General features: G+C 54.5%; 3 protein-coding genes across 10 annotated transcripts in view; all 3 read left to right on the plus strand.

Annotated features, from left to right (window-relative positions):
• TMEM9 (transmembrane protein 9) overlaps positions 1 to 4,733 on the plus strand; it is a 19,482-nt gene extending 14,749 nt beyond the window's left edge. For 6 of the 7 annotated variants that reach the window (XM_080824800.1, XM_080824803.1, XM_080824805.1 and 3 more), the window contains exon 6: positions 3,681 to 4,733. In XM_080824800.1, coding sequence (XP_080680926.1) covers positions 3,681 to 3,833 — 153 coding nt within the window. In that variant the 3' untranslated portion in view covers positions 3,834 to 4,733. The remainder of the gene's footprint in view (positions 1 to 3,680) is intronic. The other variant, XR_013968040.1, reaches the window with a different exon arrangement.
• Positions 4,734 to 21,927: 17,194 nt separating this feature from the next.
• ASCL5 (achaete-scute family bHLH transcription factor 5) lies at positions 21,928 to 22,500 on the plus strand (the record flags this gene model as incomplete). Its single annotated transcript, XM_080824970.1, has 1 exon — positions 21,928 to 22,500. One exon carries the CDS (start codon positions 21,928 to 21,930, stop codon positions 22,498 to 22,500), a length of 573 nt encoding a protein of 190 aa, XP_080681096.1.
• Positions 22,501 to 24,091: 1,591 nt separating this feature from the next.
• CACNA1S (calcium voltage-gated channel subunit alpha1 S) lies at positions 24,092 to 93,912 on the plus strand. Of its 2 annotated transcripts, none has more exons than XM_080824185.1 (44): positions 24,092 to 24,435; positions 26,125 to 26,230; positions 41,498 to 41,637; positions 43,398 to 43,540; positions 43,720 to 43,872; positions 46,525 to 46,730; positions 48,116 to 48,219; positions 50,074 to 50,219; positions 50,645 to 50,726; positions 52,641 to 52,801; positions 56,081 to 56,306; positions 57,080 to 57,287; positions 58,265 to 58,385; positions 59,231 to 59,345; positions 60,398 to 60,491; positions 61,155 to 61,224; positions 63,492 to 63,624; positions 64,247 to 64,376; positions 65,411 to 65,470; positions 67,089 to 67,195; positions 67,656 to 67,743; positions 67,950 to 68,057; positions 70,557 to 70,609; positions 70,886 to 71,032; positions 71,505 to 71,706; positions 72,135 to 72,293; positions 73,623 to 73,733; positions 74,468 to 74,551; positions 80,032 to 80,088; positions 80,940 to 81,068; positions 81,267 to 81,332; positions 81,904 to 81,995; positions 82,759 to 82,918; positions 83,862 to 83,989; positions 84,981 to 85,077; positions 85,406 to 85,508; positions 86,486 to 86,587; positions 86,887 to 87,011; positions 88,172 to 88,300; positions 89,102 to 89,337; positions 90,595 to 90,680; positions 91,477 to 91,568; positions 91,775 to 91,918; positions 92,043 to 93,912. In XM_080824185.1, exons 1-44 carry the CDS (start codon positions 24,284 to 24,286, stop codon positions 92,292 to 92,294), a joined length of 5,607 nt encoding a protein of 1,868 aa, XP_080680311.1. In that variant the 5' UTR covers positions 24,092 to 24,283; the 3' UTR covers positions 92,295 to 93,912. The 2 variants fall into 2 exon arrangements, with proteins under 2 accessions (XP_080680311.1, XP_080680310.1); XM_080824184.1 differs by having other exon boundaries at positions 24,151 to 24,435; positions 89,102 to 89,352; positions 92,043 to 93,150.
• The last annotated feature ends 7,261 nt before the right edge of the window (positions 93,913 to 101,173 follow it).

Raw genomic sequence — 101,173 nt, forward strand, 5'->3', positions numbered from 1 at the left:
GGGGACATGGCATTGTGGGCTGTCTTAGGAGGATGGCTGGCAGGTGTGGGAGTCAGAGCTCTGCAGCAGAGAAGCAGTGGGGTTTGGCTACAGCAGGAGGGATTTGGATTAAACTTGGAAAACTGAGGGGGGCCATGTAGTCCCCTTTCGGGAGGGCTTTGTCCACGGTCCATTCCAAGCTGTGTGAGCGGGTAAGTGATGGCGCTGCCTGTCCTGCCCCAACTCCCGGGAAGGGTAGGGGGAGCGCAGCTCTGAGTGGGGGTTCTTTCCCTCCGTCCCCTTGTCCTCAGCCTGGTGCTGGGCGCTGACTCGGAGGCAGTGCTCCTGCATGGGACAGCCAGCTTTCCTCCGGGCCGCGTTGACGGTGTTTGTCAGCTCAGTTCGTCAGTGCACACTAGGATTTGGGGCCTCCCAGGCGCAAAGAGGAGGGTCCCCGATTCCCGGTGCCTTAACCAGCGCTTCGTGCTTACTCTGACCTCGTGGAAAGATACTGGCTTGCTTCTTTGTTTTTCCGTGTTGGCTCCCTCTTAGGAGCCACCAGCCAAAGAAGCAGCCAGCAGAGTGCTGGGGCGAGAGAACACAGACGTGGGTTCCAGCTCCCACTCAGCTGTCACAGGGCCGTGTGACTGGGGCAGCAAGAGGACTCCTCTCCTGTGGCCTCAGCTTCTTCGTCTACAGACGGGAGTAATGCCACCCAGTCCCCCCTTGCCTGGGCGTAATCCACGTCAAGTACTTAACAGAGCCCCTGGCACGCAGTGACACTTGTCATCACCATGCTACTCTGGTCCCGTTGGGCACTCCTTGACACCCTGTCAGGACCCAGGTGCCTTCCTCCCCTCCGAACGGCCCTCCTGCTGCCCTGTGTTGCCTGGAGCCCCCGCCTCAGAGGGAAGGGGCTCGATGTGGTGTGATTTCTCTCTGGCCTCCAGCTGCCGTTCTGCAGCAGAACAGGCACAGATGAGGCCCCACTCTGGGCTTCTCTAGAACAAACGTGGAAGCTTTAATACCTTTTAATCAGACTATTAGCAATGGAAACACGGAGCCTCTCAGCAGCAGCTTTCCCCCACTTAGGAGCTGTTTGTTAAGACTTTACATGAAGGGGAAACAAATGACGCTGTGGTCATGCGGTGAATTTCAGCGTGTTCCCTAATGCTCTGCTCTTGGCTTCCTCTGCCTTCCCCTCCTCAAGACGTTCTCTCGAGCTGCAGAAGCCGACAAGGAGGAGCTGGGCTGGAGCCGGCCCATCCCTCCCAGCCTGCCTCCCGGGCTCACATCCCGGCGCTGCTTGTGGGACCCGGAGGGACAGGATGAGAGGTGGGGAGGGAGAGAAGCCCCTCGGGCCCCCGAGGCCAGGACAGCCAGGTCCTGGTGGGCCCACAGTTGCCCAGGGGGACTGCGTGCCCACCTCCCCTCCCGGGCACCCGGGCTTGTCCTTGGCCCCTGGTAGCTCCCAGCTGGTGCATCTGAACCAGAAAGGGACGGGATCGACAAGTGGTGCGGGGCCGTGGTCCTTCTTCAAAGGCAGCTCCCTTGGGCGGTGGTCCGCCAGCGTCTTCCCCTTCCTCGCCTCGGAGACCCCAGAGCTGGCGTGTGGCAGGAGGAGCCACCGCTGGGAACTGAGCGCGTGCTGTGTGCCGGGCGCCGCGAGACGCTCTCCTTGCACGGCCTCCTGGTGAGGCAGCCTCGCTGCCCCCATCCTACCGACAGGGAAACAGCTCTGAGAATGAGCTAGCTCACTCGGGGTCCTGTTCCGGGAGCTGTGAGACCAAGATTCAGAGCCAGGTTCATTGGATTCCACAGTGTTAGCCCCTGAGCTGAAGTGCAGGGAGGAAGAAAACAAAACCTTTCCTTGAGCTCCTGCTCCGCGGAGGCCAGCATCCTGAGAACTTGATGTACATGATTTTATTTAATCTTGTCATACCCATCTCCTCATCCTAAACCGTGTTTTTCAAAAGTACGGGTTGCAAGCCGTTAGGTCATGAGATCGGTTGTGAGTCATAACCAGCCTTTTTTAAAAAATGAAGGACAGCAGAACAAGGAATATCAGAATGCCTCATACTAATCGTCTCATAACACTTCTCTATCCTGTACGCGTATGTTTTTGCACACCCATGGGGTCATCGGGAGCATGTCATGCCTGCGGACAGTGCAGTCAGAAAAGTCTGGAAAGACCGGCTGTATTAAATTGAAGCTTGGAGAAACAGTCACTTGTCTAGGGACCCAAAGCCGCCAGGTGGCTAAGGCTGTCCCTCTGAGATGGGGCCCCAGGGGTGCTGGAGTGGGGTGGGATCCGAGGCCGGGAGAAGTTGGCCCCTGGGAACCGAGCCCTAGAACCCAGGAGTCCCGACTCTGGACTCAGTGCGCCCCCTGCCTGACGCTGTGGGCACCTGTGTGCTTGGTGTCGCTGGGCTCCTCAGCTCTGCGGGGCCCAGGAAGCCTTCCTCCGGGCCCTGTACCCGGGCCCCCAGGGAGGCAGTGTCCCTCACGAGACAGTGACTCAGAGCTCTAGCGACAGTGAACTAACTCCCAGCCTCACCCCTAGCTGGCCACCTCTGCAAATGCCAGCTCTCTCTGCCTTCCCTACCTCTGCCTACCTCCCCCCCCCCACTTCTCCCCAGCCTGGCAGCTGCAGGGCGACAGAAGCCGTGCCAGCGCGGGGCATCAGAAGCAGAGTTGCATTTACTGGGCGGCTCTGGGCTTAGAGAGGTGTGCTAATCCCTTAAGAGATGTGTGGCAGGAGATGAGAGGCAGGGAGAGCGAGGGAGGAAATCCCCACGGGGGTGTGGGCCTGGCCCTCGGCTCTAATTCCCCCCAAAGATCAGGTTGGGGTCCTGCAGGAAATGCACAGGCTCTGGAGCTTCAGAGGCAGGGAGGTGGTAATTAGGGGAGCTGCTGCTTTTTCCAACGGGAGAGGTTCCGAGAGCAGAGGAGAAGGGTCTCAGCAGGGCACACAGAGAAGGAGTTGAGCCACCCTAAGCCCTCTCAGAGGAAAGGGGCCAGGGCAGGCTCTGGAGTGGGAGTGCTGGGGTCGAGTTCCAACCCTGTCCGACTCCCTGAGTGAGTGACATCCCTTCTTTCAGCTGGGTGTCCCAGCCACTGGTGGAGCAGGTCCCATGCAGACTCCTCGGCGGGCCCATCTTCCCCGCTGGCACGCATGTGCTCCCTGCCCAGGGCAGCCTGGCCCGCGCCCCTGAGCCTCCCAGCTGTCCCTGGGCCGTGGCTGTCAGGACGGGGGGGTTCTGCAGCCTCCTGCCCGCCCTGGGGCACAGTGGTGCATTTCCTGGAGCCACAAAGGGCATCAGGCTTCTGCACTGACCCAGTGAGGTCCTGAGTCCCAGCAGTCAGTGTTCCTCCTGAGGGTCAGAGCCAGGTGGGGTGCAGCCGGGGACCCAGCTTGAACTACAGCCGTGTGGTAACTGGGGCCCCAGATCGTACTCCTCCCAGAGCGCCCCTGTTTCCCAGGGCCTGCCCTGAACATTCTCCAGATGCCGAGCCTGCCACTGGCCTGGTGTGTGGGGCAAGGCCCTCCAGCAGCCCGCAGCTAGCGAGGAAGTCCAGCCTCCCAGTCCGGGGGGCTCAGCCTCTGGGATTGCTCTGAAGGCATTTTTTCCGCGTCAGGCTTCCGAGACCCGCCCTGGCTCACAGAGCTGACTCTTTTGTCCTTTTTCTTCCCGCTGCAGGATGCTCGCTCTGCGGCAGCTGCCACCGCCTCCCTGGGGGGCCCTCGCGCAAACACCGTCCTGGAGCGCGTGGAGGGCGCGCAGCAGCGGTGGAAGCTGCAGGTGCAGGAGCAGCGCAAGACGGTCTTCGATCGGCACAAGATGCTCAGCTAGGTGGGCCGCCGAGCTTGGGCCAGGGACCAGAGGCCACGGCCAGTTTCCGGCGCTGGACGGAGCCAGAGTTCCCTTCCCCACCCCTCGGTGCTGCCCTTCCCAGGATTTCTCTTTAGAAGCCCGTGGCCTTTTTCCTTCTCCTCCCTCTCTTTAGAAAAGGTACAGTCAGCTGGTTTGGATCTGGGAAGAGTGCTGGGGTCTCTGATCTTGGCTTTGCCGGTTCCAGCGCTTGGGCCTGAGGGAAGGGGGGTGGCAGGCCCGAACGGAGCGGCGACGTGTCAGGTGCCCTCCGGATTGGAACAGTCTGTACCTCCTTACTTCCCCCACTGCTACTCCTCCAGCTCCAAATCTTGGGAATGTCCTTACCCTTTGCCAGGTGGAGCTGGGTCCTCAAGAACTCAGTGTGCGGGAGGAAAGCAGTCAGCATGTCCTCCGTCTCTGCCATGGGACCTCTGGCCACCTTCCTCCCGACCCCGATACCTCAGCCCCAGCTCAGCCTGGTTCCAGCCCTCAGGACGGCTCTGATGGGACAGCTGATGCCACTGAGCTGCACTGTCTTCAGGGCACACCCAGACACTTGTCCCCACCACCCCCCCCACACGCTCTTCCACCAACGCACGGCAGTGCCGCTGCGCCTTGCTCCCTGTGGCCCCTGGCCCCTCACTCCCTCCTCAGGAGGCTGGGCCAGCCCGCGTGTCCCCGGGTCTGTGGTTGGTGAGCCAGACGGTTGGTGGGACCATGCGACCAGGTGGCCGAGCAGTGGCTCTGAATACCACAGCTCCCGTCCTGGGATGGCCACTCCTCTCTGAATTTCATTGTACCAGTGCATGGAGAGAAACGTTTGTCCTTCTGTTGTCTGTAAACCAAGAAAGCCATCATTAAATTGTCTTATTTCTCTCACTTTCTGGATTTCAAGAGATCTAGAGAGCTGGGAGTGTTTTGCAAGTCATCTGATAAACACTGTGTCCCGGAGTGGGGACAGAGAACCTGGTCCTTACTGGGTCCAGGCAGAGAAGCAGAACCTAGACAGTCCTGGGGACAGCGACAGGGCCCACGGTGGGGTCCCACAGAGGCCCAGGGCTCACCAGGATTCCCGCTCGGTTGTCGGGTGGGAACCGCTCCTCCCAAGCTCTCTCCACTGACCCTGGGGAGCTGCCCTGAGAGCTGACTTGTGTTTCACCGTTGTGGGAGATCCCCCCCCTAAACTCTGAGCAGTGCCTGCTGTCACTGTCTTACAGGTCCAGTAAAAAGGGCTCCCCGCAAAATCGATACATCTTCCCTAATGAAAGCCCACAGTTCTTCAGAGGAGCAGGGCAGCCAGGAAAACAGAACTGCTCGGGAGCATTAAGCGTGCGCACCATCAGGGGGCCCCCCATCCCCTCCCAGCAGGTGCAGCGCGGGGCGTCCAAGACGCCGGCAGAAACCGTGCACCTTGAGGGACCGGGCGGGTGTACCCCAAGTTTCTGCTCTTAGGTTGTGAGAACAGACGGGTATCGAGAAGCTCCATGTGTGGAGCCCTGTGCTGGGTTCTTGGTGAGAGGTGGGGCCGGGAGAACAATGTGAGGTGGGGATTTTAGTTTGTCAAGATTTGCCCAAGTTTAAAGTCCAGTACAATTACTAAAGGGGATGGGAGGGGGTGACATGTAGATGGGGCTTCCGGGAAGAGCAGACCTTGGGAGTTGGCCTTGGAAGTAAGCAAGGGACATAGCCGAGAAGGGGCCAGGACGACTGTGGGATCCTGAGCAGATAGGCTGAGCGAGCGTGAAGGTTTACGGTGGGGCTGACAGGCGCTCCATGTGCCCCGGGTGGGACGCCAGGCAGAGGAGCCAGCCCTGGTTCCGTTTCCACCCTCTTCATGTGCCTGGCAGAGACTCCGCGCCTGCCGGGGCCACCCGCTGCTCCAGAAGCCCAATGGTGGGGCTTGTGATGCTTGCAGAAGGGAGCAGCGCGGTTTCAAGAGGCAGACAAAAGTGGGTCTTTTCAAAAGCGGGCAGGTAGGTATATTAACAGTGGAGGATAACCAGTCCAGAAGCGGGTGTCTGACGCTGCCGGGTCCCTGCTAAACGGTACCGCCAGGGGAGACCCCGAGTTCTGCGTGTGTTTGAGTTTTGATTCAGTCCTGCGGCGGACCCAGCCAGTCCTTGGTGGTTTTAAGGATTCGATAGGAAGCAAGCAGCTGTCACCATGAATAAGCCAAATATTTGAAGATAAATTAATATAAAAAATGAGAATGTTCACTTTCCATAAGAATTCCTGGTAGCCAAATACCTAAATACACCTCACCTCACACGCACGAACTTGATTTTTAGACAACTCGTGCAGAGCAGGCCTCCTCTTTCTGTGGATGATAGGAGAATGGGGAGCCCAGAAAAGGAGAGTTTTCTGCTTTGCTGGTAACCCGGAACAGAGGCTAGGATTCCTGCCGTTGGGACAGGAACGACCAGAAGTGACACCCTGTCCCATCTCATGCGGTGCGACAGGAACGTTAGTGTTGCGCTTGGAAATCCTATGTCTCCGTCGAACCTACCAGACATGCTGTTCTGTAATGGAGCGGGCCTACCCGGAAGACACCGGGCGGGTTTGGCCCTGGGGACTAGAGCCTTAGAACTGGTCGCCATGCTTTGAGGCTAGCACCCATCCTCGTGTGGCTCCAAGGGAGGTGACACGCAGGGAATGGACAGGGAGAGGCCAGCACGCTTCCTGGTGGATTCTCCTCCATCCCTCCCTCAGACCCACTCCATCTTGCCTGTACTCTTGTTTCATGGCTCACTATTTCTGGAGGTTACTAGGCCACCTTCCTGTATTTCCCCTTCTCCGTACCCCAGAAGATCTTACCATGCTACTTGAAGAAAATCAAGACCAGTAGGTGTGATCTCTCAACTTCCTCACTCCCCCGTGCAAGTTTTTCTTAATACTTATCTTGGCCTCCTTTGCTGTGGTCTTGGGGATAGTCCCTCCTGTTCAAAGCCAACGCACCCATCCCCTTCTTGCTTCCTGGGGCCTCTGTCATCTCTCCAACCTCACCCAATTTCCTGGTCCTTCTCAGCCTATTAACAGGTGTGGGTCTCCTGCTCTACAAAGAAACTTCCATGGGCTCCACATCCACCTCTGACTACCGTGGAGTCTACTGTCTGTCTCCACGCCCTCCACCTTCCCTTTCAGTCCTTCCCCCCAAGCCCTCTGGAGGCCAGATCATTGATGACTAGTTGCCAGACCCAGAGGATGTCCTTGGTTCTTCTCTTTCTGCCCCGCTCTGCTACATTTGATACCATGATCCTTCTTCCTTCATGAAATTCCTCACTTGGCTTCTGGGACCTCGCCTCTTTGGTCCTCCTTGCCCCTTCTGACCATCCCTTCACTTCTCCCTAAATATTTGCTATTTCTCAGACTTCCAGTCCCAGCTTACATGACTCAATGTAATATTTAATGTCGGGGTGCTCTCTCTCTGAAAGTCTGTTCTCCTTTGTGATTCTCTGGTATTGACTCTAGAATCTGTCTAGCCCAGACCTGAGGGTTGAGCTCCAGGCTCATCTACCTGACTCTCTGCTGAACCCTCCCACGGGTGCGTCAAGCCTGTCAAAAGGCTCATGTCCAAGATTAAGCTCGTCTTTAATTGGCTTTTATATTAATTATCTGAATCGACTCTACCCCCACCCACCAACTTGTTCAGACCAGAGACCTAGAGATCATTCAGGTCTTGATTCTTCCGGTTTTCTGTGGCGCTCATCGCCCAGTCTCTCACAGAGTCCCACCAACTTGACCTTCCAGTACGTTGACTCTTGAACAGTTTGAACAGCTTGGGTCCACCTATATGCGGATTTTTTACAGCACGGTACCTACCGTAAATGTATTTTCCTTACGATTTTCTTAATACTTTCTCCATCTTTACAGGTAAGAATATAGTATATAATACATATAACGTACCAAGTATGTGTTATCGGCTGTTTATGTTACTAGTAAGGCTTCCGGTCAAAGGTAGGCAATTAGTAGCTAAGTTTTGGGGGAGTCGAAAGTTATATGCGGATTTTCAACCATGCAGGGGGTCAGCGCCGGTAACCCCCACACTGCACGGGGTCAACTGTAGTTCAGGAATCTGTCCCCTTCCTCCACCCCCACTGCCATTCCCCAATTCACACCGTCCTTTCTCTCAGGATCATGCTGCTTCCCTCCCTCAGAACCATAAAGGGCTCCCCCGTCTCTTAAGGCTTGAGGCCACGGTCTGCCTGTCCCTCGGTTTTTAGCTCCAAAACAAACTGGCGGAGTTGCCGGGTGGGGCCGTTGGTCGGGAAGAATTGCAGGACCCTCCACAGACGGGCTCACGTAGGGGGGTGCGGGAGGCAGGGGCCAGGGACGCGGCATCCTGAGCCCCCTGCGAGGCTCTGCATTTTGGGCGGGAGGCCCTGGCAGAAGCTCCCGCCACTGGCCCCACCCTGGGGGTCTGAGACCGAAGCAGAGCTTGAAGTGGTTGAAGAGCTCCAAGGGGGATGCCTGGACCTTTGCTTCCCTACCATTTCCTGAGCGTTGGCTTTCCAGGCGCGGGTGTCTGGGCCGGGCTCCGGGGAGCCAGCAGGTGGGGGTGGTCAGAGTGCAGGCCTAGAAGCTGGAATGCCGCTGGCTGCTTTGGCCAGCCCCTCTCCCCTCTGAGCCAGTCCTGTCATCTGCAATGACGCCATGGCCCTGGGCCTCGACCACGGTAAGCGCTCCTCAGGAGGTGGCCGCCATTCTGAGGGGCTGGACCCAACTCGCCCCCTAAGATCTGGCCTCCACATAAGCAAGCAGGCAGTTAAGAGCACGAACTCAGCCAGTAGCCTGGGTGCAGGTGCCAACTCTGCCACCCACTGGCGAGGCGACTGAGCACGTTTTAAAGCCTTGCATGCCTTTGTTTCCTCACTGTGAGATGGCGGTGATTGCCTCCTTCCTTGGGTTACCGTGAGAAATAACTTGTTAATGTGTATAAAACACTTAAAGCGAGCCTCGCATGTAAATAAGCACCTGGTATTGGCTCTTCTTACTTCATTGTCATTACTAGTACACCGTAACCTGCCCGTGGGGTCAAGTTCTGTAGATTCAACAGGGAACTCCCACTTAGTGTGACAGGGGCCCCTAGGGTTCCAGGAAGCCCTGGCCCCTCAGCTAACCCTACTGTTGAAGTTCTGCTCAGAACTCTCTGGGGTGATTATTTGGTGGCTCCCTTGGCCAGTGACCTCTCTACTCCCTAGGCACTGAGTCAAGGGCAGAAACAGGCCGACCCTGACTGCCCCGGCTCCTCTGATGACTGCATCTGGGCAGACACGGAGGGCAAGACTCCAGGCTGGGAGTCCAGAGCCCTTGTCCCACCCTGGCTCTGCTGCTACTTGCTGGGTCACCTCCAACAGCAGGCCTCCTGCCTGAGCCTGAGCATCTCCGGATGGAGTGAGGACACCCAGCCCGTTGTGGCCCGAAGGGCAGTTCACGTGAGCAGGGCGATTGTAGGGGTGCCCCGAAGAATACTTTTCATTCTAGTAGTTGTGTAATTATTTTAATGAGCATTAGGGGGAAAAACGACATCAGCACATAAACTTGTGATTTCGGGGAAATTGGTGCTAAGGACAAGTGAGAAGGGGGAAGCAAGTGCATCTGAAGAAAATATTAGCAAAACAGTCCAGATGGCAGAAATTTGGAAGAAGCTGGGTGCTGACGATGCTGGTTTGGGCCTCCTGAAGTGGTCGCTCTCACAAGCACCGTCAGACCTGACATCTGTAAACATGTAAACCACCCAGTCTCCCTAGATTTCGGTCTCCCACTGGCTGAAGGGGGTGCAGTGGGTGAATGAGTAGTAAGGGAGCTGCGGGGCCAGGGGAACTCAGAGCAGGCACCAAGGGAACCCACACCCGAAACCCTGGACCCAGCCCCCACCAAAGGACACTATAGTACAGTGGTCAGGGGCATAGACACCGGAGCCAGGCTCCCAGGTCCCAGTCCCTGCGCTGGCTCTTCTGAGCCCTGTGAACTTGGGCAAATTAATCTGTCTTCATTTCTTCCACCGAGCAGTGGGAATAGTGGCTTATCTCCCGGGGTGTGGAAGGGGTTGGTGTACGTGTGTGAGCAGAACAGAGCTTGGCGAGAAGTGAGTGCTCTGTGGTGTAGTCTGTAACCTCGTAAGGGAAAAGTGTCTTCCCCAGCTGCTGAGAGGGGTCCGTGGGTCCCCAGTCACTTTGTGCAAGGAAACAGTATGGAATTCGCTGCAGAGGTGAGGGGGACGAGGCAGAGGCTGGAACACAGGTCCCCTTGCTTCTACCTCGTCTAAGTCAGTAAGCTTTGCCAGAGCTGGGCTCTTGCTTTGCAGAAGGCTAAACCAGCTGACCGTGTGTCTCGAGTAAACCCTGCTGTCTCTGGGTGCCAGTTTCTGTGGTCTGCGTGGCCTCCAAGGGCCCCCTCCAGCTCTGGCACTAGGCAGTTGTGTGGAACAGCCCTATGCTGGTCCCCAGCGGGCACACGGCAGCCCTGAGCCCAGCAGTGCGAGTAAGCATCCTGCTGAGCCCTGGAACTGTGTTCCTGGAGGGCCACTGCACCCCGCTTGGTCCCCCATTCATCCCCAGGAGTGCCCAGTGATCACGACAGCTCCCAACACCCAAGCTGGGGTCAAAGCCGCTCGGAAGAGAGGGTTGTCTTCCCCTAAGCGTAAGGACTGCCCCCACGAGAAGAGACTCCCTGTGCCTTCCTGGGCTTTGCACCCTGCACATTCAGGAGGCATTTCCTAAGCTCTAATAAAGACCATCCCGCGGCACCGATTTCCATTTTAGAGGCTCTCGGAGCCTCCCGGCCAGCCCAGGCCAGGTGTGCCACTCCCCGCCTTGGCCCTCAGCTGGGCAGCAGCCCGAGAGGACAGCAGCATCCCCACTCGCCCTTGGCTCCAGCCGGAGCTGCATTTCTCTTGCTTGGACTCCGGGCAGCCAATCACAGGAGGCCAAGAGTGGCCCTTTCTCCTCCTTGGGAGTGGATCCCAGATCAGAGGAGCCCCCCACCCCCACCGCCCTCCTCCCTCCCCTTCTGGGTGTGTCGCCGTTTTGAAGCTTAATCAGGAAAGTGTACCTGGCTTCTGGTGCTGTGGCAGGGAAGCCGGGCCAGAGGCTGCCGAAGGCACCACAGGGCAGGTGGGCAGCACCGGAGATCCCTCTGTCCCCCGAAGGGCCACAAGCCACAGATCGCTGTGAGCGGCAGCAGCAGTGCTGGCGGAGTACTCCTGGGAGAGGTAACTGTGCAGAGGTGTGGGCTGAGGGATGTGTTTGAGTTTTGTCCCAAAACAGTGCTGGCCCCACCCGGCCTGGAGGAGTGAGGCTGGGAACAGTTTACTTAGGGCTTAGTCACCCCCGAGGGCTTTCCTCCTCAGAGGACAGGAACGCCTGCTGGCTGGCATTATGGCACCCATCTCTAAGGGGAGCAGGCAGGATTAGCTGTGCTGCCAAGGGCTTTGCCACCAACTGGGAATTTTTTCTGTGGACTTGGTCTTGGGAGAGTCCACTGCCGCTGGGTTTAGCCCAATGCCTGTTGCCTGCCAGTGTCCAGAGACTAAAGTATGGGTTTTCTGGGTGGAAATCAGCTGGGGGGAAATGTCTTCTGGAAAGCAGCTAAAAATGGGAAGGGTCTGGGCAGGGGAGAGCTTGGTTCTGTTTCTGAACATGGGAGCAGGCAGGAGGTGGTGCAGGGCAGTGGTTGGAGGCACCGCCTCTGGAGCAGAGTCAAATCCCAGCTGCATCACTTAGTAGCTGGGTGACCACAGGCCATTTGCTTCTCTGGGTCTCTGTCCCATCCCCAGTGAAGTGGATCAATAATACCTACCTCAGAGCACTGCTGTGAGAATCAAACGAGAGAAGTACTTAGACCAGGGCTTACCCCAGAGTAAGTTTTATTTAAGTATTTCATTGCTTTTTTTCATCCTGCTATTTCCTAGAAACATGATCTCACTGAAGCGCTCCCAGCCTCAGTTTCTGCATTTGCAACACAGGGAAGAAAAGTTAGTACAAGGGGCTTAAATACATTGCTAGCTCATGGTAGGTGTGTTGCAATAAATTGCAGCCACCTTCCCTGTGAAGTGAGCCAAGATTCTATCCCCGTGAAAACACTGTCTTTCCTCCTGTTCGTTCGTATGCTTATTATGCTGCTGTGAGAGGAAGTTTGGAATGAAAAGTTTTGTACCTTCAGGCCGGGAAGGTCTGTATAGCTGCTCCACCACAGGCGTGAGACAAACTAGATGTGGCTCGTGAGCACCTGTGACCCCGCTGCGTTCTGTGGATCATGTGGACAGGGCTCACGTAGGACCTCACACTTGGCCATGGAATCACCCCTCCACCTTTGGGCTCCTTCTGGGGCACCTCCTGGGTGTCAGGGACAGCACTGGCCCTGCAGGATGCTGAGGGCATGAGGCACCATCCTGCCTTGCTCCTTGAGAGACCGAGATGCAAACCTGTAGCAAAGTCATTGGCAAGCCGAGAGAGAAAGGTCCCCAAAGCGATGATGGCCAATGCAAAGGCTTTAGGATTCAGGGGAGACAGACAAAGAATAGAACAAAATGGGAGGGGCAGAGAAGTCTCCACAGACAAGGGCAGACTCCAACTGGTTCCAGAGGAGGAGCTGAGTTTGGATGTGTGGAAAGGCAGGGGCTGAGGTTCCGGGAGGGGAGTGATCTGGGCGTCATGGGGAGAAGGCAGAGGCTGGTGTGGAGAGACCCTGGAGGTAAGGGTTGATTTGGCGATGTGCTGAGAGAGGAGGTCAGAGGAGGGGGAGGGCGGCATCCTGCTGAGGACCTTCAGGGCCGGCCAAGAAGGTGGACAGTTACAAGAAGAGTTATAAATTGTCCCGGTGGGGGGCAACACGATGGAAGTCACACTGTAGTGGATGAACCAGTTCTGCGCAGCTAGAGGATTTGCGTGGGGCAGTTCTAGAGCCTGGAGAGAAGTGCCCGCCCACCTGACAGCAGCAGATGTTAGCGGGGCCTCCCGGACCGGCACAGTGACCTTTGGGAGTGAGTGCCACTGCTGTCCCCCACCTACAGAAGAGAAAATAGAACAGGATGGCTCAGGCTGCTTGAGCTGGGAGGTGGCAAAGCCAGGATCCCAAGCCACAGTTGGCCAGGAAGGGCCTCAGGGAACCTCAGACTTTTGTTCAGTGCCCTGGAGGGATTTTTACCCATGAAATACCCATCGCCTATTAGGGTGACTTTCTTCTGTGGCAAAGGGGCGAGAGTCCTTTTTCCACTGTTCCCTGAGCTGGCAATGATATGGGCCGCAAAACGCAGATCTCTGCCTGAGGTGTGTGCTGGGCCCAGGGCAGGAGGCTCACGGAGGCAACTGTCTCACTCATGGCTGAGGGGGTGGTTCTTGAGAGCAGCACCCACAGGGTCATCTCCCGTGGTGCCCCCCAGCCCGCGTACTCCACCTGCAGCCGACTGTTCCCCATTGGGGGAAGGTCAGGCCCAGCTCAAGTTTCCCGGTCCGACTCGCCTGCGGAACTTCTGGTTGGTCCTCCCCATTTAAGGCATCCTCCCTTAAAGATGCCTCCCCTTTAAGGCATCTGTAGGATGATTTTCCTTCCTCGTTTTTGTGTTTGAGATGACCACTGATTCATCACAGGAGTTCAGAGATGCTCTCGTGCACCGGCCCTGCACAGGCACCGGTCTTAGCGGGCACTAGAGCAACTTGCATTGGGAAGCAGTTGGTGCTCCTTTGGCCAGGAGAAGCGGGTGAAACACTGCACTCCCATCAGAATGTTGACCAGGTCCCTTCCCTTTGCCTTTCATTCGCCAGCTGCCCTCCTGCAACCCTAACAGCACCCCCAGCCCCACTGTGAGGTTGTCGGGCTCCTGTGAGCTATTTCTACTCACACGGTCTCTGAAGGCTAGGGAAGGAGCAGCCTTGTCTGACACTGAGATCTGTCCACCAGTCCCATTAGTACTTATTGGTGGCTTTGGATCCAGAGGAGTCCAGATGTCCTCCTGGCTTCTAGACTGTAGCGTCTTTCCTCCCCGTTTTGGGTGTCACTGATCACAGGGGCAAGGGTGGGAGTGTGGGTAGAAAGAGCAGCGACTGGAATGGTCTTTCTCTCTTTTGAATTTCAGTTTTACTCATTCTCTTAGTCTGTTTAAAAAAGACTCACCCTGGATGAAATGATGATGCCTAACTGGTCCCAAGGTGTATGCTAGTTTCTCTTAAATGCCAAGTTTAATATTTGTCAGCTGTGTGACCTTAGGAAAGTTACTTTACCTCTCTGTGCTTCAGTTTCCTAAATGCAAAATAAGGGTAATAAGAATACCAACCTTGTAGTAAGGATTAAATCACTGGCGTGGTGTGTGTGTGTGTGTGCAAGCAAGGATACCTACCTGTGTCACTTACAATAGTGGCCAACATGGAGGAAATCTTATATATAAGTTAGCTATTGTCTTCTGGTCTCTGAATTCCAAGCTCTCAATGGCTCCCGAGCCAGCGGGTCGCTGTTTCTAAAGGTAGATCTAGCGAGTCCCTTGGTGGTAAATGCAAGAATGAGTTTTTTCCCAAAGTTCATTACAGGCTTGAAAGGATATTTGAGAAATCTTCCCGACCCCTTAGCTGTCGTCCTTCCAACATATATAGAGAGATGGCCCCCACCCATGACTCCTGCTTTTAAAAGGGCAATCACAAAACTAATAATTATAATCCTTTTACATGTGTCTGGAACTTTATAGTTCATAAACTGATTTTATGAACTTACCCATCTGATCACCAAACAGATCAGGCATGTGTTCCTGTCCCCCCGTCCCAGTTGTGGGAAGCCAGGAGCAGAGCTGGGATAGTAGCACAGTGCTTTCTCCTTCATATCATGCTGGGTGTCTTTTCCTTCTCTCAACTCCTTTTGCTTTTACTTCTCTGGTGAGGTTTCTCCCTGTAAGTACTACAGTGAGCCGTGCTTTCTCCGGAGCCCAAATACCTGGATGTGAATCTTAGCTCTGGCCTGTACCGGCTGTGTTACCTTGGGCAGGTTGCTTAACCTCTTCGAGCCTTCTCATCCTCGCCTGTAACACAGGATACTGTCAGTGCTGCCCCCCCGGCCCCCTTGGCTGTAAGGAGAGCACACTGAGAACCGTGTCCGGCACATAAGAGGGCACTAGGTATGTGATGGGCACTGCTACCAACATGCAGTCCTTCCTTCCTTCACGAAGCTGGGTTGCGGCTGTGAACAGTGGTTGCGGCTGTCCTGTGCTGGGCCCCACCTCACAGCAGCCTCCTGGAAGGAGCTCAGGAGATGTCCGGTGGGTGACCTGACTGGCAGTAGGACCCCTGCCATACCAACCTGACCTGACCCTGGTAAATTGCATCCAAGCTGTGTGACACTGAGCAGCGTTCTTCACCTCTCTGAGCCTGAGTTTCCTCTTCTGGAAACAGAAGTGTGAGGGGCTGGTGAGGGTTGCACGAGACAGGGAGAGCAGAGCAGCAAGCAAAGCATCTGACATCAGAAGGCACCTAATCCCCATTAGCTTCCTTTCTCTGCTCCTTTCCTCTTCTTGGAGATGCTCAGCAGAGCGGCGCCGTGCTCCCGCTCGCGGCTCCGCCAGCCCACGCCAAAACTCTGCAGTGCTGTTCTCTTGCTGTAAGTGCCACAGACAGGCTGCTCGGCAGCCACCAGAGCTTTCCAGAACCTGAGGCGGGAAGGATGGCATGGCGGGCAGTGTGAGGCCAGGCGGCTCTGGGGCTGAGGCCACTCAGCTCTGCCTGGTCCAGTGCAGGGGGGCCCTGAGGGGCTGAAATCAACCTGCACAGGCCCCGTTTCTACCCAGAGGCTAAGGCCGTTTCTAACCCTCCAAAGGCATTCTGTGGGCATGGGGTCCCTGGGCCTGGCGCCCCTTCTCCTTGGTCAGATCCAGCGTGATATCCCTGAGATTCTGAGATGATTATGTATGTTACACATGTGTTTGGGGGTGTTGCATATGCATATGGTGGGATGGGTGAGGTTATCCTTCTAGAAAGAGTTCCAGACCAAAAGACAGACTCCCAAGGGGGTTATGACATTTCTTACTTTAAAAAGTCAGTGTACTTGTTTATCGTGGACATTTAAGGTACAGTTCCCTGGAATGTATTCTATTCGATGTTAGCAGTCTTAAGGGAAAAAGGAGTGTTCTAAGGTCTATTGGGAATTTCTGAGTTAACCCAAAACAGCTTTCTTTACTCCAGGGCTTTCTCTGAGATGCGAATGGACCCTGTGAATCTCGCAGAAAGGGAGTAAAAGGGGCTGCACTTCTCAAAGTATTTGACTGTGGAGCTTTTGGGGAAAAGTTTTATGGACCACCTTGCTGGAGCCCGGGGGATGTCCAAGATGACAGCACAAAGCCAATGAGTTCTGTCATTAGAAACTTTTTTAAAATTAACTAATCTCTACACCAAAAGTGGGGCTCGAACTCACGACCCCGAGATCAAGAGTTGCATGCTCCACTGACTGAGTCAGTCGGGCCTCCCACTCTGTCATTTTGAGCGCTTGGTTTCCTTATAAGTCCTCCCAGGTTTGGGCAGCGGGGGATGGCGGGGCTGTGCAGGAAGTCCTGATTCAGGTGTTGAAAAGCCCCACTTTGCATCTGTCCACTGCGGGAATCTCTCAGAGTGGCAGGAGAAGCAGAGGACCATGAACTCACTTTCCCCAAAGTCACTGCTGAAGCCATGCGGTCCACGTTCAGTCAGTTGCTGACCTCAGACACGCCCCTCTGGCTCCAGTCCCAGTGAAGACAGTGAGAGAAGCTATGGAAGTCGAAAATTATGTTCCCTGCTCCTTAAGTGGTCCAGCCTGTTGGAAGTTCACGTCTCCATTTGTTTGATAAAGGATGCTTCAGCCCTCCCCAGGGACTCCCAGTGTCAATCAACAAATATTTATTGAGCACATACCACTGTCTTAAAAATGAAGCCTAAGACAGGCATTCTTTTGTTTACAGTTGACAACCTGGTTAGGAGGCTGTGTCAGGAGGTGCTCTGGGGAGAGCACCTGCTGGCCACCTGTGGGCCACCAAGAGTACAGCAGGAGGCAAAGTGGGGAGACGGGGCTGAGTAGCCACTGGACACTTGAGAGAGGGCTGGGCCAGGGATCGGCAGGCAGTGCTCACGAAACCTTCAGCAAGAAGTTATAATCCTGTGCTCTCCCGGGGGTTGTGACATTAGCGACTCTGGCAGCATGCGACAACAAGGAGCTGGTCCGGGTGGGCAAATGCTTCACGCTGCACATTAGGAGCAGCAAGGCTTTGGGAAGGAAGCCCAGGACACCCCCACAGACAACTTACTCTGTCTGTTGCATGTTGGACTGGGGGTTATGGAGTCCTTTGTATAATATCTTGATGACAGTCAGCCCTTCACAAAGCAGCTGTATGGGGTATCACAATCCTAAAAGGGGAAGCTCTGGGTCTTGCGTCATGACATGAGCTTCATGGAAGAACATCAGGTACCTCTTGCTGAGCACATCTGCTCTGCCATGCCAGGGTGAAATTAAACCCGTGTGGGGCAGAACGGTGAGAAGTGGGGGGATGCCACACACAAGGAGTGCCCTCAGTCCCAGAGAGGAGCCAGGCTCTCTTTGGAAAGTGGACAGTGTTGCCCATGGGTGCTATTTTGTGGCTACTTAAAGCAATCTGTGGGTTGGTTGAACTTGACCCAGTCCGTAGCCACCACCACTGCTAATGTGTGTGGGAGTGGGGTGGGAGTGGAGGGGGAATCCTATACCGACTTCCGAACCAAACCTCTCTCTAGTGAGTTGCCTAATACTGACACAATGTGCTGTTTTCTGTTCAAAACAAATAACAAAATATGTTTGATTATGCATACTTTATGTATCTGTATAATGAAAGTTTAAGGGATGTGAATTGATTCACAAACTCCGGAAGAGAATTCGTGCATGTTAACAGAAAACTGAGTGACTCTTCATTGGGGGAGGGTCTTCTTTTCCCCCCCAGATTTCCAAAAGATCTGGAAACACGGTTCCCAGGGGGAGTTATAACAGGAAGTTTGTTAAAACTTCCACACTCGTATGAGGTCCCAACCTGGAATTTCATTCGTCAACTACTGCCATTGCCTCTCATCGCCACACGGTGGCACTGTTAGCAAATGGGTCTGCCTAGTCCCATGACCTGGGCGGGAGCTTTGGCAGCTCTTGGCTGCTGATCAGATCCGGCCCAGGCTGCAGATCTTTTGAGTGAGGACCATCCCACTATTCAGGGTGTCTGAGCTCAGGCAAGGGGGCTCTTTATCAGGTTCCCTGGGGTACAGATCTTGGTGCTTAACTCAGTCTGATTACATCCCAATTCTTGCCTTCCCACCAGCAGAGCTCCGTGGACACCCTCCTGAGAATATCCTCAAGGGGGCATTCCCTTCCCAAGGTTGACCAAGGTGACCTGCGGAACCTCTCACCAGAGCAGATGCTCCATCACAGCATGATTATTCGAATCTTCAGGGGGACATCCCCTCCAACGAGAATCATAATTTAATAAGATTCTTGTGTTAGGCCAGAACAAGCCCCTCTGATCTTTGGTTCAGATGTGAAGCTGCATGGAGACATCCTGGCAGAAGGGGTAGGGGGAGAGGGTTCGAGAAGGATATGGCTGTTTAGGTATGTTGCATTTTCTTTTTTTTTAAATGAATCTCAGGTTCCTCACCTGTAAAACTGGGTAATCTTAGCACCGACCTCACGAGAATGTTATGGGTGTAAAATGGGGGTGGTCCATGGAAAGCATGGAGCGCAGTGCCTCCCGCATCATAAATAATAACTAACAGCTAGGATTATCTTTACTATTATTTCACTACAGTGTTTCGTTCACTGCTCTATCCTACTGCCCAGAGCGACCCCTCGTGTACACAAGGTCCCCAGTTAATAAGTGCTGAGTGAACGGTTCTCTTGCCTCTCGGTGCACCTAGCACACCGTGGCCCTAGGCTTCCAGTCTGGGGTGGGGGATTCGATGGCAGAAGAAGGAACCCAAGGCAACTGTGGGTGTGTCCTCCCCTGGGCTCCCAGCCAGGTTATCAGCTCTTTCCTCCCCGCCTAGAGAGAAGTGACTTGAGAGTCTGAAGGCTGTGAGGTTTCTTGTTTGTCACTTGTCTGAATAATTTGATGAAAAAATGGAAACAGTAGGTCTGGAACATAAATATTGAATATTGAGTCAACACAAATAGATATTAAGTTACATTTGTGAAATTGTCCCTAAACTTCTGACCGTTATCAAATTAAATTTGAATAATTAAATCAAATTTGAATAGACAGGGGTCACCCGGGAGAGTACAGGCTGGATCCCATGTTTTACCAAAACAGGGCACTGCTAGCAAAAAATCTTCAGCAGAGTTATGTACCCAACACTGGGCAAGGGGCAGCAGGCATTACCTGAGAATGAAGGGCCAAGCCCTGGCCTCTGGTGGCTTACAGTCTGGCTGAAGATTCAGAAGACCCTGGAAGTCCATGCTGGGAGCTGAGAGCTCAGGCAGTCAGCACGAGCGGGAACTCTCTCAAATGTTGGCAGGAATGGGGAAAAGAAAGCTATGTAAAGGATCCCAGGGCTTGTCAGTAGAAGCCAAGGAGAGAGGTAGGAATGAGCAGAGAGTGATGGGAGGAGACTGCTCCTGATGGAGCTGGAAGTCTGTTAGAAAGAGATTTTCTAGAACCTTCCCTCAAAAGCAGCAGGGAGCCCTGAAAGGCTGCTGAGCAGGGGCGGGTTATGTGAATTTGTCCCGATGTTTGGCACATTTGCTTCCTCTCTTGAGACCAGACGCAAGTCTCCGTGACACTTAGAATCACTGTTGATTGTTCCTGGTTTTCATTCAGCATGGAGGGCAGAGCTAGCTGGTGACAGAGTTGGGACCCAGTTAAGGACAAAGATGAGAAAGTGCAGAAGGAGACACCCCCAAGAATCTGAGTCACCAACCTTCCCCCATCAGGGAGAGAGCTCACCCCCTTCTGTCTCACAGAAAGGCCTTCCCCAGTGTCCAAGGCCTCCCGCTGCCCCATCACTCCCCATGTGGGTGCAGCTTGCTCAGTCACTCCATCTTCCATGAGGAGGACGATGGTAGAGTAGTGTGACAGGTGCTAAGATGGCATTTGTAGGACACTAGAGACACACACAAGTGGGGAGAACAGGGCCTGAGAGAATTTCTGGAGGAAATTATACCCAGACTGAATCTGTTCACCACGTGTAATGAGGGTTGGTGGCACTTAAATTCAGTGCGGGTCACTTAATTTCTGAGAAAACAGCTTCCTAGAGCCTGGGAAAGGCTGTGTGTAACTGAACCCGACCCTGACAAGCCCAACTTTCTGCCTGGACTTCTGGCCCATTCAACAAGCATTTGAGCAACAGCGTCTGCTACAGGCCAGGAGCTGGGCCGGGCTCTGTGCACACAGAGGTGCGAGAACAGACACTTTCGTTAAGTGCCACAAAGGAGAAGCCCAGGCCGGGGTGGGAGGGCACAGCTGGGATCCTCAGGCACTGGGGCAAGGAAGGCTTTGGTGTTTCTGCTCTGCCAGGCAGAGGCCTGGGAAAGTCCCAGCAACACCCGAGTCTCTCGGAATCAGATTCATTTCCTTCAGGAAAGAGTTACCCGCCTTGGTGGACTCGTGGTGGCCCCTGTGCTAGTTCAATAAGCAGTCTTTGAGCCCCATGGATGGAAGGCCCTAGAAGGTATCCATCATAAGAACTAATGATCCCCACTCTCAAAGGAAACAACATCATCAGGCACTTTTTTTTTTTTAAGTTTTACTTTAAATTCCAGTTAGTTAACATACAGTGTAATTACTAGTTTCAGGTGTCCAATCTAGAAATCCAACACTTCCATATAATACAAGGTGCTCATCACATGTGCCCTCCTTAATACCCATCCCCATTTCCCCATCCCCCACCCCCTCCCCTCTGGTCACCAGCAATTCATTCTCTATAGTTAAGAGTCTCTTTCTTGGTTTGCCTCTTTCTCTCTCTCTCTTTTCCCCCCTTTGCTCATTTGTTTTGTTTCTTCAATTCTACGAGTGAAATCCTATGGTATTTGTCTTTCTTTGATTGGCTTATTTCGCTTGGCGTTATACTCTCAGCTGCATCCATGTTGTCGCAAATGGCAAGATTTCATCCTTTTTTATGGCTGAATAATACTCCATTGTAGATATATACCACCTCTTCTTTATCCATTCATCTATCAAAGGACAGACACTTGGGCAGGTTCCATAATTTGGCTATGGTAGAGAATGTAGCTATAAACTTTGGTACATATATCCCTTTGAATTCGTATTTTTGTATTCTTAGGTAAATACCTAGTAGTGTGATTGTTAAATCGTAGGGTCACTGGGCACTTTTTATAAGCCGGGCCGAGGAGGTGTTTTTTGGTATACTTTTTCTCACTTGATTCTTACATATTATTATTAATGTCCTGTGAGGGATGTTGAATTATCTCCCTTTGTGGAAACCAGGACGCAGAGAGGTCCCCCAGCCATGAACACAGGTTTGAACCCAGCTCTGTCCCTGTCCTCCTCAGTGGCCACACTGCCTCCCCTCAGGTGCTTACAATCCGCTTGGAGGGTTGGGGTGGGGTGACACAGAAGAGCCCCTAATACAATTTCTAATTGATATGTTCACTCTCCCCTTTTTTAGAAACATCTCCCTGAGCCCAGCGGGCACACTCCTCACAGCAGCCGGTGGTTTGTGGCCCAGCAGCCGGGGGAATCCCCAAGGCGGTGAGGAACAAGAACGGGGTGCCCATGGCCCCAAGTATGAAGTCCCAGGCTTAGTGCCCGTGGGAGGTGCCCATGCTGGGCTCAGGAGGAGGTGGGGTGCCGAGGCCTGCTGCCCTGCCCATGGGCGCCGCAGAAGAAGGCAGGGGTCCCCGGAGTCCTGCGGCACGACGGCTGGATTGGAGAGGGTGCCGCTGAGCCTCTGCCAGGAGCCACACTGGGCCACAGCGATGACTCCCGTCAGGGAGACCTTGGAGGCCATCCCACAGGGCGAAGAGGAGTGCTGACCCATCCTGGTATCCCAAGGCTGCTGCTGGCGATGTGACTCGTCCCTGCGGTGGTCTGGACCGTGCAGACCCCAAGCAGGGGCGATTCGGGGAGGGTCTCACTCTGGGTCCAGCTCCACGTGGCACCATGAACAATAACTTCTGCCGGGCCCTGATGGACCGGCGTCCCCTGGCACCCCCCAGCTGCATGCAGCTGGGCGTAGTGCCCCCTCCGCGCCGGGCGCCCTTGCCCCCCGCCGAGCCCCTGGGCAACGTGCCCTTGCTGCTGTACCCGGGGCCGGCCGAGCCACAGTACTATGACGCCTACGCGGGCGTGTTCCCCTACGTGCCCTTCCCCGGGGCCTTCGGGGTGTACGACTACCCCTTTGAGCCCGCCTTCATCCAGAAGCGCAACGAGCGCGAGCGGCAGCGGGTCAAGTGCGTCAACGAGGGCTACGCGCGCCTCCGCGGCCACCTCCCAGGCGCGCTGGCCGAGAAGCGGCTCAGCAAAGTGGAGACCCTGCGCGCCGCCATCCGCTACATCAAGTACCTGCAGGGGCTGCTGAGCGCGGCCCCCGACGGCGCGCCGCCCGCCGCCTCCCCGCCCGACTGCCCCCGCGACGGCGAGGCCCGGGCGCCCGCCTCCCTGGTGCCCGAGTCGTCCGAGTCCTCCTGCTTCTCCTCCTCGCCGTTCTTTGAGTCGGAGGAATCCAGCCACTGATCGGGACCGCGGCCGGGGGTGCGGGGGCGGGGAGCGGAGTCTGCCAGGGCCGTCCCACTCCCGAGAGCAGCCCGGGGACTGCCAGGTCACCCACGGTGCGGCGCAGGCCCCCTGCATTTGCGGCACCGTCGCGCTGCAGTGTCTGCGACCCCGTCCCTCCGCCACCGCCACCACCGACCCCGTTCCTTCCAGCCTGGGGCAGAGGGGCAGGGAGGGGGATAGAGGGGCACCGTAGAGACCGGAGGAGCCCCGTCGGTGCAGTGAGGCCACAGGGCCTGGGGAAGTTCCGGGCGCGTACCAGGCCGCAGCAGGGCAACCTAGGAGGGCCATCCCGGAGCCGGTCTCCGGCTCTGCTTCAGCCCCGCGCTGCGGAAGGTCGGAGCTCAGCTCCGGGTTGTGCACTACCCTCTGTGGTGGCCCTCTCCGACCTCTGTCGCCACGGGTGCTCCCCCTCCCCGCCATGTCTGCCACTCCCCAGGAGGCCGGCCGGGCTTTGGTTGGGATGAGCCATGCCCTTGCTGTCCACGGAGATGGCCTCAAATCCTAGCGTCCACTTGGGGAGCTTGTTTGCCACCGCCCCCCCAACCGCCCCCCCCCAACCCTGAGGCCGGGACCGGAGGCCAGACGAAGCTTGCACTCTTCGGGGCTTGATCGGGCTTGGGAAGAGACCACGTATGCGTGCCTTGGTGGCGCCCCCTGGCTTCCTTGCTGGAGGGCGATTACCCACCTCCTGATCCCCAGTGTAGCTTTTTCATCCCCTTTCCCCCCAGGTTGCTTGAAAACTGCGTTTTTTCCCCCTCAGACCGTATCCCTCTGTGGGTAATGGGACCATATGGCACTGTGTTTGTACCAAGAGGTCAAATAAAAGATTTGTCAGGTTTTGTGATTCCAAATCGTTGTCTACCTCACTTCCAGGTGCCCCGTTTGTCACTCCCACCTGCAGCTCAGAGCCCTTCCTGCTGGCGGTGTGGGGTGTTCTGTAAGCTGTGCGTTCAGTTAACGTTTCCAGGGAGCTTAGTGTACAGCATGGACCGCTGTCGGGCAGAGGCCGGAGTCCCAGGCAGGGAACACAAGCTTTGTGCAGTTAGGTGCTGGAGGGGTTGAGGGAGGAGAGTACATGCCTGAAGCGTGCACGTTCAAGGTTCTTCTGAGGGAGCCTTTCACCCCAGCGTGAAGAAGTTAGTGTTCCCTGACAGGGGTGCTCACGGGTGGCGAGGTTTGGCCCGGGAGCTGGCTGCAGGTTCTGAGATGGATGGGGGTGTGGTGTCGTTGTGCTGAACCATGCCACCCGGCACCTTTTCCGGAGGGTGCCATAGGCCTAGGGACCAGGGGAAGCTCATCTTGGCATGAGGGAGCCCGTCCGCAGTTCAAGGCTCCACATCATAGGTTGCCCCCTTCCTGAACTCTCTGTGGCCCCAGCCTTGAAGCCTTCCATCCTGCCTCCCACCGCCCCCACCCCAGGCCCATGTGAAATTTCCTTCCTCCACCCCCCTACCAACCTCCTCAGGGACATATTGGGATGTCACTGGCTGGGCTGGGAAGGAATGACAGCTGCCTGGCCTCAGGAGCTCAGGCCAGGCAGCAGGGAGCCAGTGGAGGCTAATTTTACTTGCTGGGAGCAGGGAAAGTAATCCTCCCGCCCCCGCCTCTGGGCTGGCTCAGCAGGGCTCGCGTGGCCCAGCAGGCTCAGCCGGTCCAGTCCCCAAGGTGGGGGCACTGGGGACGCAGGGAGAAGAGGGCAGCAGCGTGGGGGACAGGAGACAGCGAGACTGCCAGGAAAGCCATGGAGCCGTCCTCACCCCAGGATGAGGGCCTGAGGAAGAAACAGCCCAAGAAGCCGGTTCCGGAGATCCTGCCAAGGCCGCCCCGGGCCTTGTTCTGCTTGACCCTCCAGAACCCCCTGAGGAAGGCCTGCATCAACATCGTGGAATGGAAGTATCCTTTGGGCCCCCCAGGCTGTCGGGGAGAGCCTCTGTCATGTGGGAGAGGGAGGCAGGGCATGGTCACAAAACCCAGACTTTGGGGGCCAAGGGGCCCGGGGACCTGGAGATGGGGTGCACTGCCCCAGAAGAGGATAAGGAGCCTCTGGAAAGGAAAGCTTCAGCTGAGAGGGAGGGGGAGCAGCAGGAGGACCTGGTGGGGCCGCTGCGGCCCAAGTGCTCGGCCCCAGGCCTGGTGACAACCATCTGCGGAAGGGACCCGGATGTCCCACGGGGGCGGTTCACATGTGTGCCCAAATCCCGTTACTGTGGGGCTCCACTGAGGGGTGTGAGGCAATGGTCTCCTTCTGATACAGGATGGGAGAGAAAGAAGTAGGGGCCTCTGCAAGAAAATTCCCTCCACCCTTGGTGAGAGGGTGTGAAGGCACAGAGACTGCCGAGCGAGCGGGGTCCGGCTGAGGATGGAGTCAAGGGAGAAGTGGCCTTGAACAAAGGGCTGCTGTGAGGGGCTCCGGGAGCAGACTGAGATGCCCGGCGGTTATAGCTCAGACATACCACGCTGGGGACAGGGACTCGCCAACCCTTTCTCTGCATTAGCCCTGAGAGGAAGACCAATGAAAATATCTGGGTTATTTGGGGAAGGAGCTTGGGGGGAAGGGCTGGTCAACTGCCTTCTCAGAGAGAGAGGTCAGGAATATTTGAAATATTTCTGTAAGGTTCTGGAAGACTGGGCGCCCACCAGCTGTTCTCTAGAAGATAGGGGAATAAGGGCTAATGGGAAGGATAAGAAAAACTTGGGACCAATTGGAAAGCCTGGGGTCAGAGTTGGCCCCCCCACACCTGGTGACGTCCAGCACCCTGGGGATCGAGTTTCTCCCGGGGGGTTCTCTCTCCTCCATCCTCTGCACCTCTGCGCCTTCTCCTCTGCAGCTTCCGCCCCTGTGGCCCACCTCTTTTCAAACCCTGGCAGGAAGAGAAGGGGGTGGTCAGTCCAGACCTTCTGTGCACTGTGCCTCCCATCCCCCAGCCAGTCCCCACCTCCACCACCCGCTTTCCAGTGGCTCAGCCTATGGGACGGGTTGTGGGGCTCACCCACAAAGGAATGGGCCCCAGGGGTGCCCCCTGGGAAATGACTGTGAAGGGGATGGGTGTGCCTGGGAGGGAGGCATGAGTGGGTGTGGGATGTGCACCCCAGCGTGTGAGCGTGGCTGGGGCGGGGGCGGGGTGGGCTGCTGACTCAGTGGGCTTAGCGGGTCCTTCCTCAGGTTGGGGGAGGGGGTTGATTCAGGTACCACCTCTGCAGGTTCCCCTTTCCCGTCCTGTCCTCTGGATATTCAGCCCCCAGCAGCCCTTGCCAGTTCTCTGAGTGAGCCCCCCATATTGTCTGGCCAGAATCTCAGAAAATCATGGCACCTCAGGAGCGGGGACAGGTAGGGTTGGGGGATGGGCAGGAGCTTGCCGGGGAGCATTGAGTCTTCCTGCCCTTGAAGCTGAGTAGCCCTCAGCCAGGAGCCGGCGCCTCAAGTTGCCGTCACGCCTAAGTGGAAGTTACCTGTTCCCGAGGAGAACCTGGCCATTTCTGTAACCTGCAGGAGAGCAGGGAAGGAGCAACAGGGGCCCGTACCATACCGCTCCCCTTAATGCTACCGATCCCACACCCCACTCTCCTTAACCCTGACACCAGACCCTTTGAGACCATCATCCTGCTCACCATCTTTGCCAACTGTGTGGCGCTGGCTGTGTACCTGCCCATGCCAGAAGATGACAACAACACTCTGAACCTTGGCCTGGTAAGAGAGGTCCTCCTGCCCCCCCAACCCGTGGGCCTGCAGCCCCAGGCTGAGGGAGGCCCCCTTGGTGGACTGCCTGCTAGTGGGGGGAGGGCGCTGGAGCTCCTGTCTCCTGAGGAGACAGACCCCACCCTCCCAGCCACCTGCACGGCTGGCTGAGCCACTCGACAGCTTTGCAGGGCAAGCCTGCTAACTCTGGATTCTGGAATATTACCACCCAGCACTGAGGGAGGACTCCCCGTACCCAAGCACTGTGCTAAGCATTTGATGAGGGGACGCTCAGAAAATTCTCACAACAACCCCATAAAGCAGTGTCATCTGATGGATGTGGAAACTGAGGCTCAGTAAGGTCAGCTACAGAGCGATGGAGGCCAAGGGCTACTTTCCCTTTCCTGGACCTCATCCAGAAGAAGCTTGCCTCCTGGGAGAGTGGGATCTAGGAATTCCGAGAGAGCATGTATTCTAGAGCTCTAGACCACGTTCTCCTTGCCCCTTCACCGACAACATGGACACAGAAATGCCGGATCTGGAAGGGGTTTTCCAGGATCCCATTGTCCTATCTCCTCCCCACCTCACTGACTTACAGATGAGAAGACCGAGCCCTGTGGAGGTGAAGGTCTGACTTGATGTAATAGCTAGACAGTAGTAAACATGGTTACCATTTATGCTGTGCTTACTGGATGCCTCTGTGCTAAATATTTTACATTACTGTCTTACTTAATTCTCATAACTACCCCCTGTGAGGCAACACCGTTAAATCCATGTAAAAGACAAGGAAATCGAGGCTCAGAGAGTTTGGGTAACTTGCCCAGGGTCACCCCACATGCAAATCCTGCCATAGGGTCTCAAACTCAGGCCTCTCTGACTTTAGGACCTGCTCTTGTGATCACTGTGTTGCCCATGTGGTGACAGCGAGAGGACTTCTAGGGGAAGCCCTCATAAGAAACAGAGCTCTCAGGCATTTACAGTCTAGGCCCCCAAGGAGACAGGACAATGGGCCCACCATCTCAACAGGCTTTGTCCTGCATTTGTACCACGGGGATGGGAGGGAGGAGGCCAATTAACATGCATCCGGGGCCTGAAAGAAAGATATTTATCTTTGCCTCTCTTTTATGCCCGTTTCCATGGGAATCTATCTTGAGCTGGTAAGAAGCTGGGATTTTAAGTGTGTGCTTGGCTATAAACAGAAAAAACTCTGAGCTCCTGAGTGTGGAAGGAGTGAGATGAACTGTGGGCAGGACCCATACAACTGAGGCTGGGAGGGGGCGCCCAGCCTTCCACAAGACAAGCCTTGTATTCAGTGTCCCTGAATCCAGGAGGGCTCTGGGTCCCCCCCACCACTCTTCAGGATTTCATATTTTGGGGCCTTTGTTCCATTTCAACTCCTTAAAAAGTTGACTATTTTCAAAAGAAATTGCCATCTGGAGGGGGTTAAGTTATTGGGTCTGTCATCTTCCATTTTGAAACAAAATGGCTGCCCTAAAAATTTCCCAAGGTCCTGTGCACTTTCCTTTAACCTGTGGGCTGGGGTTACAAAGCCTTGGGCAAAGTCTAGAGCTCACAGACACAGGATGATGAGTTTTGGAAGAGGAAAACCTTACCAGAAATCTTTCCAAAGCAGTGAATATCACTTCAAATATCAAAGTGGGACAAACTATTAACAGTCAATGAGGGATCCTAATCTGATCCCTTTGGGGTGAAGCCCAGAGAGGGTAGGTGATACTCAGGGTCACAGAGCCAGCTTCCAGCTGTGGACTCTTTTTATTTATTTATTTTTTTAAGATTTTATTTATTTATTTGACAGACAGAGATCACAAGTAGGCAGAGAGGCAGGCAGAGACAGAGGAGGAAGCAGGCTCCCTGCTGAGCAGAGAGCCGGATTCGGGGCTCAATCCCAGGACCCTGGGATCATGACCTGAGCCGAAGGCAGAGGCTTTAACCCACTGAGCCACCCAGGTGTCCCTAGCTGTGGACTCTTAATTCCCACTTGTCAATTATATGTTCATCTCCATACAATCCAGCAGGAGGAAAATTAGGGGAATTAGACCAGAAGGAAGGGAAATGAGATATTTATCTCTCTCTTATTCTATTGGCTGCTTTGTAGATCTCTGAGAAAGGTTAGGGACTTTCAGGTCATCCAACACAACCCATAGTTTTTAAGAAGGGAGGCCCAAGGACCAATCCTTCATTAACTTTCTCATTCATTTAATAAATTTTTATTTAGTGCCTCTTATATCCCTGGCCCATGCTGGGGATATAATTAGGAACCAAGTAGACATAGTTCTAATCTTCCCAGGGCTTAATTAACTAAATCAATTAAACATAATATAATTAAACCAATTACTCTTAAATTATAGATAAAATGAGATGGGAAGTGTATAAGATTTGGGACACTATGAATACTGGAGGAGGACCTAGTCCTTCCCAGAGGATGAGATGTTTATCCTGAGATGCGAAGGATGAGGAAGGGGCCAACTTCATGGCATGTGACCCATGTAGTCGCTTTGGGGCCCACTCTCAGAAGAGTCCCATGCTTGGGGTTTAATGATCTGTGGTTACAGTACAGGAAATTTAAGATTTTATTTATTTATTTGTCAGAGAGAGAGAGAGTGAGCACAGGCAGACAGAGTGGCAGAGGGAGAAGCAGGCTCCCTGTGGAGCAAGGAGCCCGATGTGGGACTCGATCCCAGGATGCTGGGATCATGACCTGAGCCGAAGGCAGCCGCTCAACCAACTGAGCCACCCAGGCGTCCCAGTACAGGAAATTTAAACGATTTCATCTCAGAATCCTTATTTTGTGAGTGAAGACCAATGGGACAATGGTATATGGAGGTACATGGACCAGTAGCTTGGAGCCATGGCCCACTCCCAGCACCCCTCCCCCTTCCCCCCACCCCACCCCCTCCTACCAGCTTCCCACCTCAATGGACAGACACTGCTCAGTCTCTCCCTGCTGGTGTCCTGGGCCAGGGTCAGGGCTGGGTACACGAGGGTCTTGGGTGTCTCAAGATAGGGTATGGCAAGGGCTGTCCCCACCCTAGGCTGACAAGGTCACAGCCCATTCCATGAATGACTGCCAGGTGGAGCCTATGGCTCATCCCCCAACCAGATACTCCATGTTTCCTGGAGCAGAGGCCACTGTACTCCTGTGTGCTGGCTGTCCGCCTTGGGTGGAGGCAGCAAGGCTGTGGGAAGGGAGAGGCCTGCCTCTACTTCCCCACCTCTAGCCAAGAGACAGGCTGTCTAGCTGCTGGATGGTGAGTGGGTCATGGAGGAGGATGGGGAGTGCCTGCGAGGGTCCGCACTCGCCCCCCACAGCAGTAAACAGGCAATAAAAAGCCCCGTGACAGGTTGAAAAGGAAACCATGGAAGGAAGGAAAAAGCTTTATATTTTAACACCAGGGGAGAGCTTGTAGAAGCCTCTGCAGAGAGAGCGAGGTGCTGGAAGCAAGAGGTTGAGGGATGAGTTTGGGACTTGGAAAAATCTTTTGGACCACCACATAGAGGGTAGACTGGGGGAGGGAGGCGATGAGAAGGGAAGCAGGGAGAGGAGGGAGGAGGCTATGAAGTTGTCCAGGCAGGAAATGGGGGAGACTGGAACTGAGGCATGATGGGTGAGAGGATGACGTGGAGAGAGAGATAGCGAGGAGATGGCTCAGCGGGACTTGGTGCCTGAGGGATGTGGAGAGGCTGAGGGATGTGGAGAGGAGATGGCTCAGCGGGACTTGGTGCCTGAGGGATGTGGAGAGGCATGGGGGGAGGGGAACAAGAGGCAAGGATGATGCTGGGGTTTCAGAGTAGGTGACAGAGCAGGTGGCGGTATCGCTTTATGAGACGCGCAGCACCCAGGGAGGAGCAGGCTGAGGTAGGAGGAGAGACAGCGATTTTCGGTTTCTGTCATGTTGACATGCAGGTGCCAGCGCTAGCCAGGGGATTGGCTTTGCAGGGCTGAGCATTTGATGGGTGAGAAGTAGGGGGCAGGGCTGGTCAGGAGGCAAGGAAGGCTTCCCACAGTTGCTTTGTGTGTGAACAGAGTCGGGAGGTGGCCGGCACCCTCCATTGTGGGAAAGAAGCCCTGACACCCGTCTGTGGGTCGGGCTCCCCTGCACAGTCTGGGTGGCCCCCCCCAGGAGCTTTCTCCTGCTGCCCATCTCCTTCCCTCCCCACCCCTAAACTTTTGCTGCAGGTGATGGACGGTGCTGAGGCTCCCTCCTGCACCCCAACTCTCCCTGTTCTGTGTCAGTGGGGGAAACGGGGTCTTCCCTGAACAGAAGAGGACACTGAGGCTCAGAGAGGGCAGGGAAGTTCTGGGGAGACATGGTGGGTCAGAGGATGGCAAGAAGAGGATCAGGGACGCCGATGTCCTGGCCAGCTGTGTATCCTCTTGACAGAGGTGGGGAGGGGCTCTGAAATCAGCCACATTGGGGAAAAGTGGGTCCTGGAGCTACTGATGTATGCTTTTGAGTCCAGGACCATTGATACCCTAGCTGTGTGATCTTGGACGTGTTATTTAACTTCCCTGTGCCCTCAGTCCCCTCGCTGGTAAGATGGTAACGTCATATACTTGAGAGAAGTTACTGGATGTATCAAGACCAGGTGTGTTGTGGCTTCCCTTCTCTCAACATAAGGAATTTTATTATACAGAAATCACAGTGTCTCAGAGCAGGGTCCCTAGTCACAAAGCCTTAATCACAGAGACCCTTGGGTTGTTCTAGATTCAAAGGCTATGCCCAAAGAATTTATATATATATATATATATATATATATATATATATATATATATATATATATAAAATTCCTCTTCACCCCACCCTCTATCTGCCCCTGATTTCTCTTAAATTTTTTTTTCATTCCTTGAAACCTCCAACCTCTCTGAATGGTTTTCCTGGCCACCCCAACCCCCTTCTCCAGCAAATTATCCTCCTCCCCTTCCTCACCACCAACAGCACCCAGTGTTTGCTGAGCACCACGATTGTGCAGGATCTATTCTAATGCTGTATATGCATGACCTCATTCATTGCCCACAACACCCCACAAGGCAGGTAGTAGTATTTTTCTCATTTTTACAGAAGAGTAAACTGAGGCACTGGGAGGTTAAATCACTGCACATGCCCAGCGGGCTGTGTGGGCAGGACTGTACCCTGTGTTGGGCATCTTGATGTGGCTTTCTTGATATGAGGAGAAGTTGACCATCCCTGCTTCCCCGGCGAGTGGCACAGGAAGGAGTCCCATGAGAGCAGACCCCAGCCCCTTGCCATAAACCTGCTTTCTCCTGACTGGGGATCTGCTGCCTGCCCAGGCCAGAACGGATGCTCAGAGCACCCAGCCCCAGCCTCTCCCTGGACCGGACTCCACTTGCTCAAGAGTGAAGCTTGCCTTAAGCTTGGGAAGCTGGTGTCTGACACGGCCCTGTCCTGGAATTCTCCCAGGAAAGTGAAGGCTGGGGTTGTGGGTCACAAAGGCACCATTTGTCAGAGAAGCAGGAGGAGGGACTAGACACAGAGTCACCCTGGGGGCCCCAAAAGGGCAGTGAGATGTCCAAGGGCAGTTGGAAGCCAAGACCGGAACTCAGGGCCCTAGCCCCCAACCTAGACCAAGATGCTCCCAAGCCAGCTCTGCTCCTTGAAAGCCCACTTGCTTCCCGAAGTCTGAAGGAATGCTGCTCCTGGGGGAGACCCCTGACTGAGTTAAAGGGGACTTTGGAAGCATCAGCATTCCAGCCTTCAGCAGCCCGATGACACTCACGTGGAAAAGCAACAAGGATCAGAGTTACTAATTATTGGGCACAGACTGAGAACTGATGGCTTTTGCTGCATATCTCACTTCATCCTCAAAACAGCCCTGTGTCTGAGTATGCTTTTCAAACAGTGCAAACATGACTCTGATTAAAATAAAGAAGGAACACAGCTCAAAGATGAATTCAACCTAGAAGAGAACAAACAGGAGGGTAAAGCTGATTCTAAGAGAATTAGAGGAACAGAAGTGTATGATATTGGAGAAAGAAATGATGGAATAAGATTCCCAGGTTAGACACCAGGCTACCTGATGTCCCACGGGGCAAAGAAACCATAAAAATACACATAACCATTGGGGTTATGTTTTCTAGCAGGTAGAAATCGTTTGCATCTCTACAGGACAGAACTGTGAGAGTTGAACAGGAACCTTCCCCCAGCTCAGAGGTTTTCAAGGGCAGGGGAGGGAAAGGAAATTTGGCAATGCTGGGAAACTGGTGGCGACCATTCCCACACTACTGGGATCTAGCAGGTAGAGGCCGGGCATGCTGCTAACATCCCGCAATGCCTAGGAGGACGCCCTTCCACCAGAAAATTCTCCAGCTTACAATGTGAATAAGGCCGGGGCTGATAGTCTTTGTCCTAAATCATGAAATAGTCCTTGGCCAGGCCTGCTATAAAATGCTCCAACATGACCTTATAAGGACATGATGACCTCATTTTGTCTAACTTCTAAGTTCTGGATGATTTTTGGCACACCGGTTAGGTGGGCCTTGGTGGTCCCTGGGGCAGGGCCAGGCTAGCAGGATTCAGCCTTTCAGCTTGTCCCTGGCTCCCGCCTCCCCGGCTTCCTCAGTCCTGGCCCTCAGAGAGCAGTGGGCCCACCCCTGCCAGCCCGCCCGTGTCAGCAGACTCGGCCATGCCCCAGTACATTCCTGGGGTTCAGGTTCCTGTGCAGTCGTCTGCACAAGGCTGCAGCCTAAGCCTCTGGCATCCAGCGCACTTGTCTTTTTATAGGGTCTGGAATGTGCCTGCGGACTCCTGTGGCCAGCAGCCCACTCCACCTCACCATCTGGGGAGCCTCTGGCCTCAGATGGACCCCAGCTCTGGCCTTATTCTTTGGAGATCGGGGAGGGACCTGCTGGGCCCAGGTGATCGAGTCTGGGTCACCGTACAGGATCTGGCAAAGTGAAATGAAATGTGCCTTCCGGCCCCACCTTGAAGCTTGCCCTCTTTCACTGCAGGGACTCAGCTCCCCTTCTGGGGGATTAATTGTTCCCCACCCCTACTCTGTGCCTCTCGCACAGGTCACAGCTGCAGACCCGGGCGGGGGTGGGGTAATGAGCAACGGAAGCCTGGAAGAGCCCCTGGGCGCCCTGTCTAAGTTGTGCAGACTTTGGGGGAGTCGAGGTGGGGGGAACATGGGGCTTGCACATCCGACCACCTGCCTCCAACCTGGACTTCTAGCAGCTTCCTGAACTCTCTGAGCCTCAGTCACCTCACAGGGGACCACAACAGCGACCCTTGGCAGAACTCTTACATCGATCAGGGCCATGACGTCCATCCCACCTGGCACACAGGGGTTGTGCGGTTTTCATTCTTATCCTTCTCTGTCCGACCAGCACTCCCAGACCACGGCCATGGGGCCATGGCAGACATGGGCAAGACCTGACAAAGCCCTCCAGGCTTCCCAGGCTTGCTGTTTTTCTCTTCCTCCCCGGCATGGCCTGCTGGCTGAGAACACCAACCCTGGAAGCAAACCGTCTAGGTTCACGTTATTGTTCTATTGCATAATAGCTGTGTGATCCCAGAGAAATCACTTAACCCCTCTGTGCTTCAGTTTCCTCCTCCGTAAGATGAGGGTAGGAGTACCTCCCTTACACGGTTCCGTGAGGATTAAATGCATGTATGTGGCTCGAGTAAAGCCTGGTACGTAAGTGGGTGCTGAATATATCTTAGCTAGCACTATGATTACCTAAGACAGTACTGGTCTCCCATGCCCTCCCAGCCTGGGCACCCCAGTCTCCCCTCATCCCACCATCACCACCACCACAAGTATGCAGATGCCTCCTGCTACTCTCCGCTCCACGGTCTTGCTTGGGTACAAAGCCCTGGCATGTCTGACCTACCAAGACCTGGGAGAGTGCAGTTCTGTGTGGGAAGGGAAGGGGAAGCAGGACGGCAGGAGAGGCCCACTCAGATCACATCTATTTGGGTAAGAGCCCATCAGGCTAAATATAGCTACATTCCTCACTCCTGAACGGGTCATTTTCCAAAACTGGAGGCTGAGGTGGTCATGGAGATAGACGCCAGGACCCTGGTCACCCTGTGAATGGTGTGGCCACCGGACACCAAGCTGGTTTAGTAGAAAATTCATTGTCTCAGTCACGACAGGTGGGACAAACCCTCTTGGCCTCAGGCACCCCGGTTCCCTCTCTAAGCCCCCCTCTCCTCAGCTGGGAAGTAGGATAAATAGTGTAGCAGGGCTGAACATGAAATATCATTTTTCCTAGAAATCAACATTCTCTTGATTCTGAGCTGAGTCCCTCTGGATGGGGAGAACCTCAACATCTGTTATTCTCGCTGCTCTCCGTTAGCCTGCTGCCCTGGGCTTGGGCTGGGCCCTGCGTCTCAGGCAGTGTTAAGGGTCCCGGGTCACAGGTGCTCGGTCCATCCCACATGAGGCCATATTGTTCCAGTCCCCTGGCCCCCTCAGGCCCGCCCTCCACTGTCTCCATGCGAAGCTGAAGGAGCAGGAATCCTTGGCAAGATGGGACCCTGCTTTCTTGGGGGGGCCCGAGCCCTCCTCCCAGACCCTGCCACATCTTTCGGGCCTGATGAGTTAGAAGACCCCAGACCCGATCTACCCCAAAGGCTTCTCAACCCTGGGGTCATCTCTGTTTTGCCTGTGAGATAGACCTGTCTCTTCAACCCGTTCTCACATGGTGGGTTCAGGCTTTAGAAAATGAAGGACTGGGGCCCTGGCACAACTTCTCGTGAGGCAGGAGGGCCAGCCTCGCTGTCCGCTTATGGGAGCAAGAAAGGGGATGAATCAGGAGGAAAACAATCGTTAATGTTAGCAAAGTACCTTATAATAGCAGCACCCAGCCAGCCTGCTCGAGCACTTGCTGTGAGACCCACAAGCATGAAGGGCTGTGGGGGGATACCCATATGGAGCCCCCCACCAGCCAGCCTGAGCCCTCTCCACGCACCCTGGGTTCCCCCTCCCTCAGCCAAACTCACTTTGGCTCCTCGAAGCGAATGTGCCTTCAAGAGTTAACAACAAATAGGAAAGAATGCCCTTCCACCAGGAGGATTTGTGTGCTAACAGATCACAAGGGGTTGACCCTAAGGAAGGAGACCCAGGCCCAGGTGATGGGGAGGGCACAGTGATGGCAAGCCCCCTTCCCAGGGAGCCTGTTGACTGAGCCATGCTGGCTCCTTTCTTAGCCCTGCTCTAGGCTCTTATGGTTCTTCCTGAGCCCTCGGGAGTGGGGGCACTGGGAGCCTGGGAGACGGGAGTCCAGTCCAGTCTTCCTGCAGGCTGCAGTGTTGGGGTGGGGATGAGGAGAAAGAGGGTGTGGTAACAGCTGCCTCTCTGGTCCCAGACAGGGAGCAGCCACCTCCCGCCATCTTCCCTCAAGGCCAGTACAGGCCAGAGGGAGGAGCAGACGGCAGGACTGACTGACCCTTATGGCTGGAAGGCAGCCGGAAAATAGAGGCCATAAGCCGGTGAGGGGAATGCAAAAAGCCTTGCCTTTTTCAGCCCAGGACTTCGGGAGTGTCCAGCTTTAATGCCCCCAGGAGCCGAGGCAAGGCCTGTGGGTCAGCGCCATACACCAGGCCTACCTCTGGCCAAGAGGTGCTCCTGGAAGCCCCGGTTAGAGGTCTGTTTGTGGAGAGACAAGAACTCCCTGAAGGGGACACGTGGCAGCAAAGGCCCTTGGAGGAAGCTGATAACAACGCTCTTCTCCCAAAGCCAGACTGGCTCACGGTCCTCCCAGGAGGTCAGGAGGGTCATGGGATCAGAGCTGTCTCCCCCTGCCTGCACCGCCTGCAGTGTAGTGTCCCTTCTTAGGAATAGAGACCCTGAGGCTACACCTGTGTTGATTCTGCACCCAGTTCCAGTGCGTATGGGGGGATTTTCCCCACACCACCAAGCAATGATCTCACACCAGCTGGGTGTTCGACAATTGGAACGAATTCTGACACTGTCTACCTGGATGGAATGCCAGATCTCACAGGTTCAGGCCTCAGTCCTACCGGATTGACACCACCCCCAACTTCAGAAGCCAATAGCAAGTTCAGGTTGTTATCTGTGCTTCTGATTGACCGGCTAAGGATGGGAGGTTCCTATGACCCTCCCCTTGGGTTTGATTCGTTTGCTAGAGTGGCTCACAGAACTCGGCAAACATTTTACCGTCTCCATCACTGGCTCGCTATAAAAGGGTGTAACTCCGAAACAGCCAGATGGAAGAGAGGCATACCTTGGCCTCGGGGTATGGGGGAAAAGGGCACGAAGCTTCCATGCTTTCTGAGTGTTCAACGCTCCCTGCATCTCCACTGTTCACCAACTCAGAAACTCTCTGAACCCTGTCCTTTTGGCTTTTCATGGAGGCTTTATTACATAGGCACGATGGGTTAAATCATTGCCCATTGGTGATGGAGTCAACCTTCAGCCCCTTTCCTCTCTCTGGAGAATAAGGGGATGGGACTCAAAGTTCTAACCTTCTAATTCCATGGTTGGTTCCTCTGAAAGCCATTATTACCCCATTAAAATAACAAAAGACACCTTTGTCACTCTCATCACTTAGGAAATTCCAGGTGTTTTAGAAGCTCTGTGCCATTAGCAGGGGTGAAGCCCATAATCCGTATTTCACAGTATAAATGCAGTATCAGCACCTCCCTTTAAATTATCCTGCAGGAGAGATGATGATTTTCGACTGTATTTTTTTTATTCATTCAACAAACATTTCTTTAGCACTGCTCTGTGCCAGGCAGCACAATATGCTTGAAACAGAGATTCTCAGACGATTTGTGGGGAAAGACCAGTCTGTTGCTTCCAATTTGCAGTCCACTGTGGACGGGTAGGGGGTCTTGCCCACTTCATGGGACGCGCACCCCGTGAGACTCACCAAGCCCAGACTGGGCCTGTAGTCTGCCCACGTGCTGAGAACTTGTGGCGAGTTGCTGTCATGATTTCCAAATGCTTGTTCTCCGTGGCTGCCCTTGTCTCAGAGCGGAAACAACGGTTTGTGGACAGCCCCGCTCTCCAGTCTGCACCTGGAGAAGCAGCGTGCTAAGGACACTGGCTCACTTCCTCTGATCACAAAGATTGGTGTTGGGGACGGACTGTTCTAGATGCGAGTGACATGGCACTGGACAAAGCCAAGGCCTTGTTCTCATGGACCTTATATTCAGGCCGAGGGAAAGAGTTGAAAGAAAGAAAAAATTATATGGTACACTACGTGGTGATCACTGCTGAAGATGAAAACATAGGAGGATAAGGAGATGGAGAGGGGCGAGGGGACGGGGTGACAGGTGCACCTCGGTGATCAGGTGGCACTTGAATTGGGATCCAAAAGAAAGCAGACAGTGAGCCAAGAGGTTATCTGGGAAGAACGTTCCAGGCAGAGGGAACAGCAGGAGCAAAAGCCCTGAGCTCAGCACATTTCCAGCTAGGCCTGGGGGGGTGGGGCAGACTCTCGTAGGGGCAGGGAATCAGAAACACCGGTGGGGGTGGGGGGGCGAGCCACAAAATCTCCCCCAACCACCACCACCAGACACTCTGAGCAGTTCTTCAGTGCAGGGAGAGCCCTGACCCCCCCCACCCAAATACCACTCCTGAGGGGGATAAGTACATCTCTCTTGTCCACACAGCAGAAAAACCGTGGAGAATCCACTGCTGAGAACACACACAGTCTCAAGAAGGCTGCAGTTTGGTGAAAGGCACAGTATTAGAGGGGAAGGTGAGGACATCAGGACTTCCGCTCCCTGTGCAGGGTCAAAAGGACCTTCTTAGGTGACAGGTCTTGCTTGGGTGACAGGCCACAGGTACATTCCGGGCAGAGGGGCCGCTGTGAGCTAAGCTGGGGAGAGCTGGGGGACCCGAACGTTGTTCCACGTGACTGGTGGGGGGCCAGTAGGCCACGGGGAAATCAGGAGGGTCAGCAGGGTTCGGGTCATAGCCGGCCTTACGTGCCACGGGAGGGCATTTGGATTTTTCTGGTAAGCCGTCTGGAGCCATTGGAGAAAGCAGGCCAGCGGATGGTTGGATTCCTATGCACGGGGGACAACGGTGGCCGTGAGGGCAGCAGGGGTGGATTTGGGAGCATCAGGGAATTAAAAAGTCTGGACTTGATGGGCGGGGGTCCAGGGGAAAGTGATGGGAAGAGCCCAGAAGGACCCTGGGCTCCTGGCTTGGGCAGCTGGGTGCCACTGACCGAGACAGGGACACAGGAGGGAGTTCAGCTTTAAACATGTTGGATTCAAGGCAGGACTGAGCCGAGACCCAGTGAGCCACCCACAGATGCGACCTCAGACCACAGCCCTGTGGAAACCGAGAGAACAGGGCGCGAGCAGAAAACAGACTTGCACGAGGGCACCCAGGTCTGTCTCTCTCATCAGAATGGCTTGATTTACTGAGCATTTGAAAGGTGCGAGGCCATTTGCTGGCACTGCCTTGCAGGAGGCCGTTTACTCCTCAGGATGACTCTTCCGGGCGGTGGGCGGGTCTCAGTTTTACAAGCGAGGAAGCCGAGATTCACGCGGTTAGGAGGTTGTCCAAAAGAACAGAGCAGATGAAACACTGCACGCCGGATCCCCGCGGCCTCCCGCCCGCTGATGGCGGTCTCTTAAGGGGGTGCTGAAGGGAACTGGGGCGGTTTAGGGAAGGCTGGTAACTTTGATCTTAGGGAGAGAGAGCCGGGTCTATGCTGCCGCCTCCAGCCCAGCATTTAATAAACATCTGTAGCGTGAATGCGCCTTATTCCTTGTGAAAGACTGAGCCCCGGTTGGCGGGGCTGCGGGGCAACCCAGTGTGACATGGACAGCACTGTCCCAAAACTCAAGAAGGGGTGTATCCCGCCTCCATCTCCTTCTGGCTGAGCGCCCATGTTATGTGCACACACAGGGCTCCTACAGCAGCGCGTTAGAGCTCCAGGAGCCCCGGTTCCAGTGCTCGGAGGGGTGCTGTGGGGAGAGGTAACAGCCTGTGGGAGCCGAGTGACCCCATGTGAGGCTGGGGGCCCTCGGCCAGCGCCTTCAGGTCTGGTGGCGGCTAGACAGGCAGTGGCAGGTGCGGGTGGCTCTCCCGTGGACGTGGCTGGCCGCCCAGCCTGTGAGCGCTGTGACTATTTTGGGCCCTGTTTCCCCTCCCCTCACCCCCACTTCAACCATCTTGCCCCTGGGGCTGCAGCCACTGAAATACGTAAACGCTGACTTGACTTCGCTCTCCTCCTCACTCTTGTCCCTCACGGTGTGCCTGACTCCCAGGAAGCCTGCTCAGCACAGGAACACAGGAAAGGAAGGAGCCAGCCCATCCCAAGGAGACCCTTTGTGGTTGCCCCCCACCCACCTCGGCAGGGAGTGGCCCAGACGGCCCTTTGCGGCTCTTCACGGAGCGAGGTGTCCCGTGATTCCCCAGCTCATGTCGAGTTGAGCACGATTCCTATAAACAGGCCTGTTAGGGGCGCCGGGGTGGCTCAGTCGTTCAAGTGTCCGAATCTTGGATTCAGCCCAGGTCAGGATCTTGGGGTCTTGGGATCGAGCCCCATGGCAGGTGGAGTCTGCTTGAGGTTTCTCTCCCTCTCCCTCTGTTCCTCCCCCTGCTCATGCTCTCTCTCTCTCAAATAAATAAATCTTCAAACAAACAAATGAACAAACACCGCCTGTTAGTAGAATGGCATTCCAGAAAAAGACTAGAAGAGGAGGGAAGCTTTGGGATTACAAACTGGTGGGGCGAATTAGGGGTGAGGTTAAGGAAAGTAGGTTCAGTCCGCATGCGTCTCAGTTTTCCTCTCTGTGTAGAAGGGGTAATTGTGCTCTCAGGAAAATTCTCTGAATGACAAGTTGGGAGGTTTCTAGGACCATATCCATATCAACGGGCCATTTGGCGACTTGTTCCCTTGCTTCCCACACTTGCCACTCGGAAGTAAAAATAAATTATCTTCCAGATTATTAATAGGGTGATCTGTCTCCTGACCTGGCTCCACCCAGAATGAAGAAACTATGAATTCATAGTATGAGTTGTGCCTCCATAGTGTGCTGATGGAGAGGTCCTGATGGGGGTACTTTCCTGGGGTGGGTGTTGGTGACTAAGGGTAAGAGCGGGCTTGGGGTGAGGCACAGCCCCTCTTGGTGGTCAGGTCCAGAGGGCCAGCGTTTCTCTTTACATGCCTCCTCGGGTTGTGCAGTGCCGCTGGTCCTGCCAGCAGCAGGCTGGGCGGACCCCTCCTTGGAAGACTGGGCTTGTTTGGGGAGACCTGGAGGGGTAGAGCGCCAGACTCTTGGAAGTCCCCAAGCCAGGGTTCAGACAGCTGCAAGGAGAGCAGATTCAGCCCGGAGTCTTGGCAGAGGGGACTCTGCCTTGTCGTTTAGAAATAACTCTCTTGGGCTCGGAGAAGGGGGAAGGGTGACTGGGCCCAGGATGGGGTAACGGGGAGGATCAGAGGACTGGGCTCCAGGGTCAGAACCTGGAGGGGTCAACATGGCCTTCTGCAGGGCAGGGCTGAGCTGAAGCCATTGGCGCTTACCTGCAGGGTCTCCTCCATTCCCAGTGTGCCCTGATTCCCTTCACCCTGAGTGCGAGCACCGTGCCCTTTACGTGGCCGCCTGCAGGCAGCTGGTGTGGGGCAGGAGGACATGCAGGGGAGGTCACAGAGAAATCAGTTAAAGGTCAGAACCTGGTAACATCAGCCAGAGAGGGCCATCCGGGGTTCTGACAAACACTCCCCTTCTCTGCCTCCACGCCCACTGTCAGTCCTCAGGATGGTGCCAGAAGAAAGATGTCCAAACCGGAAACGACTGGGAGCCTTCCTTCCCTTTGAGGGCTGCCCAGACCATTCATTGATCCATCTGAGTCTAGGCCCAGAAAGAGGCATAATGAAAGAAATAAACAAAAATCCACACACTTTATGGAGTTTGTGTTCAAGGGGGGTGAGATAGGAAATGAACAAGATAAAAATATATGTGGTATTTTTAGCTAGGAGTAAGTGCTAAGAAGACAAATGAAAACAGACCAGAGGAACAGAAAATGTCAGAGATCCCTCAGGTTGTATTTGTCAGTCCAGGCAAGGCCCGGGTGAGGGATGAATTTTGAGTAAAGACCTGTAGGAAGGGAGGAGCTGGTGATGTGGGGATGTGTGGTGGTGATGTGGGGGATCAGGGTAGAGGAATTCCAGGCAGAAGCAACAGCTAGTACAAATGTCCTGAGGCAGGTGTGTCAAAGGAACATTGCCTGGAGGGGAAGTCAGGGCGGCTCAAGGGTGCACTCAGGATGCACACAAGAGTGGCGTGACTGTGTTTGCTTCCACAGGAGAAGCTGGAGTATTTCTTCCTCATTGTTTTCTCGATCGAAGCCGCCATGAAGATCATTGCCTACGGCTTCCTATTCCATCAGGATGCCTACCTGCGCAGTGGCTGGAACGTGCTAGACTTCATCATTGTCTTCCTGGGGTGAGGCCCCCGTGTGTGGGGTGGGGGGGTTGGAAGTCAGAGGGGATCTCTGAGACCACTGTGCCCACCACCACCAGCAGCCTCCCAGAGCAGGATGGAACCCCAGCACTGTGCCAGGGGCAGCCTCTGGAAGGGCCAGCTCCCGCACAGATGCAGCCAGTGCTGGGGGAGAGTGAAGCATTCCCAGCTCACACACACCTTCCCCAGCGAGACACTCCGTGTTCCTTTGTTCTCACATCACACGCAGTTGGAAATGATGGACGTGGTTTCAGCGGCCAGCAATCTCTGGACATTTATAAATTTCTCAACCTTTGTCATCTATTCATGTCTTCCACGGTCCTATACTAAGCACCTGCTATCTGGGTTCACAAAGATGGACATTTAGGAACCCGTATTTGTTGGCTAGGGTTGCCGTAACAAAGTCCCACCAACAGGGAGCCTCTAACAACAGCATTTGTCTTCCCCCGGCTCTGGAGCCTGGAGGTCCAGAGATCAAGGTGTTACCAGGTTTAGTTTCTCCTGTGGCCTGGGACGGTGGGTGGCCCCCTCCTCCGCGTGAGCCCGTGGTCTTTCCTCTGTGCGCACGCTCCCCCCGGGGCTTCTTCACGCCTCCAAATCCCCTCTTCTTCCAACGACACCAGTCCGACAGGCTTGGGATTGACCCTCACAGCCTCACTTCAGTCTTTAAAAAGGCCTTGTCTCCAAATACAGCCACATTCTGAGGGACTGAGGGTCAGGGCTTCGACATATGAATATGAGGGGCACACAGTTCAGTCCATAACATAATAACCCCCATTATAACAGGAGCATTTACCAAGCACTTACTATGTGTTTTACATGTAACATCTCATTGAGGATCTTCAACCATCTCAGTTTTCCCATTTAAGGAGGCTAAGGCTCAGAGAGGTCAAGCAACCAGCCCTTGGTCACAGAGCCAGCCAGCGGCAGTGCCAGGACTCAAACCAGGTGATCTTGGTTCCAGAGTTTGCTATTCAACCCCGACGCTGCCCTTGGACTCATAAACGTGATGCTGATTATTTGCTAATTACGCTGTGTTGCTTTCGGCACCCTGGGGAAAACAGAAGTCTGTGAATCAGCCTCCGCTCTTAATGAGCTGCCTTGGTGGGAGGCCAAGACCAATGTGTACAGAATAATGGGGTGTCAGAAGACACTACCACACAGTGCCTCATTGTCTGACACGGCAGAGTGTCCCAGGGGTCCGGTCGTCAAAGGAAGGATTCATAAAGAAGGGTTGGAGATGGCCTTCAAACGATAACGGGACTTGAAGTAAATTGAGAGGAGGAGCAGATGAGCAGGAAAGAAAATAAAAGGGCATTGTCGGAAAGTACAGCACAAGGAACCCTCACGGAGAGACCCAGCTTCCGGCTTCCTGCTCTGGGTCCCCACTGAGGGCACCGCGGCTGGTGACCTTCAGCCCACCGAGGGGTACTCTCAGCTCCCTGGCTGGGTACCGTGAGTCCCTGTGGCACGTGGACCTCAGCTCCCTTCGGCACCCAGACGTCTCAGCGGGATCCAGCACTCTTTTTCCTGAGTCTGAACTTGGCCTTAGAATCTTTTCTAATGAAATTCTCCAGACAGGCATCACCAAATCTGATTTAGTGGTAGATGAGAGTTATCACTCCCCACTAGGCTTTTCCACAGTGTCCTCTGAGCACAGATGGGACACGGGGTCCCAGACCCACAGGACCAGGGGCTTATCTGACCACGGGGCCCTCTTCTCTCCCTCTTCTCCACTCTAGGGTTTTCACCGTGATTCTGGAACAGGTTAACGTCATCCAAAGCAACACAGCCCCGATGAGCAGCAAAGGGGCTGGTCTGGACGTCAAGGCCCTGAGAGCCTTCCGCGTGCTCAGACCCCTCCGGCTGGTGTCTGGGGTGCCGAGTGGGTGCCAGTGCCCCTCAGATGCCCTTCCTCCTCTCCCAGCCCATTCCCTTGCCCAGCCCTGGGCCCCCCTCCCACCTTGCTATCCCAGAGGCTTCCCAGGATATAGAGAGAGGGAGGGCCAGGAGCCCAAGAGAGGAGATGACTCTCCTTTCCACCTCCCTGCTCCCCCTCTATAGGCCTGCAGGTGGTCCTCAACTCCATCTTCAAGGCCATGCTGCCCCTGTTCCACATCGCCCTGCTCGTCCTCTTCATGGTCATCATCTACGCCATCATCGGGCTGGAGCTCTTCAAAGGCAAGATGCATAAGACCTGCTACTTCATCGGGACAGGTGAGCTCACAGGGCCCTGGGGGGGAGGGAGTGGCCCTAGGGCAGCTCAAAAGGGACGGCCACCTCAGCCATGAAGGACCCTGCAACTAGGTCATCGCTTCCCACACCTGTTATCCTGAGGAATGGGTCGCTCTTGGACAAGGACAGTTCTGCCAAGGTCAATGGTCAAGGGAAGTGGGCCAAGGACTGGGCCACGGTTTAATCTGCAGCATGCCCAGCCCGGACCAGTGTGGTATCCTTGGGCTTTCTGGGCCAGCTGTGGACTGAGATGTGGACTTGGGACAAGCCTGAATTTCTATTTGTACTTTTCTTTGCAGCCCTTGTTTTCGCTTTGATCTGAGCAGCCCCTCCGAGCAGGACCCCACAGATTGGTGTCTAAAGGGGATCCCAAGAAAGCACCCAAGAGCCAAAGGGTCATTTGTAGGGTTATCAGAGAGAACATACCTTGAGGCTCAAATGAACTTGAGCCAAGCCTTCCAAAGCAGCCGTTCTCAAACAGTTTGCCCCAAGACTCCTTACACTCTTAAAAATTATTAAGGACCCCAAAGAGCCTTTGTTGATATGGATTTTAGTCACTGATATTCTTTGATATCCATAGATAGGAAAACTGAGGAAAATGTCATAATATTAATTTATGAATTCATTTTAAAAGAACAGTGATAAGCCTGTTACTTAGGAACATAGATATCTTATGAAAAATAACTATATTTTTCCAAACCAAGAATATTTAAAGAAAGGTACTGTCTTACATTTTGTCTAAATCTCTTTAATGACTTCACTTGATAGAATCGTCTGCATTCGCCCAGCTGCTTCTGTGTTCTGTCTGTTGTGAAATCGCACATCATGTAGGCTCTAGAAAACTCCACTCTGCATTCGTTGAAAGACTGGGAGATGAAATAATGTCTTGGTATTCTTATAAAAATAATTTTGACCAGGGGCACCTGGGTGGCTCAGTTGGTTAAGTGTCCACCTTCAACTCAGGTCATGATTCCAGGGTCCTGGGATCCAGCCTGATGTCTGGCTCCCTGTTTAGCGAGGCGTCTGCTTCTCTTTCTGCCTGCAGATCCCCCTGCTTGTGCTCTCTCTCTGTCAAATAAATACATGAAGTCTTTCTTTAAAAATTAAAAAAAATTATTTTGACCAGGTGGTTGCCCTGAAAGGATGTGGGTCCCCCACTCCGAGACTCAGTGCTGCCAGCCGGTGGTGTCAGTCTGTCTCAGTTAGGAGCCTAACTTCTACTGGGGTCTACAGGAACTGGACACGGCACAAGGAAGAGGTGACTTCTATTAGGACAATTCCTCCCACCGAAAGCCCAGACTCGAACTCACTAGAATCACCCAGGATGGACAAGACTGCCAAGATCCACAGTGTCGTAGGACACTCCTCACTTCCCTAGGCCCACTGACAAGGGGATAGGCAGCCCGAGGTCCAAATCCAAGTCAAGGCAGTGAATTCTGATAGAGCTTTTGGTTGTTCCATTCCTAGTTCCCTCCCAGCTCAGCCCCTTCCTGTTCCTGTAACAATCTATGTCCTATAATGAGCCTTATCCAGACACAGAAGGAGACTTTTTATCACAACCTTCAAATCTGAGACCCGGAGGTCTCACCTGGTGTCCTCATGCATTCTTGACCAGTGCTGGCCAGTGGTGCTCCAAAACCTTTCTGGGATGGGAGTTACCTGACCTGAGCGGTCAGGGACCCACTCAGAGCTCAGAATTCATCAATGTTCTCCTCTCCCATCTCTAGAAGACTGAGCCAACATGGTAGATATGGGTAAGGTAGGGCATTCCAGCTCTGATGAGCTCATCAAATCTCTGAACACAATAGGAGACAAAAACATCCCAAGATAAAAGGGGACCCAGGATGTCATCGAAACTGAAGGATTTTAGAGACAATATGAGCACTATCCAGGGACACAGAGGGGACTGCAGCCTGTTGGGAACGCCTGCTAGGAGCAAACCCCTGTCCCTAAAACTTCATGTCTCAGGGCAGCTCATCTCAGTCGCACGGGGACATCTCCATGTGGCTCCCAGAAAGAACTCAAGTCAGAACACGGGTGGCCCCACCCTCACACCTCCGCCCCGCCACAACGCTGCCTCCTTTTTAATTTAATTTAATTTAATTTTATTTTTTTAAAGATTTTATTTATTTATTTGACAGACAGAGATCACAAGTAGGCAGAGAGGCAGGCAGGGAGAGAGGAGGAAGCAGGCTCCCTGCTGAGCAGAGAGCCCGATGCGGGACTCGATCCCAGGACCCTGGGATCATGACCTGAGCCGAAGGCAGAGGCTTTAACCCACTGAGCCACCCAGGCGCCCCGTTGCCTCCTTTTTTAAAGCTCTATGGGCAGGCATGACATTCACGTTACCCTTGCTACATAAGTGGCACTTCATAGGAAACTAGTCCTTGAAGACAACTCTCTAATGAGGCCGGAGGGCCCAAGATACCATCACGGCTGCTTGTAGACACCCACCGCCAGCCGGGGCCCCGAGCAGTCCTCCTCCTCCAGCTTTGTGTGCTCCCGGGGAGCACTCCTTTGCATTTCCAGCTGAGTGAGCTCTAGACCTAGTCCTGAGTAATTGCAGAGGACTCTTCTCCCATTCTTGTCCACCGACACTTCCAATCTGATGCCCGCACTGCCTTCTGCCTCCAGATATTGTGGCCACGGTGGAAAACGAGAAGCCCTCACCCTGCGCCAGGACGGGCTCGGGGCGCCCGTGCACCATCAACGGCAGCGAGTGTCGGGGCGGCTGGCCAGGGCCCAACCATGGCATCACCCACTTCGACAACTTTGGCTTCTCCATGCTCACTGTGTACCAGTGCATCACCATGGAGGGCTGGACCGACGTTCTCTACTGGGTGGGTCTGGCCCCCGCTGCTGCAGAGCCCCCTACCTTCATCCCCAGGTTCTAGGGATGGGGTGGGGAGTGGGCGCTGTTGGTCTGACTCTAGTGTCCACTGCTCCTTCTCACCCCTCCCTGGGAAACTTACACAGGGTGCATGTCCCCTTTCTTGTCCCCAAGAGTGTGTGTCCCAGTATCCTCTGGGCAGTCCCCAAGGTACAACCTGGCTGCGCAGGACCTAAGAGGTGGGTGAGGAGTGGAAACCAGGAATCCAGGGGTTCTGGTCTCAACTTTTCTAACTTTTCCCGAAACCTGCCCATGGGTGACTCATTCCTGATGACCTCGAATCTCAGATTTCCTGAGGGATAAAGGGCCCTTTGAGTCCTATTTTGCCCCAGAGCAAGACTGCTTTCTGATATAAATATCACTAGGTATCAGTTTCCTTGCCTATAAAATAGAAATACCACTACATCATAGGGTAGTTACAGGTTAGCAAGCAGATTAGCTGAATTGTAACAGTGCCAGCAACATGGTAAATGCTACATTAGTTTCCTTTTTGGAGAATATTATTTGTTTGGTGTTATCCAGAGCTAGTTTGCATTTCTTATTTAATCCTCCCACCACGGAAGGCATTGTTCCCACTTTACAGATGAATAAACTGAGGCTCAGAGAGGTTCAGTAACTTGCCAGCAGTTATGGAGCTAGCGAGCAGTAGATCCAAGAATTGAACTCATCCATCTGGCTCTGATCCCAGAACTCTTAACCACACGTGACACTGCCTGTTGAGGGAATGGTTGTCAAACTGTCAGATGCTTTGCAAATAGAAAGGATTAGTACGAATAGTTCTTGTAAGCTCATATTATGGGAGCGAATTATCAAACATTTCAAAGGCCTGTCACATGTGTTATTTCACCTCTGCTACGAGTCTGTGAGGGGCAAGCCTATAGCATCATCCCCGTGGACAGATGGGATAATGCTCAGAGATGTTAGGTGACTTGTCTAGGGTCACAGAGCTTGTTCATGAACGAGCTGGCCACATTCAGTCCAAGAATTTTTTGTGCTTCTTCTACTTTGAAAAGTCTTAGCTGTCAAGAAACCATCTGGGGGGAGAGTGTATGAGGGAGCTGAGCCAGGGTCGTGGATGGCTGGAGGGAGAAATGGGTGAATTGTGTCTGGGCCAAGTGGACAACCAGCAAGGCTCCTTTTGAGAAGCCCTTCTAACTCCAGGCCCTAGGGCTTTGGGGGGAGGAGTGTCCCCTCACTGGGCCCAGATGGCCTCTCTCCTTCTCCCCCAGGGTCAGCTGGAGCCTGAGAACCCTGGGTCCAGAAGGGGTCGTGAGTTCTCAGGTCAGGATGTGAGTCCTCACTTGTGAATGGGACTCACACCTCTGTCTGGACCAGGTCAATGATGCCATCGGGAACGAGTGGCCCTGGATCTATTTTGTCACCCTCATTCTGCTGGGATCCTTCTTCATTCTCAACCTGGTGCTGGGTGTCCTGAGCGGGTAAGGAAGCTCACAGGCAGCTGGGAGGAGAGGGGAGATGGGAGAGAAGAAGAGGGAGGGCAGGTGGGAGGGAGAAGGGGCAGCAGGGTAGGGGGAGGAGGGGAGAGAAGAAGGGAAAGAGCCAGAGGGAGAAAGAGAGTAGGGGGCAGAGAAGGAAGCGGAGCGAGAGGAGGAGGAGCAGGGCAGGGAGATATGGGTTAGAACCTCCACTTATCCCTGTTGCCAAGAGCCTGCTCCCAGGTTAGCAAGGGTCATATTGAAGATAAAGGTAGGAGCCCCTTCATTTTTAATTTTTCCCTTCTCCTCCAGCCTTCTCCCATCCTTTCTTCCTTGGTCCCTCTGCACCCCCACTCCCTCTGAGTGAGGCCCCTGAGACCCCAGCCTCCTGCCCCTGGAGGCAGCTGATGCTTGGCATCATGGGTCAGTGTAGCCTTCGTGAGGCGCCGGGCCCCGGAGCTTAAATCCTTACACTACTGCTTGAGGGCTGTGTGACCTTTAGCTAATTACCTAACCTCTCTGTGCCTCAGAGTCCACATCCTTCCAATGGGAATAATCTCATAGGGTTGCTGGGAGGAGAAAATGAACTAATACAAAGCACTTAGAATTGAGCACATAACGAGCACTAAGTACTGACAGTCATTATTAATGAGAGAGGTTCTCTCTGCGAGGGCTCCCGTCTCCCCCCCTCCCCAGCCACAGTGGCAGTTTGGAAGTGACCATGCGCCCCCTTCCCCACTGCCATCACCCCACCCCAGAAGCTTCCCCCCAGGCATTGTGTTGGCAGAATTCAGGGGGTTCTGTGAACTTGAATAAGAAAAACTTGTCTTTGCTTTTTATTAACTCTAATTGAAGTTCAGTGTTTCCTTTTACCAGGCTTGGAGACCACGCACCACAGTAGTGTTATTAGCAGGGACTCTGACTTGTCCCAGTAGAAACCAGGCGTCCCATTACAAGTGCTGCAGATAATGCTTACACTCCCTACTAGTTTGAAACTGTAATGGTTGTTAGGTCGGCAACCAGACCCTGCTAGTTAATGAGTTAATAAAGAAACATGTGTGGTATTTTATCACAATTTCCTTCTAGTTCAGTAGCTGTATTTTAATATAATCGATTCCTTTGCAGTGAGATGGTTTTATTTTGTGTATTTTACAACATTATTCTGAGGAGGGACCCATATGTTTTGTGGAACTACCCAAGGATCCACAGCACAGAAAGGTCCAGAGCCCCTGCCTGGGCCCGCCCCCCCCCTCGGGGGGGCCGGTGCTGAGGGCTGAGGTGCTCACGTCACAAGCCCAGCACCGTGCTCCAGTCTCCCCCTCCCCCGACCCTGCTTAGAGGCCAAGGGCTGCCTCTGCTGGTCGGAAGACTGCTTGCTGGCCCTCAGGTCCCTTCCTTCTAGTGGTGCCACATGGTTTCTTCTAGACTCAGGAGAATCCCCTCCAGGGTTTGGGTCTATAAGCCCAGGTACATTTCTCAAGTAGCTTCAAGGTTGGGCAGCATGGAGAATGTGAAGATCCGTGGCTGATTCTGTGAGGGCAATGGGCTGTCATGTCGTTAATCCTAAAATCCAAGGAAACCCCAAGATGAAATACGATGAAATATCAGATGGGAGGAGCAGAAAGCAATGAGAAAGGCAGGGTGCCTGGTGGGGTGGGGGGGGATGGTGAGGGGGTGGGAGAGTGGCTGCCCCTCCACCACCTGGAAGGACACCTGGACCCCAGGTGACCTCCTGGACCAGAAGGCGGGGACACACCCAGCCATAGAATGTGCTCTCTCTGTCCCTGGGACGCTCAATCCTCCTCCACCCCCTTTTCCTTTTCTCCTCCCTCCCCCGTCTCCCCTGTTCCACTTTAGGGAATTCACCAAGGAGCGGGAGAAGGCCAAGTCCAGGGGAACCTTCCAAAAGCTCCGGGAGAAGCAGCAGCTGGAGGAGGACCTGCGGGGCTACATGAGCTGGATCACGCAGGGCGAGGTCATGGACGTTGAGGACTTGAGAGAAGGTTTGGGCCCAAAGGCATGGTCAGCATGCCCTCCCCATCCCTAAGCTGCCCCATGCAGTCAGTGCCCACTGGGAACACTGAGTCAGGGAATGTCCTGCAAGCCTGGGAGACCCACGGAGTGGTATAACGTTGCCATGCTGCAGGTAAGAGAACTCAGGCCCTTAAAGGGCGAGTGACTTGCCTAAAGCCTTACACCTGGAAACGATGGCACCCGGGTGTGCCCAGGGATCTTCCTGGAGTACAAAGCACCATGCTGCCTGTCCATAACCACTCCCTGCCCAGGTGTGGGCTCTTTCTTGGGCCCCAAACACACAGGGATCGAGGCCTGCCTAGGACCCGTTGTCACAGTCAATGGCCCCTTTACCAGGTGTGTCCAGCGCAGAGGGGCCCAGAAGACTGGTCCACTCTTTCTCTCTTGTTCCCAGGGAAGCTGTCTTTGGATGAAGGAGGCTCTGACACAGAGAGCTTGTATGAAATCGAGGGCTTGAACAAAATCATTCAGTTCGTGTGAGTATCCCCTTCTCCCCAGAGTCTTCCCAGCCTCAGAACTCCCAGAGATAGGGAGTTAGAACCCATGTACTGTTCCCCATTTACTGGACCTTAGAATCACGTTCCCCATCCTTTAGGGCAACCAGAGGCCACTCAGCAGATGACCTAATTATATACTACATCGGGAAGAAAGTGGGAGCCTGCCAGGGGGCAAGGGAGAGAATTTGGCTGCTACCCTGTGATCAGAGTGGCGTTGGTGGGACAATTAGTCCTGGAAAGCTCTGCTCGGGAAGAGGGAAGGTGTGTGCTGCAAAGAGGTAGCACGGAGAGGTGTGCAGGAAGGACGCTGGCCTCCCCAGGAGTCTGGAGACAAGGGGAGGCTCCAACCTCAAGTGTCTTTGTCTCAAGAGGAAGGTGTGTTTGGTTGGCTGCTTCCTCTTCCAAATTCATACCCACTTGTGAGTTTGGAAGATCAAACAGAGAAATACATCAAAGAAAAGATGAAGGTCCCCACTGCCCTTCAAAGAGGTAACCATGGTAACAGATGCGTATCCCTTCAAGACCTTTGCTATGCTTTTCTCTCTCTTACACACACACACACACACACACACACACACACACACACACCCCTCAGGTTTTTTTGTTTGGCTTGGCTTTTTACATGCAGGGTTCTTTATGCTAACTACCCTCACTACAGAGCCTAGAACAGTGCCCAGCATACAGGAGGTCCTGGCAAACACTTGATGAAGAAGATATACATAGTATCAAGTAACGTATTTTTAACTTTAAAAATATCTATTTAGGGCAACTTTATACATACACACGTGTCTTTTTTTTTTTTAAGAATTCAATTTTTTTAGAGCAGTTTTAGGTTCATGGCAGAATGGAACAGAAGGTACAGAGATTTCTCATATCCCCTCGCCAGCACACAGGCACTGCCCATTAATCAATATCCCCCACCAGAAAGCCGTGGTGTACCTTGGGGCTCCCTCTCGGTGCTGTCCCCTCTGTGGGTTTGGGCAAATGTGTAATGACATGGATTCATCATTCTAATACCATTCAGAGTATTTTCGCTGCCCTAAAAATGCTCTGTGCTTCACATACTCATCCCTCCTCCCCCCACCTGGCAACTAACAACTGATGTTGTTATCGTTTCTATAGTTTTGCTTTTTCCAGAATGTCATATATTTGGAATCACACAGCACGTAGCCTGTTCAGACTGGCTTCTTTCAACTAGTGATAGACCTTTAAGTTTCCTCCATGCCTGTCCATGGCTGGATGGCTCAGCTTTGTCTGGTGTATCTTTAAGTGTTAGTCCACAGGATGAATATACCATAAAATATTAATCTTTGCTGGTTTCGGCAATACCAACAGCGCTGTAGGAACAGTCCTGCGTAAGTACGAACATTTCCACCAGGCAGATTCCTAGAAATGGAATTTCTGGAAAAAGCATATATATTTTTAAACCTTGGTCAACGCTGCCAAATTGCTCTCCAAAAGAGGTTGCAATGGTTGTGGCAGTGCCCTTTCCACACACCCTCACCAACACCAGATATGACTAATCCATTACACAATTGTTTTTCTAATGAACAAAACGCAACCTCCCCCCAGGGTGCTTTAATTAAAATGGAAGCGTGTGGGGCCCCTGTTGTATTGCGGGCACTGTGCTAAGCATTCTGCTTGCATTCTCTCTAATTCCTGGGATCATTATTATTCTCCTTTGGAAGAGGAAGAGCTTCACTAGTAGGAGGCGAGATTTTAAATCAGTCTGGCCCTGCGGCTCACGCCCTTAGCGTCTCCTGTGTGGCCAGAGGAGAGAGTGGGCGATCAGATGGAGTCAGGCTGGAGCCTGTCGGAAAGCAATCCCAGAAAGGGGGGGGAGCTCAGAGGAAAGCAGCTCTTTGCCTCCTCCCTCCCGTGTCCCCTCTCCAGTCGCCACTGGAGGCAGTGGAACCGCATCTTTCGCTGGAAGTGCCATGATGTGATCAAGTCCAAAGTCTTCTATTGGCTGGTGATACTGGTCGTTGCCCTCAACACCCTGTCTATTGCCTCCGAGCACCACAACCAGCCTCTGTGGCTGACCCACTTGCAAGGTGAGACACGACAGAGTGAAGCCAGAAAGGGGACAGATGTGGCCAATGGCCAAAGCCAGCCAGTAGCACCTCAGGTTTGGCAGAAGACGTCATGGAGATATTGACATTGTTTTCTAGAAATTAGAGGCTGGTAATACTATTTTCCTCGTGGCATCACCAGGGGCAATAACAGCAGCCGGTTGGGAAGCCCAGGTGTTTGGGTAAATGATTACAAATTCGGATACCGAGCATAAGGATTACCAGCAGTCTAGAACTCCAAGCATCCAAGTTCAAATTCTCCTGCCAAAACAGCAGTCTTTCACCAACTATTTATTGCATGCATGGTATAGGTAAGGCATAGACAGTGAATTCAGATGCAGAGAGAATTCATAGGCTCCTGCCTTCCAGGAGTGTATTTAGAGGAGAAGATAGATGCTCACGAAGAATGTCAAGTCCACATAGGGAGGGCAACAATACAGGCAAATATGGGGCAGCAAGAGAAGGATTATAGGGGAGGGATGTTGGAGCTCCGTGGACCTTAAAGAATCAGTAGATGAGCCCCCCAGCAGTCAAAGGGAAGGGACGATTCCCCCAGAAGGAACAGCATATGCAAAGACATGAGGATATAGAATAGTACGGTGAATTCAGGGAGCTGTAAGAACTTCATATGTGACTGAGAGCAGCGGGAGGGGTGTTTGCATGTTGAGGTCCTTAAATACTTGAGCAAAATATTGGGACTTTAAACTTGGGGTGATGGGAAGCTAATGAAAAGTTGTCAGCGGACATATAACACGATCAGACCGGAATTTCTGAAGGATCAGTTTTGGTGAAAGTCAAGTCAGCCTCATCCCCACGATAGATGTTCCTCTGCCTGTGGAGCTCTGAACTGCGAAAAGGCAGAGACTAAGAGAACAAGGAGACCAGTCCCAACATGGCGGACCAAACTTAGTGCCCTCCCCACTGTAGACGTGTGGCAGTGCTGCCTAAGTCCTAACAACAATATTTCAAAGAAAGACAAGGAAGTCTCTAGATGGCAGAAATGAAGAAACCACTGAAAGCCAGAGCAATGAGCTCATGAACTGATTTCCAGGAACATTCTAGACCTAGAGCTAAACCCTAAAGAGTGGCAGTTGGGTTCTTAATGACCTGGCAGGGACAGGAGACTGGGGCCCAGAGCCTGGGTCGGGTGAGGAACAGAACTGACCCCCTGGATAGAGCCAGAGCCTAGGGTTACCCCTTCGTGAGGGAAGCAAAAATCTCACCACATCGGGCTGGGGAAAGAAGGTGGAAGTTTATCCATGCTGGAGGCTCTGGGAATAAGGAAAAATGTCTCAGGTGAAAAAATTGAAATCCAATCTGTGCCCTATATGTATGGGCTCCAATTTGCACTGTTCCAGATGGTGTAGGGATCCTAAGCTAAGACAGTAACATAAAAAACTAGTCAGAGGCAAGGGAAAACCCTGTGGTGCCCAGCAGCAGCAAACATAAGCCACCCTTTAGGGATGCTTCTCAAACCAAGGCATATAGAATTCCTGCAGGGAAAAAGCATTTCCCAAAGAAGAGCTTACAACAAAACAATTGCAAAACAGATAAGGAATAGGGCCACCCGGAGGAAGAATTATCAAGCCCAACCAACAGGAATGAGCAACCCTGGGAGCCTGAGGTAGTAGGACAATACAAAAGACACTATGTTTAAAATGATGAAAAAGATTAAAGAAGGAATGTAAGTAGAAAAGAAGACTGTCTTTTTCTATGGGAAGGAGATAGGGAAAAAGGCATGCATGCATTGCCACCAGTCTTCTTGAGAGCTCCTTGAATGTGCCAAGCGTTGCCGACGCATTGTCTGAGTACTGCCCACCCAAAGGAGTCAGACACTTGAGGTTCCTGGCCTCTGCAGATAAATGGATGGTAGTGCCACTCACTGAGATGGGGAAGGCAATCAATGGCTGGGTATATTTGGGGGTGGGGGAGGGTGGGTACTATTCCAGTACTCATCAACTTAGTCTTGGCATGTTGAGTTTCAGGTAACTTTGAGATATCCCAATGGAAATGTCAAGGAGGCAGATGGCAAAATAGGTCTGGAACTCAATGGAGAGGTCTATGTTGAAGAATTAAAATCTGGGAGTCATTGGCAGGGATGGCCACTGAAGCTATAGTCTTTAGAAGACATCCCCAGATCATCGGAGGATAGTATATACTAAATGTACAGCTCAAGGCCAGCATCCAATGGTTAGGTAAAGAATTACATCTGCAGAGGAAGCTTGGGAAAATCAGGAGAAGTAGAAGAAATCCAGAAGGATATAGTATAGAGTTATAGAAGCTAAGGAAAGATAATATTTGAAAAAGCAAGGGTGGTCAACAGTGCCTAGGGCTTCTGTGAGATCAGGAAAAATGAGGGTTAAAATGCTCCTTGGAAGGGCACCTGTGTGGCTCAGTGGGTTAAAGCCTCTGCCTTCAGCTCAGGTCATGATCTTAGGGTCCTGAGATCGGGCCCCGCATCGGGCTCTCTGCTCAGCGGAGAGCCTGCTTCCTCCTCTCTCTCTGCCTACTTGTGATCTCTGTCTGTCAAATAAATAAATAAAATCTTTTAAAAAAAAATGCTCCTTGGATTTAGTGACCTGGAAGTCATTGGTGACCTTGAGAGAGCCTGTTGGTGGAGTGATCAGGCAGACCCAGTTAGGTATGACTTAGGGAGCAAATGGAGCAGGGCAGGGTGGGAAGAAATGAAGGGATCCAAGTCAATAGCTCTCTGGGAAGTCTGGCTGTGATAGGGAGGAGAGAGCTGGGGCAGGAGCTACGGGGACAATCGGAAAGACTTCAGCATTTAAAAATGGTGATGGAAGAATCCAGTTGAAAGGAGAAGTTAAACATATAGGAAAGAGAAGGGATCATTGGCAGTGGATTTCGTGAGGGAGGGGTTGGGGGGGCTGGTGAGCAAAGCACAGGTGGACAGGTTGCCTTTGATAGGAGGAGGACCCCCTCCTCCAACAGGAGAGAAGGACGTGTACAGTAATGAGACTATGGCAGGGCTTAATTAACTTAAGCCAAACTGAAAGTAATGAAACTCACTTATGATAAACATGGTATGGCTTAGCATTTGAGAAACTTACATCAGCGTTCCCTCAATGGGCCAACATTTGCCAGGTTTTACGTATTTTGAGAGTGGAAAAGGGATGATGCTTTGGAAACTCAGTGAGGGGGTTTGGGGCAGAGGGGCAGCCAAGGTCGTGGCCTGGAGACAGGGCAGGGAGGGAGAGAGGGAGCGATGCTGAGGCTGGTCCCCCACCCCCTACCCCACAGACGTGGCCAACCGTGTGCTACTGGCCCTCTTCACCATCGAGATGCTGATGAAGATGTACGGGCTGGGTCTGCGCCAGTACTTCATGTCCATCTTCAACCGCTTCGACTGCTTCGTGGTGTGCAGCGGCATCCTGGAGATCCTGCTGGTGGAATCGGGCGCCATGAGCCCCCTGGGCATCTCCGTGCTGCGCTGTATCCGCCTCCTCAGGATCTTCAAGATCACCAAGTGAGCGCCGGGAGGGTGGGGGCGGCTCCAGCGGCCCTGCGCCCACAGCATGCCTGGTCTGCTCCGCAGGGGCTCCGTCCCCATGGTCTGGGGTCTGGGCAAGTTCACGGGTGGCCTCTTGCCCAGGACGTCCCTCTTTCCCTGAAAGAAATGACTTTCCCCTTTTGACCTCTTTCCTTAATTTTTTTTTCCCTCTTACCTCTTACCATCCGGGCAGGGATACCGGGCAGGGGTGCGGCGGTGGCGCGGAGGGAGGAAAGAGGACAAGAAGAGTATGGGAGAAGGAGGAAGGGGAGGAAGATGAGAGGAAAGGAGAGGTGGGGAAAGGGGATGGAAATGAGGAGGGAGAATAAAGAATAAAGAGGGAGGGGGCGTGGGGAGGGAGCAGAGACGGGCTCATCGGCTTCCCAGGGTTTATTGAGCAGCCGCCTGAGCTGGGGACTGTGCTAGGCACAGGGGGTGCAAGGGTGCAAGGGAGAGAGGTGGTCCTTACTCTCCTGGGGTCTACAGGCTGGTGGGGTGGCCGGAAGTTAGCCAGCAGTCGTACAAAGAAATATGAAACGACAAACCATGAGAAGTGCTAGGACCGGCGGAAAGAGTGGTTGCCCAGCATCCGTCCGGGAGCCTCCCGGAGGCCCAGAGGCTGCCCCTTCTCCCTCTGCGTCCCCTCAGGCCTGAGCCTTTGCCTGATCCTGGCCAGACCTCAGGGGCTCCGCGGAGGGGGCGCTGGGTGGGGGTGCGGCTCCTCTCCACCTGTGACCCTGTGCCTTCAGGTACTGGACGTCTCTGAGCAACCTGGTGGCGTCCCTGCTCAACTCCATCCGCTCCATCGCCTCGCTGCTGCTGCTGCTCTTCCTCTTCATCATCATCTTCGCACTGCTGGGCATGCAGCTCTTCGGGGGCAGGTACGACTTCGAGGACACGGAGGTGCGGCGCAGCAACTTCGACAACTTCCCACAGGCCCTCATCAGCGTCTTCCAGGTAGGTGGCACAGCAGGTGCTGAATCCCACTTGTCCTCCGAGAGCACTGGGGAGGGGGGGCATCACCTCCTCCAGGAAGCCTTCTCAGATCTGTTGGCACGAGTTTGGGGTCCCTCTGCAGGCCCTCCTCTTCCTCTGTGCTCCTCTCCATTGTAATAGCTGCCATTGGTCTCCTGCACCCTCCGGAGGCTAGGAGCTCTGCCCGGTTTGTCCTATTTGTCTTTGTCCCTGGTACCTAGCAGAGCGCTGGCCCATGGCAGGGTCACTGATACTAAATAGAGTCTAGCGGCCTGCTTTCTGTCCCGTGCCCTACTCCCGTCTCTGAGCACAGAGTCAGTGAGCTCTCCCAACAATACTGAAAAAGCCCCAGAGAAATGCCAACCATTTCTCACCGCAAAGGCATGGCTCGGCTCATGCTCGCGAGAAGCCGCCCGGAGGAGCGTGGCTGGGACGTGCCTGAGGCCTTCAGAGCCGCGGGCCTCCCGGGAGGGCTTCCTCAGTGTAGGGCCGAGAAACGCTCCTCTGTGCGGGGCTGGCACTCACCAGGGAACCTCAGTCCGTCCCCGTGAGAAGGGCCGTGTGTGGCCATCGGCTGGTCTTCCAGATGACTCTACCCTCTCTTCCATTCACCCCGTGGTTGGTCGGGCATCACGTGTGACGAGGCACCTGGCATTTCACGCTAACTCTGGAGGCTGGGATGCCGGGAGGCCTGGGTGGGGGCCGTACGGTTAAGCCTGGGCATTAGGAAAAGAGCACAGGGAGGTGGTGACCCCACAGTCAGACCCCTTGGCTCTGGAGAGGCAACAGCAGGATTTCTGACCATTGGAAGAGGTTCCAGGAGGGGAGCAAGGGCCTTTCATCCTGGCCGCGGATGAAGAGAGGAAAGGTCTAGGGGCCTTTGGGACCACACAGTCCCGAGAGAGGACTCTGGAGACCCTCTGCGGCCCCTCCCCTCACCGTGCTCCCTCTCCCCCTAGGTCCTGACCGGTGAAGACTGGAACTCCATGATGTACAATGGGATCATGGCCTACGGCGGACCATCCTACCCCGGGGTGCTCGTGTGTGTTTATTTCATCATCCTCTTCGTCTGTGGCAATTGTATCCCCTTGGGAACAGGACACAGAAAAGAGCTGTGGGAGGGGGCGGGCGAGGGCCTGAAAACAGGGGTCCAGGGCACACACATGCCAAGCAGCAGGCCCTCCGGCTGGAGGGGAGCCCCCAGACTCATGGGGAGGGGTGGGCAGGCTAGGACATGGCAACTAGCAATTGCAGGGAGAGCTGCAGGAGAACCCCCCGCCCCAGGAATGTTCAAGAACCGCAGAGGTGACTGGTTACAGGTGGGCAGATTTCATCCTAGAGAGGCTGGTGAGCCTGGAGCAGACAAGGTTTGGCTGTAGGGCCATGAAGTTGGTAGGCAGCCTGGTCCGAAGGTTTGGGAGGCAGGCAGGGAGGAAGGAGGGAAGAGGCAGATGGAGAAGGAGACAAGCAGATGGAAAGGTGGGGTGGTTGGGGCAGAAAGAGCCAGCAGCCCCCGAGAGTTCTGAGGTCTGCACACGGCATTTGGTAGGTATTATGAGTAGGGGGCTGGGGAGGGAGGGGGCCAGTGTTCCTGGAGGTCTTAGGTGCTGAACACGACTCTCTCGGACAGTGCTCACAGGCTCCCCACTCAGCCCTGTGTGGAAGCTGGGATCAGTCGTGGATGGGAAATGAGGGGCACTCAAGGCCCATCATGGGTACCCCCATGCAGCCAGGCCGTCCTGCGGATGCTCGTCCGTGTCCTCGGGCCCATGCCATCCCATGTGGTAACTCTGGCAAGAGGCCCTCTGACAAGCCCACCAAGGCAGTGGGGTTAAGCCCTGCCAACCACTGGGCAGGGTGGGACTCTGGCCCCAGAGTCTTCCTTTTCATCCACAACCCAAGACTCCTTAGCAGGATGACCTCAGATATCCTGCTCAATGTCTTCCTGGCCATTGCTGTGGACAACCTGGCTGAGGCCGAGAGCCTGACTTCTGCCCAGAAGGCCAAGGCTGAGGAGAGAAAGCGCAGAAAGATGTCCAAGTGAGTGCTGCCTCCCCGGCAGGGAGGGACCTGGCATGCTTGGCGGTGGCCTCCCCGCGCTGGAGCCCGATGAGCAAGGGCTGTGCCACGGTGACCCCTGTCCCAGTGGGCAGGCTACTGCACCCAGCACGTCTAAGGATGGCTGACATCCTCTGAGCTGTCCCTGGGCGCAGAATTGGAGGTGGCCCCAGGAAATGGGACAGCAGAGCTGGGCAGGATCCCACCAGGGGATCCTGGTGGGGAGTTCTGGAAATTCAACAAGCCCTTCCACTGAGTCACTGCACTTCTTGAAAGGGGTCCTTTCACTCTGCTGAGCCATGCACACGTCCTAGTGGTGGTTGGTTTCTCGGGGCTGTACTGTTCTCTCCGTCAATGAGTTTGGCATGTAACTCTCCATAGCCTGAGACCCTCCTCGAGGAGTAGAAGCAGGACTGGTCTTCCAGTCTAACTGGAAACAAGTCACTGCAAATGAGTCACCTGGGGATCTTGTTAAAATACTGGTTCTGATTCAGGAAGTCTGGGCTGGGGTTGATGGTTGGCAAGTCTAACAAGCCCCCAGGGCGCACCAATGCTGCTGGCTGGAGAACCACACTGAGTGGTTCTAGACAAAGGCCTGCTTCCTCCATGCCCATGTCTGCAGGAATGGTATGCCCATTCCCGGGAGGCAGGATGGGAAGAGAAAGACCAGCAATGAAATCCAGATACTTCCAAAGAGTTGAGTCCCATCTTGGACCAAACCATGCTCCCACACTGTGAATTCTTGGTGAACCAGGTGCAAAGCCCCTTTCCACCCATCTACCTGTCAATGAACACAGAGCGTGGTTGACCAGTGAGCCATATTCAGCCACGGGCCCAAGCTGGGCATCATGCCTTCTCATCAGAGACTCAGGCCTATAGCCCTTCCCTCTTGGCAACCTGCACTGTTCCATCGTCCACCGAGTCCCCTGATCCCTTGGTGTGAGATCCCCCTGAGGATGCCATCAGACTAAGCAGATCCCTGAGAACTGTCTAGTTGGGCTTCTACTGTGGGCTTCCTTGGTTTTTTAACTCAGGGGTCTCCCAGACAAGTCAGAGGAGGAGAAGTCAGTGATGGCCAAGAAGCTGGAACAGAAACCCAAGGGCGAGGGCATCCCTACCACCGCCAAGGTGAGCATATCACGTGGGGTGTTTTCAGAGGCAGGATGGGGAGGGACTCTGCAAGTCTTCTGGGTCACCCCCATGACTTAGGGTGCTGGGGGTGGGTAGGGAGGTGGAGAGGGGCTATCTGCCAGGTTATCAGCCAGGTGAGGGCATCTGTCTCCACTCTCCTGGGAAGAAAGTCGATGGCTACACTCCCACAAGGAATCCGTTGTACTGAGAGGCACAGACACCCCAGTCTGGGAACCAGACTTCCTCAGAGTCCCAGCTTCCTATCCCAGTCGGGTGTCTCCCGCCCCATTTGACACCCCCTGTCCCATTGCGAGGCCCAGACTGGTTCCCCACCCCCCCCCCCCCACTTACTGCTTGTTCCAGCCTGGCCCTGCTCAACCTTTCTGGAAGCTGAGGAAGCAGAGGTCAAAGGGTTGGGGAGTTGGGCCCCAGACAACTAAGCCGGGGTTGCCTTGCACAGGCTCAGACAGGCTGAGGTCTTGGCAACTCGTCTGACCTTTCTGAGCCTGGCTTCTCGTTCGTAAAAAGAGAATGATCCTACTATTACCTCCCCCAGGCTGGAGGGAGGATTGAGCTAACACCTACCCTACCCCTCCCGTAAGTGCTCAGTAAGTAGAAATTGCAGCGTTTGCTTTTGTCATCTTCATCATATTCCTACAGCTGAAAATCGATGAGTTTGAATCTAACGTCAATGAAGTAAAGGATCCTTACCCTTCGGCTGACTTCCCAGGTGAGGGTCTTGGGACTGTTAGGGTGTATGCTGGGGAGTTGATTTCTCCCCAGGGACAATCTCTTGCGCGTCCCCTACCTGGACCCTTCTGCGAGGGGATCATGACACAGAGACATCCCTTCTGACCTAGTCCCACACATGAGCCACCACAAGCCTGCCTCTCCCTACAATACACATGATAGAAAAAGCCACACATTCTATTTTCATTTAATTCAGCTAGTATTTACCAAGTGCCTGTTAGGTACTTCAGTGCTGAGGACTCCGTTTTCAAGTTTTCCATTCTGGCCACGCAGAGCAGACCACAGACAAGGACTTGTCTGTCTGTGTTGTAGGAGACGGACAGGTTGCTCACCCCCCAGTGTCCATCAGGTCTGGGGGCTGTACTGAAACAGGAATGAACAGAACCTTGACTTGCAGTGTGGGAAAATCGAAATGAAAGAGGCAAGAGTAGGGCGGGCAGGAGGGTGATACACAGCCACAAAGAAACGGTGAACGTCTCGCAAAAGCAAATCACCAGTGGCTCCCGCAGAGAGCCATTCATCTGTGCCAAGGAGACAACACCTTGGCAAGAGCAGAGCCAGGCTGGGTTCATGTGAACGAGCCACCTGGAAGAGGCTGGAGCCCCAGAGCTCTAAGGTTCCCTCTTAGCTCCCTCACAGGTCCTGGGAACACGGGGTTGCTGGTGCAACTTCATGGCTCTTTGTGGGATCCGCTGATTAGCATCTGTCTGCCTCAGTGACTCAAGTTCCAGGGGGACTTTCTGTGCCCCAAATGGGACAGTGTAGGCCCTCAATAAATAGATTGAATGAACACATGAAACGATTTTGCCTAGTGATGTGTGGGGAGCAGGGAGCTGACAGACAGGACTAATAATATTTCTTCAAACATCTGCCAGTAATGAATATTTGGGTTTTAAAGTAATTCATCTCAAGCTGTTTCATCTAACGACCATGACCTAGCAGATGAGCATGGCTGGTATGCCGGGGAAGGTGGCTGACCCAGGAAATGGGAGGTTAAGGAAAGGGTAAGGGTTGGAAAGAAGGGGGGAGGGTAGAGGGTCGAGGGGTTGTGAGGTGGGCAGTTGGAAGGGAGTTCTTACTAAGGAGGTTGAATATGTTTATCCTGCTTCTTTCCAAAAGACAATTTGAAATGCCTTAGGCTTAGGACAAAAGATACATATGATGAAATGAACAAAATGGGCATAGACAAGGGAAAAAAGAAAGCAGATATGCTAACTCTAAGAATTAACAGTTTCTTCCATTAAGCATAAGATGTGTTTTGGGGTCCTTGGCAGCCAGGGCAAGATGGGCAGTGTCACATTAGGATGCTCGTTGTGAGGCAGGAGAAAGGGGGGTGAAGCTGAGAGCCGGTGCGGAGAGCAGAATCGAGAGGAGAGCAGAATATAGGGGCTCTTTCTGGGCTTCCCCAAAGGGCCAGGAGGAGTAGGGATGAGGTGGGTGTGGGGTGAGGGCAACAGGAGACTGGGCAAGAGCTGGACAGTGAGGGACACCCTGACTTTGACAGCGCCCTCCAGTCTGATCACTGGAGCCTCACCTCCCTGCTCACCCCAGCTGAGGAGCTCAGGGAGTCCGCTGTCTCATGAGGCCATGAGACTTAGCCAATAAACCTGGAGGGTCCACCTCTTCTTCCTCTACCCCTCCCACCCCAGGATCTGCCTCAGTACTGGAGACTGGCTGAAACTCAAGGATATTGATTTTTTTTTCCCCATGCTGGCAGTTCTTCTCTGAAATGATTATTTTTAGAATCCTAGCCCAGGAGAGGAACTCAGAGTCTATTTCAATAAGCCTCCTGCCCGTAACCAATTTCACAAATTGGGAAGCTGAAACCCAAGAAGGACAGGGTCTTGCCTAGTCAGCACAGCAAGTTAGGGGCAGAGCCCGGACCACAACTCACGTCTCCTCGGGAGCACGGTCCCCCCTCTACTTCCCAACTGTGAGCATTTGAGATGGTGTGAGTCCAGCCCTGAGACAGAAGATGAAGCTGCAGGTCTCCTCGACTTTGCTCCTGGCCCCACTTCTGGAGGGTTCTGGGACTGACAGTTTTCTCTGACAGTTCAAACCTATTCCCCAAGGGGAAAGGGAGATGCCTGGGCTGGACTCTGCTGACACCCGCGTGTCCTGCACTGGCCTCCTCCCACCCTCACTTGCTGGTGGTTGGGGGTTCATGGTTGCATTCAGAGCACAGAACCTGGGGAGCAGGAAAGTATGTAAAGATGCCTCCAACTTCTCTCTCTCCCGTCCGCACAGGCGATGATGAAGAAGATGAGCCTGAGATCCCCGTGAGCCCCCGACCACGCCCCCTGGCAGAGCTGCAGCTGAAAGAGAAGGCGGTGCCCATTCCAGAAGCCAGCTCCTTCTTCATCTTCAGCCCCACCAACAAGTGGGTGGCCCCTCCGCTGCTGTGCAGGGTGCTTGTTGGGGCTCTCAGAAGGGGCTGGTTTCTGCTCTAAAAGGACCCCCTTCTCCTGATTCTCTGGGCCTACCACGACACTGTGAGAAACTGACGCCCTTACCTTCAGATCTTGTGCCCTGCTTAAAATGCTAGTATCCCTGGGAGAAGGAGTGCTCGAAACCTTAGCAGTTTCTTACAGCTACGAGGATTTGTATATTTTGCTTCCTTTTTGAGGGCGATTTTAGACAGGATGGGGGATGAGAACCAGGTGAAGCTGTAGTTCTTACTGGCTTCACAGTCTTAAACCTTTAACATATGCACAGACTATAGTCTTCGCGGAGTTTCATCTGTCTGCTTCCCGGATGGGGATCAGCCTGGAAGCCACGGGTGGCGGGGGAGTGCTGGGGTGGGTGGGGGCAGGGATTTGGTTGGGGGAGGGGACTGAGGCCGCAGAAACAGCACGAGGGGTGGGGTGGACCAGCCCCCGCATGTCCAGCCAGAGGGCCTTTCAGAGGTGCAGACTCCAGGGTCTCTCTGCCCTCTCTCTCTGGAGAGGCCTAAGTGCCCAGGGGCTCAGAGTTCTCCTGGCCCCCTCACTGTCCTTCTACAGGATCCGTGTCCTGTGTCACCGCATTGTCAATGCCACCTGGTTCACCAACTTCATCCTGCTCTTCATCCTGCTCAGCAGTGCCGCCCTGGCCGCCGAGGACCCCATCCGGGCCGAGTCTGTGAGGAATCAGGTGATGGCAGATCCCCGCTTTCTGCCAGCTCAGCACCCCTCCCCACCCCAGACTTCAGCCACCTGCACACCTCACTCTGCTGCTCAGAGCTCAGTGTATGCTCTATGCGGCTGCAGGCAACAGAGTCTCTTAGAGTTCAAGTCCCTGGAGGGCCAAGATGCCCAAGACACTCCTTCGGAACAGTGTTGCCATAGCACACAGCACAGACAGGCTCTTGGTGCCTAGTTTTAATGATGATGGGGATGGTGGCAATGGTGGTAGTCGTGGTGGTAGTGGTGATAGTGATGGTGGTGATGATGGTGATAGTGATGATGATGATGGAGTGATTGTGGTGGTGATTATGATGGTGATGGTGGTGATGGTAGTGGTGATGGTGATATTGATGGAGATAGTGATGGTGGTGGTGGTGGTGATGGTGGTGATGATGGTGGTAGTAATGGTAGTGATGTTAATGGCAGTGATAATAGTGGTGATGGTGATACCGATGGGGGTAGTGATGATGCTGGTGGTAATGGTAGTGATGTTAATGGCGATGATGGTGTTGGTGGTAGTGATAATGATAGTGGTGGTGGTGGTAATCATGGTAGTGATGATGATGGTGTTAATGGTGTTAATGGTAATAACAATGATGGTAGTGGTGGTGGACATGATGGTGGTAGCGGTGATGGTGGTGATGGTAGCGGTGATGTTAATGGTCATGATAGTGATGATGATGGTGATGATGGTGATAGTAATGGTCATGACAGCAGTGGTGATAGTGATGAAGATAGTGGTAATGGTGGTGATAATAATGGCGATGATGGCAGTGGTGATGATTATGGTGATGATGATGGTGGTCATAGTGGGTGATAGTAATGGTGGTGATGGTAGTGGTGATGGTGACAGCCATGATGATAGTAGTGGTGGTGGTGGTGGTGGTGGTGGTGATGATGGTGGTGGTGGTGATGATGGTGGTGATGGTATTGAAGATAATAATGATATCATTGTTCAGCACTTCCTTTCACTGACTTCTGTCCCCTCTGCTCTGTCACCAGATCCTTGGGTATTTTGACATTGCATTCACCTCAGTCTTCACTGTGGAGATTGTCCTCAAGGTGAGTGAAGGCTGTAGGACAGCCTGGGTCTGTCTACAGAACGGTGTCTACAGGCCAGGACATCAGACCTGGTGTGGCTCCGACTTACATGCTGCACCCACTCAGAGGCTGGGTTGCAGGGATGCGGGGAAAGCAAGAGGAGAGCAGAGAACATCAGGGAAGGACTCACCAGATCCAGGAGAGCAGGTGGGGTTGCTGCTCATAAGCTGGGGCAAACAGGTGAGCAGGTGGCAGGCGGGGACGTGAAGTACAATCAGCCCGCAGGCTGTGTGTCTCTCCGCACCTCTCAGTGAGCACAACCCTTCTCTCTGGAGCCTCGGGCATTTTTCCTGCAGAAGGAAGGCACGGTTAGCCTAAGAATAGACCCAGGAAGCTATGATTTGTTCCTAGACCTTCGTGACATGTGACTGAAAGACCTCTCTCTGGAGGTCCTCAGAGAAGTGACCTCTGCCCTGGATGGATTTCTGGCAGCTCTGCCCTATCATGGCCCTCCCCCTCCTTACCCATAGCACATCACTGCTCTCCCCTTCTCAGGCCGACCCACGGATTTCACACCATCACCATCCCTGTGGAGGGTCTGAGAGGCAGAGGGAGGGCCCGTCTACAACTGAGACCCAGCAGCCCCAGCCTTCACTTTCATGAATAAGGAGGGGAGAGGGGAGCTTTGCAGGAGGAATAGCCCAGAGCAGGTTGCAATAAGAATTCAAAACAGTTCCTTATATCAGGGCCCTTCACTACTAAAGGAGTTGAGCAGAGGGATGGTGGCTTCCCTAACATCCCAGAGGGCTTCCTGGAGGTGGTGGCCTTAGAGTTAACCCTTGAGGTTGGACAGGACTTCATTAGGGAGAGATAGCAGGGCCAGTCCAGGAGGACAAAACAACAACACATGCATTGTGAGAAGGTGTTTGGGATGTGCTCAGAGGGGAGAAAGCGGTCCCTTTGGGCTGGGACATGGCACAGCACAAACAGGAGGCCTGGCTTCAGAAGCCAGGAAGGCAAGTTGAGACGAAATTACCTTCAATGCCAGGAAAGGCTTCAAGCCCATCAGACTTCAAGGGTGTTTGTGCGAAGGGCCTAGGAGATTATCACAGAGCACAGCAAAGAAGCTGAGAGACCAGCAGGAAGGTGGGGCACCAGGGCCGGGAAGGGTGAGGGGCCTGGGGAAGGTCTTCCGGTCCTCTGCGGGCTGTTCAGCCTGACTCAGCAGTCCTCAGGGCAGAAGCGACTTCTAAAGAAGCCCTTGGGGAAGGAGGAAGAGGAGTTTCCTCATGTTTTGTCAGGGGGAGGAGGGCTGGGGCTTCCCCAGTCTGTGGCCTCAGGGGAAAGGAGACTGGGGCGCCCTATGGCATGTGAGCAGAGATGAGGTCAGAGAGCCAAGTGTGGCGTAGCTGCCTGTGAGAAGTCCTGTTTCCAGAACTGGGAGCAGGGGCTGGGAGGGACAGCACTGAGGACACAGCAAGGCACAGAGCGAAGGACAGAGCCACCGGCAGTTCTCTGCCTCAGCGAGTGCCTTGTGAGCAGACGGAGGCGGGTCTTGCCTAGAAAAGCCCTACTTCGTGGGGACCCACCGGTCTGTTCCCAAGCCCCGCCCCACCCAGGATGCTGCCTCTCCCCCCAGATGACGACCTACGGTGCCTTCCTGCACAAGGGCTCCTTCTGCCGCAACTACTTCAACATCCTGGACCTGGTGGTGGTGGCCGTGTCCCTCATCTCCATGGGACTTGAGTGAGCAATGACAGGGGGGCCCCTCCACGGGGTCCCCTCCTCAGGGTGGAGCCCCACCCACTGTGTGTTGGTAGACACCAAGCTGCAAGGGGAGGGATTCTTGGGGCCGTGGATCGGGGTCCAGGGTCTCCTGGGGTGTCACTAACTGGACCGAAGGGACCATGCTAAGTGGCGAGAGCAGTGTCCTGGAAAGTAGGACGGGATGCGGAGAGGAGAAGGCAGTCCTCCAGCTACATTGCGGGAGCACAGCCCCTAGCTTTGGGTCACCCCCTTACTGTGCCATGCAGCTCGGCACCCATTAGCTGGAGGTGGGTTTATCCTGGGTTAGAGCACACACGCTGCTTACGGGAGCGGGGAAAGACTGGAGGGCTTCCAGGCAGAGACGGCAGATGTGGTGGGCTAGTGGCAAGAGGAGGAGCAGGCAGCCCGCAGCACCCACTCCTCGACTGCCCTCCCCCAGGTCCAGCGCCATCTCCGTGGTGAAAATCCTGAGGGTGCTGAGGGTGCTCCGACCCCTCCGGGCCATCAACAGAGCCAAAGGGCTGAAGGTGAGAGGGGCCTGACGCAAGAGACCTCAGCCCAGCCATTGCGGGGACATGTGTTCTGTCCCCTTTGCCAAACGGGGTGGGGGGCACAGGAAGGATGAGGCTGGGCAGCCCTGCGTCCCCCGTGGACGTCTCCCTCCCTCCCGCTAGCGGCGAGGCAGCAAGGGATGGCGAGGGCGGGCCGGGGCCGACCAGGTCTCCCTCCCCAGCACGTGGTGCAGTGCGTGTTTGTGGCCATCCGCACCATCGGGAATATCGTCCTGGTCACCACGCTCCTGCAGTTCATGTTCGCCTGCATCGGCGTCCAGCTCTTCAAGGTGAGCCCCGCCCGCCGGGCAGTCTGCCTCCTCTCCCCAGTTCCGGGGCCAGCTGTCAGGCCAAGGCTGGAGTCTGTCCGTTCCCTGCCTCTAAGCACAGGGAGCCCCAAAGTGTGTAAACGGATGTCCTTGGGTGCGCTGGGCTGTGAGGTTCAGCCGTCTAGAGTCTTGATGTGGTTTCCTGATGCCCCTCCCTGGCCCCCGTGGCTCTGCTGGCTGCCGTGGCCGTGGCACCTGCTGTCTTCCTGGCTCTCTGTGGCTTCTCCCTAAGGATGAAGGTCCCTCCCACTCCTGCCTGCCCCGTGAGCACTGCTCCCACCCCTCCCATCCAGCCAGGCCTGTCTAAACATGCTCCCCACTCCAGCCCTGCCCACTCCACTTGCTTCAGTCCACTGGGCTCCTGCACCCCACGCTCCCCGCTGGAATGTCTGGCGTCATTCACATCTACCAGGAGCCTCGGAGGGAGGGAGGCCGTCATTCTAGTCCGGGAGCTGCCTCATTCTGTCCTCACCTTCCTGGAAGGACACGACTCTGCAGTTCCTCTCTAGAAATTACCCAGCAAGGTGTCCCCTCCCACCCAGCTGATTTCTGGATGCCTCTGCCTGTCACACAGAAATCGGTATCGAAGTATATCCCCCAACACCCTTGACACTGCCTCTCACGACCCAATCTGCTCCTGACCCCCAGCGTGACAATCAAGGTGACATCACCGCAGTCAGACTTAGGCAATGGCGTCATCTTACAGTCATTCGTTCATTCGACAACATTTATGGAGCATTTTCTCTGGGCCAGGGCCTCTGCTAAGGTTGAGAAGGGGTCATGAAGCAAACCCAAGTCTCTCTCAGTGGGCTGGGAGCAGGCTTTGGGGAGAGCACTCAGGGTGGGGAGCAGCATCCAGATGACCTGAAGGAAGATGGGTCCTGTTAGTTACTGTCCTGGGCAGTGGCGGTGGAGGGGGGCATCACCTAGGAGACCGCATCGAGATTGAGATAGCTTAGCCTCGAAACTGTGCTCACTGTGATCTGCATGGGACCTTCTCCTAGCCCCAGCAGAGGGCTGCCCCCTTCCCTCTCCCCCTGCCCCCTCCGCTGCCAGGCCAGGGGCCCTGGGGCCTCCTGAGGGCAGAGTCTGTATCTGACTCATCCCTGACTCTGGCACCCAGCCTGGGTCTGGAGTGTGGTTGGTCCACACAACGTGCTGCTCGCAAGAATGAATGAGCAACCCCTTCCTTTGGCTCTTGTGTCCCTTCCAAGCAAGAGCAGCTGCCCCACAACCCCCAAACTCCCCTGTGCTTTAGTCTCTTAGCAAAAGGCTGCCCATTCTGGGTGGCTCAGTCAGTTAGGCAGCTGCCTTCAGCTCAGGTCATGATCCCAGGGTCCTGGGATCGAGCCCCACATCAGGCTTCCTGCTCGGCAGAGAGCCTGTTTCTCCCTCTCCCTCTGCCTGCTGCTCTGCCTACTTGTGCTCTCTACCTCTCTGGTAAATTAAAAACAAAACAAAACAAAACAAAAAAACTTAAAAAAAAAGAAAAAAGACTGCCCATTCCGATAGTGGTCAGACATCGGTGACAAGAGGCATTTTACCTCTCGTTTTACACAGTGGACACTTGTGCATACATTCCATATTACATATTACATATTACATCAAGAGTTTGCAGCTGGAAAGGGGAGTGTGTCTGGAACAGCAAGCACCTGCAGTGGGTGGGACGGCTGTGCCTTCGACTAGTCCCATATCCTGGACTGAAGCAGTTCCCTCTGGGGGCCTTTGGGGGAACCCAACCAGATTCCATGGATTTCAAACTTAATTTAGCCACATGAAGACCTAGCCATCAACTTCTTTTCTCCAAACAAACTCTTCCGTGCGTGCCCAGTCTGTGATGTAGATAAAAAAAGAAATGGATCTGCCTAAAATCAGTCTGGGGGGCACAGTGCTGGGACCTGCTCAGGCCCTCGGGATCCCATGCTGGGATCCCTGTTCCACTTTGAGACAATGTGCACCTTCACGGCCCTGTTGGGTTCCATTCCTGTGGCTTTTATTCCCACGGCAGCCCTGGGGCCACCCCACTGGCAGGAGAAGGAAGGTGGGATGTGGGACAACATTTCTTTTTGGTCTGTAATAGGGGGACATCAAGAGGGTGTCCTATAGCAGTAGAGGGGAGGGGGCTGCCTGAGGGAGGAGCCGGGCCAAGCGTTTTTTGTATTTCCTTCCCCTCAGGCCCAGCCTGGGGCTTGCAGCAAAGGCTCCTGCTAAGGAACCAGCTTCTCAGCCTTGGCAGCCTCAGGCCTGGTGGGGAATCCCATAGGGTAGCTGAGGGAATGGATGATGGGGAAGGAAAAAGACCCTTCTGGGGCCCTGCCCTCTTTAAGGAACAGACAGGCTCCTCCTTCCGCATGCCCTGCCTTCCCCTCTCACTCCCACTATTTACTTCCATTGCCCACTGAATGCTGTTTCTGTGACAACGTGTGTCTCTCTCTCCCTCCTTCCTCCTCGGGGACACAGGGGAAGTTCTTCAGCTGCAATGACTTATCCAAGATGACAGAGAGGGAGTGCAGGTGGGCTGAGCGCTGCTGGCTGAGGACACACGGTGGGATGGCCACTGGACAGGGGACCTTGTGTGAGAGGGATCTGGGGAACCCGAGCTCCTAGGCCCAGTAAGAATGTTCTTTCCTTGGGTAGCTGCATGGAGGGAGTGCCCAGCAGTGTCTCCTTTGGTCCCCAGTCTGGGCCTCTTTTCTCCGTTGTACTCACTGCCCAGGGCCCAGAGGAGGCGGGTGGGACGGAGGAGGCCAGGCTTTGTGCAGGGCAGTGACTGAGCCTCCCCCGCTCAGGGGCTATTACTACGTGTACAAGGACGGGGACCCCACGCAGATGGAGCTGCGCCCACGCCAGTGGGTACATAGTGATTTCCACTTCGACAACGTGCTCTCGGCCATGATGTCACTCTTCACAGTCTCCACCTTTGAGGGATGGCCTCAGTGAGTGAGGGTTGGGGTCTGGGTCCCACACGGGCATGGTGGGGGCAGGGCCGGGGAGCCATCTCCGCCTGCTGCAGCTCTCACTGCTCTGTGCCAGGCCCGTGGTGAGTGCTCAACTGACCCACCAACTTGGAGGGTTTGAAGGACTAGTGTGTTGACTGGCCCTCCGAAGATATCCTGACCTGGGGATGCTGACAAAATGTCCCTAGTCCCCCAGCAGGTGTGGGCCTCTCAGTCCGCATGGGGAGCCCTACTGATTAATCTGGGTAGATGAGCCATCCCACGGAAAAACGGGCCCTTTCCAGGGCCTGTTCCAACATTTTCTGGAAGTCCTCACTTCCCTCCTGTCACTTGATGGTTCAGAAAGCTCCCTTGGCTCCCCATGGCCAGTGGGATAAAACCCACCCTTCCTGGCCTAACCCTCTGCCTCATCACCCCAGTCCAGCCCAGGCTTTTCTCTGCCCTTCTCAAGGCTACTTTACCAGGCCATAGACTCATACAAGGAGGACACGGGCCCCATCTACAACAACAGAGTGGAGATGGCCATCTTCTTCATCATCTACATCATCCTCATTGCCTTCTTCATGATGAACATCTTTGTGGGCTTCGTCATTGTCACCTTCCAGGAGCAGGGAGAGACTGAGTACAAGAACTGTGAACTGGACAAGAACCAGGTGCCTGGGCTGAGGTGGGGAGCAGAGCCCCAGCCGGCCTTCTGCCGGCCTGAGCCCTAGGCTCTGGCCAGTGAAAGTCCCAGGGCTAAGGATGACCCTAGAATTTCCATTTCATGCCCAGACCCAGCCTCCACACACTCTACCCCATCTCTGACCCATTCCCTAACATGAAGCAACACGAGTTGGTGGTGTGGGAGTCTTCAAAGCCCTGGCTGGGACGAGAGCCATGTTTGAAATAGGCTGGGGAAATGTAGGGGGAGCTGGATGCCTTCCCCTCAACAGGCCTGCAGAGCCCATCCGCCATGAGCTCCTGGCCTCAGTGGCTCCTGGCTGACCAGAAGGCAGGGCGCCCTCGAGCCCAAGCATGAGAGCGTGAGAGCAAGGAGGGGCCTCTCCGTGCTCACCCGCCCTGTGGCGTTGTGTCCCAGCGCCAGTGTGTGCAGTACGCCCTGAAGGCCCGCCCGCTGAGGTGCTATATCCCCAAGAACCCGTACCAGTATCAGGTGTGGTATGTCGTCACCTCGTCCTACTTCGAGTATCTGATGTTTGCCCTCATCATGCTCAACACCATCTGCCTGGGCATGCAGGTAAGGGCCCCCTGGGAGACAAGGGCCTGAGGGACAGGTGCCGGGGCAGGGCAGGTGGGGAGGGCAGGGTTCCTGGCTCCTGCCCCGCCCCCCATACATTTCCTGGCACCTGCCAGGTCCTGGGCACAGTGCAATGAGGTGCGAAGGGGGACAGAGGAGTGCCCTGGGCCCAGGCCTTGTTTTGGGGCACCCACCGGTTTATTAAGAGGAATTCACACATATAAATAGCTACAGAGTCAGTCAACAGGAGATGGCTAAGCAGAAGCACAAGGCTGCGTAGGAAGGAGAAAGCGCCTTCTCGGTTTATGTTCCGCTGTTGCAAATGTGGCTGATGGAGTTGGTTGGAATTTTGGCTCCGGTCTCAAGAAAAATGGATTTAATATTCACAGAACAGGTGTCTCTTAGGAGTTGAGCATACTTTATAGACACTCTTGTAATCAGCAGCATCGTTAGCAAACCTTAAAGAAGCCTCAGCTCCCGTCAGGCCTGTATAAATAGAATGGTACCGCCAGGCAACCCGAGACACCCCCAGCCGCAGGACCCTGCATGGCCGGGTGATGAGGACATGGAAAAAGAGTCATGGGGCCAGCAGGCCCAGGTCCTACCGAGGGCCGTGAACAGTGGCTCAAGTTTGAGTCTGAACTGGGCCCAGACTTAGGTGGTCCTGCCAAGACCAGGTAGGGCAGGGCCATCAGATCCTTCTGAACTACCTGGGAAGGTTTTGTTGGAAAAGTGGGATTTCATCAGCTTTCCAAAAAGAGTAAGAGATTCCTGGCAAATGTTATAAGGAAATAGATTGAGGGAGGATCACAGGGGCGGCGCAAGGGGGCTAAGTTTCTTGCTCCAGTCATCTCGCCATCACGGGGTGGGGGGCTGGGGGGTAGTGTGAATACAGTCCGCCTGGTGAGCTCAGTGGCCCACCAGTACACCTGTGGCTGCTGATCATACCAGTGCTAGAGCCAGCGATCTTCTCTCCTGGTCCTGTGCTCCAGTGACTAGGTGGGACTTGTCCCCGAGCCCTGCTGGGGGGCCTCCCCTCCCGGTCATCCCATAACTGATCTGCAAGTGAGCTCTGGCCTTGTAGCCCACAGGTGTACCAGAAGGATCCTCACCTCCTCCTTTCACCATCTCTGTGGGATCCATCAGACTTGGTGGAGTTCAGGGGGTAGCTAAAGCAGGCACCCAGTATTCTGAGATTTAAAAGAAAATGGGCAGGAAACCCAACGAAGGGGACTGGGAGGGTCTGGGACGAGCACAGAGCTCTGGGATGCCCCCTGCAGGGCAGGGAAGCCGGGCCCTCCCAGCCCCCTCTCCTGTGCCTCTCCATAGCACTACAACCAGTCAGAGGAGATGAACCACATCTCAGACATCCTCAATGTGGCCTTCACCATCATCTTCACCCTGGAGATGGTCCTCAAGCTCATGGCGTTCAAGGCCAGGGTGAGTGCGGGGATACAGGGGGCAGGTGGAGCCTGGAGGGATGGGGGCCTTCTCATGGAGCACCACCACCCCGGTCTTGTTCTACTGAAGGGTCCCCTCGTCCAGCACTTCTGCTCCCACCCTGCTCACTCTTCGGCCCATTTCCTCCTTCGGACAAAGGACACACGAGATATTCAGGCTGCCAAAACTGGTGATGGCCATAGGTGTTGGCTGCCTCTTCCCAGCGCCCTTTGTTGAGGGTTTCTTATGTTCCCTGCCTCCCCTTAAGCTTCTGAAGAGGAAGCCCAGGGCTGGGGAGTATTTTGCTGTGTCTTTGGTTCCCCAGTCTACTCCCACTGTGCCCAGCCCTGCCCGGCCACCCACACTCCCATTCCCACACCCCACCAGCAGGTCTGCACTATGGAGTCCCAGATAGGACTTCGATCTGAGGCAGATGAAAAAGAGTTCCCCATCCAGACCAGGAACCCAGATCCTGAGTTCTCAAGCATTCTCTCTCTCCCCTCCAACCATGTTGTGCTCTGGAAGAAGAGAAATATAGAGCCAGAGGGAGAGGGAGTAGTGGGTTGTGTGGTCACACAGGAGCCTTAGTGGAAAGTAGAGCCACGGGCACCCCAACTTGGCCCGGCTTGGCCGTTCTGTATTACCTCGGCTGGGGGCCACCACCACGTGCTGGCCACCCAAACTCCTTCCTGCTAAAGCTCACCCTTGGATTCTCCCATTGCTGTCCTTCCCAGGGCTATTTTGGTGACCCCTGGAATGTGTTTGACTTCTTGATTGTCATCGGCAGCATCATCGACGTCATTCTCAGTGAAATCGACGTGAGTATCGGGCACACAGAGCCATCACTGGGGTGGGGTGCGAGCACTTGTTCGCTTCCCGGAAATGTGTGGGGTACCCGCTGTGTGTGTGCAGCATGGCACCCTGGGGATTTACAAAGATGGAAATACCGGGAGCCACAAGCCCACAGAGCGGACAGATAACTCAGATTCCAGGCGGACATAATCCATGTGCCAGGTTGCCCAGGGCTAGAGCTGTTGTGGATGGGAAAGGTGGAGTGGTCAGGGAAGGCTTCATGGAGGTGATGCAGTGGGTCCTGAGGAAAGGGAAGCTCGTGATTGGAGGCGGAGGGACAAGCGAGCCACACAGGCAGGCTGAGGTAGGAGAGACATGGAGAATGATAGAATGATAGAATGATAGAAGATTCAGGGCACGAGAGGTCTGGTTTAGCACAAGCACGTGAGCATGGGGAGGAGGCTTGGTGGGGGTGGGGGGAGGGTACGGCAAGAGAGGGAAGGGGGGTGAGGAAGGCCTTGAATTTTATGTAGCAGGCAATGGGAAGTCACAGGAGGTTTCTGAAGAGAGCAGTAGAAGGATTAAAGCTGTTCTTCTAGAAAGTTGATCTGGAGGTGAGGGGTGAGAGGTGAGAATGACTAAAATGAGAACACCCAGTTAGGGAGTAGGTCATTTCTTTACTTAGTACATAATGCTCGTTGAGTACCTCCCGCCCGTGCTAGGGATACAGCAGCGAACAGGAGCACAGGGGCAAGCGGACAGTAAACCTCCGGCATGGCAGGTAGGCCCGGTGGGTATTACAAAGACAGATAAAGCAAGATGAAAGCTTAGAAGGGAAGGGAGTGAAGGGTTGGTGTCAGGATACCTGACACCAGGTGAGTGATGACCCAAATAAAAGGAGGGAGCCATGCGGGTGTTGGGAGAGTTGGGACAGAAAAACGAGTGAGTGCAAAGGCTCCGAGTTGGAGGGATAGCAGGAGGCCCTCGTGGTTGGAGTGAAGGATGGTGGAAATGAGGTCAGAGACAGAAGGCCAGGGGCTAGATCACTTAGTCCCTTGAAGGCCATGGTTATGATCTTGCTTTTTATTCTGAGAGAGATGAGAGCTGCTTGGAGGGCTTAAACCTGGTCTGACTTCAGTTCTAAAAGGATCCCCTTAGCTGCTCTGTTGAGAGCAAGCTGTGGGGGACACGGGGGCCGGCCGAGGGAGGGCAGTCAGGAGGCTGCTGTGATTACCACAAGAGCTGATGGTGGCGAGGGGGGTAGCTGTGGTTGTAGCAAGAATTAGACACATCTAATCTCTTCGGGAGAGTGAGCTGACAGAATTTGCACATGGCCTTGATTTAGAGTAAGAGAGAAAAAACAAATTGAAGGTGACTACAAGGATTTTTGTCAAAGGAACTGAGCTTCCGTTTACTGAGATACGGAAGCTGCTAGAAAAGCGGGCGGGTGTGGGGTAGAAACCAAGATTTCCATTTTAGACGTGGTAATCTAGGATGCTTACAAGGCACCTGGATGGAGACACCAAGTAGGCTGGGATTTATGAGTCTGGATGGAGCTCTGAGTTTAGGGCAGGTGGGGGTATCTAAATTTGAAGATGGTATTTAAAGATGTGGGGGAGGGATGAGAACTGCTGAGAAGGGAGGAGGTATCTAGAGAGAAGGGGTCTGAAGGCTGAGCCCTGGAATGCTCCCTGTTTAGTGAGTGGAGAGATGAGGAGGAACCAGAGAACAAATTGAGGAAGGCTTGGCCCCTGAGGCAGGGGAACCAGAAGAGAGTGGTGTTCTGAGATCAAGGAGAACAAAAAAGTTAAGAAAGATGGGAACTAAGTGTTGACTTGATTTTGGCAATGGGGAGATCAACGCGGTCCTCGGCAGGAACAGTTTCGTTGGAATTACGGGGAAGAATCCCTGCTTCCACTGGACCAGAAAGGGAGAACAAAGAATGCAAGGAGGGGCAATCCCTTTGAGGTGTTTTACTACAGAGAGAAATAGGGTAGAGGCTGGGAGGAGAATGTGGAGCCAAGGAGGGTTTCCTTGAACAGGGGAGAAATGACAGCCTAGCCTCAGGCTCTGCAAACTGTAGGAGCAAAGACTGTGAATAAATGAAAGGGCTTAAGACCCAGTGTCCCAGGGGAGAAGCTGGATTTAAGAAAGCCCCAGTACGTCCCTGTTAGCAAGAGGGGACAGAAAGTAAATGGGCATGAAGCCATGAGAGTCAGGGCTCAGAGCAGGAGAGGAACAGAAAAGCTCAGAGGCAACAGGATTTGGTGACTTGGGGCCACAGGAAGGAAGGAGTCCAGAGAGACTCAGCACTGCCCAAAAAGACAGACTTGGGGGGATGCACTCACCATGATTCTGTTCTGGGACTGTGGGCTTGGGTGCCGGGTGCCCAAGTGGAAATGGGTAGCAAGTGGTTGGAAACACAGGTGAGTAGCCGAGGGTCACTCTGTATCCGGGGGAGTAGCAACTCCATTGACACGAGCTGGACCCTGATGCGCAGAGGTGTTTGTCGAAGCCTCAGGTGGGACAAGCCGGCTGCAAAGGAGTTGAGATCCCGCAGAGTTCGAGCCAGCAGAGCCACTCGATTTGCGATGAGGGAGTCGTCTGTTGAGCAGGGTAGGCTGTGGGCTTGAGCCAACGATAAGGAAGGAGCAGTGACCAGAAAGTGAGAAAAAATGTTCATGCGTACAGGAAACAGCCTGGAACTTGCAAGGAGTTCAGTAGAGGTAGTTGCTGGAAAGTGGTGGGTGCTGAGTTTAGGGCAAGGGAGAATACAGGTGGAGTCCATACATGGGAGAAATTCACAGCATGAGAAGAGATTGCTGAGGAAGGGATTATTTTCAGAGGTGACACGAGTCAGACCACTGGAAGAGGAAGAGTGTAAGCAGAGGTCTTGAGAATTGTGAAGGATGCAAGAGAGCCGGGGCATGGGAAGGAGTGAAGAGGGCATTCATCCTGGGCAGCCATGGGAGTGTCCGAGGCAGTAGGCAGAATCTTCCAATGGAAGGGAGGACAGGACAGTGGGCTTGAAGGTGGGAAACGACTCTTGAGGACTAGCCGATGTGATGAGTCCACCTGCAGGAAGAATGATGGGGCTGGGGTGGGCCTAGTGAGTTCAGATGTACCCTGGAGTCAGGCTCTGCTCGGTGGCCCGGGAGATTGGGGAAAGGGACCGGATCCCAGGTGTGGTCTGGAGGGCTGGCATGTTGGGCGGAGCGTCTCAGTGCAAGCAAGGGGGTTGTCGAAATGGCAGGACAAGGGTCCAGGCTGAGCGGAGAGCCCCAGGAGCTGGACCAACAGAAGTGGGGGGAGGGGATACGGGGTGGAGTGAGAAAGAGCATGGGGGCGGGATGGAGGCTTCAGCCAGAGAGCTCCACGTTTGAGATCTTCAAAGTTGAGAGCTCTCCAGGCTGGCCTCTCTGTGGATTTGAAGCTGGGCTGGGGGTGGTTCACCGTAGGGTGGGAGAGGGGAGCAGGGGACAGGGAAGAGAGGCTGAAATCAAGAGACAGCTGTCCTCTGGGCAGAGTGCCTACCGAGCTGTATCACGGGAGGGGCGTAGAGAAGAGCCTTCTGAGCCCCCCTAACCATGGCCATGCTGGGCTTCTGTTCAGGGGCTGCTGTGGACTAGCCCCAAAGCCAGAGGCCTCCCCCATGTGCAGGGCTTCCTCCTGAACTTCCTGCTGCCCATCGATGAGCCCTTTAGACTCTGCAGCCCAGGGGTGAATCCTATGCTGGGTGGAGAGGTGGAGGAGAGGACCGGCCCTAGAGACACCTGGGGGGTGGGCAGCTGAGGAAAAGTCTGGAGCCTGTGAGGAAGGAGCTCTCAGTCTGAGATTCCTTCAGGCCCAGCCCTGGCAGGCAGCACCTTCTGGGGACTTGGCTGCCTTGCAGACTGTCTGGGGGAGGGCTTGGCCTGGGTATCCTGTTCACCCCCATATACTGAAAGACAATGACAGAATTCTGTCTGCTCAGATCCCAAGAGGGTGGGGCAGACGAAGGGCAGGTTGGGTCCTGGGCAAAACCGGTGTGCACGTGTACACGTGTGGGTGTGTGGGTGTTGTATATTTCCATCTATGTTCAGTTTCCACTGGGGAACAACACCCCAAAGGCCCCAGGGTTTGAAAGCAAGGTTAGAAGAGAGAACTCTAAAGAGCTAAAATAAACAGCCCAAAACAAAGGTAATTACTTCTGGAGGTTTGGGGTCTATGTAGAGGAAGCCTGGATAAGTCAAGAGAATTCTTTGATGGCAGAGGACCCAGAGGGTGTCGGTCATTATTTGATTTTCAAGAGCAGAGTTACCAATAATGAATGTTTCCTTGGAGTCATGTTAAAGCTTTAAATTTAAATATCGATTTCTATTCCCAACATACAAACCAGGGAGCGGACCAGGGCAACACTGTCTGTTAGAACTTTTGGCAATGATAGAAATCTTCTGCCCCATGTGGTACAGTTGCCGCTAGACGCCCGTGTCTATCGGTCATCTGAAATGTGGCTGGTGCAAATGAGGAAATGAATTTCTCATTTGATTTAATCGTCACTGTAACTCAGAGAGCTGCATGGGCCTGGAAGCTCCCATACAGGCCGTGCAGGTCTGGAACACTGGTGGTCATCCGTAGCTGTGTATTAAAATCCCCTGGGATGCACTGAAACGTCTGAAGCCAGGCCCACCCCCTAGAAGCTGACTTCCTTGGCCTGGGTGGGGAACCCAGTGAAGGAATCTATTCAGTTCTCCATGGGATCAAATATGGCGACAGGCTTGAGAACCAGTGGCCCAGGGGAAAAGGAATGTTGTCTGGCGGGGAAACTGGTGTACTGGGAACCAGTTCACCCACAAATAATGGGAAGACTCAACAAGGACTCCCCTGGCCCCGTGACTCCAGGACAAGGGTTTCTCGTGAAAGGTGGCCTAAGAGAGATGCTGAACACATAGGAAAAACTTAAGAACCTGGCCGCTGGGGGGGAAGCCTTGGTCGTGCTCATGGGCCGGGGGCAGAGAGACGTCTGCTGTGGGCGGCTCAGACCCCCACAGAGGGCCTTTGCCCCCAGAGGGTGGGACTTCCGTAAGGGCCTCGGCGGCACAAGGGGGCTGGGGAGATACAGGGGTGGGAGTCCACTCGGAGTGAAGGGCCAACACTGCAATGTGTCCCCTCAGGGATGTACCCAGCATGTCACAACGCAGACACACAGGAAGAACCTGGGCCCCTTGTCAGCTGTAGGCACGTCCCGGAGACGGGAAGGGACCTGTCCCCGTCTGGTCTTCCCTCTTCTTCTTGCTCCCTTGTCCCCAGCCTGTCGCCTCACTGTCCCCACAGCTTCGTCCTCACACCCACCCACCCCTCCCCTGACTGGCAGCCACTTGGGGTCTTCGTCCCCTGCCGCTCTTTTTCTCTCTTTAACTCTTCCATGTGTCCTTTCTGATGCCTCTCCTCACCTGCCCCCTCCCCCTGTGTCCCTCCTCCTCTCTCTTTCCTCCCCGGCCCTTCCCCTGGTGTCTTCTCTCCACAGACTTTCCTGGCCTCCAGCGGAGGACTGTATTGCCTGGGTGGAGGCTGCGGGAACGTTGTAATTCCGGGCTGCATGAGCCTGCCCAGCACGCCCGCCGGCTCTCCGCCCCGCAGCTTGCATGCGCGGGCCTGGCTGTGGCTTTGCATGGGGTGGATCCGGCCCCAAGGGCTTCCTTCCCAGAGAGCAGGCGCCCTGCAGGGTCGGGGAGGGGGGGTGCCTGGGCTCTGCAGCAGAAGGCGCATGGCTGCAGTGGCTTTCCTCAGAGCCCTGGGAAACCGGCTAAGGGGTCTCTCTGGCGCCCTCCGTCCAGACGGCAGCATCCAGAGAGGACTGTGACTGCTAGCTGGCGCAGGACCTTAGTGACAGTTCGCCGGCACAAGGTCTCTGGGGACACAGGAAGCCTGGCGGGGCTCTCCCCTTCCAGAGTTGTCCGGGTGTCTGAGGCTAGCCTGGCTTAGGACAGCCTTGTGCTCAGTGGGGTGGTGGAGTGGCCGCGGTGAACTGATGGGGACAGAGAAGCCGTGCTCTAGGAAACCTGCACTGAAAGTATCCTCCGCTCAGTGGCAGCTTGAGGAGAAGGTGCGAAGAGGCAGGAGGCCCCAGGAGGACAGGCAGTGGGCCCGGCTGCAGCCTCACAGGGCCCAGGGCCGAGTCCCCGCGGCCTCTTCTGAGAATGGGCTTAGCGCCCTGCCTGGGCCACCTCCCTCCTTTTGGCTCCCCAAGCCCAGAGCCCTAAGCCTGAGGAGGATCGGGTGCTAGGGTCCAGCAGGGGACACGAGGTGGGGCTGGAACTCCTCTCTGCCGTGGATGTCTCCCCAGCACACACACATTGCCCTTCCCGCCCCGCCTGCTCCTTCCTCCGCTGAGGTGCCACCTCCAGACTGACCTCTGGGGCTGCTGGCCCGCAGGACCCCGACGAGAGCGCCCGTATCTCCAGCGCCTTCTTTCGCCTGTTCCGGGTCATGAGGCTGATCAAGCTGCTGAGCCGGGCGGAGGGAGTTCGCACTCTGCTGTGGACCTTCATCAAGTCCTTCCAGGTGTGCCTGCCCAGCCCACCTGAGCGGGGCCCGGGCCAGGTCGACACGGGGGACTTGGAGAGGCTGTGATGGGCATCTGGGTAGCCTGGGGTAGAGCCCCGGCATGACCATGGGGTGCACAGTAGAGCTCGGGGAGGGGAAAGGCTGCAGAGCAGGTGCGTGGAGCCCTGCGCCCTGACCCCCCCTCTTCATCCCCAGGCCCTGCCCTACGTGGCCCTGCTCATCGTCATGCTCTTCTTCATCTACGCGGTCATTGGCATGCAGGTGAGGGCAGGAGGGCCCAACTCAAAGCGGGGATCTGGGCCACGTGGTGGGGGGCATCTGTGGACCCTTGAGGGAGGCCTAATCAGCACAGAGGCTGGACCCTCCACCCTCCCTGTGTCTTCTGGCCACCATGGGGTCAGATGCGGGACCGAGGAAGGACGCTGGGCACCTTACCCCTGGCGGCTGCAGGACTGGTTGGCTGGGAGCCATCCGGGAGGAGCCTTGGCACTCAGATGGACAGCAGGGGCCACCTGAGGAGGGAATTCGGTGTCTCAGTCTACCCCCTGCAAACCCTGTCCCCCCATTCCCCACATGGAGTCCCTAAGTTGGTTTGTGCTGGGAAAACGTGGTCCTCTCTCCTGATTCCCTCTGGCTCAGTGGGAAAAACTTCACCCAACCTTGAAAATAATCCGATTAATTTGGCTTCAGGTCTGCTGTGGCTTGTGGTGAAGGGGATTTGGAGGAGATAGGGGTGAAGGAGGGGAGTAGTGAGGTGGGAGAGGCCAGCAGGGCCTGGGCTGAGGGGAGGCTGCGATCTAGGTCACAGGTGGGGGCCTTTTGTGATTTGCAGATGTTTGGTAAGATCGCCATGGTGGACGGGACCCAGATAAACCGTAACAACAACTTCCAGACCTTCCCGCAAGCTGTGCTACTGCTCTTCAGGTGTGAGGTTCCCGCCGCCCCGTACCCCTACCTCCCCAACCCCACCCCTGCTCTTGGCTTTGCTCTACTCTGCCCTGAGCCAGGGCCTTGTCTTCCTGGCCCTGGGGCCTGTGTAGCTACCCAGGGCCCTGTGCTCTGACGAGATGAGGCTCTCCTGTCCCGGTCTTGAAATGTTTAATCCTTTTAGAAGTTAGCTATGCTCCCCATTGCATGACTTATGCCATGTTTTAAATCCATTTTGAACAAATGGCCCCACATAGTCATTTTGCACTGGGCCCCCAAAATGACGTAGCTGGTCCTGAGTGGAGTATGGACTGTTTTCCTGATCTCATCCCAGTGCAGCAGGAGACAGAGACCAAATGTCCCTACATGGGAGTGGTGGGGCCTCAGTGGCCTGTGACCTTGCCCCACCTCGGTCAGCACGGTCAGCACGGCCCTCTCCCTTGCGGTCCCCCACCAGCGACTTGAATCATGGATTGACTTTGCCCCTACAGCCAAGATACCCCTTTTCTTTAGTTTAGCTCCTGCTCATAGTACCCTGTAAGGAGCAGTGGAGCCCCAGCACAGAGGGGAAACTGAGGCCCACCTCACACTGAGCTACTTGGTGAACGTAGGGGTCCAAACTGCCTCTTTTGGTGATGCGGGGGTGAGGGGGAAGCCCCAGTCTGCCCACCTGTCCACACCCTGCCCCCCACCCCAGGCTGCTGGCCTCCTGAGGGGCCGCCCACGAGCAGACAGGCCAATGGGATCCCATCTCTTCCAGGTGTGCAACAGGCGAGGCATGGCAGGAGATCCTGCTGGCCTGCAGCTACGGCAAGTTGTGTGACCCCGAGTCGGATTATGGCCCGGGTGAGGAGTACACTTGTGGCACCAACTTCGCCTACTACTACTTCATCAGCTTCTACATGCTCTGTGCCTTCCTGGTGAGACGCCCAGAGACGAGCCTGCCTTCCCCTTCCTGGGCAGCTTCTGTCCATCGGGGATGGGCTTCGGGGATGGGCTTCGGGGACATAGGACACAGGAGACTCTGGTTAGATGGCCCCTTGTTCCACTCAGCCTGGGGGGGACTTGATTTTCTGAGTGCTTTATCATGTCCAGAGGGGTTGCTGAAAAGTTTTACCCTTTTTGGTTAGCAATTAGTGATCAAAAAAAGAATTTAAAGGGCTTCTGTCCTACATAGATAGGGGCCCCCAATAAAGCCACTTGACCTCCCTATTCCTCTGAAGAGAAAGTTGCCCCATGGCTGAGGCTCTGGAAACAGGGTCCCAGAGGAGGCCTGAAGGGGGTTAGAAACAGTGCAGATTGTTCTGGAATCCAGGGTCTGCTGTCTGTTCATGTGGAAGGCGAAGAGCCAGCGCCGTCTGTGGGCTGTCGTTCCTTCACTCTTTCTTCTTTCCTATATTCAGTCAAAAACTGTTGTACGAGCATCCTGGGCTCAGTGCAGAGGGTAGAAACATGCTAAGACCCAGTCTGGGCCTGAAGGAGCTCCATGGGTACCGGGGAACCCATGTGGGAGCAAGTCTTGCCGTTCCAAGGGTCACTATACACAGACAAGGCAGGAGCAGTAATAGGGCGTGGTCCAGTGAGGACACTGATGGGGATCATCTCTCTGGGCTGGGGGCAAGTGGCTGAGATTGGAGGAGCTTGAGCTGGGCTTTTAAGGATGAGCACAAAAACCCCCATTAGAGGACACTGCCCATGCGGGAGCTCAAGGGTATGACCCGAGTTGTTTGTGTGGGGGAGGTAGGTCATTCAGAAGGGCTGCAAGGATGGGCCCCCTTACCCACTGGACACCCCCCAGCCCCCACCTATCTCCCCATTATCACCTGCCTTTCCAGGTGGGAACCCTCTGTTCTCCCCTTGCAGATCATCAACCTCTTTGTTGCTGTCATCATGGACAACTTTGACTACCTCACACGGGACTGGTCCATTCTGGGCCCTCATCACCTGGATGAGTTCAAGGCCATTTGGGCAGAGTATGACCCAGAGGCTAAGTGAGTCCTATCTGTAGACTCCGGGCGGGGTCATCCCTCAGCTGTCCCTCCTTCCATCCTAGACCCCGTCCTGGTGTCCCTACAGGGAGTCACTCCTCAGTTTTATAAGAATGAGTGGCCTCCCTCTCCCTTCATTATCTGATGTTCCAGATCAGAAAATTGGAGTTTCTTAGGGTTGGAAGGGATCCCACAGCCTCCCAGGGCAGAAAATCCCTTGACTTTATCGGGAAATGGTCATCCAGCTTTTGCTTGGACATATCCAGGAGCAAGGAACTCAGTGCCTCAGCGGGCCCTGGCTAGGCAGAGTTGTAGTCCAGGGACCAACAGCATCCCAGCTTCATTAAAATGTAGAGCTCTGGCTCCCCGCCCCCCTACCAGGCCGACTTACTGAATCAGAACCCTCATTAATTATTAGCCTCATCCTCAGGGCGTTTGTGTGCTTGTTAACCCTTGGGAAGTACTACTGCTTTACATTCTTTCTAGAAAGATAATAAGCTCATATTTGACCAATGTTGCCCAGGCATCAGGCCCTGTGCTAACCACTGCAAGCATCATCTCATTTAATCCTTACAACAACCTGTGACACAGCTCTCCAGCTCTCTACAAGTCTCAGGAAGTGGGCTTCCACCTCCAGCGATCCACACCCTCTACATCTATTAATATAACTCAAGAGCCCCCAGTCAGCTCAAACAGAGCCCAAGGAAGGCTCTGCTGTGGTGCAAAGTCTCCAGACCTGGAGATCCCACATCTGACGGTATTCTGTTCTCGAAAGGACATCTGCCCCCCAAAAAGGACAGCCCATTCCTGGTGGTGGGCAATAGTGAACCCAAACATTGTTTCTTCTTTAAAGAGGGAGCTCAGCTTCTGCTTCCTTGGACAATAGGAAGCATTGCCCTGTGTCCTGGCTCTCTTGCCCTTGGTCCCTTGTCTGAGCAGGGAGGGAGCTTCTGGGTGGGGCTGCAGGGACACAAGTCCATGTGTCCTCCTGCAGGGGCAGAATCAAACACCTGGATGTGGTGACCCTGTTGAGACGGATCCAGCCCCCTCTGGGCTTCGGGAAGTTCTGTCCCCACCGGGTGGCCTGTAAGGTAACCAGCGCTGCTAGGGAGGGCTGGCCTCCAGGAGAGAAAGAGGCTCGGGCACCTTGGGACAGGGAAGCTGGTGAGGGAGGGCCTGATTGGATGAGTCATTTCACAGCAGTCATCTCCTGCATCCCCAAGTTCCTCCCTGAGGACCTCAAGTCTCAACAGCGTCCCCCCAACTCATCTTTCCATTCCCTTGTGAAGGGCGTCCTGAATCACCCACACCCCCAGCCTTCGTGTTCCCCCCTCCCCCGGTCCACAGACCAGGCTGGAATGACCCGCCACGCCTGGCCTGGTCCCAGCTCAGCAGTCAGCCACTGCCCTCCCCTCACAGCGGCTGGTGGGCATGAACATGCCCTTGAACAGCGATGGCACGGTCACCTTCAACGCCACCCTCTTTGCCCTGGTCCGCACGGCACTCAAGATCAAGACGGAAGGTGAGGGCTTTCTGGCATGCGGCCCCCCTCCCTTCTCTCAGAGGATGAGTTTTCTGGTGCAGATTCTGCCAGATTCTCAGAGCTAAGGGTTGGAGTGAAGAACCATGCAGAAAAGTAGGAGGAGGACCCCTGACCATGACCACAACATTCTCATGCCTTTCAGGGCTTAGATAGAGCTCGAAAATTCTCTACGGGCCAAGGTCACTAAGGATCTATTCCCACGCAGCTATGTCTGAACAGGGTCAGAGAAGTGGCAGTGTTAGCACAGAGGGGAGGGCCACCTAAGGTTTGGCTCTGGGCAGGAGCAGAGGAGCTCCTCAGGTTGCAGTGGGTGGGCAGCCCACACTCAGCTCCACTAACCCCACAGGTTCCCCACCACACCGCCAGGAAGGCAGACATGGAGGGAGCTGGGAAAGGAGTCGGGGTGGGGGAGCTTGGTATTATTCCTGAGCCCTCTCTTAGGGCTCGGCTCTATCGGAGCCATCCCCCAAGGGCATCAGAACCTCTGCCAGCATCTAGGACAGCCCCAGGGAACGTTTCTCGGAGGGCAAGGAGGGGAGGGCCAAGAGTCAAGAATTGGAGAAAGGAAGTTAGGGCAGCAGGAAGGCTGCAGGGGTCTTTGGAAAGACCACAGGGCATGGGGATTTGAGGGCTTTTGTGGGGAAAGGGAAAAGAGTAGGAGATGTTGGACAGCTTTCAAAGGCAGCCACTTTGAGCACCGGAAGCCAAGGCTTGTGGGGAGTGAATACATGACCCAAGGTTTGGGCTGCCCCAGGGGGACGGTGATGCCCTCCCGCCATGCCCAGTGCTCAGCCCAGTAGCTGCCAAAACCAATCAACCAACCAAATGGACAAACAAACAAAACCTCAGCCAACATTTGTTGAGTGAGGTGTTCGGAGAATCCTAGGCCATTTGTCAAGTGCCGTTGACTTGGGCTGGGTGACTTTAAGACTGCCTCTGCCTGTCCCTCGCCCCAGGTAACTTTGAGCAGGCCAACGAGGAGCTGAGGGCCATCATCAAGAAGATCTGGAAGAGAACCAGCATGAAGCTCCTGGACCAGGTCATTCCTCCAATAGGAGGTGCGTGCTGCTTTGGGAGACCAGAGTCCAGAAGCAGTTGAGGAGAGGGGACAAGGGACTTCTCCAGGAAGCCCTGTGAGAATCTGAAAATGGCCCAGACACTTTGTAAATACCTTGGATAGACCCTGTGGTGGCCATCAGGACCGGTGCTAGACTTAGGATGGGAATTGCCCATTGTCCAAGTCGGCAAGGAGAGGAGTGTCCTAAATGGCCCGGTCCTGGCTACCCCTGGCTCCCACTCTGAACCTGGTTCAGATTCTTACCCACTTTCAGGACACCCCTTTTTGGGTCCTCTGCAGATGATGAGGTGACTGTGGGGAAGTTCTACGCCACGTTTCTGATCCAGGAGCACTTCCGGAAGTTCATGAAGCGCCAGGAAGAGTATTATGGGTATCGGCCCAAGAAGGACACCATACAGATCCAGGTAAGGCCAACCTGAAGTCCAAGGGACTCCAGTGAGCCAGGTCTCCAGGGTCCAGCTCCCTCTTCATGTCCTTGAAGGCCAGTGATGGAGGCCCAGAGGGAAGGATGATAGGACCAAAAGAAATGGGATTTTTTTAAAAAGAGAGATTTGAGTGCTTAAAATGATCCACTGGTAGGCAAAGAAATTTAAAACTTTGTTTCATCTCATCTGTTTTTTATTTCTATTTTTTGGTGTTAACCAGACACACAATTTACAAATTCAAAAATATGCATGCATTTGGGCTGTGTGCTCAAAAACATTTCAATTGCAATTTTTACTTTAAAATAATTTCAAAATTTTAGAAGTTGCATGTACAACGGTACAATTTTTTTTCTGAACCATTTGAGAGTAATTCCCAACATAATGTTCCATCAACCCAGCACATTTTCACATGCAGCAAGGGCATTCTCCGTAATTCTCCTACATAATCACAATGTAACCACTAGAATCAGGAAATTAACACTGAGACTTTATGATCATCAAATCCTCGGGCCTCATGCCAATTTCACCAGTTGTCCCAATGATGCCCTTTATAGTAAAAGGATCCACTCCAGAATTATACACAGCATTTAGTTTCTATATCTCTTTAGACTCTTCTACCCAGAACAGTTCCCCGGTCTTTCCTTGACTGACCTTGACACTTAGGAAGCTTGCCAGGATATCCTTCAGTTTGAGTTAACGTGTTGTTTCTTCACGATAGGGTTAAGATACACTGATCCTGGACAGGAATGTCACAGAAATGATGCTGTGTTCTCGTTGCAAGCTCTCAGATGATACCAATCTTGGTTCATCCCATTGCTTTGATCAACTCAAAAAATTATATGAATGATATATTCATTCAAAAGAGATCATTTGTCTAGGAGATTGTACTGAGTAAAAAGATTTTTCCACCTGGAGGCCTGGGGGGGTATGAAATCACCCATGAGGTTGACAGAAGACTCCTTGGGAGTCATTAGGATTTGGGCCATCCCAGCAGTCAGAGCAGGGCCCCCTGGAGCCCTGGGATGTTGAATGTCCAGGAGAGGGTGGGGCTGGAGTTGGGGCTAGAAATGAGCGAGGCCATGGGAAACAGTCTGGTCTCCCTCACTAGACTGGAGGGGTCACTGAGCTTCTGTCCTCAGGCTGGATTGCGGACCATTGAGGAAGAGGCCGCCCCAGAGATCCGCCGTACCATCTCAGGAGACCTGACGGCAGAAGAGGAGCTGGAGAGAGCCATGGTGGAGGCTGCGATGGAGGAAGGGATATTCCGGGTAAGTGAAGACTGTGGCCTCCCCATGTGTTCTAGGCACGGGGAGCAGCAACATCCCATAGCGAGACGGCCAGGAGCCCCACCATACAGGAGGGGAATTTGGAAGCTGAAGACACCCATAGCCCACATCTCTTAGAACTCAGAATCCTACTGGACCCAACCTCCTGGAGTTGTCAAATATGACACATACTCTTTTCGTTTCCTCTACCAAACCTCACTCCTGTCCTCACCTCCCCAAGAGCCCTAGCTGACATTCATCTCTTGGAATCCCTTCCTTATCAAATGGTGTGCCTGCTTGTTTCCAGTTACACTGGTCCTCAATCCTTAGCCCTCTAGAATTTTTTATGACACTATAGAATTAAAAGGTCCTTAATGACCACCTAGTTCAAACTTTTTGGGTTATTCCTGAGGAAATCGTGGCCCAAAGAGATGATATGGGATAGCCAATATCACTTTAGCAAGTTAGTTTTAGACATGGGCCTAGAACCAGTTCTCCAGACTCCCAATCCAGTGCTCTTTCCATGACAATGTATTTCCCTATCTGGATGTCTGTGTCTCCTACATAGTTCCTTAGTTGTGTCCTGTCTACCCCCATTTAATTGAAAACTCTCTGAAGAGGGAGATCGTGAGCTCTTCTCTGCCCTCACAGCCCAGTCCATTCTCCTCTGGCCTTACAGGATTTGTCTTCCAATGCCATCACTTGTTCCCAGGACGTGATGCCAGGATGGCAGTCCCCATGCACTCTCAGCTCCCATCCCCCCATCACGGCTCTCGGCCCTTACGCTCTTCTCCTTGACCCTAGAGGACTGGAGGCCTGTTTGGACAGGTGGACAATTTCCTGGAAAGGACCAACTCCCTGCCCCCTGTCATGGCCAACCAGAGACCCCTCCAGTTTGCTGAGATAGAGATGGAAGAGCTGGAATCACCTGTCTTCTTGGAGGATTTCCCTCAAGATCCACGCACCAACCCTCTGGCTCATGCCAATACCAACAATGCCAACGCCAACGTTGCCTATGGCAACAGCAACCATAGCAACAGGCAGGTGTTTTCAAGGTAGTGACAGCAACTGCCAGCTTTGGATGTAGGGGTCCTGGGGTAGGGCTGGGAAGACATATTTAGTGGGTTCCAGGTTCTTTCGGAGGAAGAAATGTACAGATTGTCTTTTGCTTGCCTCTGTGTCCTTTGGGATCCATCCTGCACCTTAAAGTAGGAGGTGGGCCTGGACGGCAGAGACTCTTCTGGCCAGCAGAGGGCAGCATTGGCACAAATGCCCTATGGTTCCTTCATTCCGTCCTCTGCTGCAGGTCTAAGGAGCCTCTCGAACATAGCAGGTTAGGAAGAGAGAGAGAGTTACCACAAAAAGCTGCAGAAAATTAAAGTTGAACTGTTGGATTTAGGTTCTGGGGAGATGTCATTGCTGAGTGGGTCCTCTCTCTCCCACCCTGAGCTGCAGACTAAATATAATAGACAATTACGTAAGTGTCACGAAAAACAGCAGAATGAGGGGGAGAGCTCGGAAATCATCACCTGTGGTCTGAGGTCCAAGCAGAGCTTCTGTTCTAGGTAGAAGGACCTGGCAAGGCTGTCACACACCATCAGAAATGGGCAGGAGAGGGCAGATGCCCAGTGAGCAGCTACTCCCGCCAGGGCTAGGGCTGTCTACACCCCCTTCCATTCAGAGCCCCACAGGCCCGGAAGTGCGCCTGGGTCACCATGGTGCTAGATGTTCCGGGGCTACAGAAGCATGAGACCTGGGCCTTGACCTGAAAGGACTGTGGTCTCACTGGGACATGTGTCCTGTGTGCCCTGAGAATGCAGGCGTCCTGATCACCAGGGGCTGGAAAGGCCTAGAACAGAACTAAGCAATGTTTCTCAGCCTCCACGTGCCAGCCTCCACTCCACCACTGTTTCTCGGCCTTCCAAAATGGCGGTGCCTGGGGCCTCACCACAGACTCCGGGGATGGGACACGGCCACTACTAGTCGATCCAGTGTGCCACCAAGGTTGAGAATGAGTGTCCTCGAGGGTGTGAGGCTGGGGCTGGGCCTCAAAAGATGAACAGAATGTGGAAAGGGTAGAAGAACGGCATCCTTTGGGCAACGGAGAGGAGGTAGGGACGCATTTGGCTTCTTCCTCTTAACCAGCAAGCACTGACCAGTCAGAGAGCGGTGTGAGCCCCAGCCCTGGAGCCAGGACAACACCAATGATGGGTCCAGACCCTGAGGGGCAGCGGAGGGGCGGGATGGCGGGAGGACCAGCAGCCGGCTCTCACTCCGCGGCCTTGCCTCCATTGCAGCCTCCACTATGAAAGGGAGTTCCCTGAAGAGACAGAGACGCCTGCTGCCAGAGGAGGAGCCTTTGGTCAACCCCGAAGGGTCCTGGGTCAGTCTTTTCTGGGTGCCTGAGAAGCTGAGCAATCTGCCAGAGAGGGCTGGGGAGCCTGGCTCTCTCCTTACACTAGGGGAAACTGGCTGGAAGCCTGTCGCTAGGGGAGCCAGCTGGGCCTGGGGTGGACGAGCTGTCAGCTGCTCATCCGGGTGGAGGAGAAGGGTGCCAACTAGGTAACTGAGTGAGGTGGGAAGGGGGCAGGCCAGGAAACTCACGCCGTCCGTACTCCCCTCTCTGAAGGACAGCCCCTGGCCACACTGACCCCCTGGACCTGGGGCCCTTCAGGAGATAGTCTGGTGATCTCCCAGCTGGTCCTAGACCTGTGTGTGACATCAGGAGCCCTGAGGATGCCCAAGTCCAATGGAGATGAGGGCACTTGCCCTGCTCCCCAGAGCACGTGCGCAACACACACACACACACACACACACACACACACACACACACACACAACACACATATGCACACTTCTACGTGCAAACACACATGGAAACACCGAAGAAGATCTTGACCAGATCTGGTCAAACTCCAGCCCTGATCCCTCCCCCTTCTCAAACCCATGAGGACAGAGACCAAGGCAAGTAGAGGGGCAAGGGGACAACACAGGGTCCTACCCAGCCTGGACTTGGTTGGATCTTAGCATGTGCACCCCCCCGCAGGACACCCTCCACAGCCCCAAGGCTCTCAGGGAGCTCTCAGGGTCTGGCTGCCTGGCTGAGCAGAGCTCCCCTGACTCTGAGACCCTGGCAGGAGTCAGCAGCCCCTCTTGTCCTTGGTCTGTCTTGCCCCACAGGACCCCACAGCAAATCCTGTGTGGAAAAGCTAAAAGAACAGCCGACCCAGAGAGAAATGCCCAGATCCCAAGCATCTCCTGTCCCTTGCCAGGTAATGGGGCAGAGGCCTGGGAAGAAACTCTATACAGAGGAGGGGGACCACCATTATTTGCTCATTAATAACAGAAAGGGTCGGCCTCCTGGGTCCTCCCCTCTCTGTGGGTCTTGGCTGAGGCTCCCTTGGAAGAGCTGCAGTTTCACGGGATCCCTGGGGCTCCAGCATCCCATTGGGGTCTCTGCTGTTTGCATTTGGAACAGCGTGCCAGCGCCGAGGCTCCCTTGCCTGAGGAGAGGAGAAGCCAGAGCCCGGGGTCTCCGCCTGAGCAAGCATCCCACAGCAGTAGGACCAAGGACAGTAGTTCCCAGTGCCAGACTCCAGCGACAGCCCAGCTGATTCAAGAGGTGAGGTGGCGGCGGGCCCAGAGCAGTGGGCAGCATTCAGGGGTGGCCCTGGGCTGGCCGATAGAGGCAGACCCCTGAGGCAGCACCCCAGGAGAGCCCACCTGGCCTTCTGTCCTCCCTGCAGGCTCTGGTTCGAGGCGGCCTGGACACCTTGGCGGCTGATGCTAACTTTGTCATGGCGACCGGCCAGGCCCTGGCAGATGCCTGCCAGATGGCACCAGAGGACATGGAGGTGGCAGCCACAGAGCTGCTGAAAAGACAAGAGTCCCCAGAAGGCCCGGCCAGGGCCCGGGGACGCTGGAGCCTCAGGTCCTCGCTGGGCAGCCTTGACCAGCATCAGGGCTCCCAGGAGACCCTGATCCCCCCCAGGCTGTGAAGGCCCTCACAGCATGGGCTTAGAGCTAGCATCCCCCACGGTGAGGGTGGGGTGGCTGGGGCAGAGAAGGGTTAGCCCCCTGCAGAGACCCCTCTCTCTCTCCAAGTCTCAGTGGATGGGCTGAGTAGGGGTAGTCAGGAACCACTGAAAAAAGATCAGGAAGAAGTTGACTGACAGGCCATTCTCACCAGCAAGAGGCACGGATGGATGGAGTTTCCAACGTCATTCAAATAGACCCATCAGTGCCAGTGTCTGGCTGGCAGAAGGCCACTCCCCTCAGCAGGACATTAAAGTCTCGGGCCTGTGACATTGGCACCTGGCGCCTGCTTGTCTCCTTTTTTGGAAACGTTTCCTATTCTTCTCCTCACTCTTCCCTCTTCCCTGTTCCATTTCCCAGGAACCCCACTCAAGGGCTTGGGAGCCTGGGCCTGGGAGGACAAGAGCCCCCAGAGGGCCTGGCTAGGGCCTGGGGACGCTGGAGCCTCAGGTCCTCGCTGGGCAGCCTCTGGCTGCAGAGCTGTGGTCCCAGGCCATCTCAGCGCTCCTCTCCTCCAACCTCAACACCAGTGGCTTCCCCCACACCTCCCCTTAACAGCCTGGTGTTCTCCTCCGCAGAGAAACAGCCACCACAGGGTGCCTCCCTCAGCTCCTCTCACCAAGCTGATGGACTTGTCTGTCTTTGTCTCTTGCTCCCCTCCCTCTCTCCCGACCCTGTGGGAGCCTGGAATCTCCTCCAGCCAACTCCTGGGATTCTTCCCCAGCCAGTCTCCCATCTCCCCCTCGCCCCTCCTCCCTCTGTCTGTAGGCCACATTCGAGATGTTTCCATCTTAACAACATGTCCTCGCTACTGTTCTGGTTACCTACATGAGGTCTGTTGGGCTGTCTGTCTATCTGTCTGTCTGTCTAGTGCATTCCTGAAGACCGGAGTTCTTACCTGGGTTGTCTCCTCCTCCACATTTTCATTCCTAGTTCCCACTTCTCATCCCCCGTGCAGCCTGACTGCTGCCCATCATTCACCAGTATCTCCCACAACTTTGTTGCCAATCTAGGGGGCCCACGTCCTTACCTTCCTTGATTTCGAGGCAGCGTTAGGAACAACTTACCTCTCTCCTTCCTGACATGCCTGTACCCTGGATCTCCCAAATTTCCTCCTACCCTTCAAGTGCTCCAACCCCACGCTTCCCTGTGAGCTCTCACCGGGCCCACCTACCTCTCTGGTGGGGGATGGATTCCTCAGGGCTCTGTGTTCTGGATCCTTCTTTCCACTTGGGAAGTGTCCCTGGATGCTCTCAGCGACTCACATTTCAGCTGCATCTGTGCTGATAATTCCCAATTCCATACGGCTAGAGCGAACCCCCACATCCTTCTCCCTGACAACTCACATATGTCCTACCTGTGCCCAAAGTGCATGGTGTCCAAATTCGGCCTTGCTGTCCTTTCCCGAGAGGCTGCGGCTACTCTGGTGTTGCTGATCTCAAGGAAACCCACCCTGTTCAATCCAGAAGCCTGCGTGTTATCCTGGGCTCCCAGCTTGCCCCCACAGACTCAGCCTCCAAAGTCTGTCTTTGTGTCCACAGTGACTTCCCTGATATGTTCAATCAACGATTCATGCCTCTTCTTTTTTCTTTAAGATCTTTATTTATTTTTTTGAGATAGAGAGAGAAAGGGTGCATGGGGGTGGGGGGAGGCTGTGGAGGGAAAGGGATGGAGGGAGAGGGAGACGCAGGCTCCCCGCTGAGCAGGGAGCCCAACGTGGGGCTTGATCCCAAGACCCTGAGATCATGAGCTGAACTGAAGGCAGACGTTTAACCAACTGAGCCACCCAGGCAGCCCCGTTTCTTGCTTCTTCTATGGCAAGAGCCTCTGGCCTGCCCTCTTGGCCTCCTCTCTTCTCTTCCTCCCCGTCTGTCTCTGATCTTTCTAAAAGAAGAAGCCTGTTATCTTATTCCTTTGCTTAAAAGCCTTAAAGGCACCCCCAAATCCTCAGAATATCGTGCAAACCCTTGCCTCCGCTTACAGGCCTCCCCTGGGCCTCTGCCCTGCCTCCTGCTCTCCTGCAGCCCCACCAGGGGGAGCTGCCCTCACCTCTGAGTTCCGCCACGCCTTCATCTCTGGAAAACCATAGGATCCCTCAGCCCCACGGATCCCTCCCTAGTCGTCTTTCAATTCTCAGCTTTGCTATGGCTTCCTGCAGAAAGCTTTCCCCCCGAACGACCTTCTGAAGCCTGGCCCAGACACATGCGCCTGCCCCCGCCCCCAGTACAGCGCGGGGTGGGGGTGGGGGGGTCATAACTGCTGGTTTACTGTTACCCCAGCCAGAGCAGGTCCACTTTGTTTGAAGTTATGCCCCCAAAGCTGAGCACTTTTCAACCCAGACCAGTGGCTCCATAACTGTGCATAAATGCAGGACAAGGGCAAGAAGCACGGACCCTTCCCTCCACCCGCTGCCTGCCCTGCGTCCCCCGCCTGGGCTCTGTAGCCTCCGCCATCTTGGCTGTCTGTCCAGGCCCAGGGGAGGCAGGGAGGAGGCGCTCTGCCTCCAGGGGCAACAAGCGGCACTTCGCCTCAGCCCTACACACACACACACACACACACACAGCTGCCAGGCTGCTCCCATAAAGCCCTAAAGGAACAGTATGGAAGGAGGAGGGCTGAGGTGGGAGCAAGGGGGGCAGGCCGGTGTGGGGGGAGACAGACCCCTCTACTCAGCAGGACTGTCAGAGACAGTGTGCCCGTAATGGCTGGTGGGGCCACCTTCTGTCACCGGGGGGCCACAGGCCAGAGGCAGTGTCTGCTGGACCCTGTCTTCTCCTTGCTGATTGCCTGCAGACTTGGAGCCCAGCTGCTGGGTGCGGGGTCTGCCAAAAGGGGCGGGGGTGCAGCTGGTGGGAGGGGATGGGCACAAAGCCTCATGCCGGCTGTGGAGACTAGCAGAGCCCTCCCATCTGGAAGGTGTGAAGCTCAGATGCACGGTCTCTGGAAAGCCAGTGAGGGGGCCCCGCTCCAATGTATCTTCAGAGTAGGGAGGAGCTCCGGGGCCCTGCTCTCCGCGAGCGTGTGGTGGTGTGGAGGCCAGGCTCACCATGGGGCTGAGTGATGCTTAAAGGAAACAGACGGGTACTCTCGGCGCCGTGTTTCAGAGCCTTGACTAGGAAGCCAGACCCATTTGGACCTGAATCCCCTTCACCTACCTTCATGCAGTGACATCAGGCAGTTCACACAGCCCTCTTAAGCTTCTACCACTCCATCTGTAAAATGGGACTAATTCCTACTTCCAGGGTGCTGGGAGGTATGACGGTGACCAGGTAAAGACCTGCTTGGTAAGAAGCTGTTGCTTTCTGTTCGATGCCGGCTAGTAAGAAAGCCAGACCCTTAAGCTGGGGGGACACTGAGCTCAGGGGCATCCAGGACCTCTTAGGGAAGGCCGGGCCACGTGACTGTCAGCCCAGGGGTCTCTGGATCCCGCCGCATCCCCCACGGGCCCTGCCAGCTCCCAGGACAGCCTGGGGACGGAGAGGCCAGCTCCTGCCGCCGGAGAAGCCACTATGAAAGGCACTGCCAACCCAGAGCTGACCTTGACCCCCATTTTCCTGGCATCTGATCCCAATAACATGTCACTCCTGCCGTGGGGCTGACAGCTTGTGAGCCAGGTGACTCTCTCTTGTATCGTGTGACGCCTTTTACTACGGCATTTATCACCTTGCAGTGAAAGTCGGAGTATTACGGCATTTATTACCTTGCAGTGACACTCGGAGTTTAAAGTTTGTTTTTTCTACTGAGAGTTCCTCAAGGACAGTGAGTTTCTTTATCAAGTTTGTATCCCCAGCAAGGAGCAAAGGAAGGAAGGGAGGAAGGAAGGAGGGGAGGGAGGGACAGATGAGCAGGGGAGGGAGGGTGCGTAAGGGAACAACAGCACCGTCACTGGCTAAATGACATGTATTAGATTGGATTGTTTGAAATTGTTGATATTCGGTCCCTTTTGTCTATGAAACAGCAATTTTATCAGCCCTGACCTACTATAACGAGGATGGTTGCCTCCCTGTCCAGTGGGACCCAAGTACCAGCACTGCCTCTTGCGGGGGTGGGGGCGGGCAGAGACCCCACCTTTGGCTTTGGGGCAGTTGAGACAAATCGGTCTGGATAAGGGCTCACCGAGGTAGGTGTCCCCATGTGGGACTGTTCTTGGGCAGCATGCAGCTCGAGGTTGATGGGGGGGCTGTCAGCACTTATCATTACTGAGATGTCCCCCCTGAGAGGGGAGGTGAGGGTTCACCATAACAACCGCAAGGAGGGGTCTGTAGGTGGGCGCCCAGCAGCCCTCGTGCCAGCAACTATCAGAGGCTGACTATCTCTCCAGGTACCCCCACGTCTGGCCTTCTGGTCTTGGAGTTTGACCTCCCCCCAGGCCTGGGCCTCCCATCTCTTCCTCATTCTCCTTGGCCAGCCCTAGGGCCACTGGTCAGCCTAGGGTGGGGAAGGGTGGGGGACAGGGAAGACAGATTACAGCCTCTCCCTCTGAGTTCATTCTAATTTGGGTTATGACTTCAAACTCTTCTTTGGATCCTCCAACTCAGTTTGGAAGTTCAAGAGGAAGAAAAAGTTCTTTTCATGCTCTTTGCATCCACCCCAGTCCTGGCTTATTCTCCTCACAGCAAAGTGTCTTCTCTGTCAGCTGGACAAGTGTCAGGAAGCACATGGGTGGGGGAGAGAACATAGAGTAATTTTTCAAGAGATTATGTCACCTCAGGCCGTGCAGGCTGTCATGGTCAAAGGGCCTTTGAAATTCTCCAAAAATCATCCCATGAGATTCAGTGCACGCGCGCGCGCGCGCGCGCACACACACACACACACACACACACACACACAGCCCGGGGTGTCGGCATTCATCACTGTCCCATGAAATTCGCGACCTGGTATATTTTTGTAAAGGCACATTTCAGAGGTTAATCCTGTGTGATCTCCCCCACCACCTCCCTCCAAGTCTCCAACACCCACCCCCATCTCCTCCTATATTTAAAGTGTTAAATGCTTGTTTGCTGGCAATTTGCTCTGCAGGGTCTGGCTGAAGGAAATATCTATTAAAACCTGAGGCAATGCTACATCCGTGGGGACTGGAAATCACTAGCTCCTAGGCAGGGTGGGGCTTATTTGGCAACTTAAGCAGAGGGAAGGGGCTTCTGAGGGTGGCATCGGAAGCAAGGGGACAGTGGCTTCTCTGGGGTCCTGGCTAGGACTGCCCCGGAGGTCCCCTCCTTGCCTTTAGGTTTGGGACAGGGGGTTCTGCCCCTTCCTTCCTCCTTCCTTGGCACCATCTCTTTTCTCCACTCTCTCTTTGGCTTTCCCTGCTTGGCCTCCTGCTTGCTCTTTTTGCATCTGCTTCCCCCCCCCCCCACTGTGCTTTCTCATTCCCCACCCGCTGTGCCTTCTGGGGGGGGGGGAAGGGGGCCCTCCGTGAGCCCATAGGCCACCTAGGGCAGAGCAGAGGGCTCAAATGCCCTTCAGGCACCCAGGACTGTAGCTCATTGGCCCCGGGACCCAGGACAAATTACCAGCTGCTCTGCACCCCTGCTGGAGCAAAGAAATTAGAGCAAGTTACCTTTTTAAAAAAGTTTGTTGAGTTATAACTAATATATAATAAACTGCACACAGTCTATGCACCCAATTTGATTATTTCTGAAAGATGTATACACAGCCATGGAACAAACATCACCACCAAGATACGAGATCTCTCCACCACCCCCAGATTTCTTGGTGTTCATTAGTAATCCCCCCTTTGCCGCTCGATGCTCTGTTCACTGCCCCTGCCTCCCTCCTCTCTGCACCCTACTGTCCCCCACGCCCAGGTCTGTCTTCTTTCACTCAGCATTTTTTGGGGGTTCATCCATGCTGTACCATTTTTTCCTTTAAGATTTTATGAATGTATTTGCCAGAGAGAGAGTGTGTATAAGCAGGGGGAGCAGCAGAGGGAGAGGGAGAAGCAGACTCCCCACTGAGCAGGGAGCCCAATGCGGGACTTGGTCCCAGGACCCTGGGATCATGACCTGTGCTGCAGGTGACGGAGCCACCCAGGCATCTCCAATATTTTTCCTTCTTATTGCTGATAGTGTTCTATTATCCGACCTACGTCTGTTGATCCGTTCGTCTGCTGATGGACATTTGCATTGTTTCCAGTCTGGGACTATGACACAGAAACCTTCTAGGAACATCTGTGTGCAAGTCATGGTGCGGACCTGTGAAGCAGGTGGCGTCTCGGGGCACTCCGTTTGCTTTCTTAGCTCAGCAGCCACCAAGGCCTTGATCCATCCTTATTCTTCACCTTAATCCAACACAGGATGAAACAGGAAATCAGCTTGCTTGGGTGGGTTCGGCCCCTGCTGCATCTCTCTCGTGGTGTGACTCGGGCAACTCTTGGTGTCCTTTGTTAATACGGGTATGAGAACTGTTCCTTCCTCCTAGAGTCATTGTGAGCACTACACGAAGCGTTTAAACAACTCCTGGCACCATGTTCAGAAATGGTAGCTGTCATCACTCAGCTTGGGCCCTGACTGCATCTATCCACTCCACGATGCGCTTCCTCCAGGAGTTCTGAACTGGAGCTCACACGGGGGCGTCCTGATACCCAACTTGAGAACAGTTTCCCAGGCAAGCAATGGGCAGCAGCACTGGAAGTCCCTTGGATTTTTTTCTAATTACTTCTCAGAGTGGCTCCTGACCCCCGAGGGACAGCTCGGCACAGCTTCCAGAAGACCCCGCCTGAGCCCCCAGGCGGTTTAATACAGAACCACGCTAGTTTGGGATGCAGTGATCTGGAGACGTGGCAAAAGCTTAGTCAAATCACGGGGAGTCAAGATGAGTGGAGGCAGAAAGGCTGCCCGCCCCTTTCTACTGCCCCATAGGTTGTCCAGATCAGAATCCAAAAGGGGCTGCTGGGGGTCCTGGACAGGCCGGTAGAATCCTAGAGGGTGCTGGAGCTCTTTGAGATCTTCACAGACCAGGGCTCCGAATTCTGGCTCTGCCCCTTTCCTGACTTTATCAACTACAGTAGGGCCAGCGAAGCTATGCCAAGGTAACACAGAAGCCCGTAATTTCAGGGGTTTAACACAACAGAAGTTTATTTCTCACTTAAACTCCATATACGACACTCAGTGGTGTGAGGGCGCAGGGAGCTCCTAATGCTTCCGCTTAGAGGGGACACGTGTCAGTTTGGCTCCCCTCGTCACTGGTCAAAGTCAGTCACGTGGCCCCAGCTAACACCAGAGGACACGCAGTCCTGCCTTGTGACAGAAGGCAGAGGGCCGGAAATATTTGGTGCACGGCACTAATGATGACCACGCTAGCCAAGTGACCTCTGAGCCCATTTCCTCTTCTGCAAAATGGGGACAATAACCGTATTTACCTCGGAGATTGTTGGGAGCATTAAATGAGAAAGCTTATGCAACCTCCTTGGCACAGCGTAGCACGTGGGGTAAGTGAAATGAAGCTGAGATGCCCTCCAGATAACCCCCGGTGACGCTGAGACCAGGAGTGTTTGTGTACAGAAGGGATCCAGCATGCCAGGCTCCTTCCTGCGTTCTGCAAACACTTACCCTGCCCCCTCTTCCAGCTCCCACCTCCGGGGGCCAGGGAAGGCTGAGTAACTCTCCCTCTTCCCTGGACCACCAAGGAGCCTTTGGGCCAGCCAAACCTCATCACCCTGTCCACACCAGCCTCATCCCCACTCCTCTTGGAGGTTCCCTGTCTCTCTTTATGTCCACATGGAGGACAGAGGCAAACTGAAGAAGGGGCCGAGAATCCATGGGCAACGAGAAGGAAATCACTATCTGTTTTGTGCTGAGCATAGTACTAGGTACTCAATCCAGATTGCCTTATCTCAACCTCATCATAGTCCTGCCGTGAGGTGAAGGCAATCATCCTCATTTTGAGGCAAGGGAATGGATGTTTGCAGGAGCTCCATAACTTGCCAAGGGTTACATAGTTCGAGAGTGGCAGAGCCGGCATTCGAACCCAGATCTCCCAACTCGGAGCACCACCCCTGGGCTTCCAAGCTGTCTATTATTTTGTACAGTCTTAGCTTTTATCCAGACTGTAAACTCCAATGCAGCCCAGTCCTGGGTGTTTAGCCTCCGGGTCCTTCCCAGCTGTTGTGGGCGCTGCCTGCTCTGGGACCATGGGGACCGTGCGTGCTTTTAGTCCCATGGTCCCCACTCATTGGCTTATTGCATAACTGCGGACCAGTCTCTTTACCTGTCCAGGCCTTGGTTTCTTCACTTGAAAACGAAGCTGTAAAACTAGATGATCTTAGGGTTCTTTTCAACTCGAGGGTTCTGGGACATTGAGAATTTGCCCCCACCGGCTAGCTCCTCCTGCCTTTGGCCTTCATGGGCAGTGCAGCAAAGTTGAAAGTGGATGAAGAGCGACGTCTGAGGTTATATGGGGTATTAATTAAACTGTCATTAACATTTGAAACCAAAAATAGTTGGGGGTTTTAGGACTTGATAGCGTGTTTCTTTCTTTTTTTTTTTTTTAAAGATTTTATTTATTTGACAGACAGAGATCACAAGTAGGCAGAGAGGCAGGCAGAGAGAGAGGGGAAGCAGGCTCCCCGCTGAGCAGAGAGCCTGATGCAGGGCTCAATCCCAGGACCCTGGGATCCTGACCCGAGCCGAAGGCAGAGGCTTTAACCCACTGAGCCAACCACGTGCCCCTGATAGGGTGTTTCTAATCCACAGCAGTTTTTTTTTTTTTCTCTCTCCCTCTCTTCTATTTATAACAAATTCTGGTTTCCTGTAAGGCCAGGTCTGTCTCCTTCTGTAACAGAGGAAGTCAGGCTGAGCCCGCGCCTGAGCAAAGACCTCCGAATCCACACCCCAGTAGACCC

Source organism: Martes martes, assembly GCF_963455335.1.
Source record: "Martes martes genome assembly, chromosome: 15".
Lineage (NCBI taxonomy): Eukaryota > Metazoa > Chordata > Mammalia > Carnivora > Mustelidae > Martes > Martes martes.

Excerpts from the sequence above, each read along its gene's own strand:
- CACNA1S (XM_080824184.1), top strand. The coding sequence starts at position 24,284 with ATGGAGCCGTCCTCACCCCAGGATGAGGGCCTGAGGAAGAAACAGCCC. Across the intron at positions 57,288-58,264 it reads CCCTCATCAGCGTCTTCCAG|GTCCTGACCGGTGAAGACTG; the intron begins GTAGGTGGCACA and ends CTCTCCCCCTAG. Across the intron at positions 64,377-65,410 it reads CCGAGTCTGTGAGGAATCAG|ATCCTTGGGTATTTTGACAT; the intron begins GTGATGGCAGAT and ends CTCTGTCACCAG.